The 103,372-nt window shown below is 42.4% G+C and overlaps 1 protein-coding gene across 5 annotated transcripts; it reads right to left on the reverse strand.

Moving 5' to 3' along the window:
• Positions 1 to 10,494: 10,494 nt before the first annotated feature.
• LOC138774771 (uncharacterized) lies at positions 10,495 to 100,928 on the reverse strand. Of its 5 annotated transcripts, none has more exons than XM_069955695.1 (21): positions 100,887 to 100,928; positions 89,995 to 90,161; positions 81,950 to 82,060; positions 75,919 to 76,078; positions 69,865 to 69,971; positions 66,043 to 66,170; positions 65,240 to 65,321; positions 62,019 to 62,108; positions 56,065 to 56,191; positions 46,368 to 46,506; positions 40,493 to 40,668; positions 37,882 to 37,958; positions 37,684 to 37,733; positions 34,531 to 34,726; positions 31,957 to 32,067; positions 30,469 to 30,562; positions 26,324 to 26,444; positions 12,536 to 12,599; positions 12,206 to 12,295; positions 10,769 to 10,888; positions 10,495 to 10,564 (listed from the first exon to the last, which is right to left on the reverse strand). In XM_069955695.1, exons 1-21 carry the CDS (start codon positions 100,900 to 100,902, stop codon positions 10,556 to 10,558), a joined length of 2,235 nt encoding a protein of 744 aa, XP_069811796.1. In that variant the 5' UTR covers positions 100,903 to 100,928; the 3' UTR covers positions 10,495 to 10,555. The 5 variants fall into 5 exon arrangements, with proteins under 5 accessions (XP_069811796.1, XP_069811794.1, XP_069811802.1 ...); XM_069955693.1 differs by lacking the exon at positions 100,887 to 100,928 and adding an exon at positions 100,656 to 100,715; XM_069955701.1 differs by lacking the exons at positions 62,019 to 62,108; positions 100,887 to 100,928 and adding an exon at positions 100,656 to 100,715.
• Between the last annotated feature and the right edge of the window lie 2,444 nt (positions 100,929 to 103,372).

Consider the following 103,372-nt stretch of genomic DNA (forward strand, 5'->3'; position numbering starts at 1 on the left):
GGTCTGTGTGATTTAGGACACTTCCTGGTGGGGGGTGGAGGGGGGAAAAGACAGGGAAGGGAGGCAGATAGGTGATTGAAGCATATTACAGAGTTATATAACTTTGTAATGTGCTTCAATTACTGGAAAAAAGTTTTCACGGCACTTGTCCTTTAAGCTTTTTATGCTGGAAAACTGATGTATACAAGCCATGATAAAACCCTCCAGGCTGTCTATATTTGTGCTTGGATTTTTTTACTCTTCCGCATGTCCATTTATGAATGAATAAAAGGAATTTGACTCATGTTACACATTCACCTGTTTTTGCAAATGTGCCAAAATGCCTCATGGTTTTTTATAACAATTCAATCTTGCCAAAAAGTGTTCCCATTGTAAATATGGCTTACACATTGACAATCCTTAGCATTGCCCTTTTGGCATGTGAAAATAAAAAAACAACATAAAAGTGAATTTTACTATTCTTTCTGGTGCAAACGGTATAATAATGTCAAACAGTCAATGCATTTAATGGCGCACATGAAGCAAAATCTTTGGTGAATCAGGAATAGTACATGTGGGTCACTGTGTTTTGCTAATCTATGGCATTAAATGGACCAATAAATTGTAAAAATTATTTAAAGGGGTTATCTGGCACTTAAAATCAGAAATGGTGGTGGCTGTGGTCAGCAGGGTGAAACAGGGACCCCAAAGGGAGACATCCTGGGAGCGTGTTGAGGTAAGGATAAGATGCTTAATATGTTTTATAGGACAGCAACATGTAAAAAGTTTCCAAGTGCAGGATAACCCTTTAATGATATACTTATACTGGCTGCACATTAAAAGACAGCTCTAAAAATGATCCACTCGATTTTGGTTTCTCCTTCAAAGTTTTATTCTTTAGAAATGATATGCAGGTCAATGAAGTAACAACATATCTTTACACTAAAATAACAAACCTATTTCCATTTCAATATAGATTTATTGAATCAGTAAATAGCAACCAGTAAGTGTTTTAGAAAATTTTATATAGAGATTCATTAAGCATAGACAACACAGGGGAGGAGTATGTATAATGGTGTCAAACAGGGCTATAGATAATAAGGTGATAAATCTATATTACAATATCAGCAATGTAACTGTGATGACAATGCATGTTAAAGGCAGAACATTTGCTCAATTATTGCTTAACACTCTACAACAGTATTTGGTTCATCATGACTTTCCTTTTAAATATCATAGTCATTTCTGAAAAACAAAGCCTGCTGTTATATAACACATCTTCCTGCTACTAAAGCCCTAGCCTTTTTTTCCCTCTGTTTCCCATTTTTTGTGATGGTACATTGCTTTTAATTTTCAACCACCTAAATTATTCATCATTATTCAGGAGTGCAATATTCTTTGGAATCTAATCTAGTAGGTGGTAGAGTAATAACCACAGCATGTCTCTGGACTTCATTTCTATTAATTAAGTACTACAAAAGCAGTAGAGAAAAACTGGCTAGACAGAAATTAGGAGGTCTACCTTTGTTTCATCCTTTTTATAACTTTTATACTAGGTAGATTCCAAAGATATCTTTCCATATCTTATGTTTTTTTTTACTATAATTGTCCAGAAATTTAAAATATTGTAACTCCCCAACTGACAGATTCTTTAACATTATAATAATGATTGGAATGGCGTAGCTACCATGTAGGCAAACCATGCAATCTTACTTAACAAGTGCACTAAGAGGGCCGGCCGGGCTGACACATGACACATCCTCCCTTCCCGTTTTCAGCCTTCAGCTGTTCAACACTTGACAGCACATAACTTCACCGTCCATTCTAAGTGTTTGGCTGACCAAAACATAAACATGACAGCACCCAACCTGAGTCCTGCCCCCACCCCCACTTGCAGCCAGTGGCGGTCTTTGGCACCAAGCACACCAAGCGATCGCTTGGGGCCCCCAACATCCAGGGGGGCCCCCACGCCACGCTCTTGTGCTCAAGACCGCTCGCTGCTGGCATCTGAACTGTAACTATGAGCACTCGTAATGAGCGCTCATAGTTACATGCAGCAGCACTGACAGGGCGGGAGACATTGGCTCCCTTCCTGTCAGTCACTCTTGTGCGCTCCCCCAGTTAAACAGACCCCTGTGTGCTCCCCCTCCCATATAGTATATAACACAATAAAACAAACACTTATACTTACCTGGGTCCGGGCGTCTCCTCTTCTCTTCACTCTTGTGGCTGCAGGAAGGGTTTTCCCTGCGGTCACAAGTGGCAGCTTTGTCCTTGTGGTGCCGGCGCTCCAGTGACATCACCGGAGCATCGGCGCCAGGACAAGGGGAGTGCGGCCTCTGGTGATCGCAGGGAAAACCCTTCCTGCGGCCACAAGAGTGAAGAGAAGAGGAGATGCCCGGACCCAGGTGAGTATAAGTGTTTGTTTTATTGTGTTATATACTATATGGGAGGGGGAGCACACAGGGGTCTGTTTAGCTGGGGGAGCGCACATCGGGGGTCTATATAAATGGGGGGAGTACACAGGGGGGCTATATAACAGGGGAAACACACAGGGGGGGCTATAGACTACAGGGGCTTCACAGAGGGGTCTATATACTACTGGGGGCAACACACAGCGGTCTATTGTTTTGGAATGCGTGTCGAGGGGGGGGCCCAGACATAACTTTGCTTGGGGCACCAGAAATGCCAAGACCGCCCCTGCTTGCAGCAGGTCAGTGAGTGCCATAACAGAGGGCCGGACGGGCTTGTGAGCTGTACCCAGAGCATGGCCATGGTGGAAGCAGTAAAGGCGGCACCCAAGAGAAGCAGCATCATCAAAGTAAGTGTCTGCTATGAGCGTTGGGTGGCACAAGACTGACACCATTTTAGCTATGTGATAACCTGGTCACTCATCACACTCATGGTATTGGAGGATTGGGAAAATCTCTCCTGAGAGCGCTGGCATCAGTAGTTATGAGAATAGCAATAATGTGAGAACTCCAGCTGTACCCAGTGGCTACATTCAGCTGTACCCACAGTGTAAGTTAGCCTGGTTCCCATGCCTACACCCCCAGGAATTGCCCCAGAGCAGCAAAGTTTATTGTATCTATACGGCATCATATGCCCCTGTGCACCATGCTTGTCTTGGCATTAGCTCAGGGCTTATATAATATCTATTATCACTATAGTTATGACTATATAGAGCACAAAGGAAAGTGCACGATGGGCAAGCATGCAAATATACAGTATGAGCACCATTACACCCCTGAAGAGTGGGCTCAGAGCCCTTTCTTATCTCTATGGGAATTTCCCAAGTTTCCCAAAAATGTGGACTGCAATTTTTATGTATGCCCTTAATTAAAAGTCATGATATAAAGCATAAGATCATTGGTAAGCCACTGTATAATAAAGCATACCAGTATAGCGTTCTCAGCATTTGGCAGGGTTTTTGCAGCATAGAACCCCTCAGTCTTTGCCAGACCATCCCCTTACGCTTCTTTTTCCCACGATTCTTATTGTTCAGTTATGTTTTGTGTTGCATGAGGGGGAGGGGCTACGCTGAATGACTGATATTATTTATATTATTACTATTACTATTATTACTATTGTTATTATGTTTTCATCCGGATTTAAAAATGTTACAGAAGCAGAGGCATACCATGGGTTGTCAGCAAGTTTAAGTTTTGTGCCCAGCCCTAAGACATCCCCCCTTTACACCAAGACTATATATTACTGCAGTGAGTAAATAATATCATTATACTATAGCACTCTGGAATCAAGGGCACTTTAAAAATTGCCCCCAGTAAATAGGTAATCCCCTATTCAGTAAAAGTTCAAAGAAAGTAGAAACTCCCTCCCAGTAGGTGGAGGACCTCAGCAAGCAGGTAATTTCACTATTATGTAGATGCCCCACAGGTAGGCAATCCTCTCATTAGGTAGATGCCTTGTGTAGGTAGGTAATCATTCCTTTAGGTACAAGTCCCCCAGTAGGTAGAAAATCTCCTCAAACCAGTTAGATTATCCCATTAAGTAGGTAATCTCTCCATTAGGAAAATGCTGCCAGTAGATAATTAATCTCCCCTTTAAATAGATACCCCAAGTAGGTAGGTAATCTCCCCATTATGTACATACCCACAGTCAGTAATTCCCCCATTAGGTAGATGTCCTCAGTAGGTAGGTAATCCTTCCATTAAGGTGAGTCCCCAATTTAATAATTAATCTCTCGAATTAAGGAAGATGTCTCCAGTAGGTAGGCAATTTCCCCAATTGGTAAATGGCCGCAGTAGGTAGATAATTCCATTGGGTACATGCCCCCAGTGGGTAAGTAATCCCACCTCCTTCTCAATAAGTAGATACCCCCAGAAGGTAAAAGTAGGTAGTTTTTCCCCTATAGATGCCCTTAATAGGTTTGAATGAAAATAAAAAGAATTATTAAAATTCCATCCACTTTCCCTCCACTCCTGCAATTAACCTGGTCTCTCTTCTTTCTCCTCCTGTCAATTTGAGCAGCACAAATCTGTATGCTGTGTGAGATGGAATGATGTCATCACACACCCACAACAGAAACGGTGGGCTCAGGGGCATAGCTAGGGGTTCAGCCAAGGGGGGGCCAGCAAGTCTGAGTGGGCCCCCAACCGATTATGTTACCCAAAGGGAACCTCACTTGACAACAATGCTTTCTAAATAATAAAGGGTATATTCTGCTCCATTACTCATAGTGAATTAAGATTAAGAGCAGTGTTAGAGGCTTCTACATTTACATATATAGACACATAAAATGAAAGAGGTTCTTCAGGATAAGAAAAACATGATTTCTCTCTTCTAGAAAAAAAAAACACCACACTGTCTTTATCTTGTGTGTGTGTGTGTGTGTGTGTGTGTGTGTGTGTGGTATTGAAGCTCAGCTGCTTTCCACATGTCCCACACTGTTTTCCACATGTCCAGCCCCCCCCCCCTGTTTCCACATGTCCAGCTCCCCGTTTCCACATGTCCAGCTCCCCCCCCTGTTTCCACATGTCCAGCTCCCACGTGTCCAGCTCCCCCTGTTTCCACATGTCCAGCTCCCCCCCCTGTTTCCACATGTCCAGCTCCCCCCCCCTGTTTCCACATGTCCAGCTCCCCCCCCTGTTTCCACATGTCCAGCTCCCCCCCTGTTTCCACATGTCCAGCTCCCCCTGTTTCCACATGTCCAGCTCCCCCTGTTTCCACATGTCCAGTCCCCCCCCTGTTTCCAAATGTCCAGCTCCCCGTTTCCACATGTCCAGCTCCCCCCCCCTGTTTCCACATGTCCAGCTCCCCCCCCTGTTTCCACATGTCCAGCTCCCCCCCTGTTTCCACATGTCCAGCTCCCCCTGTTTCCACATGTCCAGCCCCCCCCCCTGTTTCCACATGTCCAGCTCCCCGTTTCCATATGTCCAGCTCCCCCTGTTTCCACATGTCCAGCTCCCCCTGTTTCCACATGTCCAGCTCCCCCCCTGTTTCCACATGTCCAGCCCCTGTTTCACATGTCCAGCCCCCCCTGTTTCCACATGTCCAGCTCCCCCCCGTTTCCACATGTCCAGCCCCCCCCCTCATTTCCACATGTCCAGCTCCCCCTGTTTCCACATGTCCAGCTCCCCCTGTTTCCACATGTCCAGCTCCCCCCCTGTTTCCACATTTCCAGCTCCCCCTGTTTCCACATGTCCAGCTCCCCCCCCCCCCCTGTTTCCACATGTCCAGCTCCCCCCCCCCTGTTTCCACATTTCCAGCTCCCCCTGTGTCCCCATGTCCAGCCCCTCTGTTTCCACATGTCCAGGTCGGCCTGTTTACCAGCTGGTTTGTCTGTCCCTGTGTGCAGCAGCAGTCATAGGCGGCCGTCCAGCACTGACCCGAGCGCGGGAGACAGAACAGCGCGGCGCCAGAGGTGATTGACAGGTAGGCGGGCCAGGGCGGCGCACGTACCACCAGAGGCCGTACGCAACCTCAGTGTACTCACTCACCCATCCGATGGCGGGCGGCGGCGAGCGGTGGCGGGCAGAGGTGTCACATTACAATGGGGGCGGCAGCAGCATCAGCAGTCATAGGCACTCAGTGCAACCAATCAGGTTAAGATGGCGGCGGCCGGGGGGGCTGTGGCTGCACTCACCCATCCTATGGCGGGCGGCGGGAAAAATCACTGGAGTTCACAGTGGGCCCCTGCCAGAGTGGGCCCGGGGGCGGCCGCCCCCCCCCCCCCTGCCCCCATCAAATTTCGCTACTGGGTGTGCTCCATTAGAGGAGCAACAGTCCTACTTCTGTATGTATATTGTGTAGGGCTCTGAAACTGTTTCACCCCTAAGTTATCTACAGGACAGAACAAGGACATGCTGAGCTGATTTTAAAGACCGTTGATGGGAAGAGGGAAGATGCTTGATAACAGGAGAAGGAAGTATTTTTGTCTAATAAGATATATTACAACGTTTCTTTTAGTCACTTGTAATATTATCTATGCTATGCTATTGCTGAAAAGACGGTGTCTATTTAAATTGTCCCTACATCATCCCCGTATCAGTTGTGGTTCTTCAGGGAAACAGGTTTTTTGTAAAATGATTTCAGATTAAAAACATTTTTTGTTGTTGCTTTGTTTTACTTGAAGTTGTACTGTGTGTTCTTGTAGAACTTCAGTAACAGAAAAACTGACCAATGTCTATTTCAAGACACAGCTCCCACTGTCTAGTTTAATCCTGGAGGAATAAACCGTCTGACATTCTGTTTTCTAAATTTAGTATCCTCTATGGTTATTTCTTTACAGCTACTTAGGATCTGAACAGCCGCTACTCTATAACCCACTGAACTATTGTACTGTTCTGTAATGAAAAAGATTAGAATTAAATATGTCAAAGAAAACTGGCTGTGGAGCTACTTACTGGAACAGCAAGGCTAAGGGTTCCCATTGGTGTTTTACCGAGCTAGTGATTTTTGTATCAGGACATGATAAGCATATGTAAGATACTAAATATCTCCTGGTCACTCATATCTAAAAATGTATAATGTGTATCTACGGAATAAAAGGAATATGATATATGATATAGACTCACTGGCCACTTTATTAGGTACACCATGCTAGTAACGGGTTGGACCCCCTTTTGCCTTCAGAACTGCCTCAATTCTTGGTGGCATAGATACAACAAGGTGCTGGAAGCTTCCTCAGAGATTTTGGTCCATATTGACATGATGGCATCACACAGTTGCCGCAGATTTGTCGGCTGCACATCCATGATGCCAATCTCCCGTTCCACCACATCCCAAAGATGCTCTATTGGATTGAGATCTGGTGACTGTGGAGGCCATTGGAGTACAGTGAACTCATTGTCATGTTCAAGAAACCAGTCTGAGATTATTCTAGCTTTATGACATGGCCCATTATCCTGCTGAAAGTAGCCATCAGATGTTGGGTACATTGTGGTCATAAAGGGATGGACATGGTCAGCAACAATACTCAGGTAGGCTGTGGCGTTGCAACGATGCTCAATTGGTACCAAGGGGCCCAAAGAGTGCCAAGAAAATATTCCCCACACCATGACACCACCACCACCAGCCTGAACCATTGATACAAGGCAGGCTGGATCCATGCTTTCATGTTGTTGACGCCAAATTCTGACCCTACCATCCGAATGTCACAGCAGAAATCGAGACTCATCAGACCAGGCAACTTTTTTCCAATCTTCTACTGTCCAATTTCGATGAGCTTGTGCAAATTGTAGCCTCAGTTTCCTGTTCTTAGCTGAAAGGAGTGGCACCCGGTGTGGTCTTCTGCTGCTGTAGCCCATCTGCCTCAAAGTTGGAGGTACTGTGCGTTCAGAGATGCTCTTCTGCCTACCTTGGTTGTAACGGTTAGCTATTTGAGTCACTGTTGCCTTTCTATCAGCTCGAACCAGTCTGCCCATTCTCCTCTGACCTCTGGCATCAACAAGGCATTTCCGCCCACAGAACTGCCGCTCACTGGATGTTTTTTCTTTTTCGGACCATTCTCTGTAAACCCTAGAGATGGTTGTACGTGAAAATCCCAGTAGATCAGCAGTTTCTGAAATACTCAGACCAGCCCTTCTGGCACAAACAACCATGCCACGTTCAAAGGCCCTCAAATCACCTTTCTTCCCCATACTGATGCTCGGTTTGAACTGCAGGAGATTGTCTTGACCATGTCAGTTGCCGCCATGTGATTGGCTGATTAGAAATTAAGTGGTAACGTGCAGTTGGACAGGTGTACCTAATAAAGTGGCCGGTGAGTGTGTATATATATATATATATATATATATATATATATATATATATATATATAATTTTTTCTTTTATTTGTGTTATATAAATATAGCACCCCTATAGTATAGCCAACAGGAGGTAGCCACACACCCCACAATCAACAGAAAAAAAGAAAAAATTGGCAGCAGGTGTTTACCGTGTACACGCTGGGAGGAGTATATACGGTAAGCCCTTGCACCTGTGGGTTGCTGCTGCACCTTCTGTTTTTTTGTCTGTACTTAAGCCACGAGCAGCGTGCAACCATTGCTAGTGTGAAAATAAGTAGGGACCATGTCTCGAGGACACCTTAACGTGGCGACATGGTACACTCTGATCAAATAGTTTGCTAAGATCCTCACTTTTTAATATCTACAGAGCAGGTGTTTACTGTGTGTACGCTGGGAGGAGTGTATAACGTGAGCCCCTGCACCTGTCGGTTGCTTTTGCACCTTCTGTTTTTTTTGTCTGTACTTAAGCCACAAGCAGCGTACAACCTGCAGTGTGAACAGAGTCATAGATGTGCTGCCAATTTTTTCTTTTTTACTATAATAAACAATGTCAGCAGAGGTAAAGGCTTTATTATAAATGCATTGACTCTCAGGTGACATCTTCTCTGATCAGAGTTGTCCTGACATAATATGGCCACACACTGTTCTCCCAGAACATAATACTACCACACGCTGTTCTCCCAGAATATAATACTGCCACACACTGTTCTCCCAGAACATAATACTGCCACACACCATTCTCCCAGGAGATAATACTGCCACACACTGTGCTCTCAGGATATAATACAGCCACACACCGTTCTCCCAGAACATAATACTGCCACACGCTGTTCTCCCAAAATATAATACTGCCACACACTGTTCTCCCAGAACATAATAATGCCACACACCATTCTCCCAGGAGATAATAGTGCCACACACTGTGCTCTCAGGATATAATACAGCCGCACACTGTTCTCCAGGACATAATACTGCAACACATCGTTCTCCCAGGACATAATACTGCCAAACACTGTTCTCCCAGGACATAATACTGCCACACACTGTGCTCTCAGGGCATAATACTGCCGCACGCTGTGTTCCCCGGACATAATACCGCCACTCACTGTACTCTTAGGACATAATACTGCCACACACTGTGCTCCCAGGACATAATACTGTGACACCGTTCTCCCAGGACATAATACTGCCACACACTGTGCTCCCAGGACATAAAACCGCCACATGCTGTTCTCTGAGGACATATTACTGCCCCAAACTGTTCTCCCAAGACATAATACTGCCACACACTGTTCTCCCAGGACATAATAGTGCCACACACTGTGCTCTCAGGACATAATACTGTGACACCGTTCTCCCAGGACATAATACTGCCACACACTGTTCTCCCTGCACATAATACTGCCACACACTGTTCTCCCAGGACATAATACTTCCACACACTGTCCTCCCAGGACATAATACAATCACATGCTGTTCTCTGAGAACATAATACTGCCAAAAGTGTTCCCCCAGGACATAATACTGCCACACACTGTTCTCCCAGGACATAAAACTGTCACACACTGTTCTCCCAGGACATAATACTGCCACATACTGTGGCTCTGGCTGCATGCTCCATTGTGAGCAGCGGGCAATTCGGATGCGGGCGCGCACGGATGCACCCGCATCCAAATTCAGCGGCAGTAAAGATCATCCAGCCGATACTGCAGTACCGGCTGGTATGATCTTTTCTGACCCCGGGCGTTCTGTGACCCGGCTGGGTCACGGAACAGCCATTGTCATACAAAGTGGGAACATGGCCTTATACATATTTTTGACTTTTTAATTTTGTGACGATTAATTATAAATTAATTAATTCCAGAACATAAAATTACTGTGATCTGTGAAATTAAAGGAGAAGTCCAGTGAAAATTTTTATGAAAGTATTGTATTGCCCCCCAGAAGTTATACAAATCACCAATATACACTTATTATGGGAAATGCACATAAAATGCGTTACTGCCCCTAGTGCTGTTAAGGCAAAACAACTGGACACTATTGTTTGCTCTGGACCATTGTTTTTCAAGCTGTGCCAAAAAAGTCACATATGGTTCTTGTCCCCCCTACATGTGTCTTCCTGTTAGCCAATGCATATACTATTGTGTACTTGTGGTACTAGGACGCTTGCACTTAGGTCTAGGGTTACAAACATATCACTTGCAGTGAACACTGGTGTGGTTAAACATCATCTATCATATTGAAAAAAGACCCACCTACAGTGTAAATGTTGGGAATCTCTGGTGTAGCTCACAAACTTGAACACACCTAGAAACACCATCTATAGATTACCTGTCCTAGCAGAACATATAGAAAAATATGAGCATCGCAACCTCTATAGTAAATATACTGTGGTTAATCATTACAAATGTTACAAATGTGTTAAAGTAATGGTTAATGTGCATTGATAGCAAGAAACATTTTATAACAATAAGAAAGAATCCAATTATTTGCTGAACATTGTTCTATTATTGTTCTATTTTTTCTATACATCTACTCACTAATAGCTGTAAACAATCCATCCTTGTTTGTTGTCCTGGTTCTCCATAGCAAACCATATGCAAAGCTGTATTGCCATCGTCATCTTTCCAATTCACTTCAGCGCCATATTTCAGTAACATCTACAATTCAAAGAAAATTCTCCAATAAAGTATTACAAGAAATATTTTAGATTTTAAGAGCACTCTCTGGACAAAAAATAAAGAAATAGGGGCAGCAACTCACCAGTAATTTTCAGATAAATAAATGCGTTATTTCATGAAAATTCCTCCACACAATAAAATAGGACCTATGACAAAGACGCCAGCAACCACTGTGAGACAATAGCCTTTTTACACCATCATTGGGGCTTCATCAGACCATGAGGTCTGTTACAGCGCCCATGCACTAAGGCCCGGACTGGCATCTGGCCCTTTAACTGTGGGTGTTCTTGATGAACGCTCCCAGTTAAATACTGTGGCACTCTTATCGACAGAACAAGAAGCCAATGTCTTCCTGCCCTGCCGGTCTCTCTTGTGGCTGGGGGCAGCACTGCTCGTACAAGAGGCCACTCTCTATCCCAGCTTACCAATGCATGAGTGATGATCAGAGCTGGGAGAAAGAAGGAAAGAAGGGGGGGGGGCTTTAAGCTAGTGCATCAGAAAGTCATGCAATCTATAGTGCTGTACTGTAAATAATTCTCCAGCGCAATGCGTCTGCTCAGTCCACTGGAGTAAAATATAGCAGTAAGGAACAGCTACTGTGCTATGCTGTGACTGGCCACTTAACTAAGGGATAGGAATAACCTGTGTGTATTTTACTGGCTCTGGTCCTGCCCCCTAAAATAAAGGGAATAAAAAACAGCTGTGAAAACTTTTTTGTTCATTATTATGGGAGCTTTTTAAACAGCATTTAAAAATATTCTTAAAAGCAATCCCCGTGGACCACAGCCAATAATAGACAGTCCCATTCACATCATTAAGAAAGGCTTCTGGGCCTGCTCAGTGACCTTTTATAGAGGTCATTCTTTAGGGAAAGGAACTAATGGAGCCGGGTCATGCCCAGGAATAGAATGGCACCGTATGTGGAAACCGGGCCATGGTTCAAAAAAAGGACTGCGGCACCGGCTTCCCCATGCCGCTGCCGTTGTACCCATGTGCACAGCTTTAAAGCGAGTTTACCATTAGTACATTCGCTTTAAGTGACGGAAAACAATTGCTCTTTAAATTTTAAATCACAGCACTTTGTTGCAGTCTGCCTCAATAATCTTGTAAAGTTCCATATTGTCAAAAAGATTACAAAGTAATTACAATAAGTAGTCAATCCGTAACCACTGAGTCAAAATAGCAATAATATAAAATACACACTTTAGCAGAGTAAGATGGTGGTGAAAGCATACAGAGCAACCAGCCAGGATGGTACAGTCAATATCTGGAACATTAATCAGTTTGGATAAATACCTGCATAGTCTTTGCATCCCTCGATCGCTGCAGTGGTGTTGCTCCTTTATAGTCTAATACATCAATATCAACTTTTAATTTCAAAAGACTCTAAAATATAATAGAGAGATTATGACAGCTTATATAAAACTACCTATGTGATGTAGATTTATGTGATATATACCCTAATGTGTTGAGTGCAGTCAGTTGGGCAGAATTGTGGAGAAGCATCTTGAATGTTATAAAGAGACTTATGAAATGTGATGAATTTATGAAGGCATTTTTCTAGAGAAAGTCATGTGTAGGTCTTAGGTGAAAATAACCCAAGCTTTTGTAAAGATATCCCTTTACCTCAATGCATTCCTTTTCCCCAAAGTGTGCAGCAACATGCAGCAATGTACTTCCATCAAAACACCTGTAAAATAAACTGATGTTAAATTGTGTAAAGGGAGTTATTGGAAAATCAGCACTTACCCCATACGTGCAAAACTCAAACATTAATGCCTTCATTGGCTCTCATCTACTAGAACAGCTTCTTTCCTATACTGCTTTACCCTCCTAATAAAGACTGCAAGTGATCACTAGTCAGTACATTCCAAGACTCTGATACAGCTTGTGGCTATGTTACCACAATGGGAAAATTTTAGTGCCAAAAGACGTCTCTCTATTGATAATGATGGCCGCCAATAATGATCACGAACATTATCTGTAGCCATCATTATGAACAGACAGCAGAAAAGATGGTCCCCATTTTCATGTTGTGGGAACAGCCTGTGTGTGTAATCTCTAAGCAACACTAGTACTAATTCAGAATTTGTGTAATTTTCACCAAACCCCACCCACCCCTTATCCTCACAGACAATAAAGGCCCTTTTAGACAGTCTAGGCTAGTCAGGCTGTAGATAATAAGCACCAATCCCAGTGTTTGTGGCTCATTTTTTAAGTCTTCACAAGGATCAATTAATCGTGGGACCGGGCCACATGAGCAATCGCTGAATAGTTAGTGTGGCCTTTTCCTTCATTGTTAGCCACACATCTCCAGAGAGCAATATGCGGGCAATAATGATGATTTGATTAGCTAAACAAAAGATGCATATATCTGATCGCAGAGGTTCTTAAGGCCCTATTCCACGGGCCGACTTGAGGAGCAAACGAGCTTTTTTTGCGCTTGTTTGCTCCTTGTTCCTGGCTCACTGCCGCCGCTATTCCACGTGGCAGCAGCGAGCGGGTGAGTCCGGGGGGCTGCCCGGGTGATCGCTAGATCGTCCGGGCAGCCCATAGCATACAGCAGCATCTGCTGCTGATGCTCCTATTCCACGGTGCGACGGCAGCAGATCGCTGCTGTATCAGTCTTTTGTTTTTCAACATGTTGAAAAACAAATGACTGCAACGATCAGCCGTCATGAACAATGTTGGCTGATCATTGCCTTCTATTCCACGGGACGATTATCGGCCGTAACGGCCAATATCAGCCGAATACGGCCGACAATCGTTCCGTGGAATAGGGCCTTTAGTCTTAGACACGAAAGAGTCGGTTTTTATTGACAGCTAAGGAGCAATGCACAGTCCTCCCAGAGATACTACAGTAATGCTTTAAGTGCTCTAATCTCTCTCTCTCAAATACAGTGTACTTTTCTGTGTAAAGTTTCGACCCCATTCCCGACTGGTATCTTAAACAGCAAGAAAAAGGAGGCGGAGGATCCAGAAAATGAATGGCATTCAGGGGCAGTATGCTCTTGAATAGAAGCATCAGGACAGTCAGCTATGTACGGAAGTTACACAGACAAGCTATAGCAACTTTTAACTGTGAAGAAAGTTTCTTAATTCTACAGTTAGGAAGCAAATCAGGGCAACAGTTTTATGTAGTTATGTGCATTGTCCTTGTACCCATCAATATGCTTCTTTAGTCTAAAGGTTTTCGTGTAGCTGTGTACCCAGGTAATTATATTGTGTTTAGGTATCTTCAGCTAAACTTGTCTAATGCGTCATCATGTCCTCACACTGCTACATTAGTCAGTGTCCAGGATAGACTAGGGAAGGATTAGGAGGTATAGGAATAGGTCACTGTGTTTCCCTGCCATTAGTTACCTTAGCCTTGGCTCTGCAAGAGAAGATTAGTCCTGTAAGTTGCTAATTACATCCTGAGTCACCCCTAGGTCAGTCATGGTGATTAATGGCACCATGTAGTACTTAGAACATATGTTGCCTAGGAACTTCAGTTGTGCAAGTCAATTGCACAAGTCTACAGACCATGCCAAGAAGGTATCAGTTTCTACAATTGTGGTCCTACTCCAAGAGAGAGAAAAATTTCAAGCCAGAAGATATAGAAGCTGTACAAGTACTTTCCTTGACCACTGGTTTCTTTGAGCATTTCCAGACAGAATCAGTTCCATGTGGCTTAAAAGTTATGACTGTTTTCGCCTCAAACCTTGTGATAGGGTATTGTAAGGGTGGTATTACACTAAAAGATTTTTGGACAATTAACGGTGAACAATCTCAAACGACCGCAATGATGAACGATCTTAATCGTTCACCCTATTACACAGGACGATGATTGTTACTTACGGTCGTTCTTGCGCTCGCCCTTTCCTGGCTGATCAACAATTTCTCGTTGGTTGTTTAATCGTTGCCTGCTATTACTCATAATGATTAACGATTTTTTGAATGATAATCGTCCAATGTAATACCACCCTAACACAGTTGGCCATGAGTAAAAGTCTACTACATATTTAACCAATGAGCTAATTTGCAAAACCCTGCTCAGTAGAGCTTATCCTTAATGGGTATATTACCCCTAGCAATAATTCCAGTTCCTAAAATCTTGTTATTTCTACCCAGGGGTCAAGGAATTGTATATCTGTGCAGAAGCCTATCCTTCTCATGTTTTTGACTGCATAGACTGCACCAGACATGTCATCAAAATACCCAAATAGCTCACAGAACTCCTGCAAAAGGCTTCCAAAGTAAGTGTGAATAGAGTCAAATGAGCAAATTTACAAACATGTACGCCTATTCAGAGCTAGGGTAGATCACTGTGGCTGCCTGTGGATATGCCAGATTTATTAAGAGGGAGAAGGACAAGACTTGTGTTACGACTGGCCTATAGATACACTGGTCTTAATAGTTTGCCCCTTATTATGTTATTTACTTGTTCCATTGTATTATATAGATTATATAGTTAGTGTATTATATTTTACTATTTGTAGTTCTCTATTTATTTTCAGTTATAAACCAGTAATTGAGACAGATCTCAATTTCAGATTTTCACAGACATGTTATTTCTGTTGCTTGCAGGGAAGCCAAATCTAAGCATGTTATATTGTATTAATGGCCATGCTCAGCATCTTATAAATATAAATTTGTTTTAGGTGACAAGTCAGTTGCCATAGCAATGAAATGTCTTAATAAAATAAACTGCACTGCGATATCCTGTAAAACTCCCATAGTTCTCTCCATCTCCATCTAAAGGATCAACAGCTAATGTTATATTAACTGCAATTCAATACAGCGAGATGCATGACAATCATAACAGATTTTTAGCATATTTTATAGGCTTATAATACATTTATATCTTATGATGTCTTAAGGTTTTTTTTAGTTAAACAAGCGCATATTTCACGGATGTGTAGTGTGCTTTGTAATAAAGATTCCCTGTAAATTAGCATTTATTCTATTGTAGAAACATAGACATTATTGTGATAAATTCAGTTCAAAGCTGGAAATTTACTTGTGGGTGGACTGTAACACATTTGCATCATATGGAGCTGTATCCATTTTCTACCTTCCATTCATCAACTGTGGCCTATATTGTAAAATTAGACATTTTCTTGTCAGAAAAAGACAAGATCAGCATGAAATAAGGTGCTGGAAGAACACAGATATTGTAATAGGACTTAACTTACATAGCAAACTAACTAATATGCATGCCATTATGAAGGTGACCTCTGTTCTGTAGATCCTAGTCAGTTAGCCTGTAGAGCCACTGCATACTAGATTTCCTGTTTATATAATGTATACTTACAAGAGGAAGGCTGTCAATCAATGCATAGGACTGACCACTTGAATACTAAGGCCAGAATAAGCGGAGATATAAATGACAAGCTACAATGGACCTTTTCTAACAAAACCGTATATCAATCTGTTTAACTTCTCCTATTCTATATCATGCTGCCTGCAAACCACTGGTACTAGGTCTGCGACACTTCCCAGGTCTTCCTACCCTCCTCTTTCTTTTAAGCGACCCCTTTGGGCAGGATTCTCCTCTTCAGCATAGAGCTAAGAGCCTGGCCACGTCAGTACGTCTCCACTGCTTCTGGTCACCTAAAGCATGGGCGCCCCCCCACCCCCCTTGTGCCTCATTGACACTGCTCCTCCGGAATAAAAAAGCGTCCTATAAGCAAAAGATGACACCAACTTATAAACAGTACCAGTGGACTGGGGGGGGGGGGGGGGGATGCAGATATGGTTTAAGTAGAAAGAGTTGTGAAAAGGGATTATATGGTGGTTAATGTTGAATTACTTACTTTCACCCCATGTGTCTACATATCAATAATAAAGATAGACAGACAGAAAACAGAGCTTAAATGACCCACAATGCTATTTGTACACAGTTGTCTTTTCTGTTAATGTTCTTCTCTTACCTTATTTTGACAGAAAGATGGATACTTACCTTTGTCTTTTTTTAGATAAACTGCACATAAAGTGTCCAAACTCATTATCAAAGCCACTTTTGTAACAGACATAGCCTGGCAAAACATGTCAAATAACATAACTCTACAGTCCCAAACCCTTAGGCACGCTCATGTTTCACCGAGTACAACTGCAAACACTGCAGAAATCTTTACTTATTTTTTGTTCTTCTACTTAGCCCTTAAACTGCGATGAAATGTGTAGGAATTGAACAGTACAAATGTTAAAGTTTATGTGTTGTATGTAAAGCAAGTGATATAAATGGCATTTTTTTTGCGCTGATGCCGTTTTCCGTGTGAGATCGGGAATGTGATAATTTAATAGTTCGAGCGATTACACGGGCGGCGATACCAAATATGATTATTTGTTTATTTATTTTTATTTATAAAATGAGAAAAAGGGGGGTGATTTGGACTTTTAATAGGGGAGGGGATTTTTTTAATAATAAAAAAAAAAATTTACTTTTTTTTTTTTTTACTTGTTTATACACAGCATCGATCTCTCATAGAGATATGTATATACACAGCAATGATCAGTGAGATCGGTGATACATTGCTCTGGCCTGCTGCAGGCCAATGCAATGTATTGTCGAGCCGGGATCAGCGTCATTGCGACGCTGAGTCTCGGCCCGGCCAGAAGAATGGATCTCCCCGATGCGATCGTGGGGGGGAGATTGGTCCCACTAGACACCAGGGAAGTGAGGAGCAAAGCATCTAAATGCAGCTGTCAGGTTTGACAGCTGCATTAAGATGCTTAATTAGCCGGTGCGGCAACGGGACCCGTGCCGGCTAATAGAGGTGCTCCCCGGCGCGACCACACTCTGAACTCCCCCCGCGTCACCATGACATATGAAATACGTCATGGGACGCTAAGGGGTTATACATTAATAAAATAAATGTTATACATGACTCTCTGTGCTCCCTGGTGTTCTGCTCACTTTTGTCCTCTGTCCACAGCTGCCACTGGAACTTCTGAGCCATTCTATGAAGTGACAGGCTACTCAGCAAATCACTGGCCGCAGCACTGTCCCATCTCAGGCAGTGATTGGCTGAGTGGCCTGTCACTTTAGAGAACGGCTCAGAAGTTCCAGTGGCAATTGCAGACAGAGGGCAGAAGCAAGAAGAACATCGGGTGAAGGGAGAAGAAAATCTGCAGCAGATCCTGTATGTGTGAATACATCCTTGAAGTAAAAAGTCTACAAATGTCTGTAAAATTTTCCTAGGCTGAACCATAAGTGTCCCTCTGTGGCCATCCAAATAGTTGGGAGGTATTGGATTCTCTCCTGGCTCAGTTTCATGTCACACAACGTGAGTCTGGACTTCCCCGCAGTATTGGGGCAACCACTACAAAAAAAACAAACAGTTAACTCATCTCGGGCCCGTTCCCAGCCTCCACCGTTTCCTACGGCCACAAGTCATTGAATTGCAGCCGCAGAAAACTGACATGTCAGTTCTTTGCAGCGCCACACAGGATCCTGGCCGAAGCGTATATGATGTGTATACGCTCCGGCTGGGATCCCATAGAACAATAGGCTATGTATCCCGCCGCACAAAGTACTTTTACGTAGTGTGAATATAGCCCAAAAGTAGTTATAGTCATGTGTTAAATTCAATGGCTATGACATCTTATGACTTATCCTTTTTTAGCTAGAGGGAAAGTGAAAGAGTTAAACCTCCTCACTTGAATAGATAGCTTTTATAAACAGAGACAGTGATACCTGGTACCAGTTGAACTAAAAAAAAACAAAGTACCAGAGTTCCCCTTTAAGAAAGCTGCCAGCTTCTGCCTGCTCTTGCTAGGCTGGCTATGTCTGCACCTACTGTATGTCCTTCTGCCTTTGGTGCCCCACAAAATACTGCAGGAGGCGGTAGTAAAGAAGTAAGGATCAATCTGACAACAATTAAAGCAAAGTATAATAAAAGCTATGTCTTCCTCCACCCCCTGGCTTGCCCTTGCAAGTAGAGATGAGCAAACTTCTCAAAAGTTCGTTCCGACCAGACTTCCGGATTTTTTTTTTAAAAGTTTGGTCCGACCAGATTTCGGATTTCTTCGGATTTCATAGTTTAAAGGATCGATATGATACGGGGGTAGTGTATTTGGTTGAATTTAGGGCTCTACATGTCAGTGACATCATTATCTTTTCAATATCTCAAAGTCAATTTTTTTACTTCAATATTCACCATTACAGGCCAGGGCAGGAGCAACAGTAGCCAACATGTAGGCCAGTGAAGGCCCAGCAGTAGCCAACATGGAGGCAAGGGCAGGAGCGGCAGTAGTCAACATGGAGGCCAGTGAAGGCCTAGCAGTAGCCAACATGGAGGCCAGGGCAGGAGCGGCAGTAGTCAACAGGGAGGCCAGGGCAGGAGCAACAGTAGTCAATATGGAGGCCAGTATAGGAGCAACTGTAGTCAACATGGAGGCCAGTACAGGAGCAACAGTAGTTAACATGGAGGCCAGTACAGGAGCAACAGTAGTCAAAATAAAGGCCAGTACAGGAGCAACAGTAGTCAACATGGAGGCCAGTACTGGAGCAACAGTAGTAAACATGGAGGCCAGTGAAGGCCCAGCAGTAGCCAACATGTAGGCCAGGGCAGGAGCGGCAGTAGTCAACATGAAGGCCAGTACAGGAGCAACAGTAGTCAACATGGAGGCCAGTACAGGAGCACCAGAAGTTAACATGGAGGCCAGTACAGGAGCAAAAGTAGTCAACATGGAGGCCAGTACAGGAGCAACAGTAGTCAACATGGAGGCCAGTAGAATAGCAACAGTAGTCAACATGGAGGCCAGTATAGGAGCAACAGTAGTTAACATGGAGGCAAGTACAGGAGCAACAGTAGTCAAATAAAGGCCAGTACTGGAGCAACAGTAGTAAACATGGAGGCCAGTGAAGGCCCAGCAGTAGCCAACATGTAGGCCAGGGCAGGAGCGGCAGTAGTCAACATGGAGGCCAGTACAGGAGCAAAAGTAGTCAACATGGAGGCCAGTACAGGAGCAACAGCAGTCAACATGGAGGCCAGTGAAGGCCCAGCAGTAGCCAACATGGAGGCCAGGGCAGGAGCAACAGCAGTCAACATGGAGGCCAGGGCAGGAGCAACAGTAGTCAACATGGAGGCCAGTACAGGAGCAACTGTAGTCAACATGGAGGCCAGCATAGGAGCAACAGTAGTCAACATGGAGGCCAGTACAGGAGCAACAGTAGTCAACATAAAGGCCAGTACAGGAGCAAAAGTAGTCAACATGGAGGCCAGTACAGGAGCAACAGTAGTCAACATGGAGGCAAGTTAAGGCCTAGCAGTAGCCAACATGGAGGCCAGGGCAGGAGCGGCAGTAGTCAACATGGAGGCTAGGGCAGGAGCAACAGTAGTCAACATGGAGGAGAGTAAAGGAGCAACAGTAGTCAACAAGGAGGCCAGTACAGGAGCAACAGTAGTCAACATGGAGGCCAGTACAGGAGCAACAGTAGTCAACATAAAGGCCAGTACAGGAGCAAAAGTAGTCAACATGGAGGCCAGTACAGGAGCAACAGTAGTCAACATGGAGGCAAGTTAAGGCCCAGCAGTAGCCAACATGGAGGCCAGGGCAGGAGCGGCAGTAGTCAACATGGAGGCCAGGGCAAGAGCAACAGTAGTCAACATGGAGGCCAGTAAAGGAGCAACAGTAGTCAACAAGGAGGCCAGTACAGGAGCAACAGTAGTCAACATGGAGGCCAGTAGAATAGCAACAGTAGTCAACATGGAGGCCAATATAGGAGCAACATTAGTCAACATGGAGGCCAGGACAGGAGCAACAGTAGTCAACATGGAGGCCAGTAAAGACCCAGCAGTAGCCAACATGGAGGCCAGCACAGAAGCAACAGTAGTCAACATGGAGACCAGTGAAGGCCCAGCAGTAGCCAACATGGAGGCCAGGGCAGGAGCGGCAGTAGTTAACATGGAGGCCAGGGCAGGAGCAAAAGTAATGAAGCACTAGTGAAGCGGAAGCAGAATAATGAGGTCAATGGACAGACGAGAGGTAGCAGGGCAGCAGCTGCAGCAGCAGGAATGGTGGAATGACCAGTAAGGGTAAGGTATAGTTCACATATAGGTCATAATAGAAGCAGAAAAGGTCCTACATCTTGGTGACAACAGGACCAAATCCTACTCTGTAGTATCAGGAACAGGTGTCACAAAGTCCTTATCATTTTGATGAAAGTAAGACGTTCCACACTATCACAGGACAATCTGGTTCTCCTGGGACTGACAATATGACCTGCTGCGCTGAAAACTCGCTCGGATGACACACTGCTGGCCGGACAGGAGAGTATGTCCAAAGCAAATTCAGCGAGTTGTGGCCAGACATCTAATTTTCCCACCCAGTAGCCCAGGGGTTCCGACACGTTAGGTGGCAACGTAGAGTCCAAAAACCCCTGGACTTGCTGTTTGAGGTGTGCCGCCATGTCTGCTGTGCTGGTGCTCCTGTTACCCCGGCCCATGGCTGCATGAAAGCGTGCATCATGGACATCAGGCTCAGACTGGTGCCGCTGCTCATGCCACCCAAGGTACTAGAGGAGGATGTGGAGGAGGCAGCGCTGCTGGTGAGGCCCTGGTGGGAATGGCGTGAATGAGAGCGCCGTGTTCTAAAGGCTGCCACTAACTGTGCACCCAGCTTCTCTCTATAATAATTCATTTTTTCCTCCTGTTGGGAAGGGTGAATGAATTCACACAGCTTGTTGCGATACCGTGGGTCCAGTAGTGTGGCCAGCCAGAAGTCGTCCAGTTGATGAATCCTTTGCAAGCGTGGGTCAGCCCGAAAGCATATCAACATGCACTTAGCCATTTCCATCAGGGAGAGGGAAGGAGTCCCCGCCTCCGTCTCCACAGCATACTGCCAATGGTTACTGCCTCCATCCTCCTCATAGTCGTGCATATCCTTCTCTGGCCCCCCTCTGGTCTGGCAGGAAGGCTCATCTCCTTCTCCTCCACCCATCTCCCCTAAGAGTTCCTGTGTGTTCAGGTCCCTTCTCCTCAACTTCCTCGCTCTCCTCCTCCGCCAAGCCTTCCTCCAGCGACCCAGGCTGCAACAGTGGCAAGACCTGTTCCCCCTTGCCACTAAGTTGCATGAGCATTAGCTCCAGTACATGAAGCATGGTTATGATGGCGCTCAGTCCTGTGTCTTGCCCACTGACCAGCAAGGTCTCCTCAAAGGGTCTTAGCAAGCGGCAGGTGTCACGCATAAGCTGCCACTGCCCGAGCTCCAGGTTACACAGGGGAGTCGCCATATCCGCCTGCATCAAGAGGAAATCTGTCAAGGCCTTCCTCTGCTCTTAGAGCCGGTCCAGCATGTGGAGGGTGGAGTTCCACCGCATGGCTACATTGCAGATGAGTCGATGGTTGGGAAGACCATTCCTCCGATGCAGGTCGAGGAGGATGCTGTGAGAGTGACTTTCAAGCCATTGACAGCACAGTCTGTAACTGGGATGTAGACTTTAGAAAGTGTGTAACTATTAGGTTTAAAATGTGCCATATACGGGGTGTGCTCATACCTCCTCGACGCAGTGCGGAGAGAATGTTGCTCCCATTGTCACTCACCACCGTCCCAACTTTTAAATGGCATGGAGTCAGCCACAAGGGGATTTCCATCTCGAGCAGGTGGTGCAGCTCTTCCCCTGTGTGTCCTTTCCCCCAGGCAGGCTAGGTGCAGCACAGCGTGACACCTCCGTGCTACACCCAAGTGATACAAGGGAGGATCACTGGCGGTTGAGGAGGCTTTGGACCTACTGGAGGAGGTGGAGGAGGACCGTGACACAGGAACCCTGCTGTGACAAAGGCCAAGTTGCTGGGGTTCCAACGGCCATATTACATTTATCTGCTGAGCAGTAATGGACATATACTGCCCTTGCCCGTAATTACAGCTCCAGATGTCTTTGGTTACATGTACATGTCTGCTCACTGAATGGCTCAGCAAGTGAGCAACCTTTTCACGAACATACCTATACCTGGCCAGCATAGCTGTGTTGGAAAAGTAGTGTCGACCGAGTTGACCACTTTAAATGGCAGAGCTTAGAGCACCAGCAACTTGGCCAGGTGGGCGTTCAGTTTGACTGATGCGGGATTGCTGGGTGCATATGTCTGCCTCCGGTATAGGGACTCCATGATGACAGGCTGCCTACTGCTAGCAACACAAGGGCCACCAGCTGAAGAAGGGAGTGAAGCCACACTCCCTTCCACAGAGGAGGTCTGACTGTGTGAAAGGCCCCCCTGACTACTGCTGCTTCCTGCTGCTGTTGACCGTGGGTCTGCCTGGGCCTGCTGTGACCCACTATCACCCCATTTCTCCCAGGTGGAAAGGTGGTCGCGCTTCATATGGGCAGCTATGGCACTGGTGCCAGGATGGCAATCCTTGCCTCTTTTAATGCGCCTGTTGCACAGGTGACAGATGACCACATAGGTATCCTCCTGGCACTTTTTAAAAAACTGCCATACAGGCGAGGTGTAGAGTCTAGTACCAACAGGCTGTGAGGATGGGCGGGCGCTGCCGATACCAGGACCTGCAGTGGAGGAGGGTTCCCCAGTGGTCATCTCCTTGTCCCGGCTATGCTTCCGACTTGTTATTTGACTACTGCTGCCTGTCTGCTTCTTAGTTGTGGCGGGTCTGCTGGCGGACGGATTCCCGGTTGACGAATCTGTCGAATAAGCTAACTCCTGCCCTGGATCCCATGTAACATCTGATGTAGCATCATCCAGTTCCAGAATGATGCTATCATCCTCATCAGGCTCCTGCCCAGCCCTCTCTCGTCTACTGCCTACTGCTTTCCTGCCAGGCCTATCATGGGCCTGCTCTGATATCGCCTCCGACACAGTTATGCCCTCCAGTTGATTGTCCTCTGTCTCTTCCCCCACGTGCTCATCATCATCAAAGAGCTCATAGATGCCAACAGTTCCCTTGCAGGCGGCGGGATGTTGCTGATCATGACAGATGGACGACGTGGGGGAATTGCTGCATGCCTGTGCCAAGTCAGGGTCGTGTCCGAGGTACCCACAGATACCTGGCTGGCTGTCTCACTACTCATCCTTGTGGACGTCGAAGTGTGAGCTAGCCACTCCAGGACTATGGAATTAGACGTGTGGACACGACCCTGGTGTGACAAAGGAAGCTAAGGCCTGCCACTGGACCCTCTTCCTGCGCTATTTCCTCTTCTACCCCTTGAGCCAGACTCTCTGCCCTGCCCTCTGCCTGAAACGCTTTGTGAGGTTTCCTGCTGCCGCTGTGCCATGACTTTATATTCAAATTATGATTTCTACACTTGGTAGATGAGAACAGTATTTTTTGTAATACAGTCTAGCAGGCGTGCCCCTTTAGTACTTGTATATTGTATTATTCTACAAACATGCACAAGAGATATATATTTGTGTCTCAGGAAACAACGTATGTCATATACACTCTCGCAAGGGTGCCACTATAGTACTTGGATATCTGTATAGCACTTTTTTGTAGTTTTATTCTCCAGACATGCACAAGAGATTTATATTTGTGTCCCAGGAAACCACGTATGTCATATACACTCTCGCAAGGGTGCCACTATAGTACTTGGATATCTGTATAGCACTTTTTTGTAGTTTTATTCTCCAGACATGCACAAGAGATTTATATTTGTGTCCCAGGAAACCACGTATGTCATATACACTCCTGCAAGGGTGCCACTATAGTACTTGGATATATGTATAGCACTTTTTTGGTAGTTTTATTCTACAGACATGCACAAGAGATATATATTTGTGTCTCAGGAAACAACATATGTCATAAACACTCTCGCAAGGGTGCCACTATAGTACTTGGATATCTGTATAGCACTTTTTTGGTAGTTTTATTCTACAGACATGCACAAGAGATATATATTTGTGTCTCAGGAAACCACGTATGTCATATACACTCTCGCAAGGGTGCCACTATAGTACTTGGATATCTGTATAGCACTTTTTTTATACTATTATACAGACATGCACTAGAGGTATATTTGACACTAAGGTTGAGAAAACTCTTTTCTGGTTTCTATTTGCTTTCTGGCCCTTTGCTCTCCTATGCCTAGTCTATCTATCTATCTACCTATCTTTCGCCCTCTCTATTTTTCTCTCTCAAACTCTATATGTTTCTCCTCTCCACTTTCCTAATATTCTTTTTGTCTTTGCGTTTGTTGAATATCTTCTTAGAACAGCAGCACGAGCAATTGCCAGCGTTTTGTCACTGACGAGCTGTTAGCAGTAGTAACACTCTCCCTCCTCTCTCTCAGCAGACTGCATCCTGCGGTCATGTGAGCGCAGCTATACCGACGTCACAGGGGGTGGGCTAGTGCAACATCCCTGCTGATTGGATGTGTTCCGGGCATCATGGGAAAACGCTTTTCCCGCCCGGAACACTTCCTGGTTTCTAAAATGGTGGCTGCCATTTTAGAAAGCAAGAAAAAAAAATTCGGAGCGGACTTCTATAAATCCGAATCCGATTGCACTTGGACTTTTTGGAAAATCCGATCCGGATCTCATACCGGCCGAGCCGGTTCGCTCATCTCTACTTGCAAGTCTCTGCTTTTGTGCTGAGCAGGAGTGCTCCAGCAGCCGTCCTAATCCCAACTGCTGAGTTTGTCAGCCAGTTGCATGTTCCCTGTGCCAGAGATCAGGACTCAGCTTACTTTCAACTTTAGGCAGCAAGTTGTATACATGACACACATGCCCACAGAGAGGGCTCTGACTGCCCCTCAACATCACAACTATAGGGCATAAGACAGGTATATAGGTTTATTGATGCAACCCTATTGAAGGTTGCTGATATATGCACTGCAGACATAGCGGCACATTTATAATTCTCTGTGCCGTACTTTTTTGGCTAATTTGGTGTTTTTGCTAATTTTAGTCAAGTTATTTGCGATATTTTAAGCACTTAAAGCCAGCTGCTCTCTTATTCATTTTTTGTCTTCGCTCAGAAGGGGTGCGGTTTCATATTAACTACTTTATAAGCCATATTTATTATGTCCGATTTTTTTGTTTTTGTGCAAAAAATTGCACATCAGTAGTCCACTCTTACCCTGATTTAGTTTTGCTAGACAAAAAAAAGCACAAAAAATTGTGCAAGCACACAAAAAATGCACAAGATTCATCAAGGCCTGTGCACCTAATAATACGTACCTAATAATACATGCATCTGCTTTTCTACGCTCTCCTCTCAAAGAATTGACATGTCAATTCTTTGAGCAGATTGGAGGCGCACAAGGCATCCCACTGCCAATAGACATCACATTCAGGCATAGTTTCTCCCATATATGTGCTGATCACATTATGATATCTGTTCTCTCTTGTCTCAGAAGCTATACTTCCGAGATGAGCACAGGGCAAAAGTACAGTACCCATAAAAGTATAGTACCCTTTCTGCTTCCTGGACAACCTCTTTAGTAGCCCCTTACCAAAATTTAGCATACTGTACCTGCTGGTCAAGCTGGCCATGGCATTTTTCCCACTTTCATGTTCTTTTACAATCTTTTTTAGCAGTTTGGTATCTCCTTTAAGAATCCCAGACACTGCAGTTTGCCACCGTTCACTGTATACTAAAATAAATAATTAAGGTTATTGTATCATTATTGCTGATGTAAATAGTAAACGTTCAACATGGGGCCACTTTAAATATAATTTTTGGAAGTTGTTTCGTAAGATAGATCTCTTACAGAGATTTCAGATGTGAATTAGGAAATGGAGCACATAAGCTGCTGAGTATTACAGCTTTTCTAATGACTATATTCAGTCTTTTAGCAAATGTATATTTTTATTGTGTAGGAACTCAAAAGCCTGGTCTCCTGTGTTTTGGAGCCCTGCAAAATAAAATTATATGATCAAAAACAGAACGTACCAATTAGTAGAGTATGTTCCGTCCATTAAACTGAATGCTGCCTGCTTTAAGTGTATCAAGGACTACATTGGCACACTTATCTGCCATAGACCATTAGTAATGTGACCTCTTAAAATTGTAGTAGCCAAATTTCAAGTGAATGGGCCTGAGCTGCAATATCCGACATGGTCACAAATGTATGTACAATTCTCTGCCTGAACGTGTTGTTATTACGCCGCTTTGTGCTGCAATCTCACACGCTGGTGAATACATGTGTCCAAAGCCACACCCCAATCACCAATGGCTGTGAAAGAATGCCCATATAATTCCAGCCAACATTGCACAACAATTGGTAAATGCATGGGGTGTGGTTTCAGTCTCACACATTCCTCCAGTAGAATGGCTCTATAGTTAGCACTGTTGCCTTTCAGAAATCAGACTCTGGGTTCAAATCCATGCAGGGTAACATCTGCATGAAGTCTGAAAGGACATGGATTTATCTAATAATTTCTGTACTGTGCAAGTACAGTACAAATCATCAAAACCAAGACTAAAGCATCAGTAATGGATTTGTTCTGTAAAGACGCTCCACTTTTAAGTGCTTTTCAAAGTGCTCCAATTCCCTTGAAAAGTCTGGTATAGTGTCACCCAACTCCAGTTAGCACTATATAAATGAATAAAAAAGATAATATAACATGCCCAAGTGCATGAGGCATTATGCAGTTAATATAGCAAATAAAAAAGTAGGCACTACAAATCTCTAGTACAATCGATAACAACTGTAAGTTGTTGACGCAGAGAGCAGAAAATCGTATATACAGATATTTCATAGTGCTTTACAAATAGTTGACCAAATTTGTATAAAAAGTAAAAAAAAAATTGTGGCACTCAAGTTGCTTTGAGAAACTGGCTTTTACCCAAGACAGCTGCATCAAACTGCCCAAACTGCTTTATACTTTTTAAATTCATAATAAAAATGTCAAAATAAAGAGTTTTCATCTAACAGTGAGTTTCTACCATCCATCAACTAGCAGGTCATAGCAGTCTATGGTGTGGATCCCATTCATAGACTCTAAACCACAGTCTATGAATTGCTGAATACCGAAGCCATTAAAATATAAATTTCATTAATAACATTATATCAGGACACTTTTATTTCAGCAGATTTCAAATGTGTTCTGTAAAAAGCTCCTCAAGCTGGGGGAGGGGGAGGGGCAAGATTTAATAAACATTGATTAGAAATACTTAAAATTCAAAGTGTATGTTTTAATCAAATTTGGTGAACATGACATGATGGGAATTGTTACAGTCCGTGGAGACAGTTTTGTGCGTAACATGGTTGGATGCACTAGCTCAGCAGCTGTGTGTCCCTGGAAGCTATTTTGAAATGTTAAATGCATATTTTAACTTGCATGTTAAATCACAGGAGAGTTTTTTTTTCTCTTTCATTTAATTTTAGAGCCTGTGGTCACTGAAGAAAAATTAGATAGGTATTACATATTTACTAATAAGTGACTGTTATTTTTACTGTATATGTATACTGTACATTGTAAGAGAAGATACTCTAGCAGCATATGCCCAGATCAGATTTATAGACTTCTATTTTCTAGACATATGCCAAAATGTATATATTTGTTAGGTGTCAATCATATTTTAAAGGGGAACTATCAGCAGGCTAGACAAATCTACCCACCTATCCATGCTTCCTCCTGCAGGGCTGATATCAGCGCCCCCACTGCTGCACCTGGCATTATAACAATGAGGGCTCTTAATGAGCGCTCACAGTTAATGCAGCAACACTGAAAGAGCAGGAGCCATTGGCGTCCTGTCAGTCACTCTTGTGGCTGCCAGCAGTGTTTTACCTGCAGTCAAAAGAAGCTGCTCTCTCCCTGATGTTTTGGCACTCAAGTGACGTCACCCAAGCACCGGAGCACCAGGGCGAGAGCGGAGAGAAAAGGAGATGTGTGGACATTTGGTGCAAAAAATGAAAACAAAAAAGTATACAAATTTAGTATTCTTGTAATTGTAATGACCCATAGGATAAAGGTAACATGTCTGTTTTACCATGTGGTGCCCTCAGACAAGATTATTTTCCCACAAAACTCAAAAAAAAGTTGAGTTGTGCTTGGAATCTGACTCCCCGCAACCAAACTTTTATAATTAATTCTGAAGCCATAATATCCACCATCACTATTCACATAAAGCGCTCTAATATCTAATGGACATAACTGCATGATGGTCCAGTATTGTCACATATCCTCTTCTAATCTAGACTGAAATGTTGCACAGAAAAAACATGAGGGTATTCATTGACATGTACACCATTTTTTTCAGAGGAGAAAAGTTTTAAGCTATTTTTGCAAAAAACTCTTTATGAAAGTTATTTTGAGCTCATCTTTTTTTTTTACAGAGTGGGGCCTAGAAGAGAGTGGTTGTGGTCTCCCATAACCAGATAAATTTACTTTCACTTATGCCAGATATTGGCGTAAATTATATTGTAAATCTATCCCAACCACACTTTCAATATGTTTATGGGAGACGCCTTCAAATTCATGAAGTGAAGGGTGTGTACTGCCGGTTGGCATTGCATCACCTTCATTAAAGCGACTCTGTACCCACAATCTGACCCCCCCCCCCCCGAAACCACTTGTACCCTTAGATAGCTGCTTTTAATCCAAGACCTGTCCTGGGGTCTGTTTGGCAGGGTATGCAGTTATAGTGATAAAAACAATTTTTAATCCTTCAGCGCTGTGTCTAACAGCCAGGGCTTATATTTGTATATGCATTAGGCTGGCACACCCTCTCTGTCCTTCCTCGCCACCCTCCTCATCATTAGGAATGCTGCAGGCAGATTGCCTCCTATTCCCCACCTGTGGCAGCCCGGCACATGGGCTGGATTGTTAATACACCTGGCAAAGCTGAAACAGCAGTAAATGTTCCTGGATCATTCCTAATAATGAGGAGGGTGGGGAGGAAGGACGGAGAGGTGGTGCCAGCCTAATACATATACAAATGTAAGCCCCGGCCGTTAGACAAAGCACTGCCAGATTAAAAGTTGTTTTTATGACAATAACTGCATCCCCTGCCGAACGGACCCCAGGACAGATCTTGGATTAAAAGCAGCTATCTGAAGGTACAAGTGGTTTGGGGGGTCAGATTGTGGGTACAGAGTCGCTTTAAAGGGATTGGCCACTTTATAGTAAAATAGTTCAGTGTACAGTATTATTAAGTGCACTCATAGCCCTTACTGACAGCTGCCCCCTGTATTCCTCATACAGCTAATATCAGGCACCCCTCCTCCAGGCTGTGCTGCCTTGCTCTGTGGTGATTCTGTTCATGAAATGGCTGACATGTAGGAGCATGAGACCATGCCCTGCCCCCAGTGTCAACCATAGGCATATACAGGCTCTGTGCTGGACACTTGAGGGCGGGGATGGTCACATGCTCCTCCATGTCAGCCATCTTATGGACAGAATGACCACAGAGCAGGGAAGCACAGCCTGGAAGAGGGGAGTCTGATTTTGGCTCTATGAGGTACACAGGAAGCTGCTGTCTGTACATACAGTGAGTACACTTACTAAAACAATTTTATTATAAAGTGGCCAGCCCCTTTAAAAATTCCCAGCACAGCAGTGTTTCAAGCAGAAAATCACATTTGAATAAAGGTTGAACCCCCACTAATTAAATTTTGTGGTATTCTCTTATATATTGAAGAACATCTGGTAGTTTTGTCTACTATACTGTACCTTTACAGAACTCTTTAAGATTGTACTTTGAAGTAGAAGGAGAAAGCTGTCCATTGATGCCTTCATACACACGGCCTCCCCATTCAATCAAAAGCTAAACAGGAAAGTACATTTTAATAATGATAAAATATCAGTACTGTTAAAAGTATGTCCAACTGTAACATGTAACACTATCTCTATAAAGCTGAATCCTGTTTATCTGCCTTTGCCTTTACGAAAACACATTGAACTGCAGTGTATGCTATATGTTTGTTATGTTAATGTGGGATCCACTTGTATTAAAATGTGCAATTCACTATATCTTTCATTACTCTTAACAATAGTATAAGGCTTTCGTCACAGTTTTATTTTGTAAATTAGATTACATAAAAATGCATGTATAAACACCAGAATTTTTAAAACATAACCTTTTTTGGTAGTTTTTTATATTTAACTATGGACCACAAAAAAGTTACCAAAAAACTGTTAAAATGTCATTAAAATGCCACAAAACCACACAAAAAAACAGCAGTGCTCCCTACTATGGGGGGCAGCACAGGGGGCCGTCTACTATGAGGGCAGCAGCACAGAGGGCCATCTACTATAAGGGGCAGCAGCACAGAGGGCCATCTACTACTGGCGGCAGACCCTGTTTTAATTTGTGCAGGGTCGTTTTAATGTGATCAGCCCTGAAAACATTACTGTCCCCAGACCCGGGCATGACAGGCAGCCACGGTCACACAGCAATAAGAGTTTAGGTTGTCAGTGACAGGAAAAGGACTGAATTTTTACTACTATGTATGGAGATTTAATTGACCTTTAACCATTGGTGAATGGGAGAAAATAGGGAAGGGCATAAGGAACATCATATCATGAATATCAAGGGTATTAATAAACAAAAAAAAAAAAAAACGACATAAGAAGAGTCATATTATGAATACCAACAGTCTTGTTTATCACCATCAAAATGTAAGCAATATTAAAAATATATTATAATATAATATATTTTAAAATATAGGCTATATTCACACAACGTCAAAAATAGAGAAAAGGCGGCCGATTTTGATATTTAAAATATTGTCCGTTTTTTCCGCGATTTAACTGACACCAATGGCAATGCATTGAAGTCTATGAAAAGACGGACGTCCAATGCACACAATATATTGAATAACGTCTGTTTTTGCCATAAACGTCAAAATAACAAACATAATCATTATTTTCGGACGTCTTTTGCAAACAGCGGACATTTTTTTTACTTGTTCACACACAGTTTTTCTTTTTCCACTGTTCTTTCTCTGTTTTTACTATTAAATTCAATGGACTTTTCAATTAAGCCACACCCAAAGTCCAATTAGTAATCCCAAACTAGAATCATTGCACTAGCCGTCATTGCACTAAGGGGTGGCCAGGCTGCTAAATAAGGTCCGTTATTTTAGACTTAAAATTACAGACGTTGTGTGAACATAGCCATGCATATACTTAAATTTAAATTAAGGAAATTCATCAGACCTGACAAATATTTCTGTGTTGTCCTCCCAAGGCATAGTGTAATGGTTTGTGATTCTGCCCATCTCTTGTATTGACACATGCTCCATTCTCAAGTAACAACAATGTTATAGCCTTTAAAATAAGAATCAGAGTTCAGAGAGATCTGCCATTTCTTCCTAAGGTTTTTTCTTGAATCCATCATTCAAAACCCATGGTTTCCCCAGGCTCTTTTAATACTAGATTTGACTGACTAGGCTTAGATTTGTAGTTGAGCATTGTTCTGTATACAAACATGGTGCAGCTATGAATTGTAAAGCTTTTATTTATTTATTTATTTATTTTTTTGTAGCCCTATAGAATTTCTCTAAACAGATTTGTTACAGAAACATAAAGTTACTACAGCAATAAAAAGCTTAATAAGGAACTTTTTTGTCTAACACTATGCATATGACGTATAGCATTTCTTTAAAGTTAGAATTTGTCCCAGTATGTGGCAAATTTAATAGGATTATAAGGATATTTTGAGCATCATTTTGCAGACTATTATTAGGGTTTTCTCACTTCCTTGCTCGACTGTGGGTTATTATTGGGATATTCTTACCCAGCTGTTACTTTCCTCCACAATGTGCAGTATTTTAGTATATTCTCACCTTCCTTTTGCATCCAACAGGCTATTTTTCTCCTACAGACTATTCTTAGAATGTTCTTACCTAACCCCCTTTACACTAAACTCCATTACTGGTTGTGATGTTTTTATAGATTACACACTACTATTTAGATATTCTGACTATCCTCCTATAGGCTGTTCCCACCTCTGACAGTAGACTATGCAGTCCATTATTGGAATGTTCTCATCTTTCTCATGCAAACCACAGGCTATTATTGGGATGTTTGCTCATACAGAATTCCATACAGGTGTTTTTTTTTGAATATTCTCATTTTCCTTGTGCAAATTACAGACTGTTATAAGTATGTACCCAGCATCCCTTTCTGGCAGACTATTATAAAGTATTCTCCTTTCTTAAAGGGGGTACTCCAGAGAAAAAAATATTACTGGATTCAGAAAGTTATACAGAATTGTCATTAACTTCTATTTAAAAAAAATCTCAAATATCCCAGTACTTATGAGCTGATGTATGCCCTGCAAGAAGTGAAGTATTTTTTCCAGTCTGACTCACTGCTCTCTGCTGCCACCTCTGTTCATGTCAGGAACTTTCCAGAGCAGGAGCGGTTTTCTGTTTCAGGCTGGGTTCACACTACGTATATTTCAGTCAGTATTGTGGTCCTCAAATTTTCAAGTGACATAGAGGACTGACCTCTATGGCAGTTAGGAGAGGACTGACCTTAGCACAGTCTTCTCCTGACTCACTATCGCAATCTGTACAGGTCTGAACACCTAGACCCGGACCAATCAAAACTTTTGACATGTTTTTGTGACATGTAAAAAGTTTTTACAAATGACAGGTACACTTTAAAGCAGTGCTATAAAAAATAACTTTTATTAATACAATATATAAATATAAATATTAAAATACACCACTTGATGGTTGCAGTGTATTATTGTGCATGTTGCAATTTGGCAGGGAACACAAGCTTTGCAATAACACAGATATTAAAAGGTAGGCGATCATGCGGGGGGGCGATCATGCGGCCGGGGGGTGCAGGGGGCGATCCTGCTGCGAGTTTCTCTGCTAATGAAAGTATAGGGCTGGGATCTGCAGCGAGTCTCGCTGCAAAAACACAGCAAGGAGGCTCGCTGCAGACCCGCCAAGTGGGTTTGTAGCCTTAAGTGATAATTTATGTTAACATTGAAAATCTTGTGTGGATATTACTGATTACCTATTTTTGATTCTTATGCAAACTAAAGGCTGTTTTACATGGGCCTATTATCAGGTAAATGAGTGCTCCTAGGAACACTTGTTCCCGATAATTGCCCAGTGTAAAAGGGGCAGTGATCAGGCTATGAACGGTCAACTGTCACTTTGTCAGCTGTTTGCATCTTTTGTGTGGTCAAGAAAAGCATCTAAACAATGGTGAATTTAAAGAGACTCTATCAGCGGGTTAATGGTGTTCTATCTAAGGGTAGCAGAAAACTAGTGACAGAGAAGCTGAACAGAATGATGTATTGCTTACATAGTTCTGTGCAGCTGATCCAGAGATAGCCTTCTGTATAACCTGGACAATAAGTAGTTCTCTCCATTATGTGCATGAGCCCAGTAGTCCTCATTATTCATAAGAAGCAGAAAACTTTGCCCCCCAGCTGCTGATTGGCAGTTATCTATCTATGCTGTGTATAGGCAGTTAACTGTCAATCAGCAGCTGGAAGGCGGGGGGAAGGGTGTGGCAAGAATCTTATTCTCCTGCACATTAGGAGAATGGCTAAACAGAATGATGTAAGTAATAAACTGATCTGTTCAGCATTTCTGTAACTAATCTATTCTTCCCCTCATTTAAGGTGGCAAAAACCTAGTGACATATTCCCTTTAAAGAGCCACATGACTGAGCCTTATGAAGGCTCTGAAACAATAACCAATCACTGAGATCATTACTTGAGGGCTCTATTATATAAATCTCAGTTACTTTGGTTATACATACAAAGAATCCGTTGTGGCAGGCTACGTGCAAGGCTACGTTGCCTGAAGACAATTCAACAGCATTGATTAGATGAGGGCAGGTTTCCTTAAAAAGACTAAGCAGGTTGCCAGTTCCATAATAGTCATTTTCACATATTGCTTGATGTAGTTTTTTTAACCACTGAAAAGTGTTTCCAAGGAAGACTTGGTATAAAAACCTGTAAAAAATGAATAATTTTTATGCAAAGAATTCAAAAGGTAAAATTTTACCCCTCCGTTACACATATAAAACCACAGGTAAGTTCAAATAGCTCACTGCACATGCCTTAGCATGTTATCTTTGTTCACGCTGTCCTTTCAGTTGTTCCTGATAAAAGCGCCTTTTTCTGTCTGGTCACAGTGTCACAGAGATGTAGCTGTGACACTGATGATGCCACCGCTGTTGCTCTGCTGCCCTCTCACTCACAATACCCCTTTCCACTACTTGTGACAAGCAGGGCTCCAACAGCTTAAAGGAGAAGACCAGCGAAAATTTTTGTTAAAGTATTGTATTGCCCCTCAAAAGTTATACAAATCACCAATATACACTTTTTACGGAAGTTGCTTATAAAGTGCTTTTTTCCCTGCACTTACTACTGCATCAAGGCTTCATTTCCTGCATAAAATGGTGATGTCACGACCCGACTCCCACATCTGCGCGGGCTGTGGCTGCTGGAGAGGATGATGGCAGGAGGACACTGAGGGACACAGGGCAGTGGAGGGACACTGAGCATCCCTCTGCCATCATCCTCTCCATCAGCCACAGCCCACACAGCTCTGGGAGTTGGGTCGTGACATCACCATTTTATCCAGGAAGTGAAGCCCTGATGCAGTAGTAAGTGCAGTAAGTAGTATAAAAAACTATAACTTTGGGGGGGACTGTATAACTTTGGGGGACAATACAATACTTTATTAAAAATTTTCGCCGGACTACTCCTTTAAAGCCTGCTTGATGTGGGAGCACTATCACCCCTGACATTAACATTGCCTCACAGACCTACCTGCACATGGGCTAACCTTACTCAATCGTGTGGTGGCTCCCTGTGAGAACTCTGCTCGACACTGACAGCGGGAAGGGAGGCATTGTGAGGGAAAGGGGGTAGTATGGCATAATTGGCATAATCTTCACAAAAGTGTTTATAGGCTGCATATAACTTTATGGTTTAGGAACATTATTGACTCATTTTGTATTGAAAGGTAATAAAGTTTTTTTTAATAAAAGGTACCTACCCCTAGAGCCTATGTTGAACCATACTGATGAGGGGGAAACACCCTGAAACAGCTGTTTGTGGATGCATACCTTGCTTGGGTGGTTTCCTTGACTGCAGACATTCCTTGGCTTGGTTGTTCCTTCCTGGAGGAAGATCTGGCTTGCTCACTGACGTCAAGACATGTGATGGTGTCTCTGCAGTGTTTTTTGCATATTTAATTTCCCAGGGGGCAATGTCCTAGATACACTGACGTCGAGACACGTTATGGTGTCTCTGCGGTGTTTTGGTTGATCTCCCTAAGGTCAACCAGCATCCTTTTGCATGCACTTACTAGCCATTGCTCCCACTAACCAGAATCCTACTCCACACTGATGAACGGAAAACACCCCGAAACAGCTGTCTGTGGATGGATACCTTTCTTGGGTGGTTTCCTTGACTAGAGACATTCCTTGGCTTGGTTGTTCTTCCAAGAGAAAGGTCTGGATAGCTCACTGACGTTAAGACACGTTAAGCACCTCCTGACTACAAGTGCCTGGTCTCTACATCAACTACTGGCACCTGAGTTATTACAAGATTGGAAGTCTTCTATTCCTAGCAAAAATGGTGATGCCTCAATCCACTGTCTAACTAACAGAGGTGCCGACTGGGCTGTGCGTGGCAGGGATGGGAGCGGGAAGCAGGGAAACCTCTTGTATCAGCTCCGGTTTGGGATGGGTGAGAGAATGATGTTACTTGTGAATCCCTGCACCAGACCTGTCATTATCTGTATTGTGAGTCACACAGACGGTCTAAAGGGTGGGTCGGCTACACCAGCAGCAGGGACAGAGCATGGACTGACAGAGGAGAGCTGGTGACAGCAGTTCCCCCAGCAGTCGTTTATCCAGATCTACTGGCCCCACACACAACACAGATAATGACAGCTCTGATGCAGGGATAGGAGACACACCACAAGGATGATATTGAGTCACATGTCACATCATCCCGGTGGTCTCATTCCCATCCCGAACTGGAGCTGTTACTGGAGGTTACCCTGCCTCACACTCCTGTCCCCACCGCGCAAAGCCCAGGCTGCATCTCTGTATGTTAGACATTGGGTCATGAGGAATAGGAATAGAAGACTTCAATCTGTAGTAAATGGAGGAATAAAGTACTATATGTGTGTTTCCCATAATTAGTTTATATGAGAATTTGTATAATTTTTGTTGGGGAAGAACATGCTTAAATACATGTTATAGACAGATTTCTCCTTTAATTTGCATGCTGTCTGGGAAATATTAAATATTGGATGACTGTCAAAATATAAATTCAAGATAAAGCCAAGATAGGCGCTCTGCTAAGAATGTCTATAGTGTGGTAGTAGTGGTTTAGTGGGCTCATTTTCCCTGGTAGGTCCCTTTCTTCTCTGTGAAAGGGTATCAGCTTTTCCTTTATATAATGAAAGATTTAAAGGGGTGATCCAGCGTGGGGGCACTTTTTTTTGGGGACCGAGGAGGAGGTGGCTGAAATAAAAGACGTCCACTTACCTCCCCGTTTCCAGCGGCGGGTCCCGCATCACGGCGCTCCGGTCCCCGGTTCCCGGCCACTTCCGGGTGTCTGACGCCGCCCGAGACGCTACGTCTCAGGGCCGCTCAGCCACTCAGTAAAGGAGGCGGGATCCGAGCGGACTTCAAACGGATCCCGCCTCCTTCACTGAGTGGCCGAGCGGACCTGAGACGTCACGTCTCGGGCCCGCGTCAGACACCCGGTAGCGGCCGGGAACCGTGGACCGGAGCGCCGTGATGCGGGACCCGCCGCTGGAGCCGGGGAGGTAAGTGGACGTCTTTTATTTCAGCCAGCTCCTCCCGGTCCCCCCCAAAAAAGTGCCCCCACGCTGGAGCACCCCTTTAAAATACTAGTAGATCATATTGTGCAACTTTTGTACTTACTGGGAATTTGCCTTTAATATCTTGTTTTTTGATTTGGTTTCAACAAATATCTGGAAAAAAATTGCAGAATGTCTCAATTTTAAAATTTTTACATTTATCATGTAGCTTCCCACTGCTGGACAATAGGTTTCTTCTGAGAGTGAAACAAAAGTATGTATAAACCACGCATAAAATTGCAGTATGCTATTTTATATTCACCTCATAGTCTTGATAATTTTCTGGATTTATTTCAGTGGATTCCAGAAAAGGTAAATGTATCAATTTTCTTACAGCGGCTAAAAACAAAAATATAGGAAGATATATAAAAATAGGCAAAAATAGTTTTGTAATGATTTTAGATAACTTTTACAGATAATAATTGTATAAACACTTGTCTGTAGCTAACTAGAGTATAGGGCAGAGTCTGAGAGTGGGCACTAGTCTAATGATATCAGTATGCGATGCCCTGGCCCCTGGGGGCCACTTCCGCAGTGCTGGTGTTATGAGCGGGCAATGACCGGGGCAGCTGCAGGTTGTATACTTGTCACAGTATAGGCCTGAGGGCAGCACAGCTGTAGGGCCGGTCTGTGGAATCTGCGGGTGATGATGGGCATGCGATTCTTCGCTGCACCTAGTCAAGGCAGCAGTTAGTGGACACCAATGCCAGGGTTCAGTAACAGCGGTTTTATTATAGATGAGGTAACTAGTAGCAACAGTTCTGTCCTTATACAACCGGGTATATAGCAGGCCTTGACAAATAAAGCAGGAGTGGTGCTGCATAAGCTGTGAGAATACGTGCCGAATGATGGGAGTAGGAGTATGAGAGAAATAGCGTTGCTGGGTGGATTAGCTTGAGAGTAATACTTGCTGTGAATCCTTGCAGCGATGAGAAGAGATAACGGAATGACACCCAGATGAGAGAGAAGACTCCGGACACTTGAGCAGGTAGATACAGCCGAAGACTTGAATATAGCAGAGCACCTGATCCACACTTCTAGTGGTGAAGTGGGAGCTGCAGAGAAGAAGCCCAACTCCTCTGAGGCAGGAGAGGGACGACACACATCCTCCTTGCTTGGAAGCAGGGGGAAGACTAACTTGTTAGGAGGAAGTGGGAAGTCACATGGTTGCTCCTGGCCAGAGCTAGTCGGCCATTGGAGGAACCATGGTTACAGGTCACGTGATCAACAGCCTTGCATACCACTGTACAATGCAATAATACACAGGAATACATGAGAATACACATGAGAATGCACATTACCAGAGAATACTAGGGGAAAACCAGCAGCAGTTGCAGTGCAAACACTTACCAGAACAGGCATTGACACAGCAATAGAAATGGCCATAATAGGAGTAGTAGTCTGCATGTTCTGGGACACTGCAAGTAGCTCACAGGTGACATCTTCTCTGGAGTTGTTTCTTTTCTTCTCCATCTGATCTAGACCATCATGACTATCTACACCTTGCCTCTGCAGATTTTGATGCCTCCTGATTTTTACAGCAAATCTTAATCTTCTAAATTAAAGGTCCTATTACACCAAGCGATTATCGGCCGTATTTGGCCAATTATTGTCCGTTACAGCCAATAATCGCTTAGTATAGTAGTTAGTGTTAAAAGGCAACGATCAGCCGTCATGCGCTCCATCGCTCTGTGTAATAGGAGCGGCGGCAGCAGACCACTGCTATCTCCTATGGGCTCCCCAGACAATGTTAAGAACGTCTGGGCAGCCCCACCACAGATCCCTGTGTACCGCCCTGCCACCTCAACCCCCCCCCCCCCCCGCACTTACTCAATCTGACAGGATGGCTCTCGCTAACTCCTCCTGATCGGCCCGTTCAATAGGGCCTGAAGAAAATCTCCTTAGTGCTACACACTGCATTATCTGATTATTAAACTGCCACATACTGTTCCCCTAAATATAATACTGCCATGGACTGCACCCCCTGAATACGATGCAACCACACACTGCACCTTCTGAATACTGCCATACAGTATGCCCCAGTAACTCATTATAATACCCACCATAGCTTGCAATGTATTTATATTAAATGCTATACCTCCTCAACTTATTTATTTTAATACACTGTATCCCCCTAATGGGTTATAATACACTGCAACTTTTTAAGATATAATGCCCTATCTACCCTTAAGATATAGTGAGCTCTGCCCCTGCCCCCCCCCCCCACTAAAGAGATACAATGTTCTGTGCCCCCCCTCCCAACCACCACTAATAAAGTATAATGGAATGTGCCCCCCACTAATGAGATGTGATGCAATGTGCCCCTCCACTGATGACATATAATGCACTGTGCCCACTTAAGACAAAATGGACTGCGCCCCCCCCCCCCCAATACTCACCTGTCCTTCTCCCATGCTGTTCTCAGCAGACAGTGCACTCAGCAGACTTCTGCTAGTTAGGTCTAGCTCCTAAAAAGGATGCAGACAGTATGATAGGCTCGAGCTCACGCTGGGAGCACTGAGTGGTGATGCAGGGAGCTAGAGTTTCCTTACACCACCATCTCCCAGCAAACAGCTTCTGTGTCAGCCGCTTCTGTCAGAAGTGCTCGGTGCGACATTTTTGTCTCAGATTGATGAATCTCAACACATGTAAAAGTTCCCTTAGCGGCCAATTTGAAGCCAATGTTTTATTGTAGTATAACGTCTAATCATAATATAGTTAGTGGTAAAAGTGTTTTCCCTTGTGTTTTACTAAGCTACTATTTGAAAGAATTCCCCCATTAGTCCTACTATGCTACCACATTAGTTATAAGTAGATGCTGATTTTTCCTCCTATTCCAATCAAGATAAAATACAAACCAAAAATCGTCATACATGTAGTTTGGCTTCCAGAAACGTCCTCAATAAATTGCTGAGTTCTTTTTATCTGAAGCACGAGTCTGCAGTCAGGTGTTATCGTCTGTCTATGTTGCACATGGCAAAATCCTGAGCCTTGGGTAAGCTGCAAGTTGATACCCAGCTCCCGGCACAGATCCTCTATGGTTAAGGATCTATGGGTAAAAAAGAAATATATTCAATTAACATTTATTAATATTTAGTAGAACCAATATTTTATTTCACTTGTGAATATTTTTTTAGTTTTTTTTAGTTTTTTTCTTTTGGATTTTAAATTTTACATGTGACGACCAACCAAAGCTATGAGCTATCAGACTAGTTATAATACAAAACAACTATGTCCAAGCCATTTACTACAAGAAATAGCTACATCAGTGCATAGGGCATAAAATAACATTAAAGGGGTAGTGCGGTGCTACACATTTATTCACTAAATAACACACATTACAAAGTTATACAACTTTGTAATGTATGTTATTTAAAGTGACACTGTCACCCCCTTTTGTGCATTCTGACATCTCTACACAGGTGTAAAAGGTAAATTTAGCAGTTTTCACACCTTATTTTATATCATACGTCATGGTGCTTGTTCAAGTAAAAAGTGATCTTTTATGAATTGCAGATTGTGTTAAGTAGGCGGGACCTCGCGGGATTAACGTCACTTAGCCCCGCCCACAAAGTCACAGTTGGCCCTGCCCCTTGGCGGCCATTGGTGGGCCGACGTAGAGGGGGTGGGGCCTAGACCTTTAGGCCAGCCTGTTTCAATGGCTGGTGAGGGGGCGGGGCCAACGGTGGCGTTGTGGGCGGGGCTAAGTGGCGCTAATGCCGCGAGGCCCCACCCACTTAACATAGTCTGCAGTTGATAAAAGGTCACTTTTTACTTGAACAAACACCATGACGTATGATATAAAATAACGTATGAAAACCGCTAAATTTACCCTTTACACCTGTGTAGAGATGTCAGAATGTACAAAGGGGGTGACAGTGTCACTTTAAATAAATGGCCCCTTTCCCCGTGTTCCCCCAACCCCGGACAATGACTTAATCTTCAGAAGGCTGGCCGGACCGCTCCAGCCGTCCCTCATGCCGGCCCCCCTCCAGCACGTCATCAGCTGCTCAGCCGCGATTGGCTGAGTATAATTACTGTCGACCCCAGCCGCCATCTTGGGACAATGACGTAATGTTCAGAAGGCCGGCCGGACCGCTACAGCCGTCTCTCATGGCGGCACCCCTCCAGCGCGTCATCAGCTGCTCAGCCGCGATTGGCTGAGCATAATTCCTGTCTATCCCAGCTGCCATCTTGGGAAAATGACGTAATCTTCAGGAGGACGGCTGGACCGCTCCAGCCATCCCTCATGCCGGCCTCCCTCCAGCGCGTCAGCAGCTGCTCAGCCCCGATTAGCAGAGCATAACTCATTCCTAGTCTGGTGTGATTAAGGAACCCCATCCCTTGTCTGGTGTGCTTAACCTCTTAAGGACGCATGATGTACCCGTACGTCATGCGTCCTTAAGAGGTGTTCAGAGCGGGGCCGCGCGGCGACCCCACTCTAAACCGCTGCGATCCCGGGTGCCGCGTGTAGCCCGAGATCGCAGCTATTAGCGGGCACGGTCTGATCGCCGTGCCTGCTAATTCAGTAATCGGAGGCAGCTGTCAAAGTTGACAGCTGCATCCGATCACTGCATGCAGCCGTCCCTGGTGTCTAGTGGAGGTGGGTCGCTCCTCCGGGATGTTGTCCGGGAGGATCGATCCACACATCCTGCTCCGGCCGGGGTCTCCACCAAAATGGCGCTGATCCCGGCTCGGCACCCCGATGCTTTCGGCTGCAGCAGCCGACAGCACCCGAGTGCCAATCTCATTGATCTTTGCTGTATAACTTTACAGCAAAGATCTCAATGAGAGATCAGTGCACTTATACTAGAAGTCCCCCATGGGGAATAACCCTAACCCCAGGGGAAATAACCCTAACCCCAGAGGGGCTTCTAGTATAAGTGTAAAAAAAAAAAGTGTTGTTATCAATAAAAAGCCCCCTACCCTAATAAAAGTTTGAATCACCCCCCTTTCCCCATGTTTTAAATAAAAGTAAACAAATAAATAAATAAACATGTTTGCTATCGCCACATGCGTAATCATCCGGACTATAAATTAATCACAGTCCTCGCACGGTTAACGGCGTAAGCGCAAAAAATCCCAACGTGCAAAATTGCGCATTTTTGGTCGCATCAAATCCAGAAAAAATTTAATAAAAAGCGATCAAAAAGTCGTATATGCGCAATTAAGGTACCGATAGAAATTAAATATCATGGCGCAAAAAATGCCACCTCACACAGCCCCATAGACCAAAGGATAAAAGCGCTAAAAGTGTGGGAATGGAGCGATTTTAAGGAACATTGGTTCCTTAGTATTTGTTAACAATGGTTTGAATTTTTTACAGGCCATCTCGTAAATATAAAAGTAATACATGTTATATATCGTTTTAATCGTAACGACTTGAGGAACATGCATAGCAAGTCAGTTTTACCCCAGGGCGAATGGCATAAAAACAATAACCCTCCAAATAAAAGAAATGTGTTTTTTTGTTCAATTTCACCACACATTGAATTTTTTTTCTGGTTTTGCAGTGTACTTTATGCAAAAATTCAGCCTGTCATTGCAAAGTACAATTAGTGGTGCAAAAAATAAGGGCTCATGTGGGTCTCTAGGTGGAAAAATGCAAGTGCTATGGCCTTTTAAACACAAGGAGGAAAAAACGAAAACGCAAAAACGAAAATTGGCTCCGTCCTTAAGAGGTTTAGGAACCTTATCCCTAGTCTGGTGTGATTTAAGGAACCCCATCCCTAGTCTGGTGTGCTTAAGGAACCCCATCCCTAGTCTGGTGTGCTTAAGGAGCCTCATCCCTAGTCTGGTGTGATTAAGGAGCCTCATCCCTAGTCTGGTGATATTAAGGAGCCTCATCCCTAGTCAGGTGTGATTAAGGAGCCTCATCCCTAGTCTGGTGTGATTAAGGAGCCTCATCCCTAGTCTGGTGATATTAAGGAACCTCATCCTTAGTCAGGTGTGATTAAGGAGCCTCATCCCTAGTCAGGTGTGATTAAGGAGCCTCATCCCTAGTCTGATGTGTTAAGGAACCCCATTCCTAGTCTGATGTGATTAAGCAACCCTATTTCTAGCCTGATGTGACTAAGGAACCCCATTTCTAGTCTGATGTGATTATGCTCTACCATGGATTCTCACAAATAAAAGGAGTGCAGTGAGTACTGTATTGTTGGGACAGTATATGTTGGATTATTTATCACTTTTTACATTACATTATATAGTTTAGACGGAGCAGTGTGCAGCTAGTGTGGGACTGGTGTGCAGATTTAGGTGCAGACATGCTGGCTATACTAAGGCAACCAGAAAATTACAAATGAGGATGGACTCCTTTTTGGACTGATTTGTCTAAGCCCTTAAAGCAGGGGTGGGGAACCTTTTCCATGTCGAGGGCCGGTCGGGCATTAATAAAATTATTCGAGGGCCGCATACTGTGTGCGGCAGTTAGTAGTGTGGGTTTGCAGCACCCAGGGCAAGGCAAAGTATTGTTCCCGTAGTGCCCCTGCTATTGTAGTTAACCCCCAGTGATGCCCCTGCTATTGTAGTTAACCCCCCCAGTGATGCCCCTTGTAGTCTAGTTAACCCCCAAGTCATGTCCCTGGTAGGCTAGTTAACCCCCCCAGTGATGCCTCTGGTAGGCCTAGTTAACCCCCATCAGTCATGTCCCTGGTAGCCTAGTTAACCCCCATCAGTCATGTCCCAGGTGGCCTAGTTAACCCCCATCAGGCATGTCCCTGGTGGCCTAGTTAACCCCCATCAGGCATGTCCCTGGTGGCCTAGTTAACCCCCATCAGGCATGTCCCTGGTGGCCTAGTTAACCCCCATCAGGCATGTCCCTGGTGGCCTAGTTAACCCCCATCAGTCATGTCCCTGGTGGCCTAGTTAACCCCCATCAGGCATGTCCCTGGTGGCCTAGTTAACCCCCATCAGGCATGTCCCTGGTGGCCTAGTTAACCCCCATCAGGCATGTCCCTGGTGGCCTAGTTAACCCCCATCAGGCATGTCCCTGGTGGCCTAGTTAACCCCCATCAGGCATGTCCCTGGTGGCCTAGTTAACCCCCATCAGGCATGTCCCTGGTGGCCTATTTAACCCTCCATCAGGCATGTCCCTGGTGGCCTAGTTAACCCCCATCAGGCATGTCCCTGGTGGCCTAGTTAACCCCCATCAGGCATGTCCCTGGTGGCCTAGTTAACCCCCATCAGGCATGTCCCTGGTGGCCTAGTAAACCCCCATCAGGCATGTCCCTGGTGGCCTAGTTAACCCCCATCAGGCATGTCCCTGGTGGTCTAGTTAACCCCCATCAGGCATGTCCCTGGTGGCCTAGTTAACCCCCAAATAAAAAAAATAAACATCCCACTCACCTTACCTCCGTTCCCACACTGCCCATGTCCTCTTCTGTCCCAGGTCCTCTGTGCCGGTCTTTCTCCTGCAGGCGGCGCGCGATGAAATAACGTCATCGCACGCGGCCCGCAGGAGACTGAAGACACGCGCCGCTCTGCTGGGGAAGAAGCCGGTATAGACAGCATCCTCCTGTGTCCGGCAGCTGTCACAGACACCGGAGGATGCTGTGTGCGCCGGCTCCTTCCTCTTCCAGAGCGGCGCGCATCACAGGGGAGCTGCGGGCCGCGGGCTGCATCGGGAGGTCTCAGGGGCCAGATGCGGCCCGCGGGCCGGAGGTTCCCCACCCCTGCCTTAAAGGGTTAGTTAATCAAAAACTGTTTTCTTTCAAATCAACTGCTGCCGGAAAGTGCCAGAGATTTGTAATTTACTTCTATTAAAAAGTCTTCCAGCACTCAAGTCTTCCAGTACTTAGCTGCTTTATGTCCTGCAGAAAGTGGTGTATTCTCTCCAGTCTGACACAGTGCTCTCTGCTGCCACCTCTGTCCATGTCAGAAACTGTCCAGAGCAGGAGCAAATCCCTACAGAAATTCTCTCCTGCTCTCGAGACTGGAAAGAATACACTACTTTCTACAGCAGCTGATAAGTAGTGGAAGACTTGACATTTTTTTCAATAGAAGTAAATTACAAATCTCTGGCTTTTTCAGCCAGCAAATGGGCCTGGCTTACTTTAAAGTGTCACTGTCCTTATAACTTTCAAAATCTGAATCAACAGTAGATTTACATTTACATTTTTTGTTGTTGTTGTCGTCATGGAAAACATGGCACTTCTTGTTTTCTTGTGTATCCCAGGCCATCTGAGCGCTCACAGAGAGAAGGCAGTCATGTGATTGATGGACACATTGATTCGTGACTCTCTGCACTGGCCGGAATTCTTGTGTTTTGACAGTTTTTTTTAACCAGCACAAGTCAGGAATTCTTCCTTCAGGAGACTGGACCTGGATTTCTGGTAAGTTCAGCTTTGTTTTACAGCATGATAACAACAAAAATAATGAATGTATATGGCAAACTTGCATAATTTCAAATCATCGATTTAAATTTTGAAAAGTTATAATGACAGTGACTTTAATAATGTCACCCCCCCCCACACACACACACACACACACATCTATCTTTACATGTTTTATATAGTTATCTATTTTTATACACCTGTCTCTATAAATGTATATGCTGTCTTTATCTCTGTATGCATATCTTTGGGACTTCAGGGATTCAGATTTTCCCATAATCCTCTACAGTCCCCAGCATGCATATTCTCTATCATTTCTCTAAAATAGTATATGTAACATCTGCTATGTCACTGTTAATTAAATTTTAATATAAAGCTTTATATAGACAATTCTTATGATAAGGTTTCCTTTTACCTTGGCACACAAACAATGTGAAATCGATCTTTTATTTTCTGCTGTATAATGTCCTTAGTTGTCCTTTGAACTTTTCGAGCATGCTTGACCCATTTTTCACAACGCTCCAAATCATAAGATTTCTTGAGCCACTGCAGCTCTAAAAAATAAAAGTAAATGCTCACTAAATGTGTCCTCATGTTGCCTTTTTAGCTTTGCTCTATCGTCAATATTTAACATTGATATTATTTATGTAATCATTGCAGGTGTCTATAGGCAAACATTTTCTTCCAGCTAATAGATTATTAATCTAGCAGAACTAGGCATTATGAACTCAATAAACATTAAACATGCACTGATTCTGTTAACTTAAAGGGGTAGTTCTTTCAAATCAACTCTCAAGTCTTCCACTACTTATTAGCTGCGGTATGTCCTGCAGGAAGTGGTGTATTCTCTTCAGTCTGACAAAGTGCTCTCTGCTGCCACCTCTGTCCATGCTCTCCAGACTGGAAAGAATACCACTTCCTGCAGGACATACTTCCTGCAGCAGCTGAAAAATACCGAAAGACAAGATTTTTTTTAATAGAAGTAAATTACAAATCTCTGGCACTTTCTGGCACCAGTTGATTTGAAAGAATTTTTTTTTTTTTTTTGCTCAACTACCCCTTTAATTTCTACACTACTAAACAGTTGTGAATATGAAACAAATATATTGTACTTAAAATTACATCCATATTGCATAAGATAAAAATCTGTCTAGTTCTTAGACCATTTTAAACGGGACTAGACAGTTTAAGGGTATGTCAAATTTTTAATAGTGGCTTTGATTGTTTGATGCATCTTTAAAACTGTCTAGTTTAAGGGCCCTACTACATAGAGCTATAACTGGTGTTGCGGCAACTATTGCTCTGTGTAATAGAGAGAACTGATGATCTGCTGATTGTTTCTTTAGGTCCAGACCTAAATTGTTGGGCTCACATCGCTACATGTAATAGCAATGCACAGCCGATGGTTGACGATTAAAATAATAAAGTATTAACTTACCTTAACATGTTTCCTGGTGTTCTTGGACATTCCTCGGTGCCCTTGGGTCTTCCCTAGTCTCTGCAGCTCTGTCTTCTTTGCCATTTTCTGCACTCCAGTGACTAGCTGAGGGGCCAATAGTCGGCCTGTGTAATTGATAGTCGACCTGTGTAATTACACAAGCCTGATAGTTGGCCTGTGCAATTGCTCAGTAAATGAGCGCTGATCTAGAAGATCAGCACTTGTTTACACTTTATGATTGGCCCGTGTGTAAACTGGCTTCAAGTTTACTTGGGACAAATAGAAACTTTGTTTGCTAACCCGTTCTGCTTTAGGCTTCCCTCAGAAACAACTTTTATACAGATGCAAAATGCCCTGAAATAAACGCAGGAACAAAACGTCATGTGGGTATTGGGTTTCATTTTTCCCCAATAACCCTTATAATTTATAATGGTGTTTTTTAAGAAAAACATCAAGGCTCAGTTATGCATCTTTATTAAAGGAAAAAAATTATAGGGTTCTAAACAATTAAAAATAATATATATATACGCATTGCTCTGGCTGGAACATTTGACAGAGGTGCAGCAGTGACTACTCTTTAACCCCTTGCCGCATATGGATGTACCGGCACGTCCAAATCTGCATACAGTTCCTGCAGATGGACGTGCCGGTACGTCCACGGGATGACAGGGGCGCAGGAGCTGCACTCCTGTCATCCCCGGCGGGGCCCGGCTGTCAGTGATAGCCGGGCACCCGCCGCAACTGCCGAGATCCGCGCCGAGCCCGGATCCCGGCAGTTAACCCTTTAGTGACCGCCGATGGGCCGGCGCTGCAGTGTTTTTAATCTCCCCCCACCGTGAATTCACGGTGGGGGGAGATGAAATAAGTGAATCAGACCCCAGATCAGCCCCCCCCCCCCTAGTAGCCAGTCACTAACCCCCCTCCCCCGGCGGCCATCGGATCCAAGATGGCCGCCGCCATCGCTGTGAACATGAGTATATCTGTTCACAGCGATGGAAATTTAAAAATGAATTAAAACCCCATGCTCTCCGCCACCGGAGGTAGCGGAGAGCATGGGGCAGTGATCGGGGACCCCCCTGTGGGGTCCCGGAACAGGCGATCGGCGGTATATACTATATACCGCCGATCGCCTATTCACAGTGCAGGGATGCACTTTTTATCCCCTGTCACCATCAATGATTGGTGACAGGGGATAAAAAGTGTCAGGGTCCGTCCCCCAAGTCGACCCCCACCCCCCCCAGTCACCCCCCTACCCCTTATACGTTACCGGATCCTGGAGCTCCTTCCTCCTCCACGTCCAGGCTGGTAATGAAGTGCGCATGCGCTACATAACCAGCCAACTCTGAAAATTTAAAGCGACAGAGACCAATTTGGTCTCTGTCACTGAACTATGATTACTGTGATAGAAAATATCACAGTAATCATAGTAATACAGTGAAAATTAATGTGTAAAGTACAAAAAGTGACAAACATACAAAAAATAAAACACACACTTTTTATTATAGTAATAATTGCAGTTTACTCCTAAATTACCCCTAACCCCCCCAGATTACCCGTAACCCCCCCAGGTTGTCCGTAATCACGTCAGATTGCACGTAACCCCCCAGATTACACGTAACCACCGCACGTTGCCCATAACCACCGCACGTTGCCCGTAACCACCGCACGTTGCCCGTAACCACCGCACGTTGCCCGTGACCCCCTCCAGATTGTCCGTAATCACCCCAAATTACATGTACCCACCCCAGATTACCTATAAGCACTTCAGTTTATCCGTAACAAATCTAGATTGTCTGTAACACCCCCCCCCAGGTTGCCCTAACCACCGCAGGTTGCCGTAATCATGCCAGATTACATGTAACCCCCCCCCCCCCAGATTGCACGCAACCACCGCAGGTCGCCTCTGACCACCGCACCTTGCCTCTGACCACCGCACCTTGCCTCTGACCACCGCACCTTGCCACTGACCACCCCAAATTGCCAATGACCCCCTCCAGATTGCCCGTAACCACGCCAGATTACAGGTACCCACCTCAGATTACCTATGAGCATTTCAGTTTATCCGTAACCACCCCAGATTGCCCGTAACCACCCCAGATTGTCCGCAACCACCCCACGTTGCCCGTAACCACAGCAGGTTGCCTGTAACCACCCTAGATTGCCTGTAACCACAGCAGGTTGTCTGTAACCACAGCCGGTTGTCCGTATCCTTGTCAGGTTGCCTGTAACCACCCCAGTTTGTCCGTATCCACGTCAGGTTGCCCGTAACCACCCCAGGTTGCCTGTAACCACCCCAGGTTGCCTGTAACCACCCCAGGTTGTCTGTAACCACAGCAGGTTGTCCGTATCCACGCCACGTTGCCTGTATCCACCCCAGGTTGTCTGTAACCACAGCAGGTTGTCCGTATCCACCCCACGTTGCCCGTAACCACCCCAGCTTGCCTGTGACCACCCCATGTTGACCATATCCACCCCAGATTGTCTGTAACCACAGCAGGTTGTCTGTAACCACAGCAGGTTGTCTGTAACCACAGCAGGTTGTCTGTAACCACAGCAGGTTGTCCGTATGCACGCCACGTTGCCCGTAACCACCCCAGGTTGCCTGTGACCACCCCATGTTCACCGTAACCACCCCAGGTTGTCCGTATCCACCCCAGATTACCCGTAACCACCCCATGTTCACCGTAACGACCCCAGGTTGTCCGTATCCACCCCAGATTACCCGTAACCACCCCATGTTCACCGTAACGACCCCAGGTTGTCCGTATCCACCCCAGATTACCCGTAACCACCCCAGGTTGCCCGTAACCACCTCCAGATTACCCGGAACCACCCCAGACTGTCCGTAACCACCCCACGTTACCTGTAATCTCATTTTCTTTATTGTATTTTAGTAACTGCGCTATTCTAATAACTATTACTAGCTGCGGTTTTGCTCAAGCAAATTGGCGCTCCTTCCCTTCTGAGCCCTGCTGTGTGCCCATACAGTGGTTTATGCCCACATATGGGGTACTGATCTACTCAGGAGAACCTGCGTTACAGATTTCGGGGTACATTTTTTCTCTTGTTCCTTGTGAAATTTTGAAATTTCAAACTAAATGAACATATTATTGGAAAAATTCGAGTTTTTCATTTTTACTGGCCAATACTTTCCTCCAATACCTGTGGGGTCAAAATGCTCATCCTACCCCAAGATGAATTCTTTGAGGGGTGCACTTTCCAAAATGGGGTGTCTTATGGGGGGGGGTTCACTCCGCTGGCACTACAGGGGCTCTGCAAACGCACCTGGCTCTCAGAAACCTCTTCAGAAAAATCTGCACTGAAAATGCTAATTGGCGCTCCTTTCCTTCTGAGCCCGGCTGTGTGCCCATACAGGGGTTTATGCCCACATATGGGGTACCGTTGTACTCAGGAAAACCTGCGTTACAGATTTTGGGGTGAACTTTCTCTCCTGCTCCTCAATAAATTGAGAAATTTCAAACTAAAGGAATATATTATTGGAAAAATTTGTGTTTTTTATTTTTACTGTCTACTTTTGAATACTTTCCTCTAATAGCTGTGGGGTCAAAATGGTCAAAACACCCCAAAATGAATTCTCTGAGGGGTGCACTTTCCAAAATGGGGTGACTTATGGGGAGATTTTACTTCACTGGCACTACAGGGGCTCTGCAAACGCACCTGGCGCTCAGAAACTTCTACAGCAAAATCTGCATTGAAAAAGCTAATTGGCGCTCCTTCCCTTCTGAGCCCTGCTGTGTGCCCATACAGTGGTTTATACCCACATATGATGTACCGTTCTACTCAGGAGAACCTGCGTTATAAATTTTGGGGGAATTTTTTTCTCTTGTTTCTCGTGAAATTGAGAAATTTCAAACTAAAGGAACATATTTTGGAAAAATTCGAGTTTTTCATTTTTACTGTCTACTTTTGAATACTTTCCTCTAATACCTATGGGGTCAAAATGGTCATTACACCCCAAGATAAATTCTCTGAGGGGTGCACTTTCCAAAATGGGGTGACTTATGGGGAGATTTTACTCCGCTGGCACTACAGGGGCTCTGCAAACGCACCTGGCGCTCAGAAACTTCTACAGCAAAATCTGCATTGAAAAAGCTAATTGGCGCTCCTTCCCTTCTGAGCCCTGCTGTGTGCCCATACAGTGGTTTATACCCACATATGATGTACCGTTCTACTCAGGAGAACCTGCGTTATAAATTTTGGGGTAATTTTTTTCTCTTGTTTCTCGTAAAATTGAGAAATTTCAAACTAAACGAACATATTATTGAAAAATTCGAGTTTTTCATTTTTACTGTCTACTTTTGAATACTTTCCTCTAATACCTATGGGGTCAAAATGGCCATTACACCCCAAGATAAATTCTCTGAGGGGTGCACTTTCCAAAATGGGGTGACTTATGGCGAGATTTTACTCTGCTGACACTACAGGGGCGCTGCAAACGCACCTGGCGCTCAGAAACTTCTTTAGCAAAATCTGCATTGAAAAGGCTTATTGGCGCTCCCTTCCTTCTGAGCCCGGCTGTGTGCCCATACAGTGGTTTATGCCCACATATGGGGTACCGTTGTACTCATGAGAACCTGCGTTACAAATTTTGGGGTGCTTTTTTTATCATGTTCCTTTTTAAAATGAGAAACTTTAATCTAAATGTATATATTATTGGAAAATTTAAATTTTCCATTTTTTTACCGCCTAATGGTGAATACTTTGCTCCAGCCCCTGTAGGGTTAAAATGCTCATTATACCCCTAGATTAATTCTTTAAGGTGTGTAGTTTCCAAAATGGGGTCACTTATGGGGGTTTCCAGTATACAAGCCTCCTAAATCAACTTAAAAAAAGAACTGGACCCTAAAAAAATCAGTTTTGGAAACTCACGAAAATGTGGTAATTTGCTGATAAATTTCTAAGCCCCGTAACACCCTAAAAAAGTAAAATATGTTTATGAAATGAAGCCAGAATAAAGAGGAAATATTGGTAATGTGACTTAGTCACTAATTTATGTGCTAAGACTTTCTTTTTTTAGAAGCAGAGAATTTCAAAGTTCATAATTTTAAATTTTTCATGATATTTTGATGTTTTTCACAAAAAAACACACAAAGTAGTGACCAAATTTTGCCACTAATATAAAGTGCCATATGTGACGAAAAAACAATCTCAGAATCGCTAGCATACGTTAAAGCATCACTGAGCTATGAGCGCATAAAGTGAGACAGGTCAGATTTTGAAAAATGAGCCTGGTCATTAAGGCCCAAATAGGCTTAGTCTTGAAGGGGTTAAACACTGGGATGTGTCTCGAACTATAAAGAACACTGTAAGAGTTAGCACCATATCATGATTAATTCTGTGTGGTGACCACATTGGTATGGCCTGTTTTGTGTTTTACTATGTAGCCTCTATTTCATTGATACAGTAGTATTACTAAGCAATGGGATTGTCAAATGGGGTGAATGAGACTATAATACCAGACACAGACCATAGAGCAGGGTTTCTGGGAAATAAAAAAAATAAAACCTTTTGTCTAGGGATGGTCCGAACCTGCTGAGGTTCGGGTTCGTATGAACCCGGTCTCTCGGCAATGATTCCCGCTGTCTTAAACCTCCGTGCAGAGGGTGGATACAGTGGGAGGACCGCCTGGAAAACCGGGATACAGCCACAGCCATAGGCTGTATCCCAGTTTTCCAGGCGGTCTTCCTGCTTTATCCACCCGCTCCACGAAGGTTTAAGACAGCGGGAATCATTGCCAAGAGTCCGGGTTCAAACAAACCCAAACCTTGGCAGGTTCGGATCATCCCTACTTTTGTCCAATCATAGATAGATAACTCCTTACCATGACTTTATTCAGTTGTGCTACTGTGGCGAAGGGCTGTTGAAGTTCATTGAATATATAGGGAAGAACTTGCGCAGAAAAAGCAGAGATATCGCAAAGAATTGTGCAAGCTGAGCTACTCCACATAATTAGACTTTTTGCTGGGTTTGCACCTCACTCACCAGGTGGGCAGGCAGGGCCCAACATGGTGTGAAGGGGGTATGTCTTCCTCCCACACCAAATTAACTACAATTTATGCCTCAAACAGGTATAAATGGAAGCTGAAATCTATGCTAGCTGCATGTATGGGCGAGAGATTATTTAAGACTGACATGTGAGACGCCAGTCGTAATAGATCCCCACCAAATAGTATTCAAAAAGGGGGGGAACATCTGTGGACTTGCAAAGTTTTCTAGGTAGAGATGAGCGAATTTACATTATTAATAAAGCAAAGCACTTTGTTAGCTCGGCAGTCAGCTAATCAGCGGCTGCCTTTGAACTTGTAACAATTCTACTCCTCTCCGGGTGCCTGGAAAAGCTGAATCCAGTCCCAGGAAAATAGGAGGTGTCCCAGGACTGGATCCAGCTTTTCCAGGCACCCGAAGAGGAGCAGCCCGTAGCGGCACAGGGTTCAAAGGCAGTCGGCTGATTAGCTGAGTGTTGAGATTTGCTTCATAAATACGAGCACCCTCAAAAGAATTACTGAAAAGTACTTTGATTCATACAGTAGTTTAATATGATCAATTCTACCGCTAATAAATGACTAAGCCTAAATAAGACAAATGGTAATGCAAACTGTCTCAAGTTGCTTTTTTTATCTTCTTTCAAGAAGCATATTTTATCTGTAGCTACTCTGGAATCAATAAAGATGGAAGTAAATTGAATGGTTAGATGAATAACTGGATCCAAACAATCAATCAATCAATCATATAACTATAGCAACATATTATTTTTTTTATAGGTACTCACTGGATAGAACTAGATATTCTCTTGTAGTATGTAGCGGCTGCTAAAGTGTGTAGCATAAACTGTAAAAATCGCCTATCCTCTCTTGTATTATTCAGTGTACAAGTCCAGATTTGAGAAGTGGACTCTTGGTAGTGAACTATGATGAAATAAAATATGTTTTCTGCAGCAATGAATAATGTTTCACTATTTATTTGCCTGTAAAATGTGGATAAAAAGTATGAATTTACTTTAGGTTTGTTCTAGGCTCCTTATTTTGCATTGAAGGACATTTTAATGCTACGGGACACAAAGACATTTTGGACGATTCTACACTTCCAACTTTGTGGGAACAGTTTGGGTTTGGCACTTGTGGATAAAGCAGTGTACGTAAAGGCATGATTGGGTGACTATGGTGTGGAGAAATGTAAGTGATCGGACCTCAACACCTTTAGGCTATGTGCGCAAGCAGGTTTTCTGGCTTCTGGGGGGGGGGGGACTATAAAATAATGCAAAAATGTATAAGGTCTCAAAAGCAAGCCATTTATTTCTACTGGACTCAATGGGAAACATCCCTTAGTCAGTGCCCACATTAATTTTACAGCTAATACAGCTTAATACAGTGTCATGCCATAACGCATTATGCTATATTTTGACACATATTTTTGTGTGTAATTTGGGCTGTAAAAGGTCTATAGCTGGTCCTCACAAATGCCCACAATTTGTAAAAAAAAAAGTGGAGGCTATCAAGCCTGCAAAAAGATTCTCAAACCCATATACAGACCCTTTTTTAGAATACAATATTGAAAATAGCTCACATAGGTGTAATGTCCCAAGACTATCATGTATTCATGGCAAGAAAACTCAGGTACTGCCAGGTACTGTACCTCTCTTATGGTGTGTTTAGACAGAGACTTATCTGACTAATTTTTGAAGCCAAAGCCAGGAACAGACTATAAACAGAGAACAGGTCAGAATGAAAGACTGAGATTTCACCTCTTTTCAAATCCATTCCTGCCTTTGGCTTCAAAGATCTGTCAGATCTACACTCACCTGCCACTTTATTAGGTACACCTGTCCAACTGCACGTTACCACTTAATTTCTAATCAGCCAATCACATGGCGGAAACTCAGTCCATTTAGGCATGTAGACATGGTCAAGACAATCTCCTGCAGTTCAAACCGAGCATCAGTATGGGGAAGAAAGGTGATTTGAGTGCCTTTGAATGTGGCATGGTTGTTGGTGCCAGAAGGGCTGGTCTGAGTATTTCAGAAACTGCTGATCTACTGGGATTTTCACGCACAACCATCTCTAGGGTTTACAGAGAATGGTCCGAAAAAGAAAAAACATCCAGTGAGCGGCAGTTCTGTGGGCGGAAATGCCTTGTTGATGCCAGAGGTCAGAGGAGAATGGGCAGACTGGTTCGAGCTGATAGAAAGGCAACAGTGACTCAAATAGCCAACCGTTACAACCAAGGTAGGCAGAAGAGCATCTCTGAACGCACAGTACGTCCAACTTTGAGGCAGATGGGCTACAGCAGCAGAAGACCACCCGTTACTAGCATGGTGTACCTAATAAAGTGCCCAGTGAGTGTATGTGTGTGTAAATGGACCTTTAGTGTAGTGGGTTTATAATATGCTGAATCAGATGTCCTTAAACTTTCTAATAAGAAGGAAAACCTCAAAGTTTTGGCATTCTTACAGCAGTCTTGTAGGGAGGCGCCTGTAAAGGTCCATATTGGTAAGATTATCTGCGTTTGTCTAACACCAGAACAAGTCACTGGCAAAGTGGCTTCTATTCACTGTGTAAATGTTCTGCCAGGCTGAGAAAACAATCAAACTGCAAGACTAAAATAAAACCGTCTCTATTCCTTTTTACTGTCAGCAGAGAACAGATTTGTTTCTTACCATTTTTCATTGCTATCACCTTCTGCTGCAAATCATTTTTCTCAGTAAATTGGTTCAGTTCCAGCTTTTCTGATGAAAATATCTTAAGTTGAGCCATTGCAACTTCAATTCTGAAACTTAGTTGTTTCTATTTAAAAAAAAAAATACCAACAGATGGTGAAATGTTCTTCCCGTGTAATTGCTAACATCGTAACCTTTAAGGAATCACACACCTGAGCAATGCAATTAAAATTGGTCAACGTTGCAGGCACCTAATCCAGCCTGAGCCGGCTATGCCATACTATTCATCTCTCTATCGCTGTATATGTATGTGCTGACATTCATTTAACACAATTTCATCACTTTCAAAAGGTCATCGTAAAAAAGGAAGGTCAGCGAAAATACGTTTTCCATGTTAAGCATCACGGCATAGGTTCTGATTAAAGGTGAAGATACTTTCTGTAAGTCCTGAACTGTGGGACATCTATGTTCTTAAGCATCCAGCGTCACTGCCATCAATACCATTACTTCTCACACAGCATGGGATCTTCCCCTGTTCACCATGCTTTTCATTAAATGTCTTTCATGTTTAATTATACACCGTACATAGTTTGGTCATATTTCCTAATGTGCATCAATGGGAATTTCTTATTACATGTCTGCAAATAAGATATGTATATTCATCATATTCTGATGACAGAACCTGACCATTACACAGTGGCAGCTGACTGGTATATAGTTTTCCTTTTCACACAAAGAAGTTCTGCAGCAGCTGCAGTGTATATTATACCATTGTGATTCCTTGCTTCTGAAACATTAAAAAATTCTGATGTTGCAGACTTTCAGAAAGGTCTCTGCTACATTTCAAAAAGAGGTTCTAGAAAATTAGACGTCATCTTACACTTCTGTGACCGATAGAAATGCCCCTATGTTTTACAGTATAAGTTTAGGTACACATAGAAAGTATAACTAAAAGAACAGTTATCTTCACTAGTCAGGTCATTGCTGTAGCCAGTATAATATGTCTGTCGCTATTGCGGTGCACTGGACAGTTATGTGCGATGTGCAAATTCAAGAACAAGCAACATTCCTTTGCAAGTGTCTGACCTTTCCATCCATAAATAGTTGACAGGTAAAAAGAATAAACAATAGAACTGGGGAATTGTTTGAATAATGTCAGTTTTTATTTAAAGTGACACTGTCACCCCCTATTTGCATTTTGACTGCTCTCCCCAGGTGTAAAGGGTAAATGTTACAGCTTTAATTACTTATTTTATATCACACCTGATGGTGTTTGTTCTGGTAAAAAGTGGTTTTTATCACCTGTGGATTGTTATATGTGGGCGGGGCCTCGCGGCCTTTGTGCCACATCGCTCCGCCCCTAGCACCACTTAGCCACACCCCCTCAGCGGCTATTGGTGTGGGACAATCAAGGGAGTGGGGCCTAGAGCTTTAGGCTGGCCCTTCCAATGGCTGCTGAGGGGGCGGGGCCTATACGACGATGACGTCACGGATGAGGAGAGGCTAAGTGGTGCTAGGGGCGGAGCAATGTAGCACAAAGGCTGCGAGGCCCCGCCCACATACACCAATCCACAGGTGATAAAAAAACACTTTTTATCAGAACAAGCACCATGAAATGTGATTATAAAATAAGTAATGAAAGCTTTAACATTTACCCTTTACACCTGTGGAGAGCAGTCAAAATGCAAATAGGGGGTGACAGTGTCACTTTAAGTTATCCAACTGTGTACCACCCTCGCCATGTACAATAGGTCAATATTTTATTAATACTGTGGATATGGGACTTCCGGTTCTGGCGCGTATGGGATGGCAGCAGTGTGAGTGAGCTCCTCCACCCTCTGCTCATAATATCGCTCCCCGCTCTGACTCCTGACATTACCGGCCCTGCCGGACCACATCTCTGACTTCTCTAAGTGCCGAGGAGTCGCAGGCACCACTTCTTAAGCGGGGAACCAGTTATACACCTCCCCATAAGCCCTCCTTCATTTACCTCACAGCTCTGTCACAGGGACACCCAAGATGGCGCCGACACGAGGTGCTGCTGCTGAGGCACACACAGAGGAAACACATACCTCACAAACCCCAGTGCCGGACCTCTGTGACACCATAATACCAGGACTAAATGTCTTGCAAGGCACTGGCAATTCAAGTGTCCAAAATGATATTAAATGACATAAAATCCTCTCTTGAGGCCACTATAGTTTCCTCCCTAGCAACCATACAGGGAGATATAGCAACGCATACCTCACAGATTACTGACCTTCAGGAGAGAGTCAGCCTGTTAGAAGATGAAATACATTCTACAAAAATAAAACTACAACAGAATATGAATGTCACAGCTTCATTGCAAACAAAGACTGATGATCTAGAGAACCGCTCTAGGCGCAACAATTTACGTATTATAGGTTTACCTGAATCCATTCCAGCCATGCAATTACATGCTATATGTTCTCTAGAAATTCCCCAAGCCTTGGGTATCCCAGGTCACATTACTGTGGAAAGAGCTCACCGTGTGGGACCCCCACCAGCGAAACAAAAGCAAGATGCAAATCAAAAGGAACAGAAACCCAGACAAGTGATTGTCAAGTATCTGAATTATAACGATAAAAACAACATTTTACAAAGCTTTAAAAAATCTACAGTTGATGTTGCAATTTGTGGCCACAAAATCCTCATGTTTAATGACTACTCCGCAGCAGTGGTTCAAAAACGTAAAGCTTTTGCACACATTTGCTCGACATTGGTAAAAAATCAAATACGATTTGCTCTTCTTTATCCTGCCATACAGAAAGTTTTCAAATCGGATGGTTCAGCCTCTCTCTACAGTTCTCCTAAGGAAGCCATTTCTTCCCTTATAGATGTAAAGGGTCTCACTCCACCTATTCAAGACAAGCACAAGAGACGACGTTTGGATGGTCCTACTGACACGGTGGAAAAAATGGAATGATTATGAACTCCATCTCTATTCTGTTGGACGCTATGCTGCTCATTAAAACTGAGTATTTTTTCTCTATTTAGTCCTATATATGTTGACTAAATACTATATTAGGGACACCTTGTTACTACATTATTATTTTCTTTAGTCTAGGTAGTAATGCATTTGGTGGTGTGTGTGTGTGTGTGTGTGTGTGTGTGTGTGTAAGTATGTATTTATGTATGTATATATGTATATGTGTGTGTGTGCATGTATATGTATGTATATGTATAATTCCACCTTGTATGGTTTTAGGTTTAAGTACAACTTCTTTAAGTACTAATCATTATATACTGGCTCTCCCTTTTATTTTATTTTATTTATTTGCTTCCCTGTGACAACTCACACATTTCTCAGGAGGGTAGGCATGTGTATGTCTTTAATTTTAATATATACTCATTTAGTGGAGCGGAGGTTGATGTGACCTCTCCACCAGTTATTTCTTTCTCTTTATTTCTTCTCCATAATGCGGAGTTTGCGAATGCTCCGAACATTGGACAATACGAAAAAAGTGAGGTCCACATCTCACTTTATTCGCTTAGTTTATATTGTTAACTGTTTTATTCTTAGGTATATCACCTTTAGTTTGTCTGAAAATGCTACATGCTATCCTCTTTTTCTGCCTGAAAGGGTTACCAACTATGTTATTGTGCTTCCAGGGTCTCTTCTTAACACCTCCTCTTCTATTAATATTGTATGAAATTAATCACTTGGAATGTTAAGGGACTACGTTCCCCATCTAAGAGGACTTCTATACTGAAACACCTTAAGAGACTTAGGGCCGATATAGTATTATTGCAAGAAACACATTTAACTGAATTGGATTATTTTAGACTCAAACGTTTTTGGGTGGGTGCAGTTTATGGTTCACCAGCTATTAACCGTAAAGGCGGGGTAGTTATTCTTACGCATAAAAATTTAGCCTGTACGGTATTATCTCAATATCAAGATGATGAAGGCAGGATATGTCATCTTCTTATTGACACTCCAGCGGGCAAATATAGCATATATAACGACTCTGAAATTCATGATATAGTAATTTCGGATCACTCCCCTGTTTACAATTAAGAGATATTTTTCAGAAGGGATCCGATATTATTTGGAGATTACCTTCTCATTTAGCTAATGATGAATCATTTATCAAACTATAAAAAAAATGGTGTTCAGACTTCTATTCTAACAATGCTCAACATACACAATCCCCAATACTTTTCTGGGAGACTGCAAAAGCAGTTCTAAGGGGCCAAATAATTTCTTATGTGGCTGCCCAGAAACGTGAAGCACGTAAAAACTATCTTCAACTTTCCCAAGATCTGCGCTCTACATACACACTTTTCCTGTCTTCCCCTACAGATGACAATAAATCTAAATGGACAGCAGCTAGACAAGCTTTCGAAATTGCACAGGAAAAGCTCAATGCTATATATAGAGATCAATACATATCCCGTTTATTCCGCTATGGTAATAAATCAGGGAAAATGTTAGCTAACCTTGCTAAAGGACGTAGACCTACTACACATATCCCTGCTCTCAAAGATACAGCGGGTAATATACAAAAAGATCCTAAAGTCATATCACAACTTTTACAACAATTTTACCGCTCACTATATTCCAAAGATAGGCTTGATCTGGCTGCTGGTAAGAACTTTCTAGAGTCATTAACTCTACCTTCTCTTGATACCCCTTCTCTTGATTCTCTCAACGCCCCAGTCACATTGGAGGAAATTACTGCCACTATCTCTACACTTAAAAATAACAAAGCTCCAGGCCCTGATGGCTATAGTACGGAATTTTATAAATCTATGTCTTCTGTCATCTCCCCTACCCTTCTTTCTACTTTCCAAACTATTCTGACTGACCATCACATGCTCCCCTCGGGAGATACTGCATATATCAAAATACTACACAAACAGGGGAAGGATCCGACATCTCCTAATTCATACAGACCAATCTCTTTAATAAATGTAGACCTAAAATTGTTGGCAAAGATTATGACCAATAGAATGGCAGACATCCTACCATCACCAGCGTCATTAGCCGCTGAGCCGCGATTGGCCGAGCACAGTTATGCTCAGCCAATCGCGGCTGAGCAGCTGATGATGCGGCCGGCACTCAGGAAGATCGAAGGTGTTCGGGCTGGCCGGCCGAAGATGACGTTTGGCACAAGATGGCGGACGCGTGTCGGCACGGATCGGGTATGTATAAAGCACTACACTTCCGGGTACACGGGTGGGGGTGGTGGGACACGGGAAGGGGGCCATTCACAGACATAACATACATTACAAAGTTGTATAACTTTGTAATGTGTGTTATTCTGTGAATAATTTTTTACCGCCGCACTACCCCTTTAACATCACTTTAAATACAGACCTGGGACTTGCCCCACTGTGAGGCATACCTAACATACTATTGAACACCTGTTACAGTCTGTTTTTTTTTTTTTCAATTTCAATATGACAGGTTCCCTTTAATATTTTGACAAACCCTGACAATTTATGTTACAACCAAAGGTGCTGTTTTTATCTTTATTACAGTTGCTACATGTAGAATGATATAGAGAAAGCATACATTGCCTGTGGTTACAATGATCTCAATGACCAACTGATAATGCATATATTTTTCAAGGCTTGCATTGCATAGGATATGCAAATGTGTTGTCAGATTCCCCCTTCGTGGCAGATCCTATTATAAGCTCATCATTTGGAGACCTCTAATTCTTCAAGGCAGATAGCTCCTTCAAGAGTTTAACATTTTATATCTTCAAATACTCAGTAATTACTTTCAAAATGCAGATGAGAATTATAACCATAGATGAATGATCGTTGTTCTTATTGCTAATAATTTTAGTAGTAGCTTTATGAGGGTAACCACTTTAATATGTAATAAATGGCATCTACTGCATTAGTGTAGAACATTCTGTCATGTAACATTGTTTATCCATTGGATCAAGATATATTTCCCATTTATTTTGTATACTTACATGATAATTAACAACACTCCTGCTTTGCTTGTACTTAAAACCAGCCATGCAGATAAAACACACATAGGCACACACAGCCTGGAGGTTACCCTGGATTGAATTTAGAGCAGAATTTTAATAAGAAACATTGAATTGAAGATAGTATAGAAATGAAGAAAATTGGCTGGTGGTTGTGTATATGATGGACTAATGCAACTGGGTCCTAAATGTCATCAGGCAACTTTAACACAGTGCAGATATGATCGTCATTTAGCATTTCTGTTTCTGAGCCAAATCCAGGAACGGACATATCCACTGAAGAAAATCTAATACAAACAGATGCATTCAAGTATAGATGAGCAGTTCTTAGACTTCAATAGCATGGCTCTACATGGTGCTTGGCTAGTGTACAATTAAAACTTACTTGTCCCCTATGCACAGTATAGAGGACAAGTGAGAGACCCTCGGTTCCTTTGTTTTGAATAGAGTTGCGGGTTGGCACGTGACCTGCAGCTCTTCATTCTCTATGGAGCCACCAGAAAAAGCCGAGTGCTGTGGCAAACCTGTGGCATGTTACTAAAATGTGTAACATGCCCTAAGATTTGCCAATGAAATTGCGCAATTTTTTTCTGCAGATTTTACCATCTGCAATACAAAGGGTGAGATCCACTGCAAATCCATTGTCACATCTTAACGTCCCTATACACCTTATACTTTTGTACTTTTGGATCCATTTATGGCGGGTCCGGCCAGGTGTATGGGGCTTTCCTGACCATCCAACGACAGATGATGTCGGTGAAGATAGGGGTCGGGCATAATGGAAAATCACAGTCTGACCCCCTTGTTCTGGAAGAGAGCTCTAGCTATTGCTTAACCCCTTCCCTCCCCAGAGACAGCAGGGGAATGCTCGGCTATGCCAAACATTGCAGTGTATAGATAATGGCAGCTGTACGAGAGATATAACTGATGGCCAAATGATTGTTTAACCATCAGATATTAATGGTATGTGACAACCTTTACACAACATGATACAACTGTATTCAATTGTATTCTACTAAAGAGGTCCATCTAAAAAAAATATAAACTGTAAGGTTAGATTTATACGCTATCCCTGTGATAAAGCCAGGTCACATTGACATGTGCAATTGGGCTTTAATTTACAGCACAATTATCTGCAGCAAAGACAACTCTGTGAACTTAGCCTTGGGGCTCATGCACATGGCAGAACCAGGGGGCTGTGCCAAACACAGTAAAAAGAGGTCCTACATAGTCCAACCGAGAGAATAATATAGTGGCACTCACCACAAGACATAGGTCAATCACACTTCTTTATGGTTTCCCACGGCTGAAGGGCCCCAGCATTGGTCACAGTTTGCGCTGCACATGTTTTATGGAACAATAAAGAAGTTTGATTTATCTATGCCTTGGGGTGAGTACTGATATTTTATCCTCTCGGTTTGACTCTCTCTATGAAGCATTTGTCAAAATGTATTTGCTCTTCAATAAAATAAACTACATTTCTGGGTGTATCTATCTATATCTGGGATTCAGAACTAAAATGGTTAATTATAACAGAAGGAAACTCCTAGCTTTGAGCAATAATGTAATCTAGAGAAGTCGAGCAGGTAACCAGGGAAACCCAGCTGCAGGCACTTAAAACATTGCATGGCTTCTATAGTTGCCGAAAGAGATTTCTACCCTGTTGTATATGTCACTCTCTGTGTAGGTCAAAGTGAGATAACATTATATAATGCATTGCTTTCCTTGGGTCCTAGTGGAGACTTTGTTAAAACATTAGTGAGGCAATGTAGCAATAATAGAAAAATACAAAAATACAAAAGAACGGAATCTACCAGTTTATTTTCACAGTGAGATAATGATTTGTAAAGAAGTGGATTCTGCAGCCAGCCCTATATGTCACTGATTTTTGCTATTGATTTCACCCTTTGCAATTGAATGTAGGTGTGGATTTAAAGATGGCGTAAGTTTACGTCTCAGATTCGACTGAAGTGAATCCACTGCTACAGCAGCATGTGCATTTTAATGCAGTGTTGGATTTAGATCTGCCACAGTACAAACTGTGAATTCTTAGGGTAAATTCACACGGGCGGATCCGCCGGGAGTCTCACGCACAAAATCCGCAGCTAATCTGCAATACATGTGTTATTCTTATTATTATTAATACGTGTATTGCGGATTAGCTGCGGATTTCGTGCGTGAGACTCGCCCGAGTAAATTTACCCTTACAGCGGATCTGCACCGCATGTAAATCTACCTGGGTTCACATTACGTATATTTCAGTCAGTATATTTCAGTCATAAAGGATCTGTTCACACAATGTTGAAATTGAGTGGATGGCCGCCATATAACAGTAAATAACTGCCATTATTTCAATATAACAGCCTTTATTTTAAAATAACTGCAAATATTTGCCATTAAATGGCGGCCATCCACTCAATTTCAACATTGTGTGAACAGATCCTTTCTGTGTTTTTAATCCACTCCTGGTTTTGGTTGCAATACTGACTGAAATATACTGACTGAAATATACATATACTGACTGAAATATACGTAGTGTGAACGCAGCACTTATGTAGCACATGAGCTCTTAAAGGATCTTATGCATCACAAGGCCATTTTAACATGAGCATAATTACTGTGCACTTCTGCACCCTTAAAAACTATCATAATTCTCTGTGAATTTGGGTCATTAGATCCAAAGTTAAGCTAGGGTTTATTGAAGATGGCTGTACCCTTATGATGTGTCCTATGAGTACTGGAAGTTGGTCTTCACTGTACGTGCAAAAAAGAGGGATTGTGGAAAAGTGTGTGCACTGTTACGCAGGAACAGCAGGGTCACAGTTCAAATAGGAAGGCGGGAAGTGAACAGATCCAAGAAGAAGAAAAACTATACAGGGATGCAAGTTATTTTACACAAAAAGCAGCACATTTGTACTCTTTTATGTATGTGGTACACATCCAAGTTTACCAACTTTTCTTTCTTTGAGATGCGGTTCAGGCAAACATACAAGATAAAACTATAAGTGGGTGGCCCAGGCAATACAGACAGAAAATAGCTTAAGGCGGTGATCCAGACTATACTGCAAGGCAGCTGAGCAGCAGTCTGTTACTTTATGTATTTTGGCTTTAAACAAAAGCAGTATATTTTTTGGTTTTAAAAAAACTAATGTAGTTAGGAGTAAACTGGTTAATTACATTTAGACAGTAAATACAATTCTTACTTGAAGTAGGTCATCACAAGAGAAAGAAGACGTTATAAACAGAAGCCTCTCAAGAGTCTTCAGGGCCACATTCACTGCCCACCTGCATTATGAATACAAAAAATTGTCTTACTACAAGAAAATCTCACACTTTTAGGCCATGTTAACACTGGCTGTTCTGTGACCCTCTTTGTTACTGAAGATCATCACAGCTGGTACTGCAGAACCATCCGCATGTGAATTCACCACTGCACACAATGGAGCGTGCGGCCTGAGCCGCACGCTCTATTGTGGGAACTGACAGGTTCTCTGCAGCCACTATTCAATGAATAGCAGCCGCAGAAAACTGACATGTCAGTTTTTGCGTGGCCCCTAGCGATCCCGGCCGGAGACTATACTATGTGTCTGTGATTCAATAGACGGCAGCACAATGTAAGTTTCATATTAATCACGGCTGTTGTCGCAAATCGGCATAAACGGCTGTGAGTAATATAAAACTTACGTAGTGTGAACATAGCCTTACAAACTAAAAGTTGTAAACATAACAGGTCAAGTAATGGCATTCTGCAGTCTTCTATTACTTGAGCTGAAATTGTCAGGTTGTAATGTGCATAGTATCTCTGCATACAAGTCTGTAAAGGCGTAAGGTATGAATATAGACTGTAATACACTTATCACATCTTACTGTAGAATGCATGTAAATAAACCAGCTTTGCACACAGTGTTTCCCAAGATCTGCTGTCAGTGCTGTCAGCAACTCCAGCCTGCCATGAATGTAGCATGTGTTTCTTGTCATGTCAATAGGGCCCCTATAATGTATTTACCTGTCATCCAAGATAACTTGTATGGCAAATGTTTGTGGAAGAAAATAGTTAACCAGAGAGCATATGACACTACAATGCACCAAATCTTTTAGCTTGGATATTTTTGGAATAGTGTCTTTAGACGCCTCCTAAGAAGAAAAAATAAATGTGTGTTAAGTGTGATCTCTAATCTAAAAGCTGTATTCTTTATGTACAGTGCATACTTACCCTACACATGTCCATAAAAACCCTCCTTTTCAGGTGTAACATTTAGTAGAGATTAAGAACCAGTGTCACAGTGCTGGTGCTGGCTTATCTCTCTGAGAACAAAGGGATTGGGCAGTGAAAATACAACACGTCCAACCCCTATTTTCACTGACATTATTCTTCAGTGAAGACTGGGCTTCCCCATACACTGGTGGCTGAACCTGCCTCCAGGGGCGAGTTCGGTTAACTGTAGTATAAAGTGTAGGCTCCATTACACACAGTTTTTGAAGCCTAGTTTAAGACTTTTTTCATTTGGGCCTTTAACCCCTAGACGACCCAGGACGTAGAGTTACGTCATGGAAGTCTGTCACCAGACGACCCTGGACGTAACTGTACGTCCTGGGTGGTTCTCCCGCTATGAAGCGCGCTCCGGAGCGGAGCGTGCTTCATAGGAGGTGGGGGCCGGCTGCAGTGAGCAGCCGGGACCTCACTGGTAATGACACGCTGCAGCGATCGCGCAGTCCCCTGTCACTTACCGATCGGGACCCCCGCAGTGTGACTGCGGGGGTCCCGATCGTTGAAGCGGACCGCCAGAGGTCTCTCACCTGCCTCCGTGCGGTCCGATCGGCGATCTGCTACACTGAGCCTGCACAGGCAGGCTCAATGAGCAGATCGCCGATAACACTGATCAATGCTATGCCTATGGCATAGCATTGTACAGTGTGAGCAATCAAACTAGTGTATGTAAAGGTCCCCCAAAGGGACTTAAAAAAGAAAGTTCAAAACACTATTACACTACCCCAAAACCCCTCCCCCAATAAAAGTTGAAATAACCCCCCCTATCCTATTATATAAATAAAACATATAAAAATAAATAAATAGATAAATATATAATATACCGTAGCATGCGTAATTGTCCGATCATTCCGAAAAGAGGGGAAAAAGTGCGCGGATTACCGATTTTATGTTACATTATGTATTAAAAAAAATCTATAAAAAGTGATCAAAACGTCCGCTCTTCACAAATATGGTATTAATAAAAACTAGAGATCATGGTGGAAAAAATGACACCCCATACAGCCCCGTAGGTGAAAAAATAAAACCGTTATAAGCGTCACAATAGGCCCATTTTATTAATAATTAATTGTCAAAAAAAAGGATTTCATAAAAAAAAATATATATAACATTAGATAATCTGTGTAACCTGCATATGGTTGTGTTCGGACTGACCTATAGAGTAATAGTATTATGTCGCTTTTACCGTATAGTGCATTACGTAGACACAGGAACCCCCCAAATGTTACCATATTGCAGTCTTTTTTACGATTTCACCTATTTATATTTTCATAAAAAATATATTTGGGATTCAATCATACATGTTATGGTAAAATGAATGACGCCATTACAAAGTACAACTATTCCTGTAAAAAACAAGCACTTACATGGCCCTGTGGATAGAAAACTGAAAGTGCTAGAGCTCTTAGAAGGGGAGGAGGGAAAAACGAAAACACTAAGATCAAAATTTGCGCGGTCCACTGGGTCATTTTGGGCCTGGTCCTCAAAGGGTTAAACCTTTAAAAAAAAAAAAAGCTCTTATTTTTTTTTTATGTTTTTTAGCTATTTTATTGTCTCTTGGCAAAATGGAACCTGCCTACTTGTTTAGAACAGCCCTTAGTAGATGGAGGCAAAAATAAGGATTTTTTTTAGCACATAATTCTCCCAAAAGAAGTCCCTAGCACTTTTATTTTAACTGTTTATTCCATAACAGTCAAAGAGAAAAAGAGACCGGCACTACCTGTAAATATGAACTATGGTGGGTAAGTCAGATGTGATGGGGTACTCACTCTCGTATATGAAGTAGGTAATCACGATCAAAGAAAAAAGAAAAATCAAGAGGGCACTCATACAGTAGAAGCACAGGAGTTGTGCAAAACAGCTATAATTCTTCAGTTCATCTTGTACCAGGTGCCCCCGCCAGCCACGCGGCAGACATGCTTATGTGAACAAGACAAGAAACAAAGATATTACATGATGAGTGCCCTCTTTATTTTTCTTTTTTTCTAGTGTTCTAGTTGTAAATGTAAAATTAAACGAATTCAAGTAAATTAAAATGATAGAAAAACACAAGTTTCCCGTTGAATTTCATAGGGGAAAAAACCCAGACAGCTGTTTCTCCATTAATTTTAATATAGCACGTTATTAGATTCAAAATAGTTTGCATCCTCAGAGTTGATGATGGAAAAGAAAAACAGACAGTACTTATATCAATGGTGTAGCTACCCTAAAGGCAGACCATGCTACTGCTACAGGGTCCATGCACTAAGAGGGGCCCGTAGGTCCCTTGGCCTTTAACTGTGAGCGTTGTTAATAAAGCCATACAGGAATTATAGGGCACTGCACAGTTTTTTGTGATGGGGTCCCATGAATCTTGGCTACTTCCCTGATTTATATACAACGTACAATAAAAGCAATTGGCACATACATTGTTTTAATTAAATATGTAATACTCTTGCATATTACTCACAAATTGAATGTTAACATCTGCGCAAAAGCCCGCACATCAACGGGTCACATGACAAGCAAAGTCATTGTGAGATAACGGGAAGCCTGCTTATCTGCAGATCACATGATCCGTATTAGTGGACACATTGCCTAAAAACGGTGTAATTCAAACTTTGAATTTACACAATTTTTACAGTGTGTACATTGACAGCTGTTTTTTAAGAATACATTACTAGATTAAAGTAATCCTTCACTTTTATACTTATTTTCTGGCAACTTTTTTTTATGTATTTTACAGTAAGTGAACCCAGTCTAATGAGATTATTTTAGAATGTTACATTGAAAAGTTATGTGGAAGAGTACAGCGCCTATAAAGCTATGATGGTTTGACATTTATTCAACATTGTTTTCTATCTACATATTATAGTGAAGGTTAAGATAATAAAAATTTTTATACATTTGCTTAACATATTATTAACTGTTATTTTTTAATATAGGAAATATAGATCTATCACCGATTACTTAACCACTCTATGTGCTTTCTTCATCGTCATTGTTTTCTGTCTACAAAATAAAATCTGTTCTGTGTGCCAAAGCTGAGGTTATTTATAGAAGCCACTGAGTTTAACACAATTTCAATTCAGTGCATTTGATTTTCATGCATGGCTAAATGTCTTCATTTGCCTGCAGGCGGAGCTGAGAGCACTATGCCCCTAAACAGAAATTAATATTGATGAGTCCTCAAATTATTGTACACTTTATAAAAAATTAGCATTTTAAACCATTACAACGATTTTTTTTTTAATTTTTAGAAGAGAAATATATTAATATATTTTATAACCAAAATAGGTGGAAATTAAATGCATCATAAACACAATGCCAATGACTCAACAAAGTATATATATATATATATATATATATATATATGTGTGTGTGTGTGTGTATATGTACAGTATATATATATATATATATATATATATATATATATAATTATTATTATTATTTATTTATTTTAATCCCTCGCTCAAACTGAGAGATAAGTTTGTAAAGTAAGTAAAACCAAGTCACATGGGTTTAAAGACTGGAAGAGAAGTTCCAGCTGCTACATAACTGAAAATATAACAGTTGTAATACCTTTAAAAATACATTCACTATTTGCAGGACACACTGCTCAGGGCTTGGATAACCTCTACATCCTTCTTTCAGGATGTTTTTCTTGTAACTTAGAGCAAGTTCATGATCTACAAGAAAAATATATACAATTCTGTGATATTCTTTGCAAATGAACAGTATACTAGTATAGCAGGGAGGAGAGGACGATAGAGGAACAATTAAGTAATGAAAACTAATTCTTTACTTCTTATAAAAAAATATATATACATGTGTTTCTGTCAAATGTTTACTTTGTTTTTCTTGTCAACAAATAAACTAAAATTTTTACATAAATCTTCATGCCTTGTCATTCCTATATTCTGTACTTTCTGAATATTGCCTGACCCATGACAGTGGGCAATAGCTTGCTACCCCAAAAGGTACTATAGGAATAATTTTGATATAAGTTGTCCTGAGAGGGAAGATAATTGGTCATACCAAACTAAGGTGGTTAAACCAGATTCTAAAATTACCCCTCGGATGTTGTCCCATACAGAACCAGACTATTTTATTCCTTGCCTGTTTTTACATACAAACTGACAGAGGACGTCAAGCACACAAAAAGTTCTGGAGTATAGGGATGATAAGATGTGTCGACTTAAAATTGAAGTTTGTTCATTTAGGCTATGTTCACACTACGTAAAAGTACGGCCGTTGTTGCCGATGGCAACAACGGCCGTACTCTTACAGCGGTGGAACAATGCCTGTTGTTCTATGGGATCCCGGCCAGGATCCAGGGGGACTTCTAGTTAAAGTAAAAAAAAAAAGTAAAAATGTTTTTTTATTAATAAAAAATCCCCTCCCCTCCAAGTCACCCCCCTTTCCCATTTTATAAATATAAATAAATAAACAAATAAACAAACATATTTGGTATTGTCACATGCGTAATTGCCCAAACTATTAAATTATCACATTCCTGATCAAACAAGGTACCAATAGAAAGCACAGATCATGGCACAAAAAATTACACCTCACATAGCCCCATAGACCAAAAAATAAAAGCATTATAGGGATGGGAATAGAGCAATTTTAAACACATTTAGTATTTTTTAAAAAGGTTTTCATTTTTTAAAAGCTAACAAATAAAATAAAAGTCATACAAGTTACATATCATTGTAATCATACTGATGTGAGGAACATAGATAACATGCCATTTTTACCATAGAGTGAATAGCGTAAACACGAAACTCACTGAAATTAAACAAATTCCTTTTTTTTTTTTTTTCAATTTGTCAGCGCAAATTATTTTTTTCCGGTTTCGCTTACTTTTTATGGGGAAATAAAGTCTGTCAATGCAAGGTACAATTGGTGTTGAAAAAAATAAGGGCTTATGTGGGTCTCTAGGTGAAAAAATGCAAGTGCTATTGCCTTTTAAAAGTGGAAAAAGCAAAAGCACAAAAAACGAAAATTGGCTTTGACCTTAAGGGGTTAATAATATAATTAGCAAAAGTTTATAATATAATCAACTATGCATGCTTACCTGAAGACAATACTTTTTGCTACACAACAATTCAGTCAGTATAATGTCACTGTGTGGTTATAGAGGTTTGGGTGCTGTGTGAAAGGAGAGCTGATCATACAATGCGAGCAACCCCAGGATTCTTGGCAACTAAATGTGGATGTGCACACTTCCTGTATTTTTTTGTGTGTGTTTTTTGTGTTTGTGTGTTTTTGTCTTTAACAGACAAGAGACCAAGTTTTAGCAGGAAAGGAGCATGGACCGCAGTTTTGATCTCAGCCATATGTATAACATTGATTTCTCTTTTTCATCTATACTTTTGGCTTGGGACACATCATAGAATACCATAGCTTTAAGTACCATTTCTATGCCGACAACACTCAAATCTACATGTCAACTCTCTACTATCCAGGATCCCACATTATTTATCTGCTAGATCTTCCTTCTTCTCCTCCCACTTTGTAAACCCAACATGGACAAAACCGAATTAATCATCTTTTTCCATCTCGCTCCATCTCCCTATCTTATCATCAATGGCTACACTCTGCCTCCTATACTTTGAGTCCGCTGTCTAGGGTCTTGCAATTTAACCCCCACATTCAGACCCTGATCACCTAATTTTTAGAATCTCCGCTTTTCTCAATTCTGACTCTGTTACTTGCTATAATTATATCTATTGAAACTTGGACTATTACAACATCCTCCTCTCGGGCCTTCCATCTAACACCTTTGCACCCTTCCGGTCTATCCTCAACTCTACTGCCTGACTAATCGACCTTTCCCCTTTCTCTGCCTCTCTCCTCTGACAGTTCCTTCACTGACTCCCAATTCCCAACTTACTCAGTTTAAATTGCTAACCATGATGTACAAGGTCGTCCACAACCTGTTCCCTCTGTGTATCTCTGACTTGATATCTAACTACCGTCACTCATGCAACCTCCGATCCTCCATTGACCTCCATTTATGTTCCCCAAAAAATTCAATACCCCCCCACCAAAATTGCGCCACAAAAAAACAACCCCTTATAAAGCTCTTATAAGGTAATAATGAAAAATATGAAGAAAACAGTTTAGCCCAAATTGGCTTGATCAGTAATAAATGAATCCCACCACTATCCATGTCTCTTTAACGCCTAGCTGCAACAGTCGGTTATAGTATGTCCTTGTAGGAGGTTAGTTTCAGCACAAGGATGTACTATAACTGACCTGCTTCAGATGCTCACTGTGTACACAAACAGTGACCGGGAACCGTGTAACTGCCTCTGGATCCCCAAAGGGGGTCCAGCATGAGCAATTGCTGGCATTGGTGGAACGGTAACGGTAATTGGTATGGTAAAAAATACATAGGATTACAATTGAAATCTCTGCAAAGGAAATGCAAATTTGAACTTTTCACTCTCACATTGCAGTTTTTCCTGTGAAATGCCCAAAGGGTTAAAAAAAACTGTATGAATGTAAATTTGAATACTTAAAAGGGTGAAGATTTCAAAATGGGGTAAATTATGGGGGTTTCTAGTATACAGGCCTCTAGAATATGCTCCAAAACTGAACTGGTTCCTAAAGAATTTCTCAGTTTGAAATTTTCATAAAAAATTAGAAAATTGATACTAAACATTTACGGCCTCTAACATGCTCTAAAGTAAAAGCATGTGTCACCAAATTCTGTTAATATAAAGTAGACATGTTATAGATATGAATTAATAAATCATTAATGTAGTATTACTATTTTCCTTATTGGCAGAGACTTTCAAATGTAGAGAAATGCTATTTTCTTAAAATTTTTCAAAACATTTTGGAATTTTTCACAAATTCTAAAGCTATAAACCCAAATTTACCACTAACATAAAGTAGAATCTGGGAATCACAAGGATCGGTAAAAGCAGTACAAAGTTATTGATGATTAAAGTGACACATGTCATATTTGAAAAATTTGGCCATGTCATAAATGCCAAAACTGGCTGTGTCCCCTAAGGGTCAATATTATCCTAGTTGTTCTATTCTAGTATTGGAGAATCAGCCTAAGGGTATGTGCACACTACGGAATTGCGACAGAAAACCCATCGCAGACTCTGCAGCTCGCACCCACTCGCAAACTCTGGCGGCTGCACGCGTCTCTGCCCATGTCATAGACTCCACGGATTCCACCGTCCGTCCAAAGAATTAACCTGTCCGCAAGCATGTGCGAGCTGTGAAATCTGCAATGGGTTTTCCGTTGCGATTCCATAGTATCCACGTACCCTTAGTTTGATAAGTTACTCAGCCATAAATAAATCCAATACCGTAATGGATATGTTAAACATTTTTCTCAGGTATTTTTCTTTTAGAATCAGAATAAAACACAGACATTACAGAAAAGATTTATCACTGAATTTCACTTATTACAAATAAGCTAGGCACCATGGAGAGAAAACACAGGGGAGATCTCAGAGCTGCATCTTTCCAGCAATATCTGTCAATAAAACATTACATACTGACAGGATTTATATAATAAATATGCAGTTCTGTTAAATTGAGGGAAACAAGTAGTTTTGCGCCAAATTTAAAGCCTAATAGAACTATTAAAGGGGTACTCTGGCAAAAAAATAATGTTTTAAAATACAGTAAACTGGTGTCAGAAGGTTATACAGATTTGTAAATTACTTCTATTTAAATATATCAATTAATCCAGTATGCATGTCCCACAGGAAGTTGTGTATTCTTTCCTGTCTGATGTCTGACACTGTGTTCTTTGCTGCCACCTCTGTCCGTGACAGGAACTGTCAGGAGGAGAGGAGGTTTTCTCTAGGGTTTTGCTCCTGCTCATGGACAGAGGTGGCAGCAGAGAGCACTGTGTCAGACTGGAAAGAATACATCACTTCCTGCAGGGCATACAGCAGTAGGTAAGTACTGGAAGACTTGCATTTTTTTTAAATAGAAGTAATTAACAAATCTGAATAACTTTTCTAACACCAGTTGAATTGAAAACTATTCTCTTTTGGCAGAGTAATCCTTATTAGTAAATTTTTCCACTTATTTCAAATTTTAAAATCCACATCCTAAGTCATGTTTTATGAACATAACAATTACAAGCTGTTACACCTTTTTTTGTTACACCGTTTTCATGATCTCTGCTTTCTGTCAATGAACAAAAACATCTTTGTATACATTTAAAGCCCAAAAAGAATGTGTTATTCACTTTAAGAATAAGCATTTACATTGTTTATATTGTATCAAAGGTCTTCTTAAAAGCACATTATAGGGATTTGTATTCTATATATGAAAAAAAAATACTTTCAAATACTGTTTTCTAATATTAGGAACGATTCTAAGACCTGTGGATATTCTACATTGCAATCGTTAGTGTCAAGAACTTGTTAGGCTGCATGACCCTATCTCTAGAGTCAAGTGTTAGTGATAATATTCTAAGGGCCCTATTCCACGGGACGGATTATCGTTAAATCTTTCGGAACGAATCGATAATCGTTTGGTTGAATAGCAGTTAACGATTAAACGACGAACGAGAAATCATTGATCGCTTAATGAGACCTGGACCTATTTTTATTGTTGCTCCTTCGTACATCATTCGCAAGTTGTTCGGTGTAATAAAAACATGAGGTCCGGCCTAGGGCGAAAAATATAAAAAAAAATTTGGGAAAGCCCCCCCCCCAAACACCTCGTATATTAAGACCTTCATACTCTATAAAACCGGCACACTGCTCTCTGGCACATGGCGCTCGCAGCGGCAGCCTCCACTTCCGATTGGTGACCACGCGGTCTCAAGCGAAGACAAGGTTCGGCCTACGGTGAAAAATATAAAAATGTGTATATTGAGACTACCATGCTCTATAAAACCCGCACACCACTCGCTGGCACGTCTCTGCCCTCTTCCCTCGGGACACCACAGCACAAAAGGATCTGTAGCTATAGCTAGGGAAATCTGTATTAGGGTCGTTCACATGTACAGGATCCGCAGCAGATTCAAAGCAAATCTACAGCTTCAAATCTGCTGTGGATCCTCTTAAAAAAAACGACAGCTGCACTGGCTTTCCTGCGCCACTGCCGTATCTATGGGCAACATTTTAAGTGAATGTACCTGATTTTACAATCACTTTAATAGCACTGAGCCCCAGGGAAATGCACTGTTGATCTGCTGTGTGCCACAGTACTGCTTAAGGGGTTATCCAGCGCTAAAAAAACATGGCCACTTTTCCCCCTACTGTTGTCTCCAGTTCAGGTGCAGTTTGCAATTAAGCTCCATTTACTTTAATGGAACTGAGTTTCAAAACCACACCCAAACTGGAGACAACAGTAGGGGGAAAATGGCCATGTTTTTGTAGCGCTGGATAACCCCTTTAATGGTTTACTGGTGGGATGAAGGAGAGGGCAGGATTTATAGCACAGAACCATTGTGGCCATAGGGCACCGCAGACCCTTGCCATGCCTATTTGACTCTTGTCTGTATCCTTATATTGCATAGTCATAATACTTTTTCAGGTGATGGATTCACTGTAATGAATAGTGCACCCTTAATAATAAAAAAGTTCATGATTGTAAAGCAATTCATCATCAGTAATCAGTGATGCAATGGGAGAACATAACCTGGGAAGGCCGTCACCACTGTTGATTCTTCAGTTGAATGTTTTGCTTCCAAACTTGGCTGTTGAGTTCTATTGGATAATGCATCTAAACTAGCAAGCAGGGAAGATATGGACCTTAATTCTGGTTGTTCCTTTACAGCAGGCTGAATTTCAGGTCTCCACTGAAATGATAGTGACATTTTTAATTAATAATATGTTTTTCCACTGTTTAAAGCGTAAAAGAGACCACATGCCTCTGACTGAGGCTAGGTTCTCACACAGAAAAATAAAGCAAAATACGGCTGTAAAATAAGGGGAAAAAAATAGTTTTTTTTTTGTTATGCAATAATACGCTACGTTGTAGTGTATAGAGAAATAGCTGTCTGTGCACATATTGGCCCACATTTACTAAAACCGTCTAAGTGCAAACTAAGGCCGCGTTCACATACTGTATTTTGACAATAAACAATGGCCGTTGTTACATTGATTACATGAAAGTGTAGGGAACAACATCCTGTATACACTACGGCCATTGTTCTCTGCGGCTGCAAAAAATAATTGACAGGTCTATTTTGAATGGCTGCCGTTCGATGAACAGCGGCCATACAAAATAGCCTGTGCTCACAGTGTAAAGTATGGCTCCCGACTGTACTTTACACTGTGGTCTACGGCCAACTGGAGGGCGGGCACACCAAAATGTGCCCTCATTCCAATTAAAATCGAGTGATTTTCATCCGGCCGATACTGTAGTATTGGCCGGATGAACATGTCAAACAGCGCCCATTGTTTTACACGGAATTGTCAAACAACGGCCGCTGTTCTTATAGCACCTGAACATGGCCTTAGACTAGACAATCTTTAAATGTGCCAGATGTATCAGGCTGTTTGATAAATCTGTTGCACTTAAAGACTGTCTACTTTTTTGGTGCAAAGTTTACACCATCTATTACTTGCCTTAAAGGGGTACTCCGGGCAAAAAAATCTTTTTACTTATGTCATTACATAAGGAAAGTTATACAAATCTCTAATATACACTTATTATGGGAAATGCACATATAGTGCTATTTCCCTCAATATAGTAGATCAGGCAGGCTCACTTCCTCTAAAAAATCATGACGTCACGTCTCAAGCCGTATGTTCCGGCAGGGTCCAGCAGGGGGCACGCTATATGTAGAAGAACAGAAGTCCCAAACTACTAGTGACCACAGTTCTACAGGTTTACAGCAGTGCTTTTTTCTAATGATGCTGTTACAGTAGCTGTATTAGGCTGTTTGTTTGGTGCAGGGGTGCGTACCTCTGCTCTGATGTTAACGCAGATCCAACGCGCCTGGTGGATGTACTTGAGGCCCCGTTCTCAGAGAAGAATTAGGCCGCAGGCGGGATTGGTGGTCGGGACCCCCGAATTTTATCTCCTGTGCAGGAGCGCTCACCCCTCTGCATCCCCGGTAACATCAAAGCAGAAGTACGCACCCCGACACCAGCCCTAAGGAGGAGAGAGAGATAGAGGGGCCCGGAAGAACACCCAGCAGCAGCGTCCCTGCACGGAGATGTGCCACGGTGGTGAAGCAGGACAGGGGAAGCAGAGAGGGACGTGCAGGGACACCGCTGCTGGGTGATCTTCCTGGCCCCTTATGGCTACAGTTTCTACAGGTCTACAGGAGGAGAGCCAGACCCGGGCACGGCTGCTGTCTCTTACCTGCCGGCGCTGACAGATAATGACACCGAGCGCTGCCGCCTCTCTGCACCCTCAGGACGGAGCGGTCATTACCGAGCAGTCAGCTTCTCCAGCAGCAGCAGCAGCTCAGGGACATGGGAAATGGCACCTAAGCTCCCTGCTCATTCCTTGCAGGGACGCCGCTGCAGCGCTCTGTGTCATTATCTGTCAGGATGCAGAGGGGTGAGCGCTCCTGCACAGGAGATAAAATTCGGGGATCCCGACCACCAATCCCGCCTGCGGCCTAATTCTTCTCTGAGACCGGGGCCTCAAAAACATCCACCAGGCGCGTCGGATCTGCGGTAACATCAGAGCAGAGGTACGCACCCCTGCACCAAAACGAACAGCCTAATACAGCTGCTGTAACAGCATCATTAGAACAAAGCACTGCTGTAAACCTGTAGAACTGTGGTCACTAGTAGTTTGGGACTTCTGTTCTTCTACATATAGTGCGCCCCCTGCTGGACCCTGCCGGAACATACGGCTTGAGACGTGACGTCATGATTTTTTAGAGGAAGTGAGCCTGCCTGATCTACTATATTGAGGGAAATAGCACTATATGTGCATTTCCCATAATAAGTGTATATTAGAGATTTGTATAACTTTCCTTATATAATGACATATTTAAAAAAATGTTTTGCCCGGAGTACCCCTTTAAAGCCTACCAGAATTTTTTGCCAGATTCAGGTGTATTTTTTGGTGCAGAATAGACCACGCACCATTTTTGCATAAAACCCTGCCTCTTTTTTGTACCAGGAGGAAAAGTATCTGAAAGTGGTGGGAAAGTGTCTAAAATGCAAAATAAATGTGGAGAAACGTCCTGTGTGCCACTTTTTCAGCTAAAATTCTGTCTAAAACACATTAGTAAATCTGGGCCATTGTTTTTTTTATTTATGAACATATTTTGCCTTTATTTTGTGTATGAACCTAGTCTTAGTACACCAGGCTAATAACATTTCAAGGCTGTTCATTAATTGTACATTCATATATACGTTTTTATACTTGGTGCTGAGAGCCAATACAAGACAAGAGTGGTGTTGATTGTGGAAGAAAGCAGTCATGTTTTTCTAATGTCATACAACATGTGCTTCGAAGGGGATAGTGCAGTGTGCATTATGATTCTTTATGTTTTCTTAAAGGAATTATTCTCTTACTTTCCTTTTTACACTCCATTCCAATTTTTGCCTTTTAAGGTATATTTCAGGCTGTATTTTGTCCTCTTGTCAGGTCCTCATAACAACCAAAACCAGGAGTGGATTGAAAACACAGAAAGGATCTGTTCACACAATGTTGAAACTGAGTGGATGGCCGTCATATAATGGTAAATAACTGCCATTATTTCAATATAACAGCCGTTGTTTTAAAATAACAGCAAATATTTGCCATTAAATGGCGGCCATCTGTGTTTTCAATCCACTCCTTGTTTTGGTTGCTATACAGCCTCAAATATACAGCCTCAAATATACATAGTGTGAACCCAGCCTAAGGGTGCGTTCACTCATACAGGATCTGCAGCAGATTTGATGGCGCAGATTTGAATCTGCAGCAGATCCGCAGCAGATTTGATAGCCCAGAGTTGCTTTGCATTGAATCTGGGCCATCAAATCTGCTGCAGAACCTGTACGTGTGAACGCACCCTAGAGTGTGTTCACACGTACAGGATATGCAGCAGATTTGATGGCCCAGATTAGAGTCAAAGCAAATCTGCAACTTCAAATCAGCGCCATCAAATCTGCTGCAGATCCTGTACATGTGAACGCACCCTAAGGGTAAATTCACACGGGTGGATCAGCCGGGAGTCTCATGCACGAAATCCGCAGCTAATCCGCAATACACGTATTATTTTTCTTATTATTAATACATGTATTGCGGATTAGCTGCGGATTTCGTGCGTGAGACTCCCGGCGGATCCGCCTGTGTGAATTTACACTTGGAGTGCGTTCACACATACAGGAGCTGCAGCAGATCTGCATAAGATTTGTATCTGCAGCAGATTCGCAGCAGATTTCATGGTTAAGATTGGATTTGCCTTAAATCTGCAACTTCAAATTTGCGCCATTAAATCTGCTGCAGATCCTGTAGCTGTGAACGCACCCTATGGGTACACACACACACCGTATACCCAGCAGATACGCAGCAGATCTGCAGCAGATTTGATGTTGCAGATTTGATGCTGTGTTCAGTTATTTAGATCTAATCTGCTGCGTATCTGCTGCGTATCGCAGCAGAAAATACGCTACGATGCGGTGTGTGTGTTTTTGTGCCCTAAGGGTGCTAACACAAACGACCGATGCACAGCAGATCAGCAGCAGATCTGCTGCAGATTTGATGGTGCAGATTTGATGCTGTGTTCAGTTATTTACATCAAATCTGCTGCGTATCCGCAGCAGAAAATTCACTGCGATATGTTGTGTGTGAAGCTACCCTTTGGCTATGTTAACACACTGTATAAGACCTTGACCTGGCCCGATCACCGATAGGCCGGTCTCAGAAAAAATCATCCCGGCCGGTACTGCAGTACCGGCTAGATGATCTTTAGCGCCGCTGAGTTCTGATGTGGGCGCATCCGTGCATGCCCGCATCAGAATTCTCCAGTGCACACAATGAAGCGTGCGGCCGGATCCGCACGCTTCATAGTGTGCACTGACAGGGTTTTCTGTGGACGGTATTCATTGCATAGCAGCTGCAGAAAACTAACATGTGAGATTCTCGTGGTGCTGCTGGAGATCCCGGCCAGAGTGTATACTATGGGGGAGATTTATGAAAGCTGCCCACAACAACCAATCATTTATGAAAGCTGCCCACAACAACCAATCATAGCTCCTCTTTATTCTACCAGAGCTGAAAGCTGAGCTGTGATTGGTTGCTGTGGGCAGTTTACACCAGGTGTATATTTACACCCTTTCATAAATCTCCCCCTATGTGTGTACACTCCGGCCGGGATTCCCTCAGCCTTCATCACAACGTAAGTTCCGTACTAATTCCGGCCGTTGCAATAACGGCTCTGATTACCGCGGAACTTACATTGTTTGAACATGGCCTAAGGGTGGATTCACATGTATCAGGATTATGTATGTACAGTGGATTTCATGCTGCCAGTTACTCTCAGTGAAATCCGCTGCAATACTTATTCCTATTAAAGTCTATGGCACTTCATTCCCATAGCAGCTGCGAGAATATCATGTTGTAGACTTGTAAAAGTTAACTACTTAGCTCTTGACACCATGCTTACCTGTCTGCTGCCAGTGATTGGCTGAGCGGGCCATCACTGCGCAGGGACTCAGAGAAGCATGCAGGAGTGCGCGGGTGGAATGTGGACAGGAAAGTATGGTGTAGGGAGCTAAGCAGTTAACCTTTATAAGTCTATGGCACAATACATTCTCGCAGCAGAATGAAAAACCAATAAAAGAATGGAGTGCCATAGACTTTAATAGAAATTAGTATTGTAGCGGATTTCACTGAAAAACTTGGGTGAAATGCTCTGCTATACGGTATGTGTGAATCCACCCTAGGGGAAACAATAACTGGCCTAATTATATTCTAAGGTGTGAATCGTAGGACATAGTGTGATCAGACAAAGAAAATCTGATTAAATAACTTTAATAACATTTATAATAGAAATTGAAATATAAAGTATGCCAGCTATTGAGAATTAGCTTTTTCTAGTTTTCTAGTAAGACCAAAGGGTTAGGTTTACTACTCCAAAAGCACCAGAATTCTGGCTTAAGTTGTGCTAAGCATATTGGCATGCATGACTTGCACCACAATTATGTGTTTTAGACACTTGGATGTGTCATTGTGATAAATAGATGTAGCTTAATAGAAAATCATGTGCTTGAGATTGCATAGTTTGACTCAGAATAGTTGCATAAAGGAAAGTGAAAGCCAATTAATTACCAGTCAAAAGGAGGACTTTGGTGGTATAAAGATGCCAAATTTGGCATAAATCAGGAGTCACCCTGTTACCTTTGTAACACTCTTAGAATGTCCAATTTAACATTGAATATTAGGTATTAGACAGTTTTAAAGGGTACTTCCACCTTGTAATTTATGGTATTTACACAGGATATGCCATACATTTCTGATAGACGCGGCTCCTTTCTCTGAGATAGATGCCCCTCTGGCTGCAGGGAACTGAAAATAATCGAGGAGGCTGGTTCACACATTTACACGCAACACAAAGTCACGCACTGACTACACTAAACAGAAGTTGTGTATACAGGGTAGCACTGTGGATATGCAATAAATGTTGGGATGAGAATAACCCTCTACGGATATCTGCATTCATGTTTCCTATTGAATTGTGAGGTTTAAGATGAGGAAATAAAGCAATACTTACCTTAAAAGGAACAGAACAAACAACTCTGTCATCAGGGTGCATCAGTTGATCTGATCGTTCCCAAGTGAAGCGGAGATCGTGCAGTATCATTTTCCACAACATATTCAGTATCTGTGGCATATTGGTATTTCAGAACAAATCAATCAATAATATAGTGCAAAAGTTTCAGGCAGGTGTGGAAAAAGTGCTGCAAAGTAAGTATACTTATATACAGTACATACACACCAACTTTGAAATGTCAGACTGCATTGCCTTGTTACTGCACATATACAAGATTAGCGCCATGAAACTAAGTGGCTGTTGCTGTTTTTTTCTTTGAAAGATGTTAAATACCCTAAGTGTTAATTGTAGTTTATGCTATACTGTATGAAGCCTATGTATGGTATTATGAGTTAGCATCACTGTACAGCCACAAGGCCTAGGTATATGAAATAAATTAGAAGAATTGTTTCTGCATCTTTAAGTTTGTTAATATTCTTCAACTTTAAATAAATTGTGAAACCTGTAAACCAGCAAACCCTCACACCAGTAAATCTCTAAAAGGTGTTGTTTAATATAAATTTGATAATGAGGCCAACAGAGTTAGGGGAGATTAATGAGACACACCACATCTTATGAAATCTATGCTGTTGGGTGACTTCAATTTACAGGGCTCATGGGACTTCTTGCCAGAAAGATAATTTAGGTTGGAGGTATTGAGTGCTAAATGATTTTGATCACAGATTTCACTATGTTCCCTTGGTGACAAACAAAGCAGATTTCTTATGGAAATTTGTAAAAGGCCTATAAACTATATGTAACCGGATGGGGTCATTTCAGAAAATTAAAGTGTCTTATTGATGTAATGAGAAGGAATGTATTATTTTAATGTCTTGTGTGTGTGTATATATATATATATATATATATATATATATATATATATATATATTCGTATGGCTATGTGTGTAGAAGTCATTGTAGTTGTGTGTGTGTGTGTGTGTATGTATGTATACTGTCACACCTATGTCAACTGTCCAGCCATATACCTTCACAATAGTGTAAACATTGGAGGATACAGTTGTTTGTTGCTATTGTTGTATGGCTGAAAGAACCTTATAGCTGTAATTGTAAGACTGGGTCCCCATTGTGCTTGGTAAATATGTACAATGCCGGAGAAACATCAGATAACTTCCATTCATGGTCATCAGTGGTCTACATAGACATACAAGCACATCACCCCCACCCAAACTTACTATAAAGGTCGGGGGTATGTAGCTTTGAGCCAGCCTCAGCTGGGACCATGGATGGAAGGTGCCCAGCACCCTGGTGGTCATCGAGGGAAATGGGTGTATATTAGACCATAATATACAAAAGGGGCTCCCCATTTCATTGTGGATGAAACAACTATGCATCTTTACCATCTGTAACTACAGCTAAGTATTGTTCTTTGTATTAAATACCTTATTTTTCTATTAATCTGTGTGGTTATAGCCTTCTCCGACTATTATCAAAAGCAACCGGTTACATAATGGTGTCAGAAGTGGGATAATAGTCATAGAATTGCTATAACTGTTTAATAGAATATAATGTATGTGTTAGCTGAGATGTGTAGTTGTGGGGTAGATGACAAAGCGAGTCCAGTCCCCTGGTGGGTGTGTAGTTCGCGACCCTGTGCACCCAGCACTCGAGGTGGTGACACCATGACAGCGGACAGACCCCAGTCGGCTGGTGGTGCCTTGTTATGTCTCTTGAATGGCGGAAGACCGCAGCAGATGTGGGATGGATCTGTCTGCTGGCGCGAATTGAGAGAGACATACAAGAAAAAGAAGTGAAGCAAGTGGGCTTCATGGATGTGGAGATTGTAGGGGGGGAGCAGCTCCTCACCAGGTTTTGGCCAATGAGTGGTCGCAGTGTGTTGGTTTATAGGTTTGAAGTAACTCATGAGTTAAGTGTTTGAGAGATGTGAAACCTGTAGTAATGTGTTTGCAAAGAGGATGAGTAGAAGTTGTGTGTTATTGGCCGGTAAGAATGGATGTTATTGTATTACCGGTATTGGAACGATTAATGTGTAGAAGGTAACAGTGTGATAGTGAAAAGTGTAACTTCCAGCCATAAATGAAGGCTTGTATATGTTTTTATAATGACGTTGTATGTGTTTTTACACTGCAGAAAAGTTTCTCTCTGTACCTGGGAGAGCAGAGTGAGAAGCAGCTTGTCAGTAAGAGAACAATAGAAGGTCTGGAGCTCACAGGAGGTTTAATCTCATAGTAATTGATAAATGACAATATGTAGCTCTGCTGCGGCAGGAAGGTTTTCTTTTTGTGACTTCTCTGGAAAGATTAGTTGAGGACTCTCTGTTTGTCATTTGAAGATTTTGTGTCTGAGAGCTATAAACGTAATCTCTGTGCAAAGTGTTGTACTCTGTCCATTGTTTTAGTGTTTGTATTTTCTGTTTGTGGACCAGTCAGATAGACGATAATCTGATGGCATCTGATGACTTCATGGGATTATGTAATCTATGATATAACTAATATGTCTGTGTTTTATTTGCAGGTTCTTGAAGGAGTATTGCTATACAGTATATAGTATGTGTATAACTTGTAATATAATGGATCCATTTAAATTGGTAAATGTAAATTGGGGTATAGAAAGAGAAAAATCCACGTGGTGATATTGATTACACCTTATAAGATTGGAAAAATAACCATGAGTTTTGTTTATTTCCACAGCTGTAGGAAAGTTTTGCCCTAATGAAAAGTTTTGTTTTTTCACAGTTTGGCAGGAAGGATGGACACCGAGAACTTCAACTGTGTGAAAATGCCATTAATTGTCCATTTATATTTTAGGATTTGCACATGAAAGAGACATTTTTTGATATGGTTAACCACAATTTTGTAGGCATTTCATGAAGCTTTTTACATTTTTTTTTATTTTAAAGGAGCTCCTTGTTTTGTTTTATTTTTAACATTTCTTTTGTGTGAATTATATGTTATGAATGAATGGGCCCATGTGTGTTTTATGTTTGTACATGTCTGTATTGTTATATGTTTTGTCTGTCTTGTGATACCACAAGAAGGTTAGTAGGCTTTTATGGTCCCAAGGTTGCAGACGACTGACCTGAAGTATGACAGTACAAAGCCCTGGACTAAGGGGGTGGTGACAAATGACATAGAAAGGTGGGAGGAGAAAGGTGGGATAAGAAAGGGAGAGTGACAGCTCCTTATGTTTGGAAATACCAGCCCTTTGTCCCTCCTAAAGACCTCATTGTCACTTGAAACCCTGAGAGGGAAATAAGATTGAGAAGTCTGAATTGTCTTCAGATGCCTACTTGGTGCTATATAAGTGGTGTATCTGAATGCTGAATTGAATATATTTCACTGGAATTGGTTTTGGGATAAAAATTAATCAATATTGAAGTAATAAACTGAATGAGTTCAGAACGTTCAAGATTGTTTACAAACAAAACAATAAGGGTGGGTGAATTGTGTTGGGAAAATGCAAATATGTATGGGTAACCATTAGTGAGAAAATGCCTGCATTGGATATAGCTATATATGTATGTGTATATATATATCTCCAATACAGGATGATGGGTTTGCTTTACATGGGATGCATATTAAAGGATATGTGTGTATACTCTTGATTTGTTTATTCATCCAATAGACTGAAGTCATATACTATATGTTTAGTTTGTATGCTTGAAATGTAAGAATGTTGTTTGACGATAAACATGTTGGTAATGGGATTAGGTAGATAGCCATTGTTACATGTCCTTGCTATCAACAGAAACACTTTCCTGGGCAGAGATTTGATGTGTTGTTTTTTTTTTCCCTAAGAAAGACATTTGGATTTTTATATTTTTAAGTTCTCCATTTGATGAAGGAATGAGTGACCACCATGAAAATGCACAGGACTTTATACAGAGTTTACAGAGACTTCGCAAATGACCTTCTGTTCTCATGTGACTGAGTCTAAAGCCACCATGTTTCCTATCTGCTGTGGATTTGTTGATTCATTCCTATTTGGATATTGACCCCTCTTAAAACTCAGCAAGTGCAGAGAGCCTGAAGAGCTGACATCCAGAGATCTACAGTGTCTCCAAGGTGCCAAGATGATGCACGAGTGAAGGAAGACCATGTACCTGGAACAACACTGCTAAAGGGGCTCTACAGTCTGCACCTCCAGCCATACCTGCAACCCCCTGATCCATCACCAGAGATACATAGGGGGAGGGGTGAATGAGACAGACTTCTCAACATGTAAAGAGTGGGGGCAGATGCCTACTGAGGGTCTGTCCTTTGGCCAACCATGGAAGTAGTGACGTTACCTGAGCAATAGGCCCCTGTGGCGAGGGCACAATAATCCCCTTGCTTCCCTGCACCTGAGATTGGGGTCTAAGAAGATCAGAAGAAAGAAAATTCCCACCAGAATGGATATTGTATTTTGTATCACTGGACATTTGATTTTTCTTTTTTGGTTTTAAGCCTTAGCTGTGACCGCACCAGTTTCTGTTTGTAGCAACCGACCAATGTAAGAGAAAATAGGAAGTGAGCAATCACATGGTTAAATGAGGATGATATCAGAAGAATGTGTAAATGGCGTCACTAATAATGTTTTGTAACTTCCTTACATCACATCAATAAGACAAGGGGTGAAGTGTAACCGGATGGGGTCATTTCAGAAAATTAAAGTGTCTTATTGATGTAATGAGAAGGAATGTATTATTTTAATGTCTTGTGTGTGTATATATATATATATATATATATATATATATTCGTATGGCTATGTGTGTAGAAGTCATTGTAGTTGTGTGTGTGTGTGTGTGTGTATGTATGTATACTGTCACACCTATGTCAACTGTCCAGCCATATACCTTCACAATAGTGTAAACATTGGAGGATACAGTTGTTTGTTGCTATTGTTGTATGGCTGAAAGAACCTTATAGCTGTAATTGTAAGACTGGGTCCCCATTGTGCTTGGTAAATATGTACAATGCCGGAGAAACATCAGATAACTTCCATTCATGGTCATCAGTGGTCTACATAGACATACAAGCACATCACCCCCACCCAAACTTACTATAAAGGTCGGGGGTATGTAGCTTTGAGCCAGCCTCAGCTGGGACCATGGATGGAAGGTGCCCAGCACCCTGGTGGTCATCGAGGGAAATGGGTGTATATTAGACCATAATATACAAAAGGGGCTCCCCATTTCATTGTGGATGAAACAACTATGCATCTGTACCATCTGTAACTACAGCTAAGTATTGTTCTTTGTATTAAATACCTTATTTTTCTATTAATCTGTGTGGTTATAGCCTTCTCCGACTATTATCAAAAGCAACCGGTTACACTATATGATTCCATTTTCTATTGCAATGTAAACATAATGAAAGCATGTAGTAAAGTTGTAAAGTCACAAGGGGCGATTCCTCAAATTTAATGACTTTCTTAACTATTATACAAATTTGCAGTTGAATAGTCTTGGGTCACTGACTGTATGTATGGTATTATTATGTGATGTATTATGTAATGAGTTGTATTATGTATAACTGTGTTTTTATTAAAATGTAAAGTTCTACAGGTATATAAGAAGTGTACAATATGACGGATATATAGGCAATCACTCCAAACAAATGGAAATGAAGCTTTCTTATTCTAATAACACCGTACTGCTGTAACAGTGAGTCGGGGTTATGTAATTACAGTATTCTTAAAGTTGGCCACTAGTGGCTGCTGTTTCACTGTAAAGCATGTGTGCTTCTCTTTAGCACTAGTCCACTACAAGAAAAAGATTAATAAATACAAAATTAAAAAAATAAGAGCGTCATTTGCCTTTTAGGGTCCCTTTACACACACAGATTATATGACAGATATCTGGCAGATTTTAGCAGCCAAGGAATGGATTTAATAACAGAAATCTCAGTCTTTCCTTTATAGCCTGTTCTCTGTTTATAGTCTGTTCCTGGCTTTGGCTGCAAAAATCTGCCAGGTAAATCTCTGTGTGTGTAAAGGGACCTTTAGCTGTTCATCTAATAGCATTTTATCAATTTCCTCTAGGCTATCTTATTCCAGCATTTTTTATAGTATCTGTCAGTAAAATCAAGTCTATGGAATCTACCAGGGAATTGAGAGTATGGCGGTTTATACAACTAGTATGGACTATTTGCTTATTAACATCTGTGCTTACATTGCATTGCAAAGTCAGACATTGCATATTGTCTGTTTTTCCGATACGTTTGGTCTACTTAGGAACAGGAAGTTTTTTCCTGCCTGAAAACATGCCCTAAAAGCCCCAATATAGGAGAGAAAGATTTGCTACACCCATGTTTATTTTTATGAACTCTTGAGAAAAGAATTATCATAGGAAACACAGAGCTCTTCTTGTCAAGCTTGATGGAGTTTGTTTCTTACCCCCTTCAAGACAGAGCCCTTGATGCACGGATGTCCGGGTCAAATTAATGCAATGTTCCTCCCCGTCTTCAAAGAGTCATAGCGCTTTTACTTTTCCACCTACAGGGCTGGTTGGGGTGTAATTTTTTGCGCCATGATCTCTAGTTTTTATTAATGTCATATTGGTGTAACAGAAACATTTTGATCGCTATTTATTAATTTTTTTCTGTTATATAATTTATTAAAATCAGCAGTTCTGGTGTGTGTGGTTTTTTTTTCCATTTATGCCATTCACCGTGCAGCAACAATAATTAATGTTGTATTTTAATAGATCAGACAATTCCGCACACTACGATATGTAATATGTTTATTTATTTATTTTTTATATTTTTATTTATATAATGGGCAAGGGGATATTTTAAACTTTTATTGGGAGGGGAGGTTATAAGGTTTTTTTTAAATACTTAAAAAAACTTTTTTTTTTAATTACACTTTTTTTCACTGTAAAACATGCAATTAATAGATTGAATGTAATGATCTATGCTATGCCATAGCACATCATAGGTCAGTGTTTTGGTGATCTATGTATAGAGCCTGCCTGAGAGCAGACTCTATTCATAAATCACCGATTTGACAGGACGGAGGTAAATGACTTACCCCCGCCCATCGGCACAAGCCATCGGGACCCCCACAGCATGGCTTAGGGGGTTCTGCTCACTCAGTGACAGAGGCTATATATATATATATATATATATATATGTACATTCCTACTGCATGGGATATGTGCAGTCTGAATTTATATATAGGTATTACTAACGGGAAGGGGTTAATCGACTCAACTTTGTGATCTCTTATAGGCCTGGCTCTTGATACAGTAAGGTTGATGTCTTATCTAGGTGGTTCTCCAGTGACTCTTCCCTGGAAGGGGATGAACAACAAAAAGGTTTTTGAAGATATAAGGGGGTCTGAAGACTTGAGATAAGCTGAAGAAAGCGGTATACACTCTTATAGACTTGCAGTGTAAGGCCATGTTCACATGGTGTAAGACACGGAACGGCCGGTGTCAGAGAAGATCATCCCGACCAGTACTGCAGTACTGCCCTGATTATCTTCACTGCCGCTGAATTCAGAATTCACCGCTGCACTATGTGTATACACTCTGGCCATGATTCTCCGGAATTCTCAGCTGCAACTATGTGTATACACTTGGGCCGGGATTCCCTTCAGCTGCAGCACTACATGAGTTCCATAGTAATCACGGCCGTTGTTGCAAATTGGCAACAACAGCTGCGACTACTACGGCACTTACATAGTGGGAACATGGCATATATCTGTATATGGCTTTCTTCAGTTTACTGAAGGGGCATAGAATATGCAGCTGAGCTCTTCTGCCACTTCATTTTAGTGATCATTGGTTCTCTCAGCACCTTAATCCCCATGGATTAAAAATTCTTTATGACATGTCAGACGTGTGATGAAATAATAGGTACACTTCAAGAAATAGACTCTTGTAGCAAGTGAATGATGTCAAAGTCAGGTCCTAAGCCCATTGGAAGATCCTCCAGTACTATGACCACAGCCCACAGAAGGTCTGTTAAAGTAAAGCATGGAGTAGCATAGTGCATCTTACATGACCTTACCTATTAATAGTAAATTCAGTTATATTTACATACATGCTCTGGATCCTGAAGTGCAATGCTCTTGCAATTAATGGATTCATCTTTTGGTAACATGTCATTGTTTCTCATTTCTGCCACAAACCATTCCACTCTGGTAACTAGCTGTTGATGGGTCAGTCCATCTAGACTCTCAAATCTTTTCAGTGATTTCCCAGTGAAACCTTGGCAAGACAAGAAAAACATAATATATAAACTTAAGAATTCAAAAGACCAAAAGAAAAACCTCATCAAGGCTTGAAGTAAATCTGCCAGCAGTTGTTAAAGTTGATGAGGTTAGGTAAGTATTATTGCTAAGACACACCTATTACATTTATTGTAGCCCTCTATGATCTGACATTTTAAAGATGTCATTTTAGTATGCTGACGAGTGTCAAAGAGGCGTTCAGCTGAACCTTCCCACGACATGCAATGTAAATTCTTCAGTTTAGGCTGTGGCATCGCTGACTCACCACATGTGCAACTAAATCAAACTGCGGTTTTATTACTGATAGATTCACAATCCAAGCTTGCACTAATACTTTAGCAGAAGATCCCTTAAAGGGGTATTCTAGCACCCGAAAAAAATTCAAATATCAAGTCAGGGTTGCTAAAAAAAAAAAAAAAAAAAAAATGCATACTCTTTTAGCAGGTTGTGCATCAGAAGCCCGTCTGTAGAATCAGACTTGAAAGACAAATGAGCCCTGAGTCCCCCAACTCTGTGATCAGAGATTTAACAGTTGAACACCCCTCAAGACCCCCTGTTGTGGAAATGCTGTGATCTAGCATCCTTGGTCCTCAGATCGTCATGCATTCAACACATGAACTTTAAGAACTGTTATATACCACTGCTTGACAGTTGTCATTGTAAACAAAATATCCATGTTTTTCTCTCCACCTGTCAGAAGTATACTGAATGTATACCAAATATACTGTAAATAGTAGAAAATAGTACGTCTTTAGAACACCATGAAACATCAACTGATTCCCATGCAGGAAATTCTATTTCCAGTAAGGATTTATTATGCACATAAGGAAATGTAAAGGCATGCTGTGGATTCAAAAGACCCAACAAAGAAAATGGAAAGGTAGATTAAAGGACTTGCTGAACTAATGATACACTACCAAGATAAGTACTGTCTTTTACAATGACATTACATTCTTACTTTTAAAATCAGTACAAGTCCACTGTAGGCAGATTAAAGAACCACACCGCAGCCCAGCTTGTGATACAAATAATCCACCATCCGTCACAATGTGGTAATTCCTAAGTAGCACTTTAGGACCAACACTGATCACTTAGTTTGCCTCGGCGTAGGTATCCGCAACTCGATCACAAGATTAACAGTAAAATTCTGAGCGACACGTTTCCACACTGAACTGGTGTCTTCCTCAGGCTTATAATAAATTTTACTGTAATCTTATGATTGAATTGCGGATACCTGCACGGGGGCAAACTAAGTAATCAGTGGTTGGTCCCAAAGTGCTATTTTTGTACATGGTATAGGTGCGCTAATTGCGTACATTATATCAGTAGAATTTATGTACACAGTATAAAAAGGACTATTTATATGTGTGCGTGTGTGTGTGGGGGGGGGGGAGGGGTATTACTGTATTACTTATGTGTTACTGTCAATGCAAATAGTAATTGTGGTCCCAAAACTCAAAAAGGGAACATAGTTTAACACTTTATTTTAGCTAATAATTTAGCATCATCATTACTAAAGCACATTTGAAAAAATGGTTATGGTGCATTTTATATGGGGTAGAACTACAAATTCATTTAATAAAAGTATATTGAATCTGTCGGCTGCAAACTGCTGACATTGCTGGGTAGTTGTTAAGTCAAGAAACCACATGGTACTTTTTATATATTCGTCTGTGCTTCGAAAACATAGAGAAATGCTTTTATTCTCCAGTGCAAAAAGTGAAGTGCTGAAGGCTGGAGTACTTTTTCATTCTCCTTCCCAACTCTATCTCTGCTTTATTGTCAGTCAGCTGGAGGCCAAGTCCTGCGTGTCAATCAAGCAGGGATGAGATGGGAGGTGGCAATACAGCCCTTGGCACTTCAGGGGGTCGGCAAAGCCTTTTTGATACTTTGCATGGGATAATAAAAGCATTTTTTGTTGCATGGTTCAATCAATTGTACGCTGACCACACAAACAATATTTTATTATTTATAGTATTATTATTATTATTATTATTATTATTATTATTATTATTATTATTATTTTATTTTCAAGCGACTCTGTACCCACAATCTGATCCCCCAAACCACTTGTACCTTCAGATAGCTGCTTTTAAACCAAGATCTGTCCTGGGGGCCGTTCGGCAGGTGATGCAGTTATTGTCCTTAATAAATACTTTTAAACTTGAAACCCCGTGTCAAAAGGAAGTATCTGTGCCCTAACTTTGCACCACCCCTCCGTCCCTCCTCCCCACCCTCTTCATCATTAGGAATGCTCCAGGCAGATTGCCTCCTATTCCCCACCTGTGGCAGCCCGGCACATGGCTGGATCGTTAAGGACCTGTGCAATGTTCAGCATGGAGAAAATGTTTCAGTGGCATTCCTAATGATGAAGAGGTTGGGGAGGAGGGATGGAGGGGTGGTGCAAAGTTAGGGTACAGAAACTCCCATTTGGCACAGGCTTCAAGTTTAAAAGTTTTTTTTAGGACAAGAACTGCATCCCCTGCCGAAAGGACCACAGGACAGATCTTGGATTAAAAGCAGCTATCTGAAGGTACAAACAGTTTGGGGGGTCAGATTGTGGGTACAGAGTTGCTTTCATAATTGTCGGTCACACATCCCCATTTACACAGGGCAATATGTAGCTGATAAAGATTATTTAAATGGCTACACAACATTTGATTTTCCTGTTTATCTGTTGATCGCTGGCTTATACAGGCCGATTATTAGTGATCCTATAAAATGCTTATTCACCCGAAAATTGGGCTGTGTAAAAGGGCTTAAGTAAGGAATCTGTACCTTAGTATATATCTTGGAATACAATGTTCAAAATGATTGATGAAATGAGGAAGTGAGTGGCCCCTTAGGCCCAGACAGATGACATTGGTAAAGATGTAATACTTGCACACACATTAATAGATTACAACATTTCATTTTCTAGATCTTTTCTCAATGAGATGATTTTAAAGCAGCTACAGGACTGAATGTAAAGATATTTGTTTACCTGTACCGGACAGCAATGGGAAATCAGTCTCCCGATTCTTTCTAACGCTCAGCAGTCTAACATGGTTAAATGAAACATTCAGCCTTAGTGATTTATTGGGGAAACACAAACAAATTAGTTTCTGCTTCAGTGTTATTAAAAATGTTTTCTGCCAGCCCGCCTGATTCCAGGATGCAGTTTCACTGAATTACCTCATATCCATCATGCGTTGTACAATATTTCCAATCTAATTATAACTGGATGATGGCAATAAAAATATTTGTTCAAAATGAAAGCTGCTTGTCATGTTTACACACTACAGGAAGCATATCTCATTCAATCCAAACTATTGTTTCTTTTCAGAATCATTTATCTATAACATACAACATTAGTCATAATCAACATTGTCAACGATTGTTACCCAAGTGTTATGTAAGTAAAAATGAGTCAGTCCTATCTATCTATCTATCTATCTATCTATCTACTAAAAAAGTATTTAGTCAGGCACCAATAGTGCAAGTTCCACCACTTAAAAAGATGAGAGAGGCCTGTAATTGACACCATATCTAGACCTCAACTATGGGAGACAAAATGAGAAAACAAATCCAGAAAATCACATTGTCTGATTTTGTAAGAATTTATTTGCAAATTATCGTGGAAAATAAGTATTTGGTCAGTAACAAAATTTCACCTCAATACTTTGTTATATATCCTTTGTTGGCAATGACAGAGGTCGAACGTTTTCTGTAAGTTTTCACAAGGTTGGCACACACTGTTGTTGGTATGTTGGCCCATTTCTCCATGCAGATCTCCTCTAGAGCAGTCATGTTTTGGGGCTGTCGCTTGGCAACACGGACTTTCAACTCCCTCCAAAGGTTTTCTATAGGGTTGAGATCTGGAGACTGGCTAGGCCACTCCAGGACCTTGAAATGCTTCTTACGAAGCCACTCCTTCGTTGCCCTAGCGGTGTGCTTTGGATCATTGTCATGTTGAAAGACGAAGCCATGTTTCATCTTCAATGCCCTTGCTGATGGAAGGAGGTTTGCACTCAAAATCTCACGATACATGGCCCCATTCATTCTTTCATGTACCCGGATCAGTCGTCCTGGCCCCTTTGCAGAGAAACAGCCCCAAAGCATGATGTTTCCACCCCCATGCTTTACAGTAGGTATGGTGTTTGATGGATGCAACTCAGTATTCTTTTTCCTCCAAACACGACAAGTTGTGTTTCTACCAAACAGTTCCACTTTGGTTTCATCAGACCATAGGACATTCTCCCAATACTCTTCTGGATCATCCAAATGCTCTCCAGCAAACTTCAGACGGGCCCGAACATGTACTGGCTTAAAGGGAACCAATCACGCCGAAATTGCCCCCATTGATAAGGAAACGTGCTGGTACATCAGCCAGCACGCTTCCCAAACATCCCCCTGTCCCCTCTGTCCCCTCCTTTATTACCCCGTAATCTTACTTTTGTGATGTCCCGCGCTGTATGCTAATCACCCCAAGTAGTCAAGGTGGGCTGAACTAGTCACGGTCCCGGGCGCTGTAATCACGCCCAGAGGGGCGTGATTCAAAGACCTGCGCTCCGCCGACGTCATCTCTGGCCCGCGATCACGTCGGCGGCGCGCCGCGTCTTTCGCATGCCGCGCATGCGCAGTACGGCGGGAGAAGACGCTGACGTACTGTGCGTGCGCGGCGTGCGGAAGACGTCGGCGACGCTTGCGCTCCAAGACGGCGGCGCGACGACGTCTTTCACACGCCGCGCACGCGCAGTACTCCAGCATCTTCTCCCGCTGTACTGCGCATGCGCGGCATGCGAAAGACGCGGCGCGCCGCCGACGTGAACGTGGGCCAGAGATGACGTCGGCGGAGCGCAGGTCTTTGAATCACGCCCCTCTGGGCGTGATTACAGCGCCCGGGACCGTGACTAGTTCAGCCCACCTTGACTAGTTCAGCCCACCTTGACTACTTGGGGCTGATTAGCATACGGAGCGGGACATCACAAAAGTAAGATTACGGGGTAATAAAGGAGGGGACGGAGGGGACAGGGGGATGTTTGGGAAGCGTGCTGGCTGATGTACCAGCACGTTTTCTTATCAATGGGGGCAATTTCGGCGTGATTGGTTCCCTTTAAGCAGTGGGACACGTCTGGCACTGCAGGATCTGAGTCCCTGGCGGCATAGTGTGTTACTGATGGTAGACTTTGTTACATTGGTCCCAGCTCTCTGCAGTTCATTCACTAGTTCCCCCCGTGTGGTTCTGGGATTTTTGCTCACCATTCTTGTGATCATTTTGACCCCACGGGGGGAGATTTTGCGTGGAGCCCCAGATCGAGGGAGATTATCAGTGGTGTTGTATGTCTTCCATTTTCTAATTATTGCTCCCACAGTTGATTTCTTCACTCCAAGCTGGTTGCCTATTGCAGATTTAGTCTTCCCAGCCTGGTGCAGGGCTACAATTTTGTTTCTGGTGTCCTTTGACAGCTCTTTGGTCTTTACCATAGTGGAGTTTGGAGTCTGACTGAGGGTGTGCACAGGTGTCTTTTTAAACTGTTTAAACAGGTGCCATTACTAAAGGTAATGAGTGGAGGAAAGAGGAGACTCTTAAGGGTGCGTTCACACCTACAGGATCTGCAGCAGATCTGCAGCAGATTTGATGCTGTGTTCAGTTATTTAAATGAAATCTGCTGCAGAAAATCAGCTGCAGATCCTGTAGGTGTGAACGCACCATCAAGAAGAAGTTACAGGTCTGTGATTTTCGGGATTTGTTTTCTCATTTTGTCTCTCATAGTTGAGGTCTACCTATGATGTAAATTACAGACGCCTCTCATCTTAAGTGGGAGAACTTGCACTATTGGTGACTGACTAAATACTTTTTTCCCCACTGTATACACACATACACACACGCATAAATAATAATAACAAAAATAATAATTACGGTACCAAAATATTGTGTGCCAACCCAGTCTGAAATAAAAAAAAAATAACAAAAACGTATTTTCTGCCCAAAATTGATATTTTGAGATTTGTGATGAGCTGAGCTAAGCTGAGATTTTGCTTTGAAGCGGTGAAAGATCTTAACTGCACCGAAATTGTCCAGGTTCAGCTATCCATAAACAATGCCTAAGGACTGTATGACATGGTCCTGGCTGCTAAGTAATTAAGAGCTGAACTTCTATATCAGTGATTTAAAGGACTTATTACACAGCTTGGTAATTATATGGTCAGGGCTCTACAAACGATTGCTTGATTGTTTGTTCGTCCCTTTGCTGCCATCAGCCATCTGCATCTGAAAACTAATGATCTTTTGATGGGCCAAAATGACCCAATCAGGGTCATATCTGTCTGTCCATCTGATATTCACCTTGTGTAATAACAAAGCTTAGCAAGCTATAAATCTGCTGTATGCCAACACTAGTTTAGATTTTTATTTTTTTTTTTTTTTACATTATATAGGTTTTACCACAAAGAGAAATAGATTGCCAGCCCTGGAAAGGCCAGGCTTTGTTTCTCTGTTGACAGTCCCAGGATGGGATTTTTTTTCACCTCCTGTGCTGCCCTCTTCTGACTGCAGGTGGGATTGCCTGATTGCTCATTAACCTCCACTGTGTATGCAAGCAAAGGGGACTGTGAGAAAGTGTATGCACTGTTGCATGGCAACAGCAATGTCACAGTTCATAGGAGAAACCATGATGTGATTAGATGCACGAAGAAGAACAGTACAGCGATGTAGATCATTTTACCTAGATAGATAAATAAATAAATAAATAATATCATGTTTCTTCTATTCATACACACCTGATTTTAACATTTTTGGTACCAACTTTGACTCATAGGAAGACCCCTTTTACAGGGGAATTCCAATCAGACATAACTTTTCATATGTTGCTGACCATGGTGAGAATAACAATTCCATCCATACTTGTTATTATCTATATAGTCTTCTTACCCCAGTTCTGAGCTGTTGCTTTCTGCTGAAGACACAAAAATCTGTGTGTGAGCTTTTCTCTCCATCTCCTCCTCCTACCCCCTCCCTTCCAAGATGGCTGATGTAAACAAGTCTGCAACTCTGTAACTTTGTAATGCCAGGAGGGAAAATCACAGTGAGTTTATCAGCAACTTGACCTCAGATAAGCCCTCCCAGCATTACGAAGAAGCTACAAAGTTGCCGATCCAGCCCGCTCCATTTATTATGATTATAAAGGGGCGGGAGTCCGGGGTCGGATCGGCGCTATGGGGGTGGGAAGTGCTCCTAACGGGTGCCCCGGTGCTCCTTCTCACTGGACCGTGGAGCACACAGTTAACTGCACAAGAACGGCACGGAGAAGGAAGGTAAGACACACAAACCTTCCTCCTTTGCACCTCCTGTGCAGTAAGGACATGCTGAAAGTTCCCCTTTAAAGTTCCCCAGATTCATGGCTTGTTTCTAATATTGGTGGCATTAAACAATTGCAAATGAAAAAAGTTTAAAAATTAATCTGAGAAGTGGTAGCAACTGCTGGTTTACAGAATACTGTAGTGCAGCGCTAGACTGGGACTAAAATTCAGTCCTGGCATTGGAGAGCACAAAGGTTCATTGCTGTCCCCTTTATGTTAAACATGTTTAATGTTTTTTACAGTATTTTTTGGTGTTTATTTACACAATTTTTAAAGTAAATGTACCATAAGGCTAGGTTCACACTGCGTTTTCAGCATCCGTTTAACGCACCGTTTTTTTGCAAAAAACGCATGAAAAACGGATTGCAAAAAACGGATTCATTTGTGTGCATCCGTTTTTCCATTGACTTCCATTATAAAAAAAAACGGATCCGTTTTTTTTGGCGGACCAAAACGGACCAAAAAACGTTGCTGACCCTATTTTTCTGGACGTTAAAAAAAACGGATTCGTTAAACGGATGCTGAAAACGCAGTGTGAACCTAGCCTAAGGTACATCGCTTTAATTTTTTTTTTTACATGAATGAATCTGCCGGCCCCCAGTGTGACAATCTCCCCTTGTGACGCAGCTCCATTAGGATCAAAGGAGCAACGTCACAGAGGGAAGGGGGTTTCATCACTGTTTACAAGCAAAACTCTCCATGGTGCCCATAGCAGCCAATCACAGCTCTCATTTCTGTGGAACAAAATAAAAAAGAAAGCTGCATATTGATTGGTTGCTAACGAGCAGCGTCTTCATCAATCTATCTAAATATAATTATTGTAGATAAAAATACAATCCCTCCTTGTTTCCAGCATTGTACAGGGGTTGTACAGGATTTTATTCCACACTAGACCTGCATAGCTGAGACCCCAGAATTTGGTCCCCAATATCAAGCTCACAATATTTTATAGACCCAATAATCAACCCACCCCCCCCCCCCCCCCCCCCCGGCAAAATACAGACCTCAGTATCAGGCCACCTGTAAAACACAGACCACATAATAAGATAATAAGATCCTGGTATCAGGCCCCTGCATAACACAGATCACAGGATCAGGCCTCCCCCATAATACAGACCTCAGAAGCAGGGCCCTAGCAGAACACAGACCCCATAATAAGACCCTGGTATCAGGCCCTCTGCATAATACAGACCTCATTATCAGGCCCCAGCATAATAAAGACCCTGGTATCAGGCTCCCTGCATAATACAGACCTCATTATCAGGCCCCAGCATAATAAAGACCCTGGTATCAGGCTCCCTGCATAATACAGACCTCATTATCAGGCCCCAGCATAATATACACCCTGGTATCAGGCCCTCTGCATAATACAGACCTCATTATCAGGCCCCAGCATAATATAGACCCTGGTATCAGGCTCCCTGCATAATACAGACCTCATTATCAGGCCCCAGCATAATATAGACCCTGGTATCAGGCTCCCTGCATAACACAGACCTCATTATCAGGCCCCAGCATAATATAGACCCTGGTATCAGGCTCCCTGCATAATACAGACCTCATTATCAGGCCCCAGCATAATATAGACCCTGGTATCAGGCTCCCTGCATAATACAGACCTCATTATCAGGCCCCAGCATAATATAGACCCTGGTATCAGGCTCCCTGCATAATACAGACCTCATTATCAGGCCCCAGCATAATATAGACCCTGGTATCAGGCTCCCTGCATAATACAGACCTCATTATCAGGCCCCAGCATAATATAGACCTTGGTATTAGGCTCCCTGCATAATACAGACCTCATTATCAGGCCCCAGCATAATATAGAACCTGGTATCAGGCTGCCTGCATAATACAGACCTCATTATCAGGCCCCAGCATAATATAGACCCTGGTATCAGGCTGCCTGCATAATACAGACCTCATTATCAGGCCCCAGCATAATATAGAACCTGGTATCAGGCTGCCTGCATAATACAGACCTCATTATCAGGCCCCAGCATAATATAGACCCTGGTATGAGGCTCCCCGCATAATACAGACCTCATTATCAGGCCCCAGCATAATATAGACCTTGGTATCAGGCTCCCTGCATAATACAGACCTCATTATCAGGCCCCAGCATAATATAGACCTTGGTATTAGGCTCCCTGCATAATACAGACCTCATTATCAGGCCCCAGCATAATATAGAACCTGGTATCAGGCTGCCTGCATAATACAGACCTCATTATCAGGCCCCAGCATACTATAGACCCTGGTATCAGGCCCCCTGCATAATACAAACCCTAAAATCACATCCCCAGCATATAACAGACCTCAGTATCAGGCCCTTGATTTCCATTCCAATGCATGTTAGCATTACAGGTATTACACGTGGGAAAGCTATCTGAGCACAGTGAAGCAGAACGCACAGGGATAATTAATAGCTGTCATACTGTACAAACCTGCTCCCACTGTATTGTCCTAACTGAACGGTCTGTAAAATAAAGGTGATTTATAAGGAAAATTCTGGAAATAAAAAACACTCATGGTGACAAGCCACATCCCCTACACACATCACAATAAGTCCCACCCTTAGTTGTCAAAGCCACAGTGTCCCTGGAAAAATTGTGAATCTTGGTAACTATATAACACGGTATGATGTATAGTGTAGAGATGCCTGTGTTGTAGTGTCATGCTATTTATTTGTAATAATTTATTATATACTACTTCTTAGCTGATGCTGTTGCACAGTACATTGTATGTATAGATTAGTTGTTAATAAAGTTATTTCAGTGAAAAAAAAGTCACTGTGCAGTCACAGACTGCTGAGGACATCGACCAACTGCCATGGTCATTAGAGATGTACACAAGTCCTATGGCGTCTTGTGGTGTCTGAGGGGCAACTCGGCCCATTTCTCCTGTCACAGACGCCTGAGAGGGACACTGATCATGGGGGGACATTGGTCATGTTAGGGGGCCATGTTACTAGCTGACATTTATAAGGCTGATCTGTACAAGACATAGCTGACATTAGTGATGGCGGCCATGGACACCTGTAAGGAAAAAACTGTCATCTCTAAGACACAGCAGCCAATAGCCTGTAGTGTTATATGGCCGCCATTTATTTATTTTATATAGAGACCTGCACATCCTCCATCCATTACTAGACTCCTCCACATCACAGCACAATATGTCTCCTCAGCGGCTTCTACTAATAAATATACATTTATAAAACTGTTTACAAGCAAACCTCTCCTTGTTGCCCATAGCAACCAATCCCAGCACTTGTACTGAGCTCTCCAATAATGAAAGCTGGGGGGTGATCGGTTACTATGGGCAACAAGGAGAGTTTTATAAATCTCCCCCATTATACTCAATCTGTTCGGCATTGGACATTGCAGATGAAGCAAGAAGATCTCCATGATGGATCTGGGATGTCATTAGCAATGGTGGCCGTGAGTTGTATCGTTTCTATACTGATCATGTGACTGCACATATATTTGTATATAATGAAAGTTGGACTTTTCAAAAACAAAGGAAGGAGATCACCTATAATATTATTTATAAAAATAGTTTTATTTTGTAATTTATCATATTTACAATATTTTTTATATTTTTATATTGTACATTGATTTGAAATGTTTTTTTTTTTTTTAATATAGCTTTAATAGAAACCGCATAGTTAGACTGAGTTCACACTGTGTTTTTTCAACAGTTTTTTTTTTGTGCATCCGTTTTGATCCGTCTTTCAATTGACTTCCATTATAAATTAAACGTATCAAAACGCATAAAATTTTTTTCACGTGCACAAAAATAAGGTCAGCTACGTTTTTGTGTACGTTATAAAAAAATTGATGCGTTTTCATCCTAGAAGTCAATGGAAAGATGGATCAAAATAGATTGCACCAGTTTTTGGCAAAACGGGTGAAAAAAAATTGCAAATACGCAAGGAAATACAGGATGTAGGCAACCGTCTGCAGCTTCGGCTCAACTGCCCCTATCCTTTGAGTGGCCCCTCAGTGTTCTGGAAATAGGCGGAGGACATTATCTCCATTAGAATGGGCACCCCTGTGATGCCAAGGCAGTTTGGATTCCACTACTAGAAGGCCTAGAGGGATTGTTATTTCCATGAACCTAGACCCGGAGTGGACTATGTGCCTCAGCACCCCATGGGCAAACTGTATATATTCTGATAAGTTTTGGTGTTACGTGTTTCAAGATTGTTGTTAAACTATTATCAAACATAAATGTGCTATTCCATAAAAAAGAGCATGATATAGTATGACTTTTGGATAAAAATACAGGATGGAGACAACCGTCTGCAGCTTCGGCTCGACTGCCCCTTTCCTTTGAGTGGCCCCTCGATGTTCTGTAAACGGGTGGAGGACATTGTCTCCATTAGAATGGGCTCCACTGTGATGCTGAGGCAGTTCTGACTCCACTACTAGAAGGCCTAGAGGGATGGTGATTTCCCTGAACCTAGACCTGGAGTGGACTCTGTACCTTTGCACCCCACGGGCAAACTGTATATATTCTGATAAGTTTTGGTGTTAAATTTTTCAATGTGACCTATTATCAAACATAAATGTGCTATTCCATAAAAAAGGCATTACTTAGTATGACTTTTGGATAAAAATACAGGATGGAGACAACTGTCTGCAGCTTCGGCTCGACTGCCCCTTTCCTTTGAGTTATATATTCTATTGGGGAGGGGGGGGGGGGGAGAATGGCCTCTATCTCAAAGGGTTTTTAGGCAAACTTGGCGTCTGGGAAAGGCAATAGGAGGGTCTGCGTTAGTGGACTTGGGCAGGTAGGGCTAAGAATGGCATTGGTTTGGTCTGCATTAGAGGGCTGGGAAGGGTGTTGGATGGCTGGGGGGCGTCTCTCTGGTTAACACGTTGGGTAGTTCCACTTTAAGTGGCTGGGGCAGGCCTGGGCTAGGCAGGTCAACGTTAGAGGGCTGGCGTGGACCTGGGCTGTGAGGGGCAGATGGAAGGTTACCAATTAGGGAGCCTGGTCAGCAATGGGCTGGAAAGGGCACCAGAAGGGTCTGTGTTAGGAGGCTGGGGGGGGGGCTTGGCCTAGGTGGGTTTTTACGAAGAAAAGGTAAATTAAGGGTTGGAATAGGTAATCGGGTTAGGGTGGAGGGGCTCCCTCTTGATGCCTTCACCTTGACGTGGTGAGGGAGCTTGCGTACCTTGGTGATCCACTGAGCTAAGCTGGTGGGTGTTTCACTCCTGGCGGGGTCACCCATGCCAGACAGGTCAGAGGGGAGAGGCCAGACTAAGCAAGGCACCCGGAAGAAAGGGCTGGCATCCTTCTTCTGTACCCTGCCACAAAATATAGACAAGACAGCGGCTTTGGTCAAAAGACAATCAATGTGTTAAGGCCCTTACATCCGATAATCGTTTTTGTGTAATAGGACATGTTTAAAGGCAATAATCAGCTGGCATGCATAATTATGCTCTGCTGCCTGTTTCTCCACACAATAGGAGTGGCGGCATTAGACTGGGCCACCCTGACGATCTAACGATTGTCTGGACAGCCCCTCCCACAGCTCCCCGTGCCCCTCCCTGCTCCTTCTCACTTGCTGACTGTGTAATAGCACAGACAGTGAGCAGGAAACGAGGGGAAAGCGATCGCTGACCTGAAAGGACGGTGCTCACTTCCTCTTCCCATTGTGACATGCAGTATGGCCTTTAGTGAAGTGTTTCTTGCTGTTTAAATAAAGCAGGCGTACATCATGTGGCCTCATATGATGTGAAAGATACTTTTCAGTGAAGAAGTTGTAGAGGATACACAGATGGTTGGAAAGTTTGTCCTTGGTGATAGAATCAAGACTGAACAGCGCCATAATGA

The sequence above is a fragment of the Dendropsophus ebraccatus genome, chromosome 1 (genome assembly GCF_027789765.1).
Source record: "Dendropsophus ebraccatus isolate aDenEbr1 chromosome 1, aDenEbr1.pat, whole genome shotgun sequence".
Lineage (NCBI taxonomy): Eukaryota > Metazoa > Chordata > Amphibia > Anura > Hylidae > Dendropsophus > Dendropsophus ebraccatus.

Excerpts from the sequence above, each read along its gene's own strand:
- LOC138774771 (XM_069955693.1), bottom strand. The coding sequence starts at position 100,692 with ATGTGGAGGAGTCTAGTAATGGATGGAGGATGTGCAG. Across the intron at positions 62,109-65,239 it reads CTTGTGATGACCTACTTCAA|GGTAACCTCCAGGCTGTGTG; the intron begins GTAAGAATTGTA and ends AATTCAATCCAG. Across the intron at positions 37,734-37,881 it reads AAAATTATCAAGACTATGAG|ATATTTGTTGAAACCAAATC; the intron begins GTGAATATAAAA and ends ATTTTTTTCCAG.